General features: G+C 42.1%; 9 protein-coding genes across 13 annotated transcripts in view; 7 read left to right on the forward strand and 2 right to left on the reverse strand.

Moving 5' to 3' along the window:
* LOC110433286 (elongation factor Ts, mitochondrial) lies at positions 7,087-11,078 on the forward strand. The gene is made up of 9 exons (XM_021455083.1): positions 7,087-7,235; positions 7,577-7,898; positions 7,993-8,165; positions 8,764-8,844; positions 8,980-9,154; positions 9,887-10,071; positions 10,308-10,433; positions 10,524-10,612; positions 10,717-11,078. The coding sequence occupies exons 2-9, from the start codon at positions 7,634-7,636 to the stop codon at positions 10,760-10,762; spliced, it is 1,140 nt and encodes a 379-aa protein (XP_021310758.1). The 5' UTR covers positions 7,087-7,235; positions 7,577-7,633; the 3' UTR covers positions 10,763-11,078.
* Positions 42,163-59,328, forward strand: LOC8078630 (chromatin modification-related protein EAF1 B). Of its 2 annotated transcripts, none has more exons than XM_021456637.1 (23): positions 42,163-42,525; positions 43,155-43,384; positions 43,467-43,521; positions 43,605-43,702; positions 43,782-45,231; positions 45,311-45,430; positions 45,533-45,787; positions 45,971-46,147; positions 46,420-46,503; positions 47,199-47,259; positions 47,370-47,947; positions 48,027-48,077; positions 48,382-48,439; positions 48,575-48,759; positions 51,684-51,737; positions 51,810-51,890; positions 52,197-52,331; positions 52,600-52,716; positions 54,186-54,286; positions 54,408-54,614; positions 54,695-55,064; positions 57,245-58,714; positions 58,995-59,328. In XM_021456637.1, the coding sequence occupies exons 2-22, from the start codon at positions 43,248-43,250 to the stop codon at positions 58,646-58,648; spliced, it is 5,778 nt and encodes a 1,925-aa protein (XP_021312312.1). In that variant the 5' UTR covers positions 42,163-42,525; positions 43,155-43,247; the 3' UTR covers positions 58,649-58,714; positions 58,995-59,328. The 2 variants fall into 2 exon arrangements, with proteins under 2 accessions (XP_021312312.1, XP_021312313.1); XM_021456638.1 differs by having other exon boundaries at positions 43,162-43,384; positions 58,995-59,312.
* Positions 62,111-66,550, forward strand: LOC110433843 (calcineurin B-like protein 9). Its single transcript, XM_021456639.1, has 9 exons — positions 62,111-62,633; positions 62,759-63,050; positions 63,168-63,250; positions 64,859-64,918; positions 65,085-65,193; positions 65,289-65,341; positions 65,447-65,527; positions 65,632-65,744; positions 65,907-66,550. The coding sequence occupies exons 1-9, from the start codon at positions 62,520-62,522 to the stop codon at positions 65,959-65,961; spliced, it is 960 nt and encodes a 319-aa protein (XP_021312314.1). The 5' UTR covers positions 62,111-62,519; the 3' UTR covers positions 65,962-66,550.
* Positions 72,725-75,344, forward strand: LOC8078631. Its single transcript, XM_002455787.2, has 2 exons — positions 72,725-72,954; positions 74,523-75,344. The coding sequence occupies exons 1-2, from the start codon at positions 72,831-72,833 to the stop codon at positions 74,849-74,851; spliced, it is 453 nt and encodes a 150-aa protein (XP_002455832.1). The 5' UTR covers positions 72,725-72,830; the 3' UTR covers positions 74,852-75,344.
* Positions 77,963-80,739, forward strand: LOC8078632. Of its 2 annotated transcripts, none has more exons than XM_021456730.1 (7): positions 77,963-78,276; positions 78,435-78,556; positions 78,745-78,827; positions 79,330-79,448; positions 79,798-79,962; positions 80,063-80,156; positions 80,300-80,739. In XM_021456730.1, exons 1-7 carry the CDS (start codon positions 78,234-78,236, stop codon positions 80,481-80,483), a joined length of 810 nt encoding a protein of 269 aa, XP_021312405.1. In that variant the 5' UTR covers positions 77,963-78,233; the 3' UTR covers positions 80,484-80,739. The 2 variants fall into 2 exon arrangements, with proteins under 2 accessions (XP_021312405.1, XP_002455833.1); XM_002455788.2 differs by having other exon boundaries at positions 78,039-78,357.
* LOC8078633 (60S ribosomal protein L19-1) lies at positions 81,218-83,822 on the reverse strand. The gene is made up of 5 exons (XM_002457992.2): positions 83,604-83,822; positions 82,516-82,638; positions 82,129-82,442; positions 81,590-81,639; positions 81,218-81,499 (listed from the first exon to the last, which is right to left on the reverse strand). The coding sequence occupies exons 1-5, from the start codon at positions 83,713-83,715 to the stop codon at positions 81,475-81,477; spliced, it is 624 nt and encodes a 207-aa protein (XP_002458037.1). The 5' UTR covers positions 83,716-83,822; the 3' UTR covers positions 81,218-81,474.
* Positions 85,371-88,280, forward strand: LOC8078211. Its single transcript, XM_002455789.2, has 8 exons — positions 85,371-85,625; positions 85,772-85,890; positions 86,025-86,107; positions 86,572-86,693; positions 87,178-87,342; positions 87,461-87,554; positions 87,769-87,943; positions 88,039-88,280. Exons 1-8 carry the CDS (start codon positions 85,583-85,585, stop codon positions 88,057-88,059), a joined length of 822 nt encoding a protein of 273 aa, XP_002455834.1. The 5' UTR covers positions 85,371-85,582; the 3' UTR covers positions 88,060-88,280.
* On the reverse strand, positions 89,288-92,661 carry LOC8078634 (non-haem bromoperoxidase BPO-A2). 2 transcript variants are annotated; one of them, XR_002451432.1, is made up of 8 exons: positions 92,420-92,661; positions 91,771-91,889; positions 91,539-91,621; positions 91,044-91,165; positions 90,282-90,446; positions 90,102-90,179; positions 89,729-89,910; positions 89,288-89,653 (listed from the first exon to the last, which is right to left on the reverse strand). XR_002451432.1 is itself a non-coding variant. In XM_002457993.2 (8 exons), exons 1-7 carry the CDS (start codon positions 92,454-92,456, stop codon positions 89,730-89,732), a joined length of 801 nt encoding a protein of 266 aa, XP_002458038.1. In that variant the 5' UTR covers positions 92,457-92,657; the 3' UTR covers positions 89,288-89,653; position 89,729. The 2 variants fall into 2 exon arrangements, 1 of the variants encoding a protein (XP_002458038.1); XM_002457993.2 differs by having other exon boundaries at positions 90,102-90,195; positions 92,420-92,657.
* LOC8078635 (beta-galactosidase 2) overlaps positions 141,455-143,064 on the forward strand; it is a 9,339-nt gene continuing 7,729 nt past the window's right edge. For both annotated transcript variants that reach the window (XM_002455791.2, XM_021457225.1), the window contains exons 1-5: positions 141,455-142,116; positions 142,280-142,375; positions 142,465-142,577; positions 142,899-142,965; position 143,064. The exon at position 143,064 is cut by the window's right edge and continues 92 nt beyond it. In XM_002455791.2, coding sequence (XP_002455836.2) covers positions 141,952-142,116; positions 142,280-142,375; positions 142,465-142,577; positions 142,899-142,965; position 143,064 — 442 coding nt within the window. In that variant the 5' untranslated portion in view covers positions 141,455-141,951. The remainder of the gene's footprint in view (positions 142,117-142,279; positions 142,376-142,464; positions 142,578-142,898; positions 142,966-143,063) is intronic.

A 143,064-nucleotide genomic window follows, 5' to 3' on the forward strand; every position in this document is an offset into this window, starting at 1 on the left:
CGGTTGGCAACTCAGCCACTCGCTCGGGTGCCTACTTCCAAGCGTGGCGAGGTGTTGATCATGCAGCGCATGGGATACATCAAGCCGGGCCAGCCTCCTACTGCAGCGGCGACTGAGAGGCTCGATAGGCTGCTCGGAGGCGATATGTCGGCGAGCGAGGCCGAGGCGCTGGATGCGCTCTTCCCAGCGGTCCAGACGCAGGTCCTAGCGGTCCAGACGCGTAGGCGTAGGCGCAAGGCCGCGTCTTAGGCAGGTTTAGGCCGCCGCGTAACACCGGTTGTTCATTTGTATAATAGCAAGCTAGGGTCTTTGTGGTGGGTTGGTCCAGCTACAGCTTGTTGACCTCCGGCGCTCTAACCAAGCGCATTGTATGTTCGACATTTTCTTCTTAAATACAATGATACGCAAAGCTTTTGCGTATTCGAGAAAAAAAAAACTCACTGGCCATTGCCACTGCATTTTATATTATTTACATTTTGGTATGGATGAAGTATTTTTTGGTCACTCCCAAATACTCCAGGGAGAATGGGTCGGGAGATCGAGGCCGACGTCCAAAGAAGGAGAAGAATAAGACTCTGAAGAACTTTTTTTTTGACAACATCCTGAAGAACATTGTTGGGCATCCGGCAATACTGGCTGAGGACAGGAAGACACTGATGGAGGTGTTTTTTTTGAATCATTGGGTATACTTTATTGATCAAAAATTGTTACATCATTTGCTAGAAACTGAACAATAAAATCCGGGGGATCATCGTCCCAAATACAACTATTTCTTAATATCATAGCTTGCCTAGCTAGCTCATGCGCCACTTGATTTGCTTCCCTATTCAAATGTTCCACAGAAATCTTTCGGAATCCACTCCAAACTAAATTGCATTCATCATAGACTACCGCAGCTGAATTTGCAGTGAACCCCGAATTCTCCATAATCTCAACTACCTCCATGCAGTCAGTTTGAACGATGAGATCATTGGCTCCGATGTGTTGAGCTAACATCAATCCCTCCTTCAAAGCATAAGCTTCAGCCATTGGTGCATCAACTAGATAGGGAATAAAGGCGTTTGAAGCTTCAATCATCCCTCCAGAGCTATCTCTTATAATTGCGCCTGTACTGCCACACCCGTTGTCCTCATCGAAAGAAGCATCAATATTTAGGATAATATTTCCTTCACTAGGCTTCTTCCAACCCTTCCGTAGCTTGACACCTTTTTTCATCGCTAGCATATAATTCTTTGTTAAAGACGCAATAGCTAGGCCTGCTCTTGGCGTAGCCTGAACCTCCTCTCCATGTGTTAACTTTCTTCTTTCCCACCACAAGTACCAACCTCCAGTCAATATAAGTTCAGCAAGCCCAACATTCAGGCCATGTATCTGCTCTCCTCTGAAAATAAAGTTCTCAATCACCACAGATCCCGATCGGTCAGAGAGCAAAAACATCCTGATCTTCTCCCATACGCCAATCGATTTCCAGACAGCTCTGGCTCGATCACACGTGAACATTAAGTGGTTTATATCTTCAGCCCCATTGTGACACACAGGGCAACCACCATCAGGTATGATATGTCTATTTGCCAAGATCGCATTACACGGCATAAACCCTTGAAGCGCTCTCCAGCCAAAGATTTTTATTTTCCTCGACACCTTAAGTTGCCAAAGCTTTTTCCAGACTTGGCGATTACTAGTGCCACCTCCTTGCATAGCTGCACAACGAACTCCAAATTTCTTTTTCCATTGACAATGGTATGCCGATCTTACTGAGAATGGTCCGTTTCTATTGAAGTGCCAAGCAACACAATCATCCCTTCCTGACATAAGTGGAATCTGCAGGATACGATAAGCATCAGTCTCTAGTATAGATCGTACTAAGTCTTCATCCCACGTAGCAGTCAGCGGATTGATTAATTCATTGACTGAGGTTACAAGATTGTTCCCCCTTCGTGTTTGAACTTTCAGATCGTGGCTTCCCGGTATCCAGTTATCCTTCCATATATTGATTTCATTACCATCTCCAACCCTCCAGATATACCCAAGTTTGAAACAATTGAGACCCGCTATTATACTCTGCCAAGTATAAGAGCTGCCACTTTTTATCTTTGCATTTAGTAATTTTCCATCTAGAAAATAACGAGCTCTTAGTACCCTTGCACATAAAGACTCCAGTTCTCTCAACAGTCTCCACACTTGTTTTGCTAGGAGTGCCAGGTTGAAAGATTGTAAATCCCTAAATCCCATTCCTCCCGAGCCCTTAGGCATACACATCTTCCACCATTCTTGCCAGTGCATCCTGTTTTTATCACTGTCATCACCCCACTAGTATCGTGAAATGACCGTGCTTATTCCTTTGCAAATTTTGTTAGGAATTTTGAAGACCATCATCGCATATACTGGGATAGCTTGAGCAATAGATTTTATCAGAATCTTCTTACCTCCCATACTAAGTAGTTTCTCCTTCCATCCATTTATTCTGGAATTCACACGGTCCACCAGGTGGCGAAAACAGTCTGAACGATCTACCCCCACCATTGCTGGTAGCCCCAAGTATTTATCAGTCAGAGATTCAGTCATAATATTTAGAGCTTCACAAACCTCCGCTTTTAACTCAACATTTGTATTATTGGAGAAAAAATGCTTGACTTGGCTTCACTCACTTTCTGACCTAAATTAACACTATATCTATTCAAAATATCAGATAAGCAATCAACATTCTTCTTATCAGCATGCATTAGAATGAGAGAGTCATCTGCAAACAGTAGATGTGAAATCACTGGCGCTGTCCTACACAGGGTGACAATGGATCCCCCTGCCTCAACCCCCTTGTGGGGATTATTGTATCTGTTTCCATCAAATTAAAACGGACCCTGTACTTTACCGATGTAACACAAGCCATAATCAACCTCACCCATCTTTGGTGAAACCCAAGCTTCAACATCATTTTCTCAAGAAAGACCCACTCTACTTTGTCATATGCTTTATGCATGTCTAACTTTACTGCACATAGACCTCTACTCCCCTGCTTTTTCTTCATTGAGTGTATGCACTCATAAGCTAACAAAATATTATCAGTAATCAACCTCCCCGGTACGAACGCACTTTGATGGTCACTTATAATATTCGGTAAGATCACCTTTAACCGACTTGATAAAAGCTTCGATATTACCTTATACACCACATTGCATAGAGAAATTGGTCTGAACTGCCCAACTGTATCAGGATTCGCCACCTTTGGTATCATCACAATTGTGGTGTCATTCCATCCATCTAGAATAGTGAAGGTATTTACTGCTTTCAGAACTTCGTCAGTCAGGTCTCCTTCCAACATATTCCAGAAACGTTTGAAAAAAATTGCATGTAGACCATCAGGTCCAGGGGCTTTAAGATCACCAATGCTAAAGAGAGCTTTCTTCACCTCCTCCTTTGAAAAAGGCGCAAGGAGAAGATGATTCATCTCCGTCGTTACCCTACAGTTCACATCCGCTAAAGCTCCCTGATCAACTTCATGCACTTCAGAAGTAAATAGATTTGCAAAATAATCCTTAACCATCGCCTTCATCTCCCCCGCATCCTCATGCCTTACCCCCAGCTCATCTACTAAGCCTTTAACTAAATTCTTCCTCCTCCGAGCAGAGGCATGTTGATGAAAAAAATTTGTATTTTGGTCTCCATGCTTTGGCAAGTTCGCCCTGGCTCTTTGTACCCAGAAAATTTCTTCCTGCTCTAACAACAGTTCAAGCCTTAACAGAATCTCCTTCTGTACTGCTATTGATTCATTTGTCAATGGACCGCGTCTCACCTTCTCAAGTTCCTTTTTTCAAATTTTTCATACGTTGAGCGGGCTTCTTCAGAACCTCCCGATCCCAAATATGTAGATCATTGTGTATTATATTTACCTTCGCCATCAGGCTTGGATTATTTCCCCTCACAGCTGCACGCGTCCATGCCGCTTGTACAATCTCCCCCACTGTTTCCCCTTTTAACCATCTTGCTTCAAATCTTCTTGGCCTTTCTTCATGCGATAACCGAATAGAAGTTCCAACTGTATCAACAATGAGTGGACGGTGGTCAGATTTGACCATCTCTCCATTTTTTAGTTGAGCATCCGGGAACAACATATTCCACTGCGCATTTGCCACTCCTCGATCCAACCTTTCCCTGATTTTTCCCCTCTGCCAAGTAAAAATATCGCCCAAAAAACCAATATCAGCTAGTTTGCAATCCATGAGAGAATCCTGGAAAGCTTGCAGCTGAGTCCATGATCTAGCTCTTCCTCCCTCCTTTTCATGGTGAAAAAGAATCTCATTAAAATCACCTAGGACCAACCATGGAGTCGCCGTGTTATCATGCAAGGACCGCAAAGTATCCCATGTCACATGTTTACGATCCCATCTTGGTTCTCCATAAATCCCAGTTAATCTCCACGCCTCATTACCTTGAATCTCCACGTCAATGTAATATTGAGAAACTCCTTTACAAGTAACAGAAATCTCCTTCCTCCACATCATGAGCAAACCACCACTCCGGCCCTCACTTTCATTTATTAGAAAGTAATCACATCCCAATCTTCGCTTCAACTTTTCTGCCTTCACTCTATCCAAATGCGTTTCAGACATGAAAAACACATCTGGTCTCTCTCGCTCCTAGACTTCCAGAAGCGCACGAACTGCCCGGGCACTAGCAAGGCCCTGGCAGTTCCAAGCTAAGATTTTCATTGTGCCCGGTCACTCTCCTCGAAGGAGAGTGGCGATTTTGCATTTGAGTTTGTCATCTCATCCACTCTTCCGTCCCCGTTCCTTCGCGGCCTCTTCTTCTCCTGCTCTTTTAGAGAAGATATAGAATCCTTTTCCTATGAAGGGTGCTCTAGGAGGTTTACTTGCATTGCAACCCTCCCTGCAGAATCGTTCAATCCTCCATGCTTTCCTTCTGGTAACTCCTCATCTCCAACAATGATGTCCATCCCAATAGGTTCATCATCCATCATCTCTCCACGACTCCCCTCTCTTCCACGCCCTCTTCCTCTACCTCTACCTCTACTTCCTCGATCCTCCCTCCCAGCAACTGGCGGCTGAAAGGGGACTCGCAGCCAGTCACCCCAAGCACAACTCTCCTTTGGGTGGACTCCATCTCCGCACTCCATCACTTCATGTCCCATACACCCACAAAAGAAGCAGAAACTTGGTAGTTTTTCATACTGTACCAAATACTTCATTTTTTCTTTTAGTGTAATCGGCACCACACGCACTAGAGGCTTTTTCAGATCAAGCCACACCCTGACCCGCAAGTATGGTGTAGGATTGATCTTCCCTTCATTCACCACCACGACAATCGGATCTCCAACTTTCTTTGCAACCCTATCTGCCAACTCCTTCTTCTTCATAAGACCCTCAGGTACTCCCTGGATCCACGCCCAAACTAGGATTTTATCTAACTTATAGGACAGCACATTAAAGAAACCATCATATTCTTCCTTCACTATGGCCGCTCCTTTAAAGAGCCACGGACTGCCATCCATCACCCTCGACCAATCACCAAGACAATGGAGCTGAACTAGAAACACTACCTTTGCACGATGTGTTGTTATGTCATATGAACACTTCATAAGTGCATGTATTTATAATCTATATACATTTAACTGATATATCATATTTCATAGGAATCTAATCTAAATAAAAAAAAAGTTAGCAATAATCTTCTTATGTTTTAATATAATACTAAAGTATATTAAGAGGTAATATTAGAGTAAGATAAGGTTTGACTAATTTCTATTTTTATTATTAAATAAATATGTCTCTAAGCTACATATTATTGTAAATAATAACTATCTAATACCATAGATGTCATGGTTATCAATAAAATAATGAAATTTAAATTTTATAAAAAGAATAAATATAAATAGATATGTAACATTATGTCATCACTTTCTATGGCCTTTTAATGTTTTTCTCCCGTTGCAATGCACGGGCATATTTGCTAGTATAGATAAAAACAAAAACTAATTGCACAGTTTGCCTGTAAATTGCGAGACGAATCTTTTAAGTCTAATTATTCCATGATTGGATAATGTTTGTCAAATAAAAGCAAAAGTATTTTGGGGCCGATGTTATGGGGCCGATGTGTCATTGAGATTGAGGAAGGGGGTATAATAGAGGTATTTTGGGCCAAACAAAAATACAAATGCCGCATGTGAGCCAAGCGTTGCGGAGAACATAGAAAGTAGCATGGTCTACGTAGATATTAAATTTTTAATGGTATGGTTCCAAATGGACCAATAGTAATGGTAGATACATGTGTAGTGGAATGGTTTGAATTTAACCCATCTAAGTATCTAGATTTCTCCACATCATTTTTTTAAAATTTTGACCATCAATATATAAAAATCTATAAAATTTGACAACATAAGATTAATCACTATAAAAAAACACTTTCGTAATATACAGCTCTTTTCATTTGATGAGACAATGAGGTATACTAACCATTTCGGCTAATATACTACGTAGAATGATATAAATTTGCTTAAGCGAATAAACCTTGTTCACCACGCCAACCTCACCATATGTACCAAAGAATTTTGAGACATAAATGTCACGGTTCATAAACAATGCATCCAAATAAAAATCATGGCTGGGATATATATATTTGGACGATATTTTCTTACAAAATATTTTATTAGAATCGGAACTTTTTTTTATTGAACGAAACAATGTCATTGGTTTATGACCTTGCGGAAGAGTTGGTCCATATTCAAGACAAAGAAATATTTTAGGTTCATGAAGAACTTGTTTCAGGTTCAAAAAAAAGTTCTATGTTAGACTAGAAGTGTTTTAACTTCATAAGAAAATTACTCTAACTTTACTAAAATTAATTATTTTAGATTCACGAGAAAAAAATGTTTGAAGGTTCATGACAAAAAATTCTCGCTTAATACTAAAATAAAAATGTTCCCTGTAGTCATTTGGAATGTTCTAAGAAAAACTATTATTTATAGTTCCACGAAAAAGCAAGAAAGAAAAATAAGAAAATGTGCAGATTTTTCTTTTAGCAGAAGAAAATGTGGAAAGAATGGACGGCCCATGTCCAGCAGGAGATCTCTGCCGTTATGCTCTCCGCCGGCCCAGCAGCTACCGACTGGGCTATTATTTCTCCCCGCGTGGTACCGACTAGGCTACATCCGCCGCCGCCGCCGCCGCCGCCAGATGCGCAGGTCTTCGTCGTCCCCTTCTCCGGCAACTAGCTCCTAACAGGTACGCCCCTTCTCTTCACTTTCTGCTGTGCGAAACCGAGCAGAACCTAAGCTATTTGGAATCGGACCTGATCTAATTGCAACGTGAATTATTTACTTGGTCCGTCCCTGGTCTGTGCCCGCTGAACTCTGTTCCCATTCCAAAGTCACTCCACCTGCAATTTTATTTTTGATCTGCGTGATATTGTCTAACTGCTTTGATGGAATGCATCGGCTGCTGTAGTGGTAATTAACAGGACTGTGAAAGGAGTAATACATATTTTTTTCTCAAAGTTTACGTTCAAATAAAGATTTAATCTCAAAGCAAATGCACTGTTGTGATGTTCATGTATTTTTTCTTAGGCTGAAAAAAATCATTGATACGCATAAGCCGTCAGGAGTGCAGTATTATCTGTAAAAATGGCCTGGGGTCAAGGTGCTAAGAGGTCCATACTAGGGCTTCTCTTTCGTGCTCAGCAGCAAACTGCTCGGCCATACTCTTCTTCAGCATTCCAGACTCATCAATTGAGCACTCATGTTCCCCAAGATGGCGTGTTTCTTAGGAGATTCAGCTCTGAGGTGTCTTCTTCAGAGCAAATGAACCTTATAAAGCAACTCAGACAAAGGACGAGTGCTCCAATCAAAGATGTCAAGGCCTCCCTAGTTGCCTGCAACTGGGATATTGGTTAGCTATTCTAGCTCCATGCCGTGTCATGATTTAGTTGGCTTATTATTTGTTAAGTTCACTTTTCCTATTTGAGTTTGTTAATTTCTTTCAGATGCTGCGCAGAAGGACCTAAGGAAGAGAGGTGTTGCTCTTGCTGCAAAAAAGTCTTCACGCACTGCTGCTGAAGGTTTGCTAGCTATCGCACAAGATGACAAAAGGGCTGCTGTAGTTGAGCTTAACTGTGAAACTGATTTCGTGGCAAGAAATGATGTTTTCCAGTACCTGGTTGGTTTCATTTCCCAGCAACAATTTTATCTTAAGTATCAGCAGCTGAGCTGTTTTGTTGATCTCTTCTTAAACCTTTCACACATAAAATGCAAGTTACATTTGGAGAGACATTAACAATTTAGATGCAATGGTTTTTAGATTCATTTCTTCAAGATGAGTACATAGTAATTGCATACTTACATTTGTTAGTAGCATGGTTTTGTGGTATTGGTGTGTGTGTTTGTAAGGGCTCTTTCTCTTTTTTCTTATTATAATATTAATGATATGCATATCTCTTGCGTGTTTGAGAAAGAAAAAGCACCACTAAATCATTTGTTCATCACTTGAAAAGTAAATGCCGATATCTCTTTTAGTGGTTGTGAAGTACAAAGGTAGCTGGCACATTTACGTGCCAAGAACTATATGCATTTTTGCAGGTGTAGGCATACCATGTAAACAACAATGTTAGTCATGCATGTAAAGGAAAGTTTCCACTCATCTGTTGATCAAGTTGCAGATATATCAACTTCAGTTCTGTAGAAATTGCATACTTTGAGTTATTTATATAGATCTGTGGCTTTATTTTAAAATATTTTTCTATTTTGTCACCATGCAGGCTTCATCATTGGCAAAGATGGCTTTATCTGCTCAGGGTCCCGGTGAATTGTTCATGCCTTTTGGTCCTGAACTTTTAGAGGTATTATTGCATTATCCCTATGTGACATATTCCCAGATTCATGATTTTATACACAAATATAATGCTGCTTTGTATCATATATTGTAACTGGTTTCAGTCATTTCTAAGAAAGCGTACATTTCTACAACCTTGCAGAACATGTCTATCAATCTTGATCATCCGAACCTCAGCGGGGAAACAACTGTCCAAAATGCTGTTACAGAAGTTGCTGCCATGGTTGGGGAGAATGTGAAACTCAGAAGAGGCTTCATGCTGTCCACAACTGCACATGGTGTTGTTTCATCTTATATGCATACCTGTCCCCAGCCAGGTGATGGAATCTCAGTTTTTTTTCTTTTTCAAGAGTGTGTACTCTTTATTCTTCAGATTTTACTGTATCCCCCCTCCTGCACCCCCCCCCCCCCCCTCCACGCTCGCTGGCTAAATTTGATTAATCATATTACTAAGAAATTTCCTGCTGATTAGGGGGCATGCTTTTACCTGCTTCTCACCTTTTGTAATATCTTCACCATTCTAAAACTTTTTGACAACTAGAAACCACAGTATGTTTGTGTGTATTCATGCTAATTCTAGTAAATAATCTATTTTCTTAGGTTTGTCACTGATGGATTTAAATTCTTTTCCTCTTTTATACTTTTATTACTGGTATGCAGTTGCAATTTCTTTGATTTTGATGATAATGCAGCCATGGATGTACACTCATGATAAATTAGAATTTGAACACAACTATTATCTTGAATGTTCTACTAACACTACAATCTTTTAAAAAGGAGGAAAATGAAATTTCGTCTGATTGGGATAATGCTTGTTTGGGTAACTCCTGAAGTATGATAATTGAACATGTTAGTTTGGTCCTAATTGTTTGTTCTACTGGGCTGACTTGTGTTAGTAATTTGAAACTCTCCTAGTTTGCAGGCTCTTTTTGGTTGTTTTGATACTTTGCTAAAAATAAGGGCCCCTTTTTCTTTGTTCTTTTTCCAACAGGAATTATGCATTTGCTGATTCATTCACTTAACTCCTGAGCATTCGGTTTTTGCTTCAGGTATGGGTCGGATTGCTGGATTGGTCACACTAGAAGCAGAAGATAGCATTACTCTCCTTGATGCTGTCAAAAGTGTTGGGTCATCTATTGCGATGCAGATTGTTGCAACAAAGCCATTATTCTTATCAAAAGAACTGGTTTCTGCTTCCGCTCTAGAAAATGAGCGTGAAATACTTCGAACACAGGTTGATACCACACTTCCTCCAGCATGTTTGGTTCATAACAGGACTTATGCCATACTCAAGTTAGGCATATTTGACTTTTCTTAGGCTGTGTTTTACTTCCATGAATGTCATGTCACGCTTTATTAGCGCTGTGTCACATACTCATGCATGTGATACAATCATTTCTTCATATGGTCACTTTGTTTGTGTCAAGTTGCTTCAGAAATGAGATGGCATGACACCATGTAACATTGTAGGCCGAAAGTTCAGGGAAATCCCAAATGGCTATGGATAAAATGGTGGAAGGCCGATTGAGGAAGTACTTTGAAGAAGTTGTGCTCATGGAGCAAAAATATGTTTTAAATGACAACACAAACGTGAAGGTAAGTCAATAGGGTTTTTTACTTCTTGATTATGTTGCTGCTCTGGATTGTTTCTCTGATAGCTTTGGGTTCTGGTGTCATTCTTTTCAGACCGTGCTGAATGACTTGTCGAAAGAGGTTGGTTCTAAAGTAACAATCGGTAACTTCATCAGAATGGAGGTTGGAGAAGGGATTGAGAGGTACAATATATTTGTCCCATCCCATGTCATCTCTATCGACAAGTGGGTTTTTGTTTGTGATGTGTAAAGTGGCAGTTGATGACCACATGTTTCTTGCTTGGCAGAACTGAAGCCGCTGATGGTTCAGAGGTTGCTGCTGGGGCTATGTAGATTTCAGGCAGAGATGGATCAAACGGGATCATTAGGATCTACTCTTCTTTAAAGTTAGAGGCCATAGTTTTTTTCCAATAAAAATTTTGGGCTCCCATCTTTGCTCCATTGGATTGTTACAGGTGTATAAGCTAGGACGGAACTAATGTTTAGGCAAGCAAGGTAGTTAGCGTTCTGGGACCTGCGAGGCTGCCTAGTTGGTTTGTCGATTCCTAGCTTGTTTGTTTACACATTTGGTTCAACCCTCACTGATTGAATTACAGTTTGTTTGGACGGGTAAAATATCGAAATAGAGTGGGAATTACCCCTTGAACTATTTGCTTTTAGTCTGGAGAATACTCCGAATCGTTAATTAGAGGATGCGAAGTGTGACCCGTAGTGGTTTTTTTTCCCCCAGTTGATGGGTGATTATAGGTTTGCCTGTTCGAATAGTTGTAATTTGATGAGATTTTGTTGGCATCTAGCTGGAATCAAAGAGAGGAAGGGCGTTGACAATATTGTGTGATTGGCTGGTGGCGGAAGATCTGATGAGTATACCTGTCCAATTTCCATGTAGACATCTGGTGGTCGACGAGGCACCCTAGATCCATGAAAACTTTAGATCACTTTAGTTCCTGAGATTAGTTAATTGATTGATGAATTGATGACAGATTTATACAACTGAGTCCAGCTGACAGCGAAAGAAGATGCAATGCTAATTGATAAAGTGGAACATCATTTTTTTAACAGTACTTTTCAATGAACAAATAATATTTTTATTTTCACAACAAATCAGTATAGGTAGTAGTATAAGCCAAATTTCACTGAAGTATATAGGGTTGGCTAGAGTCTTATCTAAGCTCGTATTTACCATCACAAATTAATCCAGTGTGCGCAAATATTGATATGTCCACAAATCTAAGATGAAAGGGGAAAAAATGGCTACCAGCATAATCAAAGCTCGTATTTACCAGTGTGCCAATTAATCCAGTGCGCAAATCTACGATGAAAGGAAAAAATGGCTACTAGCATAATCAAATCTTGTATTTGCCATCGTCGATTAATCCCAGTGCGCAAATCTTGATATATCCACAAATCGTAAACAGTGAAAAATAGGGAAGTGAGCAACATTCCATCGTGTCCTAGTGTCCTACACCTCATAACATTCTTAAACATATAAATATATGCCAAACACGTTCTCGGGAAAAAAAATCTTCCACACATGTCCCACTAACTGCTATCCATGCCAATCACCCATAGGGTAGCTGGTTTTTCCTGTAATAAGGCCTTGTTTAGTTTCAAAAAAATTTGCAAAATAGGAATAGTAGCACTTTCGTTTGTATTTGACAAATATTATTCAATCATGAACTAACTAGGCTCAAAAGATTCGTCTCGTCAATTCTGACCAAACTGTGCAATTAGTTTTATTTTCGTCTATATTTAATACTCCATGCATGCGTCTAAAGATTTGATGTGACAGAGAATCTGAAAAATTTTGCAATTTTTTTTGAACTAAACAGTGCCTAATTGTGTTGATTTGCTATGCGTGATCAAGAAAGTACATATACATGCCCCGGTTGTTATAGGGCTTACTAAATGTAAAGATGTGTCACATGTTTAGATACAAAATGCTATGAGCTACACGCCGAATAACCACAACCACATGAGATGGGAACATGCATTACGAATAAGCCCCAAGTAAAGTAGCAAGGTAGTAATTACTATCTCACTTGGGACTTATAAGTTTGCTTTTAATAGCCTAATAAGTTTGGCCTAATAAGGCGGTGGGAACAAGCATTGATCTGAAGCGTGGTAAGTCATCATCCAAACTTTGCAAAGATCACTTGTAAAAATTTAAGAGATGGATAGGACTATTGCGGATGCCCTTAAATGCCATGCACCATCACAGATTTTTCTCATTCAAGGGCTTGTTTAGTTGCTTTGGATTGAGTCACTAGAATGATTCTAGTTGGAATTTGTTCACTAATTTGTATAGTTCTGAAAAGATGAAACATTTTCTGCTTCAAATCCAAGGTAACCGAAGGCAACTTAGAGCATCTCCAACAACTTGGTAAAATTCACTTGTTAAATCTTGAATTATAGCAAGTTGCTAATTTGTTTAGCAAAAGAAAAAAGGATGTGTCTCCAATAAGTTGCTATTCTCACTTGGTAAAAATAGAGAATGACAGATGAGACCCGCTCACTTGGTAAAAGAATATATGTCTCCAACAAGTTGCGCTCGGGATAGCAACTTGGGATAGCAACTTGACAAATCTCGGCAGTAGAAACCTCCGGATAGCAACTTGGGAAATTTAGCAAGTTGAGATAAGGAGTTGTTGGAGGAGGATTTTTATGCTTTTAGCAAATTTGGTAGGATAGCATGTTGAAATACCAAATTGTTGGAGATGCTCTTACTCAACTAGGCTCACGTCATATCGTACCTACAGGCTATGGCTATAATTTGCCATGTGACACAAAACCGAGAGTAGACTCAGCTACATATGCCTGTTTGCTTCCCTGTATCCGCCTGCTGGCGAGATGTAGGGATCGGCTGTTTGGTTGCCTGCTCGCCTAATTGAGCCAAGCTCTGCGCATACACGAGACACCTCGCAGCTAGGCTTTGCAGTAACGATCAAAGGCGCGTTTGTGAGGGTGTACCAGCCCAGCCTGGCTAGCCCATCAGACCCAGGTCCAGCCAAGCCTGGCTTGTTTGGAGCAAGTGCTGTTGTTTGTGTCATTGTATGAAACTAGCCTGGCCCAACGTAGCTGCTGTTTGTGGAGCAGTTGGGAGCCAGGCTAACAGGCCAACTACCTCAACTACCTTTTGGAGATTGTGTTTGGCACATATGAAACTCGGCTAGGCCCATGATCAAAATATAGAAATTCACATGTTTTGAACTGAAGCATGCAAAGATGCAGCAAAATAAACATAAAACACACAGAAATGTTCCTTGTTACAACATCTAAATTGGGCCTCAGTTTTAACATCATTGCCCATTCCAATTATTTTAGTTCAGCAGACAATACTTAATCTGAAAGCTAGAAAAGCTGCATCAGCTTCCTCCCTTGTTTGGAAAGCCTGATACAAGTTATTGTCACCTCCAACAAGTGCCAAACATAGTTCTGTCCAGTTAGAGTAGACACCAGGGTGCCTACCTTGGTACAGAACATACCAGGTCACCATGGAACAGCTGCAGGACCTACTTATTTGCAGGACAAGTGCAACAAGATTTAGATACATACATAAGCATGGCCAGCAAAAGCACAATCAGAGATATAGCTATAGGAAGGAAGATGTTCATTGTATCAACAACTTGCTTGGGCCCAGTGATGTCTTGTTGTTTGGGAAAGAGTTTGGTTTCCATGGCATCTTCATCACAGCCCATGTACTCTAAGAAAGAGGCTACTGCCTCTTCCTTTGTTGGAAACCCCTGGTAGTTGTTCTTCTTAAAACCAGCAACCCGTGCATTGCAGGCAGTCCAGTCTGCATACACTCCAGGCTTGTAGCCCTTGTACACAACATACCAAGTCATGTTCCTTCAAAAAAAAACCAAACATCAATTTAGATTTCAATTCTGCCAGTCTTTGAAATGGAACTGACCAAGCCTCAGTCATAAGGAACTACATTGAAACAACTATGACTGCGGCATTGAAGAACTTCAGTTTTGTTTGAACCAAATGGAAGTTCTTCCATGCCGCAACCATATGGTGCTTCATTACTACTCCATGTGACATCATAGGCTAGGACATAAGCACATAAAGGGGGCCTCAGACCTTAATGATTTTGCACAATTTATTCTTAAGAGAATCATCACTGGTGGAAACTTTGTGGATCCCAAAGAACTGTTTCATGAGTACCATGGGGCCATGAGATACATCCATCCTCAGCCATCAGGTGCTCAGACCAAGACCTGTTGCATTGGGGATGGATGTATCTCATGTCCTGATGATAACCATGACTGAATGCTAGAGCAATTACAAGTGTAAAGCCACCTCTGATTTTTATGTATGTCATCATAGGCCAAATGTAAAGCCACCTCAGTAATCATTGGTAGCTCTAATGGAAAATCCAAACATTTGTGGCACCCATGGCATCTGGAGGACCATAAACTTCTTGCCATCACCTTGAGTCATAGACCCAATTGTTGCTAAGTAAAGTTTATGGTTCCTTCAAATGTGATGAATGACACAAGGAAAACAGGTTAGCCACCTCATACATTTATTTGTCATCACATGCCAAAGATGAAACCCAAGCCTCAGAGTATGTAATTGAACTCATGCATGCCATGGAAGAATGTGTAGTGAGCTGGCCACACAACAAAGTCAGTATGAACCTTGTGTAGGCCAACTCACTATCACATTCTTTGATGACAAGCATGACATAAAAGAATTTAGTAATACTCATCATTGGCACAGAAACAATTATCTCCATAAAACAAAGTAAACAGAATACATGCATGAAATAAACAATAGCCAACAGAGGCTGGTAATAGTGTGTTACAATAATTTGTTCTGTGCACGGCTGCAAAATAAACTGCCACCCAGTGCACACTGTGAACTACATCATCGACCATTCATAGCAACTCAGAAATGAACGAAACAGATCACAACTCACAGAAACCATCTCACACACCTCAAGCAAATACCAACTCATAGATCTACCCTAAACAGAGCAGATAAGAAAGTAAAATAACAATCTTGAAAGCAAACCATAGCAGATTCAACATCATAAAGCACAACACATAAAAAATCAGGATTTCACCTTAGCCTCGGGGTCGTTTGACGACAGAGGAAGGAGAACTGCAACTAGAGGTTGCAGATCCGACAGTAGAGGAAGAAGAGGTTGCAGATCCGACGGAGAGGAAGAAGAAGGCGAAGTAGAGGTAGAAGACAGCCTCCTCGGAGTCCCGGCAGCAGCACACGAACAAGCACCCGGAACGGCGAAGGAGTTCACCGCCGGCAACAGGAGAACACCACCACCACCACGCAGTGAGCCGCCGCCACCGTTCTCTCACGAGGAAGAAGTGGATTGAGCTCAGAGAGGAGAAGAAACGGAGTGAGACCGCTGCGGGTCTAGTTATAGAGGAGGGTTGGGGAGGGTGTGAAATGGCGCCAGGATGTTTCATCTTTCCACGCGAGCCCGCCGCGGCCACCCCGAGCCCCGCCATAAGTGCCCAAAATCGCCAACCGAGCGCCGCACGCAGCCGAGCTCCAGGGAAGCGAACCCTAGCGGCGTCGCTCGGGAGCCAGGCGGAGAGGGTGGTTTTGGCCACCCAGAGCCGGGCTGCAACCTGGGCCAAGTGCGCAAACACGCGCACTTGCAGCCCACGGGCGCAAAGCCCATCTGGGCCACCCTCACAGGCCTAGCTCGCTGGATGCAACTGCTTTCTCGCCTAATGACACCATTAGTGTATAATTAGTGAATATCAAGCGAGGTTAATATATTTTAAAGATGTTTAAGATATACTTAGATAAAATAAGTACTTTAGGAGTGTATTTGCATAAAATAAAAATCATAATTGTAACCTTAAATTTTTGTATCTCATGTAACATATTTTCATGCATGCAATCAAACATCTCTTCTCAGACACACTAAGTCGATGCAATCAGCCAAATACAATAAGGTTATATGGGCTCAGCTTGTCCCATATGAGCCAAGCTCTCAAATACGGACCAAGCTCTACTGTAACATGAAGACCCATACCAAACACGCATAAGTAGTGCGAACATGGATTGGTCGATCAAGGTTGTAATAGTCAATAAAACAAACGTGTTCAAGCCCAGATGCACATCTTCACACCACTTGAGGTCACGCCACTTAAGGATGTCGGTGTGCGACACTATGCTTGTGAGGACAAACACTTATTTCTAAAATAATTTTATAGATAAAGTTTTTTTTTCTCACACACAAAGATATGAGTTAAGATGAAACTGTGAAAAAAACTAGCTTATTGTAGCTCTCTCTCTCATCTATCTATTCTGTCAAATACTTTTTACAAAACAGCTCAGCTTCACCTAAAAAGTTATTTATGAAGCTATTTAAAAAAACAGTTTTACTAGTAAAGTTGAGCGGTGCCAAACAAGACCATAATTTGGTAAAATTAATTAATAGTTGCAAAGTTTGCAACATAATTCTGTATACATGCACAGAATAACACCATAAATCTTAAATTCATAAATTAAGTTGAAAATTCCACAAATTACAATAATATAAATAGTTCAAACACCATATTAATAGGCCTTGTTTAGTTCGCAAAATTTTTCAAGATTCTCTGTCACATCGAATCTTTGGTTGTATGCATGGAGTATTAAATATTAAACAAAAATAACAACTAATTGCACAATTTATCTGTAATTTGTGAGATAAAACTTTTGAGCCTAGTTACTCTATAATTGGACAATGTTTGTCAAATAAAACGAAAGTGCTACAGTGCCAAAAACGAAAAATTTTGCGAACTAAACAAGGCCTAATTTAAAATATAGACATGAAATAGAGCAAAAGACTTACAATATATTAGTTTTCTAATTTTTTTAGGTGCCACTTTCTAAGTAATATAAATGTACTGATTATAGCATCCTCACACACTTCAAAGAAAATATACAATTTAATGAATATTTCACCTCGTGCTAAGTAATGATAAGTAATTAAGCACGTAAGATTTTTAGAAAAGAAAGAAAATCATAAAGAAATAACTAAAAATGTGGACGAGGGCCCTGTTTGGATACTCTAACTAAGTTAGAGGTTAGAGTTATTCTCTAGCTCATGACTAGCCCTCAACTAACTCTAACCAAAGAGGTGTTTGGATGTAAGAGTTAGATTGACAATAAATGTACTTTTTCATTCATTTGGCTCCTTCCTAGCTAGATTTGGTGTGGCCGGCTGTTGTGCGGCCTCCTCCCACTCACAAATGACATTGCTCCACATAGTACCTTGCATGTCGTTTTGCCATTGCTAGCGGTGGGCTATTTTGCCATTGCTCTATATGGTACCTTGTGGGTTGTTTTGCCATTGTTGGGAGGCGGCGACACGGTTGGGAGGCGGGTGACGTCACTTGGAGGTGGCGGCGCGGTTGAGAGGCAGCGGAGAGGCGAGCTGGGAGACGGCAGTGCTGTTAACCGGGCGGAGTCGTGGCTGGGAGGCATCGCGAGTAGGGATCCCGTGTGACACAGCCGATCCCTTTCCCTGTGGGCCCCGCCTCAAATAGCACCAAATAGCCCAAATAAGCACCTCTTTGGGGGGATAGTTTTTTGGGGTGGGTTAGATGTAAATAACCCCAATCTAACCCTCATGTTTGGATACTTTATGGCTATTTGAGTCCCAAATAGCTAAATCTAACTTTAACCCATGCATCCAAACATGGCCGAGGTCTTCTCTTGAAGACTTCGAAGTCACTGCGTACAGCGGTTCTAGCTTTTCTTTGAGGACCAAAACGCCGGCAGCAGCAGTTGGCCAGACAACCAGGTACGCCGGCAGCAGCAGTTGGTCGGGTCATCGCCGGGTTCTTTTTCAGAACCAAAACAGCAGAACCATAGTCTCTTTCAGGATCAGTCGCGGCACTTAGCAATTGCTGGATTAGGATCGTAGATGGATACACTAAGCGCAGCGGCACTAGGATGGATCACCGGATCGCCAGTTTGTAGGATCTGAGATGAAGCGGCGCGGCGGCAGTGCTTCAGATTGCGACTTAGGTGAAGCATCGTGATGGACAGATGTATGTATTGTTACTCCTACTATGATTGGGCTAACAAAAGCATAACCAGTAGATCCGCCTCGGCCCTAGCTCAAAGTTTCTCTCTCTAACATTGGTACTATCCCTATGAAATGAAAATGTCAAGACATAGCAATAATGTCGAGTTTGTCTTTCGAAGGAGAGGTTCGACGTGGGGATTCTTTAAACTGTCTATATAACTCATATGATGTTAGCATTGTGCTTCGGTAACACGCTTATAGAAAGTGACATGAGAAGAGCATAGCACAAAACTCAAGAGAGACGAAGGACCGGCCCAAAACCTAATAGCCAGCAACCCTAGGGAATCAGAGATTGTGGCTGCCAACTCTGACACTGTACGGGTGATGTCTTTTGTTGTTATTCCTCCTTCGCGTCGTTGCACTTCGCTATGTGTGAAGGACATGTTGAGAAGGCTCACAATGCTGATCATCTTCATTGTTCCCCATATGAGATCCACTTCTTCTGTGGGCCCACGACGTGACTCTCTTTCTGCTTAACCTCATATCCTGCAGCCAGAATATTTTGTCGTTTGTGGTGTCGCCTCTTCTCTTCTATTCAACCACCGCCGCCGCCACTACCCCTTGGGGAGAGTCGTGCTGCGCCGCGCCGCCGTCTCCAGTCCACCGCCACCTTCGGGGCTCTGAGACCAGGCGCAGAGTGGGAGTCTGGGAGAGAGTCAAGTGGGAGAGAAGATAGAAGAGTGTCTAGGCTACACGGTTCGGCGGAGGCTATTTGGGCCGCTCAGTAGATTGTCTTTTGGCCCAACGTTTTTTAACTCCCGCCAAATGAAGGTTCATTTTAGCTAGAGAGAATTTGCATAGTACCATTATTAAAGAAAAACTATTTTCTAGATTTCAAGATAAAAAGTTTGACAAAATATCTTTTTTACCCTCTTGGTTGCGCCGCCGCCTCGTGGTCATGCCCCAATTCGAGGGTTGCATTGGTGTCTCATGAGCCGTGGGAGAGAATCGAAGAGAAAGTCCTGGTATCATGGAAGAGAAGAGAGAAATAAGAGAGACTGCTACAAGGAGAGGAGATAGCCTGGTCTCCAACCTTAAGTTTCCAATATATATACTAGTAAACTAATGGACTTTTTAGGTTTCGAACCTAGGTTTGCCTCTAAAAATGGTGCCTCTATTAATCAATTGAGGAGGCGGTCAAATTTTTGTCGTCTTCGTATCTGCCTCCGAAAATCGTCATGTGTTTTAAGAGTCAGGTCCATTTTGTGATCACTTCCATTAAGAAAAGTGGCTACCTCCTAAAGTTCTTTATATAGTAGTACTTTTTCCACTTGTCTTTGGAGTTATTTGGTTGCAGGTACATTTAGCATAAAACATATAAAAATATGTGTACAAATGGCAAAGAAGTTCAACTCTGATCAACATGATAAATCACCAAAACACACATAAAGGGTTCAAAGGCCAAATTCACTCCTACACGACCCAAACAAGAGGGATGTAGGTAGGCCTAGAATCATAATGTCATGGTGGGTCATGCGTCGAAAGATGGGCCTTGAAGGAGGCCACCAGGGATCGCCCAATCACTGGCCGGGTTCACCAAAACCCTCTTGGGGTTCAACCAAACCCAACCACCTCTAGGAGTTGTGTTCATCTTGCTATGTTGTGTTCACCATTCGTATATGATATTATGATTGTGTTTTTTCATACTAGTATGATCATATTATCATGCTGGTTATACAAATGTAGAACAGGTGATTCATATTTGAATATCGCTCTAGCATGCCCTTGGTTTGGAGTACTAGACATTTTACATGCAAGCGTACTGGACTTTGGTCTTGGTGGCGCTGCAGGTTGACGTCAATGTTTCCTTTTAATTTTAAAAAAGACACTTTTTTATATGAGCTTTTGAACTAGTTAAATAACATATTCATCTTGATTATTTCAACGAGCTTGCAATAGTGCAATCTATTTCATCTAAAGATTATTTTTATAACAATGGTTATTTAAATTAATATTCAACATCTAAGATTGTTTTTATAACGATGAATATTTAAATTACTATTTAAGATTCGCACTCTTGCAAGCATAAGTAAGTTAGAGGCTTTCCTAGCACTTCCCAATCATGAACACTAAGTCCCTAGGGTGCCAAGCACTAGCCAAGACCGCCACCACTCCTATTTATAGCCCTAAAGGCTAAACTAGTTGTTGCCCCTTCACTAGGCAAAAAGTGTGGGCGTTGGACGAGCGTCGACAGACGCGTGATCCCAGTGTCTGAGGCTCTCCATGCTACCATGTGTTAGCCGTTTGAACTCGACCGTTACTGCCAATGGCTAATTCGCACGAGCGCCACACACAGTCACATCGAATGCTCCAACGGTCCAAATCACACGCGGCGTCTCTACATCGAACGCTACTTAGAGAGGTCTGCAACCTCGCGCAGTCGTCGAACGCGTCCGATGAGCACACATCAGACATACTCTGGTGTCTGATGCTGTCAACAGAAAACGAACACTTGGACACAAGCTGCATCGGACGCTCAAACAGTGCTCGGCCAGCATCCGACACGTAGTCGTTAGACGCGTCGACACATTAGCAGAGCAGCCACACTGCATCGGACACAGGTTTAGCGTATGATGTTGCTGACCTCAGCGGCCAATGAGTGTTTCTCAGCGAGAAACACTCCGCAACTTTGTCTCCTCAACACACCCTCCGGCATAGTGGAAAATGAGCACTTCATTTCCACAAAAATGCCTGAATCCTATCTCGCAAGGTCGGTGGGAGGGAGGGAGAAACCCAAACCCCTCTCTTCCCTAGGAACTCCACCTTCTTTGCAAATGTGCCAACACCACCAAGTGTACACCACAATGTGCATGTGTGTTAGCTTTTCACAAACATTTTCTCAAAGGAGTTAGCCTCTCAACTTGCCACGTCATTTGATCCTAACACGTATGCAAAGTTAGATCACTCAAGTGGCACAGGATGACTGGTATGCAAACAAGTTTGCCCCTCTTGATAGTACAACCATCTAACCTATTAGAACCAATCATAAACTTCTCTGCACACCTATGACCGGTGAAATGGAAATGCTCTAGGTTATACCTTTGCCTTGTGCTTTCCATTCTATCTTCTCTAATGTTGATGCAACACATGCACCAACCAATCACCAAATGATATGATCCACTTCATACCATCATGTGATCGTATTAGTTCATCGATCTTGACCTCACTTGCTCTTCACTGTTGCCTTTGGTCCATCAGCGCTAAGTCTTGCTCAAGCTTCACCGTCACATGTGGTCCCTCGCTTCAAAGCCTCCAACTTGCCTTCACACTTGCAACTGGTCCATCGAGTCAAGCCTCATCTTGATGCTCTCCACCTTGGTCACACTCTATGTCATGTCTCATATGTAATAAGCTTCTCCATCATCACATATTCACCTGTGGACTAAACTTCTATTTATCTCACATAAACACTATTAGTCCACCTAAGTTGTCACTCAATTACCAAAACTCAACAAAGATCTTTCACACTAACTAGACCAATCTCAAAGTGCAAGTTCATCAAAATTGAACTTTTAGTTTGTCGGTGACCTAACAGTATGAAAGCCCTAGTTTGGTTTTGGATAATTGATGAACATTTTCTATTGCGCCGGTGGAAAATTTAGAGAAGTCGTGGGCTCACCGGACGCTGGCCCGGAGGCACCGGACGCAGTGCCTGCGCGTCCGGTGTGTTGTCTGCTTCTAGCGGTGTTAGGGTTAAGCACCGGACACTCTGCATTGGACTTCTCAAATATGTGTTGATGCACCCCCACTATATGACATGCCTCTCCTTCGAGCAAAGCAAGATAAAATTGTTTGACATGTCATTCATTCTTTGCTAAGGACTTGCTTAGTGCATCTAGTCATTCCTCACATGTCTTAGGCTCATTTATGAAAATCAAATGAATTTGATGCTTGTATGGTACCACTATTGCTTCTATGCTTGACATGATTTAATGGTAGCATATAACATGTTTGTGGGCTTGCAATCCTAGTGTTTGATCTAGAATATGAGCTATAAGTTTTTAACTCAATATGGTACAAGATAACCCTTACTTGGAGGTGTGAAGAAGCTTGTCCTTGGATCAAACCGAGTTAAATATCTTAGGCAAGTAATCTAGATTGGACTAGTTTGGTAAAATGATCTCACTTCACATGGTTTCACACTAACCTATCTAAAAGTTGAGCTCACCTTTTGTGGTCTATGATGACAAAGGGGGAGAGAATTTCCCAAAGATTTGCTAAAAGGGGAGAAGTACAAAGATAGGGGAATAACATGATAAAAGAAGGAGGTCAATTAAAAATTTTGAAGCACACAAGTAGGGATAGCAAGCTCATAAACTTGTATGTTGCATTTGAATGTGCATCACATATGTTTTCTTGCACTTGCATTTGCTTTAGAAGCTTTCTCTCTGATACCTTGCTTGTGTGGTGTATGCTAGTTGTAGGTTTGATTGATAAAATGAAGAACTAGCATGCATAGATAGTGTAACTAGACTTTTAGTTATTTCATAAGTGGTACTAGAACCTTGTTTGTAATGTTGATCTCATGGGGTGTTCTAGTTTTGTGAATGTCTAGTTATTAATGGTGCTAAGGATGATGTATTTTGGCAACTCCGATTGGTATCATGCTTCAAAGGTCCATTCTTTACACCTTAGCATCATTTGGTAGAAATTGACTCCTATATTTCCTATTCAAGCATATGTGCAAGCTTTCAAATCCAAACTCTTAGCACATATGTAGGGGGAGCAATTGCTACTAATTTGGGTTTATGAAACTTGTCCATAACCTTTGCACATGGTAAAATGCTTGGGCAAGTAACGTGAATCTAAGAAAATTTTATTGAAAATCTTTGTAAAAAGGGTTGTCATCAACTACCAAAAAGGGGGTGATTGAAAGCTCTAGTTTGGTTTTGGATAATTTATGAAACCCTAGCACTAACCTCTATACTAAGTGTGTGTAGACTTAATGAGGTTGATACATGCCAAGTGATGGAGCAAGTGATGATCATGGTGATGACTACAAGATGATCAACTGCTCAACTTGGAAAAGAAGAAAGAGAAAAACAAAACCCTATGGAGATCAAGGCAAAGGTATTGCTTAGGGTTTTGGTTTTGGTGATCAAGACACCATAGAGGGTGTGATCACATTTAGGATAGATAGCCGTACTATAAAGAGGGGAATTCTTTGGCTAAGCGGTTATCAAGTGCCACTAGGTGTCATTGTTCATGTGCATGCATTTAGAACCTAGTGAGCTAACTTAACCCCTTCGAAGAAAATGATTGTAAAAATGCTAACACACATGCATATGTTGGTTTACACATTGTGGTGTTGGCATACTTTGAGAAGGAGGTGGTGTTGGCATGCCAAGTGATGGAGCAAGTGATGATTTAGCACTTTTGAGAAAATGAGATGCATATTTTCTATTGCGCCGGTGAGAAATTTGGAGAAGTCACGGGACTGTTTCTCGCTACCGGATGCTGGCCCGGAGGCACTGGACGTAGTGCCTACGCGTCCGGTGTGCTACCTGCTTCTAGCGATGTTAGGGTTAAGCACCAGACGCTCTGCATCAGAAGCGGGCTAGACCCTATGTGTGCGTCCCGTGTGGCCTGACTTCAGCAGAGAGTTTGATTGAGAGCACCGGACGCTTAGGGTGCATCCGGTGGTGCACATCTGGTGTCCTTGCGCATTTGCAGAGCTCTCTGGGTAAGGGACCAGACATTTAGGAGCGCACCCGGTGGTGTGGGTCTGGTGACCCCACGCATTTGTGAAAGCCCAAGTTTGGTTTTGGTAATTAATGACACCAAGTTGCTAATGCTTTGTGTTTAAGTGATTTGAGTTAGACATAGCAACACATGTGATGAAGATGCTTGGTGGCATGGAAAGGTGGCCACATGATCACAAAGGGATGAAGCATGAAGTGAAGATCATGGTGATAAACAAGGAGCAAAGTTATCAAGGCAAAGGTATAAACATAGGGTTTTACTTTTGCCGGTCTAAGATGAGTAGAGAAGTGATTGATCGGGTTTAGGATAGATAGCCGACTATCAAGAGGGGAAATCACGGTCATCTCTCGAATCAAGTGCTACTAGGTCTACATCTTGAGCATATGCATTAGGATCTAGTAAAGTGCTATCTTAACTCCTTTGGTGAAAATGTTTGTGAAAAGCTAACACACATGCACCTTGGTGGTGGACACTTGTTGGTGTTAGCACATTTACAAAGAAGGTGGTTTTCCTAGGGTTGAGAGGGGTGTGAGTTCCTCTCTCGGGATTCGGCGCTTTTGAGAAAAATAAGTGTATATTTTCTATTGCGCCGGTGGGAATTTTGGAGAAGTCGCGGGAGTGTTTTCTCACTGAGAAACACTCACCGGACGCTCAGTGCGGAGGCACCGGACGCTGGCGTGAGCGTCCGGTGGTTAGCGTCCGGTGTGAGGGGTTTTTGCAACCCTCTCTGCGCACGAGTCCGGTGAGTACCAGACCGTCCGGTGCCCAGCGTCCGGTGAGGTCGCGAGTTTGACAAACTCTCTACGCATGAGTCCGGTGTGCACCGGACGCGTCCGGTGTGGACTTGCAGAGCGTCCGGTGTGTTGCAGGTAGCCGTTAGAAACTGACACGCGAATTTCAGGACGGACACGTGGCCAACTCCAGTGCACCGGACGCAGGGAGTCGAGCGTCCGGTGCTCACTTAGTAGCGTCCGGTGCCCCCGTTTTCAGCCCAGTGAAAACAGCCAACAACTAGTTTCTTTGAGGGGCTTATAAATAGAAGGTGGCCGGCTTTGGGAGGCAAACTCTTGCACATTTGATTACTTGAGACATACATTGAGCTAGAGAACACTCCCTCCACTCTGAAAGCCTTAGTTTGGTTTTGGATAATTGATGAAACCCTAAGTACTAACCTCTATGCTAAGTGTGTGTAGACTTAATAAGGTTGGTACATGCCAAGTGATGGAGCAAGAGATGATCATGGTAATGATGGTGATGACCACAAGATGATCAAGTGCTCAACTTGGAAAAGAAGAAAGAGAAAAACAAAACCCTATGGAGATCAAGGCAAAGGTATTGCTTAGGGTTCTGGTTTTGGTGATCAAGACACCATAGAGGGTGTGATCACATTTAGGATAGATAGCCGTACTATAAAGAGGGGAATTCTTTGGCTAAGCGGTTATCAAGTGCCACCAGGTGTCATTGTTCATGTGCATGCATTTAGAACCTAGTGTGCTAACTTAACTCCTTCAAAGAAAATGATTGTGAAAATGCTAACACACGTGCACTTGTTGGTTTACACATTGTGGTGTTGGCACACTTTGAGAAGGAGGTGGAGTTTGAAAGGTAGAGAGAGGATGGGTTCCTCTCTCCCTCCCGCCGAGCTTGCGAGGCGGGATTCGGCGCTTTTCGAGAAAATGAAGTGCTTATTTTCTATTACGCCGGTGGGAAATTTGGAGAAGTCGCGGGAGTGTTTCTCACTGAGGAACACTCACCGGACGCTGACTCAGAAGCACCGGACGTTGTTCCTGTGCGTCCGGTGAGCAGGCAGCCTGACTCGGTTAGGGTTAGGCACCGGACGATAGGCACCGGACGCAGCTTGGAGCGTCCGGTGGTGTCCGTCCGGTGTGAGGAGGTTTTGCAAACCTCTCTGCGCATGAGTCCGGTGAGCACCGGACGCTCAGGGTGCGTCCGGTGGCTCGCGTCCGGTGACCCTGCGAGTTTGCGGTGCTCTCTGCGCATGAGTCCGGTGTGCACCGGTCGCGTCCGGTGCCAACCTGCTCAGCGTCCGGTGCTCTGCAGGTTACCGTTAGACTCTGACACGCGGCTGATGTTGGAGCACCGGACGTTGGTGTTGAGCGTCCGGTGCCCCTTTAAGAGCGTCCGGTGACCCCGTATTTCGCCCAGTGAAAGAGCCAACGACTCTATTTGTTTGAGGGGGTATAAATACGTGTTTGGCCGGCTTGGGGCTTACACTCTTGGCACTCTAACATACTTGACATCCTTGTGAGCCTAAGCAAACACCTCCCACTCATCTCCTTCATAGATTATACATCTTTGTGAGATTGGGAGTGATTCCAAGTGCATTTGCTTGAGCGATTGCATCTAGTGGCACTTGGGGATCATTCTAGCTGCGGTTTTCTTGTTACTCTTGGTGGTTGCCGTCACCTAGACGGCTTGGAGCAGCGGAGGAGGATTGGCACGAGTTGGTGATTGTTCGTGGCCATCTCCCGGTGATTGTGAGGGGTCTTGTACCTTCCCCGGCGGAGAGCCGAAAGGTAACTCTAGTGGCTTGGGGCTCACTCTCTTGGCATTCTAGCATACTTGACATCCTTGTGAGTCTAAGCAAACACCTCCCACTCATTTCCTTCATAGATTAAACTTCTTTTGTGAGATTGGGAGCGATTCCAAGTGCATTTGCTTGAGTGATTGCATCTAGTGGCACTTGGGGATCGATTTGGCTGTGGTTTTCTTGTTACTCTTGGTGGTTGCCGCCACCTAGATGGCCAGCGAAGGAGCATTGGCATGAGTTGGTGATTGTTCATGGCTATCTCTCAGTGATTGTGAGGGGTCTTGTACCTTCCATAGCGGAGAGCCAAAAGGTAACTCTAGTAAAGTGCTCGTGTCATTGAGCTACCTCACTTGTGGGTAGGTTCTTGTGGTGTCCTAGTGAGGACGAGGTTCGTGCTACACCTCTTAGCCACCGAACCACCAAGTGTTGGTCGACACAACGGGGACGTAGCGTGCCGGCAAGCACGTGAACCTCGGGAGAAAAATTGTGTGTCTCCATTGTGATTGTTCATTGGATTTCTCCCGGTGATTGGACTTCATATTATTGATTGGTTCATCCCCTCTACGCGGCGGTATAAAGTTCAAACCATCTCTTTTACATTCCCTCAAACCAGAGTAGCTTACCTTCTTGTCTAGAAACTTTAGGTAGCTCTCTAGTGTAAGTAGAGACTTAGTTCTTGTGTGCATAGTGATCATAGCAACTAGAATTGTTGGGTAGGTGGCTTGCAAACACCCGATTAGAGCTAGAGCAAAAAGCTTCGCTTTGTTATTTACTAACCTCTTGCTCTAGTGTTTTTGTAGAATTTTTAAATAGGCTATTCACCCCCCTCTAGCCATATTAGGACCTTTCACACTCATCTCCTTGCTTGATTGCTCATCCTAGTGAGATTGAGTGAGATTCAAGTGCATTGCTTTGAGAGTTGCGTTTAGTGGCACTTGATTCTTGAGTTTGCTGCGGATTGCTTGTTACTCTTGGGTGTTTCCCAACGCCCTAGACGGCTTGGAGCAGCGGTGGTGTTGAGCTCGTGTTTGGAGATTGTTTCGAGCCTCATCAAGTGATTTGTGAGGGGTTCTTGAGCCTTCCCCGCGGGAGATCGCAATTGGCTACTCTAGTGGATTGCTCGTGGCTTGGAGGATCCCCATCTTGTGAGTGGATGTGCGGCACCCGCTGAGGGTTTGGCTTTGGATTGCCAATTAGCTCGTGATCCATCAAGTGGGTGTATCGCCACAACGAGGAGTAGCTTGCCGGGAAGCAAGTGAACCTCGGTAAAAAATCTTGTGTCATCTCTTGCCGAGGTTTCTCTTGTGATTGTGCACATGATTGATTGGATATATTTCTACTCTACAACGTTGGTATAACAATCACTCCCCTCTCCTCTACCTTTGTGTATACCTTGCTAGTTGTGTAGCTTGTTTAGCTTAGCTTTCTTGTTTAGGAGTGTAGCAAGCTTCTAGTTGTGCTTTCTTGTTGTAACTAGTGTTTAGCTTTCTTGCTAGACTTGAGTAGGTGGCTTGCATAGCTTAGTTGTGCTAGTGCTAGAATAGCTTCGCCTCTTGTTTTACTAATCAACTTGTCTAGTTGAAGTTTGTAGAATTTTTAAGTAGGCTATCCACCCCCCCTCTAGCCATTTGGACCTTACAAGTGGTATTAGAGCCGAGGCACCGTTTATTTGAGGCTTAACAACCTTAGGTGAAGAAATGGCTCTTAGTTTGCATATCAACAACACCAAGAAGGCACCTTTCTTTGATGGCACCAATTATGCATATTGGAAGGTCAAGATGACCGCTCATCTTAAGTCAATCAATAGAGAGGTTTGGAAGGTGACCGAAACAAAGTTTGAGGTTGCAAATGAGAATGCACCAACACCGGCCGAGGAGAAGAAGCTTCAATGCAATGACATTGCAATTAGTGCTCTTCATGAAGCTCTTGATGACAAGACCTTTGAGCAAATCAAGAACATTGTGATTGCTCATGATGCATGGGCAAAATTAGAAGAAACATTTGAGGGCACTAAGAGAACCAAGACCGCCAAGGCATATATCCTCCAAGAGAAGTTCTCAAGCTTCAAGATGCAAGAAGATGAAAGTGTGCCGGAGATGTTTCACCGGTTGCAAGTTATTGTGAATGAGCTCAAGGCACTTGGGGAAGAAGTGAAGGATAGTCAATTCTCTATGAAGTTCTTGAGAAGCTTGCCCAAGAGATTTGACACATTGATCACCGTACTAGTCAAGACAACACTTAGTGAATCAACTCCCCAACAAGTCTTCCAAGAGGTGATGACCGATGATGCTTATAGGGAAGACGATGAGAAGGATGAGTTGATCAAGAAGAAGAAGAAGGATGGTGAGAAGAAAGATGATGAGAAGAAGAAAAGTGTGGCATTCAAGGCCTCCACATCCAAGGGCAAAGCCAAGCAAGAATCATCAAGTGAAGAAGAAGCAAGCTCTTGTGATAGTGATGAAGATGAGGAGATGGCTCTTCTTGTCAAGAGATTTGGCAAGTTTATGAAGAAGAAAGGCTATCGAGCAAGAAGGAAGAAGAGTTCCTCAAAGAAGAATGACCATTCCATGAGGTGCTTTAGATGCCATAGCAAGGACCATCTCATTGCCAAGTGTCCTTATGATAGTGATGATGAAGATGCTATCAAGAAGGAAAGAAAGAAGCAAAAGAAGAAGCAAGAAAAGAAGGAAGGCTCAAACAAGAAGAAGGGTGATGCCCATGTTGCAACTTGGAATAGTGATGACTCCTCAAGTGATGATGAGAGCACCAAGAAGGCGCATGCTAGCATTGCAATTCAAGGAAAAAGCTCCATCTTCGACACTCCATCATGCTTCATGGCTAAGGCCACTAAGGTATCATCCGATGATGAGAGTGGCCATGATAGTGATAGTGATAGTGATGATGATGAACCAACTAAAGATGAACTAATCACTATGCTAGAAGATTGCACTCATCATTATAAAGAAACTAGAAAGGAGTGCAAGGCCTTGCTTAAGGATAAGAAAACCCTTGAGCAAGAACTTGATGAGCTTAGAGCATCTTATGAGAGTCTAAAGGAAGACCATAAGAAGCTTCAAAAAGCTCACACTAAGCTTGAAGAAGCTCATTCCTCTCTAGTTAACAAGTGTGAAAATAAGCCTACTAAAATGGTGAAAGCTAAAACTTGCAACATATGCATAACATGTGATATCTTGAGTAAGCCTATTGTTATTGCTTCTACTAACCCTTCATGTAGCACATCGACATCATCCTCATCTAGTAGTGATGGTTTCACTTGTGACACCACACTAAAAGTTGAGAATGAAATTCTCAAGAAGGAGGTAAAAGAGCTCAATCACACCTTAGCCAAGGCTTATGGTGGTGAGGACCGCTTGCTTATGTGCTTGGGTAGCCAAAGAGCTTCTCTCTATAAAGAGGGATTGGGCTATAACCCTAAGAAAGGCAAGGCCGCCTTTGCTCCTCACAAGACTAGTTTTGTGAAGAACAATGGTCGGTATTACAAAGCTTGCAAGCAAGTTGGTCACCTAGAGCAACAATGCATGAACAAGAAACCCAAAGCTAATGTATCCTCAATTAAGCTTAATTCTTTCTATGTGCTTACCAAGGATACAAAAGGTGTTCATGCTAAGTTCATTGGTGCACCATGGATGGGCTCAAAGAAGAAAGCCATATGGGTACCAAAGAGCTTAGTTGCTAACCTTGGAGGACCCAATCAAGTTTGGGTACCTAAAAAGAATTGATCTTGTCTTGTAGGTCAGTTACAAAGCCGGAGGAAGGCATTGGGTGCTTGATAGTGGGTGCACTCAACATATGATCGGGGAGTCTTGTATGTTCAAATCAATTGATACTAGTCAAAATGGTGGCTTTGATTCAATCACCTTCGGCAACAACAAGAAAGGCAAAGTCAAGGGGCTTGGTAAAATTGCTATCTCAAATGACATGAGCATATCAAATGTGTTGCTAGTTGAGAGCCTTGATTTCAATCTCTTGTCAATTGCCCAACTTTGTGACCTTGGCTTCAAGTGCATCTTTGGTAGTGATGATGTTGAGGTGGTTAGTGTTGATGGATCAAACTTGATATTCAAAGGATTTAGGCATGGTAGCTTATACTTGGTTGATTTCAATGATAGTGACACTCAATTGACATCATGTCTAATTAGCAAATCAAGTTTGGGTTGGTTGTGGCATAGAAGGCTTGGTCATGTTGGAATGAAACAATTGAACAAACTATTGAGGCATGACTTAGTTAGCGGCTTGAAGGATGTCATCTTTGAGAAGGATAAACCATGTAGTGCTTGTCAAGCCGGAAAGCAAGTTGGAAATGCACATCCTAAGAAAAGTGAAATAAGCACATCAAAGGCATTTGAGCTCTTGCACATGGATTTATTTGGGCCAACAACATACACTAGCATTGGTGGCAACAAGTATGGCTTTGTGATAGTAGATGACTACACTAGATACACTTGGGTGTTCTTCCTCTATGACAAGAGTGATGTTTGTGATCTATTCAAGTCTTTTGTCAAGAGGGTGCAAAATGAGTTTGAAACCACTATCAAGAAGATTAGAAGTGACAATGGTAGTGAATTCAAGAACACAAGAATTGAGGAATTGTGTGATGATCTTGGCATTGGACATCAATTCTCTCTAACATACACTCCTCAATCCAATGGTGTAGTTGAAAGAAAGAATAGAACCTTGATTGATATGGCTAGATCAATGCTTAGTGAATACAATGTTAGTCATTCATTTTGGAGTGAAGCTATCAACACGGCTTGCTATTGTAGCAACCATCTCTATTGCCATGGGAAGCTTGGGAAGACACCATATGAGCTATTGAATGGAAGAAAGCCCAACATTGCATACTTTAGAGTGTTTGGTTGCAAATGCTACATTCTCAAGAAAGGCACTAGATTGAGCAAGTTTGAGAAGAAATGTGATGAAGGGTTCTTACTTGGTTATTCCACCACAAGCAAGGCATATAGAGTTTGGAACTTGGCAAGTGGCACATTGGAAGAAGTCCATGATGTTGAGTTTGATGAAACCGAGGGATCTCAAAGTGAAGCTCAAAATCTTGATGATGTGAGAGGAGATCAATTGGCTAATGCTATGAAGAACATGGATGTTGGTGACATAAGGCCAAGGCAAGTTGATGATGATAGTGATATTCACATGATCAATCAAGAAGTACAAATTGATGCAAATCAAGCAAGTACTAGTGGCTCTCATGATGATGATCAAGATCAAAATCAAGCTAGTGAAAGCAATCAACTCCCAATACTCCAACCTACAAGCATAGCAAGAGATCATCCATTGGATCAAGTCATTGGAGGTATTCAAAGTGGTGTACAAACAAGATCAAGGCTAGCATCCTTTTGTGAGCACTATTCATTTGTCTCATTTGAGGAACCAAAGAAGATAGAAGATGCATTGAAAGGTTCCGATTGGGTAAATGCCATGCATGAAGAATTGAACAACTTCACAAGAAATCAAGTGTGGGAGCTTGTTGAGAGGCCAAAGAACTACAATGTGATTGGTACCAAGTGGGTCTTTAGAAACAAGCAAGATCAAGATGGTGTGGTTATGAGAAACAAAGCAAGATTAGTAGCACAAGGCTACACTCAAGTTGAAGGTCTTGACTTTGGAGAGACATATGCACCGGTTGCAAGATTGGAGGCAATTAGAATATTATTAGCTTATGCTTGTGCCCACAACATCAAGCTCTATCAAATGGATGTGAAGAGTGCATTTCTCAATGGATTCATAAATGAGTTGGTTTATGTTGAACAACCTCCCGGTTTTGAAGATGACAAGAAACCCAACCATGTATACAAGCTCAAGAAGGCATTGTGTGGTTTGAAGCAAGCACCTAGAGCATGGTATGAGAGATTGAGGGATTTCCTTCTCTCTAAAGGGTTCAAGATGGGAAAGGTTGACACTACCCTCTTCACCAAGAAGCTAGGCAATGACTTGTTTGTGTTGCAAATCTATGTTGATGATATCATCTTTGGATCAACCAATCAAGACTTTTGTGAAGAGTTCGGAAGAATGATGGCAAATGAGTTTGAGATGTCCATGATTGGAGAGCTTAGTTACTTCCTTGGACTTCAAATCAAGCAAATGAAGGATGGCACTTTTGTAAGTCAAGGCAAGTACATCAAGGACATGATCAAGAAGTTTGGATTGCAAGATGCTAAACCAATGAGCACACCTATGGGCACAAATGATCAATTAGGTAGTGATGCAAGTGGCAACATGGTAGATCAAAAGCTATATCGGTCCATGATTGGAAGTTTACTCTATGTCACCACATCAAGGCCGGATCTGATGTTTAGTGTGTGCAAGTGTGCAAGATACCAAGCTTCACCTAGAGAAAGTCACTTGAAGGCAACCAAAAGAATATTAAGGTATCCTAAGGGCACTCATGATGTTGGATTATGGTATCCCAAGGGGTCTAACTTTGAATTGATTGGATATTCGGACTCCGACTATGGTGGATGCAAGATTGATAGAATGAGCACAAGTGGCACTTGTCAATTGCTAGGAAGGTCTCTAGTTTCATGGTCACCAAAGAAACAAAATAGTGTTGCACTATCAACCGCCGAAGCCGAATACATTAGTGCCGGTAGTTGTTGTGCACAATTGCTTTGGATGAAAGCTACCTTGAATGACTTTGGAATCAAATTCAAGAATATGCCTTTGCTATGTGACAATGAGAGTGCAATCAAGATGACACAAAATCCAGTTCAACATTCAAGAACCAAGCACATTGATTATAAGGCACGATTTCATACGAGATCATCAACAAAAGGGTGATATTAGCATTGAAAGCATTGGCACCGAAGATCAACTAGCCGACATCTTCACAAAGCCACTTGATGAGAAGAGATTTTGCAAGTTGAGAAAATGAATTGAACATACTTGACTTCTCCAACTTGAGATGAGTGCACCCCCACATTTATATATGACATGCCTCTCCTCCAACAAAGCAAGATAAAGTTGGTTGACATAGCATTCATACTTTGCTAAGGACATGATTAGAACATATAGACATGTTTGCATGACAAATAGGCTCATTCATGACAATCAAAAGAGTTTGATGTATGTATGGTACCACTATTGCTTCTATGTTTGATTGATCTAGTGGTAGCATATGACATGTTTGTGAGCTTGCAAGCCTAGTGTTGAATCTAGAATATGAGCTTATGATGTGTAATTCAACATGGTCAAGATAACCCTTATACTTTATGAGGTGTGAAAAAGCTTGTCCTTGGATCAAACCGAGTTACATGTTCTAGGCAAGTGATCTAGATTGAACCATAATTTGACCCTCACATTGATTGACTTAATTCTCACTAAAAATTGAACCTTTGTGGTCATTGATGACAAAGGGGGAGAGAAACAAAGATAAAGTCAAAAAGAGGGAAGAGAAACAAAGATAGGGAGAGAAAACACCTTTAAACTTGAGCACACAATTAGGGGGAGCAAGCTCATGAATCATTTGCTGCATTTGTATGTGCACTAACATAATGAGTTGTTGCATTGCAAGTTTAAATTCACAACTCTTGTTTGATCGGTGCTTGCTAGAAATATAACTTGAATGATGCCTTGAATTCTAGCATAAGTTTTTTTTTGTGTGGTATCTAGACATATAATGTGATCTCACGAGGTATCTTGAGTTTTTGATGTATGTCTAGCTACATTGGTGCTAAGGATGGTATATTGGCAACTCCGATTGGTATCACGCTTCAAAGGTCCATTCTATATACCTTAGCATCATTTTGGTAGTAATAAAACTCCCAAAACTCTAATTCATGCATATGTGCAAACTTGAACCAAACTCTTGGAAGCACATATGTAGGCGGAGCTAGTACTACCAAAACCGAAATTGAAATGTTTGTCCAACCTTGTCTCATGATAAAAATGCTTTGGACAAGCAATTCAAGTTCATTATGATTTCATTTCATATCTTTGTGATGGTTGTCATCAATTACCAAAAAGGGCGAGATTGAAACCCCAAGTTTGGTTTTGGTAATTAATGACACCAAGTTGCTAATGCTTTGTGTTTAAGTGATTTGAGTTAGACATAGCAACACATGTGATGAAGATGCTTGGTGGCATGGAAAGGTGGCCACATGATCACAAAGGGATGAAGCATGAAGTGAAGATCATGGTGATAAACAAGGAGCAAAGTTATCAAGGCAAAGGTATAAACATAGGGTTTTACTTTTGCCGGTCTAAGATGAGTAGAGAAGGGATTGATCGGGTTTAGGATAGATAGCCGACTATCAAGAGGGGAAATCACGGTCATCTCTCGAATCAAGTGCTACTAGGTCTACATCTTGAGCATATGCATTAGGATCTAGTAAAGTGCTAACTTAACTCCTTTGGTAAAAATGTTTGTGAAAAGCTAACACACATGCACCTTGGTGGTGGACACTTTTTGGTGTTAGCACATTTACAAAGGAGGTGGTTTTCCTAGGGTTGAGAGGGGTGTGAGTTTTTGAGAAAAATAAGTGTATATTTTCTATTGCGCCGGTGAGAATTTTGGAGAAGTCGCGGGAGTGTTTTCTCACTGAGAAACACTCACCGGACGCTCAGTGCGGAGGCACCGGACGCTAGCCTGAGCGTCCGGTGGTTAGCGTCCGGTGTGAGGGGTTTTTGCAACCCTCTCTGCGCACGAGTCCGGTGAGTACCGAACCGTCCGGTGCCCAGCGTCCGGTGAGGTCGCGAGTTTGACAAACTCTCTGCGCATGAGTCCGGTGTGCACCGAACGCGTCCGGTGTAGACTTGCAGAGCGTCCGGTGTGTTGCAGGTAGCCATTAGAAACTGACACGCGAATTTCAGGACGGACACGTGGCCAACTCCAGTGCACCGGACGCAGGGAGTCGAGCGTCCGGTGCTCACAAAGTAGCGTCCGGTGCCCCCGTTTTCAGCCCAGTGAAAACAGCCAACAGCTAGTTTCTTTGAGGGGCTTATAAATAGAAGGTGGCCGGCTTTGGGAGGCAAACTCTTGCACATTTGATTACTTGAGACATACATTGAGCTAGAGAACACTCCCTCCACTCATCTCCTTGCTTGATTGCTCATCCTAGTGAGATTGAGTGAGATTCAAGTGCATTGCTTTGAGAGTTGCGTTTAGTGGCACTTGATTCTTGAGTTTACTGCGGATTTCTTGTTACTCTTGGGTGTTTCCCGACGCCCTAGACGGCTTGGAGCAGCGGTGGTGTTGAGCTCGTGTTTGGAGATTGTTTCGAGCCTCACCAAGTGATTTGTGAGGGGTTCTTGAGCCTTCCCCGCGGGAGATCGCAATTGGCTACTCTAGTGGATTGCTCGTGGCTTGGAGGATCCCCATCTTGTGAGTGGATGTGCGGCACCCGCTGAGGGTTTGGCTTTGGATTGCCAATTAGCTCGTGATCCATCAAGTGGGTGTATCGCCACAACGAGGAGTAGCTTGCCGGGAAGCAAGTGAACCTCGGTAAAAAATCTTGTGTCATCTCTTGCCGAGGTTTCTCTTGTGATTGTGCACATGATTGATTGGATATATTTCTACTCTACAACATTGGTATAACAATCACTCCCCTCTCCTCTACCTTTGTGTATACCTTGCTAGTTGTGTAGCTTGTTTAGCTTAGCTTTCTTGTTTAGGAGTGTAGCAAGCTTCTAGTTGTGCTTTCTTGTTGTAACTAGTGTTTAGCTTTCTTGCTAGACTTGAGTAGGTGGCTTGCATAGCTTAGTTGTGCTAGTGCTAGAATAGCTTCGCCTCTTGTTTTACTAATCAACTTGTCTAGTTGAAGTTTGTAGAATTTTTAAGTAGGCTATTCACCCCCCTCTAGCCATTTGGACCTTACAATTTGCAGACCTCTCTGCACACGTGACCGGTGTGCACCAGACGCGTCTGGTGCTAACTTGAGCGCGTACGGTGATTCAGTTTTGACCGTTAGAGATCGACGCGTGTGGTTCAAGCAGTGGACACGTGGCTCTATTCCAAGCACCGGACGCATATGTTGAGCATCCGGTGGTCACTGGCTGTGCGTCCGGTGGCCCCGATTTCTACCCAGTGAAAGGGCCAACGACTCTTTTTGTTTGAGGGGCTTATAAATAGTTGTTGGCCGGCTTGGGGCTCACTCTCTTGGCATTCTAGCATACTTGACATCCTTGTGAGTCTAAGCAAACACCTCCCACTCATCTCCTTCATAGATTAAACTTCTTTTGTGAGATTGGGAGCGATTCCAAGTGCATTTGCTTGAGTGATTGCATCTAGTGGCACTTGGGGATCGATTTGGCTGTGGTTTTCTTGTTACTCTTGGTGGTTGCCGCCACCTAGATGGCCAGCGAAGGAGCATTGGCATGAGTTGGTGATTGTTCGTGGCTATCTCCCAGTGATTGTGAGGGGTCTTGTACCTTCCCTGGCGGAGAGCCAAAAGGTAACTCTAGTAAAGTGCTCGTGTCATTGAGCTACCTCACTTGTGGGTAGGTTCTTGCGGTGTCCTAGTGAGGACGAGGTTCGTGCTACACCTCTTAGCCGCCGAACCACCAAGTGTTGGTCGACACAACGGGGACGTAGCATGCCGACAAGACGTGAACCTCGGGAGAAAAATCGGTATCTCAATTGTGTTTGATTGGCATTCTCTCGGTGCTTGATTATCTATATTAGTGATTGGTTCATCCCCTACACGGCGGTATAAATATCTCATCCTATCCTTTATTTACCGCAAAGTAGTGTAATTAGTTTAGTTGCTCACTTTGCCATGTGTAGTATAGCTCACTAGTGTAGCTTGTAGTGACATAGCTTTTGTGTGCCTAGTGATCATATCAACTAGAATTGTTGAATAGGTGGCTTGCAAACACCCCATTAGAGCTAGAGCAAAAGGCTTCACTTTGTTATTTACTAACCTCTTGCTCTAGGGAGTTTGTAGATTTTTAAATAGGTTATTCACCCCCCTCTAGCCATATTAGGACCTTTCACAGTACTTCGATGGGAAGGCCAGAACTCTTTCATCATAAGTGAGTTTGAGATCTATGAGCACTTGATGGAAAAGGTTATTTGATATTCTTTCAAATGGATATGGTTTGATGTTAAGATCACATCAACAAGGACTCCAAAACCATCACAATAGGTTGTTATTGTTGTATTTGCCAAGAGTTGTGTCGTTGTCATGGGCATGATATTCACCTTTGGGACCCTTGCCCAAGTTGGAGCATGCCCCAAAGAGATAGAGAACACATAAAGGAATCCCTTAGATGTCCTCCCCCTTGGCCACCTCTTAAGGAGGCTAGCAAGGGCATGCAAGTCAAATTGGGGCTCAATTCATGTCAAGTTCAAATCCATCTCAAAATTTAGGAGCAACCTACAATAAAATAGTGCTCAGAATGCATACGGATCCACATATGGATGAAAAGATAATTTCATAGACTAACCAATGGCTTTGGTTCGAGGTTCAATTTCACTGGAGCCAAGTTAGGATCCATAATGTGTCATGATGCTTCATCACCCTCTTTTGGTTCGTTGGATCATACATCATCTTAGAGCCCATTAGAGGGGCACGTTCTGTGGGTGTGACGACCCTTAGACCTTATAATTAGTAGCCACCAACCACGTTAGGGTTTATGTTTTGCTTTAGATTAATCTATCTATGAGCGGTTGTTGTTATCGATTTATGAAACTTCATGTTGAGATCTTAATCATATATCTATAAATTGTCACTTTACTTGAGTTGCATTTTATCTTATTCTTGCTAGTGTTATTCTATTCATGACATAGATTAGAATTCTTGGCAAGGTCAACCGGATTGTAACATAGTTGATAACCAGATGAGACATGATGCTCAGATTGTAGGGTTGGGGTCTTTTGATCTGAAATTGGATTGGTGTGTCACTCTTCACCAAATCAATAGTTATCCTGACGCAGGATTGAGAACCCTTGTCCGCATGAACTTGCACTTTGGCATATCCATTCTCTATCATCATCACCATTGTTCCTACACACATTTGAAATACCAATATAGGTAGCAACCAGTTATTAGTTTATCACTATGCAAATATAGGAACAAGCTCACCTTACAATCAATGGTTGTATCTGAAAGTATTATGTCCTAACCAATGCATGGTAAAGGATCTAGTAGATAGTAGAGCACTACATAATGTTGTATCACTACAGTGTAGTTCCTTCTATTGGATCTTTATTTTATTTTGGAAAAATAATGTTGAAAACCATGAGATAGTTCGGATTCAAGTTATGAGTTCTTTTAGATTTTTATAAGCAACTGTGATCATAGTAATGAGTCCTAAGCAATGTGCAAGTTTAGGACAATGAACTCTAATGTGAAGAGTCTATGAGGCTTAGGTTTGCATTTGTCTGGACATAGCTAACCGGATGATGCTAGCATATGATTACTTATGCACTCCTGGTGTTAATGTGCATGTGAGAATATATGACATGATAAAATTTTCTTAAGAACATAACATCCGGTTCCTTAATATTTGTAGACAAGAGTTGTTATTTTGGTATTTCAGAATTTTTTTTCTTCCATGCAGGTTGACCATATATTATGTTAATTGCGTAGGATTATGTTAAAAGAATGCTAGATAGGTCTTATTTCCCCTCTTCTAATTATAAGATACAAATGGGTCTACTATTACTATTTTCATTCTCGGTTCTTTTATTTTTGGCGATGCTTGACTTGTTGCTTAGTCCATAAGGTCTTGTTTAGTTTCATGTTGACAAGTTTCTTTTATGTCACATTAGATATTATATGGGGGTGTCGTATGTAGTGTTCGGATACTAATAGAAAAACAAAGCACAAAATCCGTCAGGAAATCACGAGATGATGATTTTATTAAATCTAATTAATCTATCATTAGTACATGTGTTACGGTAGCAATTAATGTCTAACCACATATTAATTAGACTTAAAAGATTCATCTCGCAAAATCCAATTAATCTGTGCAATTAGTTTGTTTATTTTACCTATATTTAATACTTCAGGCATGTGTCCAAACATTCGATGAGATACGGTGAAAAGTTTTTGGCTATAAACTAAACAAGGCCGAGCTAAATGGAACATCATTGACTTTTATTTTGTACTTTGCGTTTTTGTGAGATCCCCACCAAAAGCTTATTCGGACGTTACCAGGAGAAGGCAAGAAGTCCAGGGATTCCAATTATTAGCTTGGTGTACGATGTACCACCGAAACTTTGATGGTGGTTATTAGAGTAGTTAGAATAATAATTTATAGCTAAGTTAGTCAATATTTTTTTACTGATATAGAGAGAAAAAGACAAGAAAGAAAAGAGAGCTTAGACTGTCTCCAATGGGCTAGCCATTACGATACCCAAATAAAAAATGGGTCATCCCCGTTGCTTGAGGTGAAAAGTTCATTGGTCCAACAGAGTAGGCAAACCAAAGATGCAATTTGCGATGGAGTCGACTGGGAACCCAAAAATGCGTCCTCCCACTCCATCTCTCTCCTTGGCCCAAATCAAGCCTGCTGCACAACCGTACCTGGAAGCCTGCTGCACAACCGTACCTGGAAAAGCTTCGTCGTCGGCACCGCGTCGTCCAGGCTTCACAAGTATGGATGCACCAGCCAGCCTCGCCACCGTGGGCTCGCCGCTCGCCGCCACTGCACGCTCGCGCCGGGCACCGCGGAGCCCTTGCCGGCCCGCCCCGCCATCACACCTGTAACGAGAGAGAGAGAGCCTCAATGTTGCTGCTCTGGCGCCGACGGCCGGAGCTCCCCATCCCTAGATTCTTCACCAGCTCGTGATGATGCTGCTCCATACTTCTAACTGCTGCTGGCCGGCCAGCTCCTAGCGGAGCCGCTAGCTCATCCCCCAGGGGCCAGGCGTGACCCAAAATGTTTTTTTGCCTCCTCGAAGGAGCAAGTTTTGAGTGTCTTATCTTTTTACTGTAGGTGACTCATAGAATGGAATAGGTCTTCTATTTGAGTTACATTTGTTGGAGATAGTCTTAACTCTTATTCTAGCACCAAACGGGGCACGAAAGCATATGCATACGTGGGCCCAAACAATAGTCTATGTGAGGAGTAGGAAAGAGAAAGTAAAGCATGGTATCATATAATAATAAAAACTTTTATAGCTAAATAAGAGACAACTATTGTATGATTTGGCTCTTATAACTTGACTTATAGTTAAACACTTTGCTTTATTATTAATCTGCACTCTTAGGCCATCCTTAGGGGGTTTTCATGACCCAGTTTCAACACATTTATTTTTTAGAAATAACATAGAAGAGTTATATAAAACTCTCCCTACTCAATGAAACTCTTGTCATCTCTCTTCACATTAATACGGTGTCACATCAATATATTTAGTGTTGATAAAACTTTAATAAAACTCCATTAAAATTGACCTTAGTTTTTGTTTCCTTATTCAGGACATTGGTGATTGTATCACACTTTAAACTCTGACAAGGTCTGATAGATGCATGGAATTCCATTTAGCTGCTTACCATTATGTTTGGCATGTCAATTGGAGACTATTGTAACCAATAGTCCTTTTGTTATTTGACAAGTGATGTGTACCTTGCTTCACATATTATCACCGCTCTCACGAGTAACTGTCAGAACACTCACAATACAAACTCTATCATAAAGTCTAAAGTTATTTATTACCTCGAACAATGTGGACTTAGAGTCTAAATAAGACTTAGAGTCTTATTTTTTTCTACCTTTTTCTTCAATAAATATGCTACCACACCAGCAAAATACCATAAATAATATGTAATTAATTGTCTTAGACTCTGTGATAGAATGTTACATTATGAGTGCCCTATGTTTCGTGAAAAATCTACGTAAGACTAATGATTGCTTAAAGTATCATTTTCTAAAATACAATGTTGAAGTTTCGAATTGTCGTGATATTACTTTTTTCCATTGCAACATACTTATTCCATCTTAAATTATAACACATTTGACTTTATAGATACCAAAAATTTATATAAAATATCACTTCTTTTATCGTGGCTTGATTTATTAATAAAAGTTCTTAAAAAATGACTTAAATTTTAATGATATTTGTATAATTTTTTTTGAATAAGACGAGTGGTTAGATTTAAAGTTAAAAAAGTTAAATATTTTATAATTTAGGATGAAAGGAGTACATCCATGATCTAGTATAGTTAGAAGAAATCTCTATTTATTGGCTTTAAAATAAAAGAGGGTGGTCTGTTATTATTTTTTTTTAAAAAATCCTTCCATCACGTTGGTATATGACAGCCAGTTCGAGCGAAGGAAAACAAATTATTACAAGTACCAATATTTTGTTCAAAAAAACATTGTACCTAATAAATCCCGGGTGACCCCCTGTCACGTAGACGCAGCCCACACCAGTCGTGGCAACCCGAACCCCCCACAGGCCACCGGGTCAGATCGCACCCGACCGAACCGGGCCGGCCCGTCTCGCGTCCCGTCGCGTCGCGCGCACCTCCTTCTCCTCCCTCCCCTTCTTCCCCAGGGAGAAAACACCTCGCCTGCATACGGACGACGCACCACCCCCGCTGCCCCCCCGCAACCCCGCTCCACCGCGCCCGATCTCCGGCGTCGACACCGCCGCCTCCGGCGAGGCCCTTTCCGCGCTCTTGAGGCCTCCCCAGGTGCCTTCAGGCCTTCGCAACCCGCCTCGTGGGCTTCCCCGGGCTCCCCTGCCCCAAACCCTAACCCTAGCTCCTGTCTTGGGGCCGTGCATGTTCATCTCCTGCTCCATCGGGCGCTCCATTCGGCTTCCTCTGGCTCCCACGGCCCCGTAGGATCGCAATTGAGGTATGTAGAATGCCGTGCGGTGTTGTGGGTGGGAGGTCCGAGTGGTCAGTGCTGGGGGACTGCACCGGCGGCTGCTGAATTGTGCTGCATTTGGGCTTGGGCGGGCGTGGGGTGGTACATGCGCTGGTCTGCTCCACGTAGTAGTCGCTGAGCCAGAGTTAACTAGTAACGTGCTTGGGCTAAAAGTACGTCATGTCACTTTTCAGTTTGGGAAATGGTGTGGGCGGGCTCAAAAATGTGATTTTTTCTGTACTTGTTCTGACGGTCCTGGACTTTTCTTCTGATATGGAAACTAATGACATCGTTTAAGCAGCCTGTCAGGTTGTGTGTTTTTTTTGGTTACTTGTGCGCCCGCCTTGTTCACATTGCTGCTGAATGGCTGACAGATTCGGCTGATAAGCTCAACATGTCATTTGCAGCGCTTGCTCTTGTTTGTTGGTCACATGCCTTTATGTCAAAGTCTGTCATTGAATTGAATTATCGTGGTTAGACTCATTTTAAATCTTTTTATATGTTTTTCTTTTGCTTGAGTCTTGTATGACAGGAGCGCATTTCTTGTTAGAAACTCTGATTGGTCCGTTGTTTCTGATAGCATTAGTTGGGTGTATGTTGACCGGCTTTTGGTGCAGGGAACAGTGTCTCTTTTCTTGACTTGAGAATCTGAGAGGACACTTTGCAGTTTAATGGCACACACTTCTGACTAGATGTGCATACAATGATGCATGGGCAAAGCCTGCTTCTGTGGTCCAGTGGCTATTGAGCTGTGCTCTATGGGAGGTATTGCTGAATGTGGTTTGAGCGTTGACACTAAAGCTTCACCACGTCGTGCAGCCATAGAGAAAGCTCAAGAGGAGCTGAGGTACATATAAACTAATAGACCTTGCTCTGAACTTACATATGCCTTCTCTACATACCTGATGCTCAGCAATGCAAAACTCCAGGCAGGAATACGATGTCCGTGAAGAACGGAGGAGGGAGCTTGAATTTCTGGAGAAGGTTTGCATTGGCATCCTTATGGTTTGCACATTGAATTTGCGTCAGAACTTTTTTCCTTGTTTATTCAGCACTTAATGTTGCAGGGAGGCAATCCCTTGGATTTCAAACTTGGCCATGTAGCTTCGCTTAGTGTACAGTCCACTTCTGTGACAGAACAGATAGCTGAACAAAATGTGATAAGGTGATAACTAATTACTGATCTATCATTTGATAACATTGTTTATTCATCTAAGCCTTTTGTGTCTATTATTGTACCGCAGTGAGGCCAAAGGTAGTTTTGCATTTGCTACATCACCTCATGGGGATTCTGTTGAAAGCAGTGACAAGCCAGGAAATTCGTTGTGCCGTGAAGGCAATACAGCCGATAATCTTATGCTTTTGGATGGAGATGCCAGCAACATAGGTGGGGAGAAACTTTCGAAACGTGGAACTAAGAGAACTAATTCAGTTCAAGCCGAGCAGTTCCTGCACTGTGATGGTCAGAACAATGCAAAAGAAGGAGAAGATTCTGGGTTGCTCCGTCTTGGTCCAAAGAGCCAAGCATACGCACGACGTAGGTCAAAGTCTATCAGAGAGAATGCAAATAGTGCATCTGTTAGGCATCCGCCAATTCCTCCTTTGAGTTCTCAGCAAAAAGATGTAACGGGGATAATCCCAGAAACCAAGACTGAGGATACTGGTGTTTCATCCATTGGTGATTCAAAACCGACTAGTCCTAACTCTAAAAATATGCTGAAAAACGCATCATTACTGAATGATAAGGTGGCAATGGAGACGGAAAATGTTCAAGCAATTCCTGAAGGCAACCAAACATCCAAAAATGAGTTATCAAACAGCAACAATGGCAGTCCTGCTATGGAGATTTCACCAAACAGTGTGCCTGATAATTCTCATCTTACTGTAGGTGATCAGATGGCTACTGCATTTGCTTCTGTGGAGTCCCCAGATGCTATTTCAAAAGTAGCTGCCTCAAGGATAGTCTGTTCTCTCCCATCTATATCCAATGAAATATCGAAAGAAGCACAGACTCTTGAGAAGGCAGGTAATAGCCCATCCATGGTAAGTGTGGTTGACATTCATGCAGATGGTATGGATAACAATGGTGCGACACCTTACTCTGCTGTCAAAAGTGCTAGTTTGAATGAAAATGAAGTCGATCCAATTCATGCATATGCTGCCAAAGCAGTTACTGAACATCCAGGTCAAAATGAGAATCTTGTACCAGTGAATGCAGATGAAATGGCTGATGAAGGCTTGAATAAGATCCTCCCTGACAACAAGGATGATAAGAAAGATGGTCAACTGGAAGTTAGTAGTCGGCCTGTCGTTTTGGATGACAGTTCTACTCCTGCACATCCTGAATTTAGCAATTCCTTCTATGCGAAAGATGAAAAAGAAGTTTGTAACAATGCAGTAGATTCAAAAAATAATGCAGAACAGCTTGCTACTTCTAATCAGGGAAAAGGGAACATGGAGGAATGCAAAGATTCTGATGGAAATAATGCAAGTGAATCAAGTGTTGCCCAAAAGCTAGCTTCTGTTACTGTGCCCCCTGCCACAGACACAGGTGATGTGAGTAACTTTGTAGAAAATGATGTTGAGAAATCTAGCAGAGATCAGGAGAAGATAGCAAAGAAGGAATCTGAAGATTCTGTTGTTGCAAAGAAGGATTATGAAGATGCTATCCTCAGAAGGGCACGGTATATAGAGGTATACCTAGTATATAAACCCTTCCTTTCTGATAGTGCTCTTTTGCTTCTAAAAAGGGAAAACTCATTACTTTGCACAGGCAAACATTAAGAGGGCTGGTGAACGGTCTCTCTGCAATATTTCTTTGGAGAAGAAGCGGAAGAGCCACTGGGATTTTGTTCTGGAGGAGATGGTCTGGATGGCAAATGACTTCATGCAGGTTCTTCTTCAAGTGTTCCTTCTATGAACTGAAATATTTTTGCTGTGTAGCTCCCAATTGTTGACTCGAAAAACTTATTTGAATATCTCACTTCCATAATAGGAGCGCATGTGGAAAAATGCAGCTGCAGCACAGATGTCCCACTGGGTTTCTTCTAGAGGACGAGCGGCATTTGAAGAAGCAAGCATTCAGAGAAAGCAGAAATCTGTTGCCAGAGTTCTGGCCAATGGTATTATGAGCTTTTGGCGTTCAGTCCATACTTTACAAGCTAGTGGTGGTATTCTTAAACCAATGCAAATAGAGCAATCAAATGGGCTAGAAGAAAATAAGCTGGGTGGGTTCAAAGCAGAGAAACCGGTAAGCAAAATGAATATACTGATTAATTTTTTTGTACTTTGCCAGAATGCTTAAGGACTTCATGTTTATTTGTAAGTGACCCAGTTTAATGGAAATGTTAATGGCTCTTGATGTTTGAGCTTTATGTTTATATAGCTTGGTGTATTTGGCATTTGATATTAGGGTGATATTGAATTTGTACAGGATGAGGAGTGTTTGGAGCACGGAAAGTCTCGTCAGTCTCCTATTCATAGCTATGCACTTAGGCTTCTTGAGTACAACATTGATGCATCTGAATGTCTACCATTAGCCGAAGCACCACCAACTCCTGACAGGCTAAATGATTTTGGCATTTTGAAAGTACCTGATCAACTTTCAGAAGTAATCTATCTGAACACTGTTCTTTTCATAACCTGTTTGTTTGCACTGTTTTTTTTTCCATCAAAGTGCTAGTAAACCTGATACAGCAACTGAGGATGGGTCACATCTCTCAGACTTTTGTTCTCTTTGGCTCGAATTTGGGTGACTATTCCTTGTGTACAATGCCATCGAGTTCCTCCTAGGTTGATCAAGTTTTTTAATAAACAGTAAAACCTGAAATGACCTAACAGGATATGCAAAAGAAAATGCTAATGATCCGCCCCTAATTTCAGGTAAATCTCTTTTACGGCGTAGCACCTGGTGCAATGCAGGCATACAGGGAGTCTATGGAGCATCTCTTTGTTTATAATAACAAGGTAAGGAGATAGTCTTGGTACTCTAATAGCCTTAGACTTTTTTGACTACCAGGTTATTTTGTTAAGGGCGTGTTTGCTTCATGGTCTCCCAGGCGAGCTGCCTGCCAGTCGTCCGAAATCGGATGTCTAAGGGCGACGCTCGCGCCAGGCAAAACAGTCTGGGAGCAAAGCAAACATGCCCTAAATGTTGAAAACTTGAGCACACTGAAACATATATCTTTTCGGTAGAATACATGGTCAAGTGTTTCGCTTGTGTATCATTTTGTAACGGTTAACAGTAATACTATGTTACTAAATTGTTTTTATCTTTCTCGTTTTCTTTCTTTCTCTCTGGTCCTTATGGCTCTTGTTGAGCATCATTCACTAGTGTACCTCAACATGCTTGGGAATAAAGGCTTTGTTGTTGCTGTTGTTTCACTTTTGATTGCTCTTCAATTGCTGTTTTCTAGGAAAAGCTCCGTATGTTAACTGTTAAGCAGTGGGGTTGCAAAATGCACTAGTCTCTTTCCAAGTATCTGCTTGGTATTATGGCTATAGAATCTTGGGTGTTAATAGCTACCTTGTCAACACAAATGCTAACAGGAAACGCCTATAAGATACATGTTGACACAATACTGTTATGTCCATTTGCATTTCTGCCCTTTTCTGTGTGGTTGTAAAATGGACTTATTGAAATTAATATCTATTTGTTCCAGAAAATTGGTAACACTGTACTCAAGGATGATTATGAGCCATCAAGATATGCATCTGTCACAGGTATTATTATGTGTTTCATATTCTTACCAACATAAACTATATACCACTATTCTCTAATTTCCTGTGTTATTATGTGTTTCATGTTCATGCCAACACTAAATTTTGTGTAGATGTCCCTATGGACAATGCATATGGAGATGATGAAAGGGAGACACGCACCTATTTATTGCCTGGAGCTTATGATGGTGGTTTGGCATCAAAAAATAGTCACAAAAAGAAGCACCCTTTGCCGCAGAGGATAAATGGCGTAAGGTCGTATGAAATTGGTGCTGACAGTCCTTATGAACCACCGTATTTGGAAAGCAAATCAGGAAACCAGCAACTCTTATCGAACGGCAAACGAACAGACTTCCTCTCCATTCCTATAAAACGCATCCGCACAGCAGCTAGGCAGCGGGTTGTGAGTCCATTTCCTGCTGGTGCTTCTGGGACCCCTCAATTCACAAATAAAACAGACGCATCTAGTGGAGACACAAACTCCTGTCAGGATGATCAAAGTTCATTACATGGAGGGTCATTTTCCAGGAAGAATGCAGATGTAGAGTCCACTGTTGATTTTGACAGACAATTGTTGTATGATGGTAGTGAGGTGTCTACAAAATCTAAAAAGAAGAAAAAGACTAAGCACCCAGGGTACAAGGCACTACCAAATGTGGCCGAATCTTGTTCATTGATGGCTCCTGGAAAGGTTAATGCTTTGTGCAAAATTTTCACTATTTTTGTTGGTGGCTTTGTTTGATAGAGGAAGTTTCTGGTGATTTTTTCAGGGCACTTATGATCCCAGGTCTCAGATCGATATGATAGCTCAATATGAGCAGGTATACTTTTTCTTCTATATTTGATTATATTGCTTGAAATAGATCATTGCAACTAAATTTTATGTCAATAATTTAAGTTTTGTGGTGGCTATCCATACTTCTATTTAGTAACAAATTGCTGAATAACAGTCTGTAATGATTTAAAGTTCTGAAAAAAAAATCTTCGTGCTAAATGAATTTGGACGTGCATCATGTATTATATCGCTCTTTTGTGTGTTCTAACGCTGAGATCTGGGAATGCCACAAGATCATCTAACACCATCATACTTAGTATCTGATGCATGTTTTCACCATTCTGTACCAGAAGGATTATATTAAAAAGAGACCGGAGACTCATCAATTCGAGTCAAATGGGAATTTTGGTACTTCCTTTATCCATTCTTTGGATAGCATACTTTATCATCATATTTTCACTAATGCCACATGAATACAACTTGTTCTTATCATTGGAATGTGAATAGCTCCTCACATGTTAGGTGTTATTGATTTATCGACAGTGGTTAATGGCCTACATGCTGCTAAGAAGCCTAAATTGTTGAATCAAGCACCAGATATTTCACTGGAAGGTCTTACACCAGTTGGTCCAATGGCCTCTCCTGCTGCATCACAAATGAGCAACATGGCAAACCCTACGAAGGTCATAAAGATTAGCACCCGTGGAAGAAAAAATAAAGGACTCAAGGTATTAATATCTTTTTGTAATTATCATTCTGGTTTTACAGTTTTTGCATCCCACTTAAATCTTTTTCTTCAACGTTTGCATTACTTTGGCTTACTAAAAGTTATCAGCAATTAGTTTTTGATCCATGTTTTGGACTTTGGGAACATAAAATGGATGGCCTACACATTCGTTTAGGTCAGATTATGGTTTAGTCACTGTGAGAAGCACTACAAATATATTTACTAAAATTTTCATTTCTTGCTATTCCTTCTTGCCCCTGTTGTCCACAACAACTGAATGCACTACTGAGTAAAGCTGTTTACCTTGTTATTGGTCACTTGGACATTGTGTGTCTCCATTATTGGTAATGCTAGGAACGAGCAAAGTTTTTATTTCTTGAATACGCTGGAGAGCTGCATATCATTATATTAAGAAGAAACATGTACAACACCACGCCAGCCTCACTCAATCAAACACTAAGATCGTGCCTTCAAGCACAACTCAACCTGACCTTGACGAACAGCCGGCAGCCTCTAGGACTGGCCACTTGTTGGTGCAAGGGCAGCAAGGTAAAGAGATGCATTGTGCCCTGAACACACTCCAAAGATGAAGCTCTTCTGAGCAGAAGTTAACACCATAGTTTGACTAGGGATGATTCCATCAAAAACACAATGGTTACGGTGGATCCAGATTGATCAAGTACTTAGGATGACAATCGAATTCAGTCCTTGTCCTGTCCAGAGACTCACCACAGAGTTTGCCCACCACTCCGCAGCCACACTCCAAAGATGAAGCTCTCCCCAGCGGAAGTTAACACCATAGTTAGACTAGCTATGATTCCATCAAAAGCACAATGGTTACGTTGGATCCAGATTGACCAAGCACCTAGGATGACAATCGAATTTAGCCCTTATCCTGTCCAAAGATTCTCTCCACAGAATTTGCCCACCACTCTGCAAAAGACGTTTCATCAGGTTGTGGACAGAGAGATTGCAGACCGACCCAGATGTAGCAAGCTGTACCAAACTTGTGCAAAAACGCAAGCCACTAGTAAGTGATTGATGGTTTCCTCTTCCTGGTCACACAGATGCAATGCTCATGATGAGGAAGGCCACTTTGAGGCTTCGAGCAAGACAATCAGCAGTCCAACATCTATTGTAGGCAACTAACCACATGAAAAACTTACATTTGGCCGGTGCCCATGTCTTGCCAGATTCTTTCCCAAGGTCTGAACTGCACCACACCAAGAAACATGCCAATATGCCATCATAAGCTGATTTTGCAGAGTATTGGCCTAAGGAGCATTTTGCAGGAATGAGCAGAGTTCACGAAAATACAGCCATGCTTAGCATGAATTTGGCCAATTTTGACATTCTTGATTGATTGAAGTGCTTTAGCTGTCGAGCATGGCTAGAGGGAGGCTAGGTCAAGTTTATTGGCCAAAGAACTGGTGTAGGCCCCTGTTTTTGAAAGTCTGAAATATCACGAACTCACGCTCAGGTTGTCCTAGAGATGCTGATTCCAGGTTTGATCAGATATAAATTGATCTAAAATCTGAGCCGATTGCTATCTTCAAGATTTCAAATTCTTTTGAATAGTCCAACATTTTCTGTTTTGTGTTAAGATGTTTAGCATTCTATGTTGTTTTTTGTAGTTTAGTTTTTCTTGAACACACAAGAGAGCTGTGTATCATTATTATATTAAGAAGAAGAAAATGGGGGCAAAACCCCATACAAGAAACCTTACACACGCACAACACAACCCACTAGGATCCTAAACAAACAGTCACACCCTTAACAAGAGTTGGAGACGACCACTACCACAATCAATAACAATCAGCCCCTGTGCATGGAGGTGATTGATGCCTCTCGCCCCAGCAAAACCTCCAAAAAGAAGCTCCTCACTTGCAAGTAATAATGCTCTAGATAGGTTAGGACTTAGGAGGTTCACCATCAAACACAGCGATTACGAAGACTCCACAATGTCCAGGCCCCTAAAGATGGTGATGGAATCCAGACCCTTTGTTAAATGATCAGGCACCCTCCTTGAACTTCTGTCCCACCAATCATCTAAGGAGATCTCATCAGATAGGTGAGTGAGACTGTAGCTGACTGGGCGCAGAAGGAAAAACCTGAATTCTTGTGCGAAGACGAATGTCGACATCAAGTGGTTAAAATTTTCCTCCTCTTGGTCACAAAGGGGGCAACAGGAAGGGTGGGGAAGCCCCCTCCATGCCAATCGATCAGCCATCCAACACCTTTCATGGACCACTAGCCACATGAAAAAACGACATTTCCCAGGCACCCAAGTTTTCCAAATCCTCTCATAAGGACTGAAAATTACCGTGCCAAGAAATAGGCTTTCATAGGAAGATTTTGCCGAATAATGCCCATCACCAGAGAACCTCCAAATGTGAGTGTCTTCCACCTCTGGTTTTAATATTTCTGAGATGAGATCCCAGAGGGTGAAATACTCTGAAAAAATTGAGCAGATAGGGCGCCCTGAAATCCCTAAGCCAGGTAAGGTCAGTTAAAGCTTCCAGAACTGTTGTCTTGTTCCTTTTCCTTTTGGGAACTAACGCCGAGACTTGAGGGGCAAGATCAGCTATTCTCTGGCTGTAAATTTATCTGTCAGTCCAAAACAAAGTTGCAGCACCATTACCAATCTCTGAAAGCACAGCAATAGAGAAGAACTTGGACACACTTATGGACTGGCACATGAATTTGGTCCAAGGATCAGTAGGATCTATTTTTCTTCAACCACAACCATCTCAACCGAAGAGCCCAGCCAAATGTTGTGGAGATTAGAAATTCCAAGAAAACCATCAATCTCTTTGGGGAGGCACACTTTGGTCTATGCCACTAGACAGTGGCCACTCTTGACTTCTTGTAGTTTATGTGTTTCTTATTAAAAAAAACATTCTAAAATTCTGATCTTTTTGTTAGATGCCAGCTGGTCATTCAGGTCCTGGAGGTCCATGGTCAAGTTTTGAGGATCAGGTTATTGTCTTTGCAATATTGTCGGTCTTATTTTTTATTGGTCGGCAATACTCTAATTTCCTTTTATACCAGGCTCTTGTTGTCCTTGTCCATGATATGGGTGAAAACTGGGAATTGGTGAGCGATGCCCTTAACAGCATTATCCAATTGAAGGTAACATTTTATTTAGGATGACCGTTTTAATTTGGTATTAGTCATTTATCTTTCTCCTGAATCATCAAAATGTACCATGCAACTATTTTGTTGCAACCTGTATGTTTGTGTTTCTCTTCTAGCACCTTTTGTATTTCTTAGGAGTAAGTTTATATTATTTTGTGTTCCTCTTTGTAACTAATTTATATTTATAATATTTCATGGCTTTGGATCTTAATTGTTGCAAACTTTCAATAGTCTGGTGCCAATTAAAAAATTATTTTCTATTTTATTACTTGATTTAAGATTTTAGTTTCTCCTTTGCAGTGCATATACAGAAGGCCTAATGAGTGCAAGGAACGCCATAAACTTCTGATGGATAAAAGTTGTGACGGTGCTGACAGTGCTGATGACTCAGGCTCATCTCAACACTATTCTTCTGCATTGCCTGGGATTCCAAAGGTTAATTCCCATTTATTATTTCTTCTATTTTACTTCTCAGCTTGTATATGGAAATGATTTTTTGGAATTGGAAGATTATGATTCTAGATCTTTGGTCAAGCACTCAAGCTGCTTCTAATCTGCTTCATCTTTCCAAAAATCATTATGGTGGTTAACTGGTTATAGAAAGAAATGAGAATTTTTTCTTCAACATTGTGCAGCACATATTTAACAAAAGATACACACTCTTTTGTCTTTAACACTATAACCCTCTGCATTTGAATATCAGGGTAGTGCAAGGCAACTGTTTCAACGCCTTCAAGGACCGTTCGAGGAAGAGACTCTCAAGACACACTTTGAGAAAATAATATTCCTTGGACAAAAATTGCATCAAACTCGTAGAAAGGTTAGTATTATGTTTTGGAAAACATCATAAATGATTGTTGGTTGGGATGTAATATGTTTGTAATCTTTTGCTTACATGTATTCCCTTCAAACCTTTTGAGCTTTGACTGTCAATATTGTTGGAATATAAGTGAATTGCCCACCTCTCCCCATCAGCTTAAGCTTTTGGGTTGAACTGGTCGGTGCATGCAACTCAATATGGTATCAAAGCCAGAGGTCTCAAGTTCGAATCCTAGTTAGCGCTACTAAAATAAAATAATTGAGGGAGCCTCCATGTGAGGGGGAGTGTTGGAATATAAGTGAATTGCCCACCTCTCCTCATCAGCTTAAGCTTTTGGGTTGAACTGGTCGGTGCATGCAACTCAATAAATATATGAAGAATTACATGCATTAACGAAATGAAATTAATGTTACTAGGATAATTGCTAAGAATGCTTTCATAAATTTTTTTTTTGTTTTTTACTTCATTAATATTTTTAATAGAAATTGTCCAAGTGTCAATGTCCTAACAACTTTGTTTTCGATATGTACCTTTATTATTCTATGGAGCCACTAAATCATTATCCCTACTTACACTGAAAACAAAATGTTTGCATGGATATCGGTATGAATATAGGCTCTTATATTATATTATTGACAGTTTCTTATGGTGATATATGTTTTTGTTAGAATGTATAATTCAATTTGCAGCCCAATTCAAATTACAGTCAATCATGCACTATATGATTTAACTATACTTATTTTGGGTTAATTTGAAAGTTTTGAATATTTCAGTTTGCAATCCAAGTCAGGTTGCATGTGATGTATGGTGAAACCAAACCATGCTTCTTTTTCTGAATATTCACATTTACTCCCTCCGTCCTGTAATATAGTGTATTCTAGTGATTAAGAGATTAAAGCGTGTGATTTTTATGAATATAGTTGTAGAGAAACACCGCACACCCTAACCACGGGGGTGACCTTCATTATATAGCCAGGAAGGCTTGCAGTACATGTATAAGTTACAATGTGGTACTAATACAAGTTCGGCTAGGAGTACAAGGCCAATGGGCCGTAAGCCCAATATGGGCTGTTATAATTATATTCTAACAATAGTGTATTCTAGTGATTTTTCTGAATATTCACATTTACTCCCTCCACATGATCAACATTAATACACTATATTAGGAAAACCTGTAATATGGAGAACCAAGCCTTGGGTAACATGTTTACTTATATAAAAAAATAATGTAACGATACAATATCACAAAATTTTGATACAAGCTTATCCTTTTGTACCCCAAATCCCTGATGTTTTTGATGCAATTTTTAAATGCTTGAATACACTGGATTACAGGACAGAGGGAGTATTTAATTTAAGTTATTTCAAGAACTTACCTCTAATGGTTCTTCCAATCTGGAACTCATTTTTTTGTATCATTGGTATTTGCTCACAGTGATATTCATGTGTCTACATCTTTTTCTTATTAGGGTGAAATCCAGGAACTGAGGCAAATAAATCCGCTTCATACTTCTCATGTTTTTGCACTTTCTCAAGCATGTCCAGGCAACTTATCTGGTGTCATTTTGACGTATGAACTATCCAATTTGAAGTTTGAACTACCTCTCTTAACAGTTCTTTTATGAACTTACAACTTGCTATATTGTCCATATAAAACTGCCATGTTTTTTCTAATTTTATTCTTGTTATAGGCCACTTGACCTTTGTGATGGACCTTCGAACTCGGATGCACTTTCTATTGGTTATCCAGGATCCCACACAAGTGGGTTAGCTCTTCCAAACAATAATTGTTCTGTTGGTCCTACTCTTCCTACTTCAAATATGAACGTGAGATTACCAGGTTCTCCTGGTATGGTTTTAGGAAGCAATTCACCATTGCCTTTGAATGCTCCCTCTAGGTAAATGGTTGATTGTCCTCTATAGCTGATATGTAAAACATTCCGTGTTCATATTTGTTTCTACAAAATCTCTATTGCAGGGATGCTCAGAGGTATGGTGTGCCTAGACCAACCTCAATACAGGGTGATGAGCAATCAAGAATTCATTATAACCAGATGGTCAATGGCAGAAACCTTCAGCAACCTGGAGTTCCTGTTCCTGGTGTGTTACCACCTGGTGTTGATCGGGGTGCCCGAATGATGCCTCCTGCACATGGTGTTGGAATCATGACTGGACTAAATCGAGGTACACCTGTTACTAGGCCAGGTTTTCCAAGGCTTGGTTCTCCTGGAAACATGTCACCCAACAATGGTCAAGGCTTAAAAAATACAGTAAATGTTCATCCCGGTGCCATACCGGGACCTGGAAGTACTATGTTGAGGCCACGTGACCCAATGCAGATGCTTAGGGTAAGCACTCAATTTGATATGCATTAAGATTTAATTTCGTGTTATATTCTGCTGTGTTTATAATTTGGTAAGTATTCAATTTGATATACACATGCACACATCCACGCCCGTCCACTCTGCTATGGCAAGTTACATTTGCGCCTTTTAATCCAAAAAACAGCATGACCAGAACTACTCGCCAGCTTTAACTCTCTGCATGATAGGACCGGCCATTGAACGCAGCCTTATTGCGGTGCGCACAACATCCATGCAACCAAGGTGATCAGAGAATTCAGGCCTAGCTTGAAATCACCAGGGATCAACTTATCATTAACCACCATCCAAAGAAGTCCCTGTCCAGAGGAGATGGCGAGAGGTCTTGAAGACCGTAGTGACAAAAGGTGGGAAACCACACTTGTCTAGAGAAAACACATCCACATAAGATATGCTGGATGGTTTCAGCTTCCTGATCACAGAACAAGCATTTAGCCAGGTGAAGCAAACCTCTACGGTCCAGTCTGTCTGCCATCCAATGTATATTTTGCGCCACCAATTAAAGGAAAAATCGACACATCTTAGGTAGGTGCCCATGATTTCGAAATTAGCTGCCGTGGTTCAAAACCGACCGACCCAATAGAGAGAGCTATATAGGCAGACTTGGTTAAGTTCTGGCCGGAGTTTGTGAATTGCTAGTGATGCGTTGAAAATCTAGTGCCGACCAACCCTTAATCTGTTTTGAATATTATGACCAACTTCATGCCATTGCCATGGCTTCAGCATTATGCTAAACGGTAAACAGTCAAGTCACCCTTGTTCAGCATTTAGGTCGTTCAGATGGTGTTTAAATTGAGTTAAACAGACTAAATGGTTTTGTATAGTAGCACTAAAATATACATATTTATGTATGTAAGAAGCCCAATAGTCTAGAAAATATACATAATTACGCATGTAAATGATAAGTGTTCTACCAATTGATTTTTTTGGAATAAAACTAAATCCAACTCCACCTCATATACCTACGATGTTAATTAGTTGGATGCCAAATGTGATAATTGTAATCCTCCTATTGAGTAAATAGTGAATTAAATGGTCGTTTAGCTCATTTAATCATGTTTAAATTGATTCTATTTAGATGGTTTTTAATGGTTTAAACAGGTTTAATTGGTCCAACAGTTTAATTCACTGTTTAGGGCCTAAATGACATGGTTGGCCTTCGTTTAGGCGAACAGGTGGGCTTAATGAAAAATGGTTAAAGTAGGATAACAAAGTCTAACAAAGTAACAATAGAAGTAGAAAATACCTAAAGCACTTGCAGTGATGTAGCCAGAAAACAAATTAATAGGGGAGCAACACTTAATCTTCTTTCTTGAAGGGCTTGAAATATTGCCATAGGTTAGTGGGACATCAAAGGAAAATGGTCAAATGCTGGTATGTTGAGCAGCAAAATTTTGTGACCCCCTTATTTATCATTTTGTTCTAATAATCTCTTTGAATTGATAATATTCTTCTCCATCATGTTATGAAATTCTTGTCATTGTGTGTGCTCATGAAGGTAGGAAGTAACGTGATAACAGGAACCACAAAAGCTAAAAATTTCTACAGGACGACCTTGTGGCATTGTATCCAATGGAATGACCTAAAGATGACACATTCAATGATTGTTTAGTTGAGATATGTATGTTGTGTAGTGAGGAGGGTAAGGCGTGGCAATGAGTGAAGGAAAACTTATTCAACACTGATCCTGTGGTTATAGAATAAATGATCAAATCCGAAATGATGATGTATGTGGACATGGTGCGGTGGGGGTTGGCATTTTGAGTGGATTGAAGAAAAGATTCTCCAATGTTATTTTGAGATGGGTTCAGAATTTCGTACATATCCGGTGAAGCCTCCAGACATGGGAGCAAGCATTTAATAGATATTTGAGCTGATGGAATACATCCAAAGAACTGTATTTATATAGGAGCGTGATGAAATTAGCAGTTCCTATGCTAGAACCATGACCTAGGATATTAATGTTTGTTACTACTATTACTAACTTCTTGAGACAAAAAGGTTTACTGGTTTCTATTGTGTCAAATAAAAGGTTTAGTTGCTGTTGCGACATTAATTTCATTTGAGCAAGGAAAGTTATGGATAAATGAAGAGTTTTCATTTTTGCTTTTCTTGAAGTTACTAATACTATGGTCTGTTTCTTGTAGCCTGGCCAGAATTCAGAAGAGCATAGACAGATGATGATGCCAGAGTTTCAGTTACAAGTCTCACAGGGAAATAATCATGCTGTGCATTTCAACGGTCCACCATATTCCAACACTGGGGCATCTTCACCTGTCCAATCTTTCCCTGTCCAGCAGTCCCAACCACATCAGATGCCACAACAATCACACATGTATGGAAACACACACCTTCCTCATACCCAAGGAACAAACCAGTCAAATCCACAGCAGCAGCAGGCTTATGCTATGCGCTTGGCTAAAGAGAGACATATTCAACAAATGATGCCCCAACAACAGCGCCCACTATCTGGAGCCAGTGCAGTGCCAGCTGTACAGAACGGCTCACAGATGCAACAGCAGAGCCAAGGATCTGCAACCGGTGTGATCCCAGCTACACAGCCACAGCATAAGCAGCAACATCCTGCACAAAATGCACAAGGTAACCCAATGCTTCCCCATCAGCCTTCAGCCACTACTTCACATAAACAGAAGAAGCAACAGGGCCAGCAGCAGCCTAGACAAAATCAACAGCAACGAAATCAAGGCAGTCAGCAAGCTAAGCTTATGAAGAGCTTAGGCCGAGGGAACATGGTGCACCAGAGTCCTGTGGATGTTACTCAAGCTAGTGGCATTTCAACAAGCTGTAAAAATCAAGTTTCTGATAAGAATGTGATGCAACAGGGTCCAGGGCATTTTGTTGGTGGCAAAGGATCAATCCCATCGATACCTCAATCTGGGAATCAACCAAAGGTATACACTTCTCAGATGCCTCTGTCTCCAATGCAGACACCAGATATTAGTAATCAGGGCGCAGTCAAGGGTTCTTCCAACCATACGTTGTTAACTTCCCAACAAGGTTCACTTCATTCACCTTCACAGTTGGCACAGCAACAGCAGCAGCAGCAGCAACTACGGTACATGAATCCATCACAGAATAATATGCAAAGGTTGATAATGCAACAAAATCGTCATGTGAACACAGATGGCAGGATTGAATTACCTGTTGACCAAGTACAACATAACCAGGTAATGTCATCTGCCTCATTGGCAAGAAGTACAGATTCGGGTAGCCCAGGCATCTCATCTATAAGCCAGCGGAAACAAGAGTCAGCCCATGACCCAAGTGCAATTTCCTCAAGCTCGCAGCTAGCTAGCTCACCTCAAGACACCTTTGTTGGAAGTGACAAGCTGTTGCCATCATCCAGCCAAAGCATGCTGCAAAGGCAAATGTCCGGTGGTGTGCCTATACATGGTCATGGCATTGGTGGCCAGGTGCAGCTACAACAGTCTCGGCAGCAACTGCAGTCTCAGCAGCAGCAGCAGCAGCAGCAGAGGCCTGTTGTTCAAGGCGGTGTATATGCTCATCCCTCAAATTCCGGACCAGGATGATGATGGACCAAACTGGGCCCGTATTTCCGAAGAGCATTCCTTCCCCTTGTAAAGTTACTTGTACAGGTATCTACTATTCAGACATGCTCCTTGATGTTTGCCACAGTTTTGTTTGCATTTAAGTTATACAAGAATTTTGAGTTAAAACCCTGAGCACATTTTGACTGTTTATTTCGTAAGTTCTTATGGGTATATCAATCTACTCTTGCTCCCTCCCAGTCCCAACCCCAACTTTCTGCATAATTTTTTGTTTCTCAAGCTTTATTGCCTTATTTGCTGCTAGAGCATCTATAAATGGCAGGGCCTGTGTTTTCAGTTTTCTGATAACCTTCCTATCTTTTTGTAGGCGTCCGTGCTGTGGAAGATGTGCGGATGATAGTGCTCTTTATTCTCAACTTTGAGCTAATTGTAGCCTCCTCAGTGTCAGGTAGATAATTATTTCTCGTACCATTTTGGTGCCACACTGCTGCCTTCCATGTAGCTTGACCCTAGATTGCTGGAGGTGGTTCTTGTGAGGGCAAATTCCTTTGGTTGTCAAATTGTAACCCGACACTGGGCCCAGTTGTATATTTTGCCTTTTGAGGTCCATGTTAGAGACGATCTCTTCTTTTGTATAAGCCTGTATATTCAGCTCACAAGTCAATGAATGCAAAAGAAAAGTCTTTCTTTGCGTCAAACCACATCCTGTTGTTTCTACTTTTCCAGTTTCTTGAGTCCTGCTTTGCGCCGATAAGTAAGGGCCTGTTCCCCATGGAATGCAAAATACAAAATACCAACTACTTCGGAATGATGAAATATAAAATATCAAAATTTGCAGGATTATGTTTAGTTTCATCCAAAATGTAGAATTTATTACTCTCATTATAGCCTCTCGAGGTTCTTTTGAGCTTTTTTTTGTAGCCTCTTGAGATTAAAATCCAGAATGGAGAATGATAATTATTTTTCCACAAAATTTGTATGATATTTAGTTTCATTATGCAAAATGATGAACAAAATCCAGATTTTTTTAGAATAAAATGAGAACTAAACACCCCTAGGCCTTGTTTGGATGTAGTCGGATTCGTATCAATCCACATATGTTGGGATGGATTGGAGTGGAAGTTGAACTAAATTCCACCCCAATCCACTCCAACACATGTGGATTGAGGTGAATTCGACATCATCCAAACAAAGCCTTAAGTGGAAATATACCCGCAAGTGGCCTTGTTGGTTCAGCAATCCTATTGTCAGCACAATGGTTGGTTATCCTCTACTGTTCTATGGTCTATAAGCTGGTGGTGGTGAAGCCGCGAAGTTTAAATGACTGTTTAGATGCTCATGTATTTACTTAAGTTCATGTGTGTTGTAGTGATTTGGTGTAAGTTTAAACTAAATTTCACACTAAATCACTATCTATGTGCACCAAACCACTCCAACACACCTGAATTAAGGTAGATATATAGACATTCAAAGGAGCCTAAGTGCTGCCGCTCCTGTTATTTCTGCTCGATGCAGTACTGATTCCGGGGTGGATTATTGAATGAGATCGTGAAAAATTATGTGGTTGTCCCTAGGGCAAAGCCGGTTCAGTATAGGCAAAGACTAGCAAACAGAACATCACAGCATTTAGATGGGGTACATCCACCACAAGCGCCTAACCTCAAAGATGATAAACATTCTACTATACGGACAAGATCTGTTATCAAATTTGAATAAAAATATTTATTTTGTAAAAGGTGACATCCGAATATAATTTGTCTCCCACATCCCGTAAACTCACCAAGTTGATCCATACGTCTGACCTGCTGGAGCCCTCTTCTCATCAGAGGATAAGCTCCCCGGACAGTAAAGCTTGAGCTTAGCAGGTGTCTCTTAAAAAAAACTCGGCCGCCCCCACGGTATTGCACTTAAGAGAGAAGATCTCAGTACCCCGAACGAAAAAACCCCCGAACCCCCGCCCCATCCGTACTCAGGGAGACGTTACCCCGGGGTGAGGGCGATCTCTTTACCTGTGCTTTGACCTGGGGCGAGCGAGGGGATTTTTTTAACCACAGCCTGAAATTCGCTCTCACGGGGATTCGAACTCAGGACCTCTGTCTCAATATTCAGATACTATTGGTCCTCCAATTATTTAAAATTGGTTCAGGACATGACACCTGAGCTGTTTGGACTTATGATGAATGGTTGGTTCTCTTTTGGTAGAATAGTCATTCTTGGCCCTCAACTATTACTCCAGGCTCAATTTCACCTTAAACTTTCAAAACGACTGTTTTAGTCCTCAAAGTATACTTTTAGGTTCACTTTCATCCTAAAACTATAAAGATGAACGTTTTAGTCCTCAAACTTTAAATTTTGAGCTCAATTTCATTTTGAAACTATTAAAGTGTATGTTGTTCTTTAAACTTTTATTTTTTAACTCAACCTCGTCTACATTGTACGTGGAACACTGCACTATTGCACATCATGAGCTCCAACACCACCAGCAATTGAAGATAGAAAAATAATATTTATCCAAAAACTCTTTCATGGCCATTGATAATTCCATGTTGTTATTTTTAGTATTACCTTATAATTGTACCATTTATATATATCCAACTAAATTGATATTTGTGGTAGCAATTATAGTTACAACGAACACTATTTATTCTTCAAGAATACATGGATATATTGAAAGTCGAAACAATAGCAGATCTATAATTTTGATAATTTATGGATGAAATTATGCTTAAAATATAATGATTTATTTTTGAATAAACAAAATTGAGCTGAAAATAAAAAGTTAAATGCACTTTGATAGTTTATGGATGAAACTGAGCTCAAAATACAAAATTTAAGGACTGAAACAATCATCTTCATAGTTATAGGATAAAAGTGAGCCTAAAACTAAAGTTTAAGAACCAAAATGGTCGTTTTAAAAATTTAGAAATAAAATTGAGCTTCGAGTAATAATTGAGGGTCTAAATTAGCTATTGTGCCTTCTCTTTTTATTTCTAAAGAAAGTGGGAATTTGAACCTCCATGATGAGCAGGCGTGGATGGGAGAGGCCGCCACGTCACACCCATCCCAAGTGTCGAGTTTTCCGTATCGTATCAGTAGGATGTGACTCCACATCAGTTGATAGAGACAGTTCAGATCAGAGCTAAAATCAATCACCAATTTTGCCTTGGCTACTGTAGCATTGTGTAACTAGGCTCAAAAGATTCATCTTACAAATTACAAAATTACAGGTAAACTGTGTAATTAGTTTTTATTTTCGTTTATACTTAATACTCCATGCATGCGACCAAAGATTCGATGTGATGGGGAATCTTGAAAATTGTTGCGAACTAAACAAGGCCTTAATAACACTGAGGCCTTGTTTGGATGTTGTCGGATTCACATCAATCCATATGTTGAGGTGGATTGGAGTGGAACTTAAACTAAATTCTACCACAATTCATACCAACACACATAGATTGAAGTGAAACAATATCTCAAGTGTGTTCATGGGCTCCTTCGCCTGCGACGCGGACAAGGGAAGGGAGGGAGGAGCGGGAAAATCGGGACGGATCGATCTCGCATCACAGAGACCGCATCTCAGCTCAAAGCCAAAACGGAAAGCAACCAACGCACCGTGAACTGTCGTTTTGCCTGGAGTGGAGTATATACACATAGAAACGACGCCGCCACCACGGACACCACCGATGGTGCGCGCACGAGCACGACCGCGCGGCGAGTGGCGACGGATCCAGGCAGAGGCACCAGCACGCACTCGCACTCGCAGAGGCACCCACCCAAAACCAAGAGCTTGAGGGCTCATCCTGCGATCCCGTTCCCTGCCGGCTGCCGCCATCAAGATCGGTTTGTTTTTGTTTTCTTTAACAGCCCAATGCGCCCTTAAAGCGGCGCACGAATGCCACGAGCCACCGAGGCGGCACCACCGCCGCAGGCTTTCCAGTGCACCCCAGGGCGCCACCCGGTCGCCATGGAATCCCGCTTCGGCTTCCGCTACTCCTCCGGCGACGTGGTAGGTGCCGGGTGCCTGCAATTCCCACCTTTCTTGCCGCCGCGGCGAGTATCCCCGGCGGGTTCTTGATGGATCTCTTGTCAGGATTCACCTCATGCTTCCTCGCCTGTTCTCTTCGCGGGCAGCGGTCCGGGAGCTCGCTGTCGCTTGGGGAGCGCCTCTGCGCGGTCTTCTTCCCCTTCATCGCCATCGCCGAGGCCGTTTTCTTCGCCTTCACCGACTGCCTCGCGGACCTCTGCCCCGGCTCCGACTCCTCGGCCTCCGGCGCGGGCGCGTCCTCCTCCGACGCCAAGAACAGTCGGACCAACCACCACCACCACCACCACTACAGACCTTTCCTACGCCGCGCCGCTGCGGGTGGATGGACCTCCCTCAACCTCCGCCAGCTCGCACGCCTCGCCGACGAGTCCGGATGCTGTAAAAAAAAATCGGTCCAAGCCTACCCCACCTTTTCCTCTTCCTTGGTTTCTCCGCCTCCATCTCGCAATGCCGTTTCATCTGACTCTGTTTCGATTGAACTGAATTGAACCCAAGTCTCCGTCAACGAGGTCGAGGCGCTCTTCGAGCTCTACAAGAAGATCAGCTGCTCCATCATCAACGACGGCCTCATCCACAAGGTGCATCCAACAAAATCCCTCTCCAATTCCTGTATATACCGTGCATATTCTTTCCATTCATGGCGTGTTTTGGGGTTGATTTGAACATCAGTTTCTTTGAATGAAACATTCCTTGCTGTACTTGGATGGTGGGATTTTTTATTTATTTATTTTGGTTCCTTTAGACTATCTCCAACAAGAACACCCAAAGGTAGTGCTACAGGCTAATGTTTCGATACCTATTCGACATCTTCTCCAAACAAGACTCAAAAAAGAATCCTTCAAATGGGTGTCCAGGAGAGAGGATACTCATATTTGGGTTACATCTCTCAGGCAACATAAAAACATAAAAGGCAATGGATCTAGTGCAAACTCATCTCCCGTACAAAGTGTGCAAACTTTAATCTGGACCACATGATGTTGATCCAAGGGACGCGAAGAGATTTGGGTAATTTTGCACTTAACCGCCCGTTCTTAATCACACTTTTACAAATCCCTCCTCCCACCTCTCTCATGCATCCCCTTGGATCAACATCCTGTGGTCCAGATTAAAGTTTGCACAGTTTGCACGGGAGATGAGTTTGCACTAGATTGGTTGCCAACATAAAATGGGTCTCGTATTGTGTTGGAGGTTGATTTTAGGTCTTCTGTTACCCATTTTGGGTATAGGTGCCCATTTAGGTCTCTTCTTGGAGACAGTTAGTTTGGCTTTAAATATGATACAAATAGAAATGGTTACTTAAGACCTGGGTGGGATAGTGACACTTTGTCGTCCCTGCATGATTGAAGAGTATATTAGGTCACTGAGGGCAACGTGCAATTTAGTACAAAGAAATTGTTACACGGCATGCAATGGATTGACAGCATTATAAAATTTTGTTTGAGAGCCCATTAGGATTGCTTGCCTGAATTTTTTCATGTTGCCTGTGCCATTAGGCATAGGATAACACCTGCATCTCGGCATGCTTGGTTGTCATGTTACTTCCTCTGCCATACTAAAGTTGTAAGTTTGATTCGTGAAGCATGGAGTCACTTTGTCATCCCTGCATGCATGATTGAAGAGTAGTAGGTCATTGAGGGCGACGATTAATTTAGTACATAGATCCATGTTGAATTGTTGCACTACACGCAATGGATTGGATTATTTCCTGATGGTTGGATTAGTTAAGACAATATTATATTCTTCTTTTTGAGTCGATTAGAGACTATCATGTGACAGGCACACATGAGTGCATTATAGAATTTTGTTTGACAGCCCATAGGATTACTTGTCTGAATTTTCCCATGTTGCGTGTGCCATTGGGTTCTAGGATAACACCATGTTCCTTCTCTGCCATACCAAGGTTGAAGGTTTTGATTGGATAAGCATGGAATGACGTTTTTTTAATTAAGTTAACACAGAAGCAACCTTTTTTGTGACTGATGCAGTTCAAAGTCAGAGAAATATTTTTCACTCTTATATTTTCAGCAGCATCTTCTGTGCATTCACATTAACGTGTTCGGTGCATAATGGTCGAATTAGAAAACAAAATTTGAATGTCCTTTCTTTTTTTTGCACACAACTATAGGAATGGCCATAATGTCATATTAAATGTTTCCTAACCATTTCACTGTTGAATGGTTCTTCAGGAAGAACTCCAGCTGGCATTGTTCAAAACTCCAAGCGGCGAGAATCTTTTTCTTGATAGGGTGAGTCTTTGCTGTGCTTTTCTCTTTGTAAGTTTTTCATAAAATGCATCCTAACAATGCCATACACATAGCTTTCCATTTCTCCCTGATTACCCTCAAAATATTTACATTGCATGCTGCCAGCATAGATAAATGACATGAAACTAGGATTGTCTCCGTAATTCAGGTTTTTGATTTGTTTGATGAGAAGAAAAATGGTGTGATCGAGTTTGATGAGTTTATTCATGCTCTAAGTGTCTTCCATCCCTTGGCACCAATGGAAGACAAGATTGATTGTATGTATGCTAATATCAGAAACTATGGTCAATATAATAGTATATGTAGACATATTGATATTTATATATGTTGCTACCCTTTTTGTTTGTTTCAGTTGCATTCAGGTTGTATGACTTGAGGCAAACTGGGTTTATTGAACGTGAAGAGGTAAGCTTGCAAAGATGTTCTGTATGTATCCATACCTTTTATGTGGATTGTTTTCCAGTATAATAATCTCAGTAAAGAGGTTCATTGACATGGCTTGTCTTACAGGTTAAGCAAATGGTAATTGCTATTTTGATGGAATCTGATGTGAAATTATCAGATGACCTACTTGAGGCCATTATAGACAAGGTAGGGAATAATCAACTGGAATGCCGGCAGGGGTGGGGTGTGTGTGTGGGGGGGGTCTTTGTGTTTGTGTGTACTCTGCTGATTTTCTTTACTAAATTTCTCAGACATTTGAAGATGCTGATGCCGATAAGGATGGAAAAATAAATCAAGAAGAGTGGAAGGAATTTGTGTTACGCCACCCTAACCTGTTGAAGAACATGACACTGCCTTATCTGAGGTTTGCATCTGATCTTTATGAAAAAGTAGGTTGCCATGATGTTCTGTCAATATATGTGGAATCTTTGCAAAAGAATAACTGCACAGAAAAAGTGATTCATAATTACAGGACAGAACTTCAGGATAGCTTACTTTGCTGATTTCTTGCCCCTCAAAAATTCAGGGACGTCACAACCGTTTTCCCTAGTTTCGTCTTCAACACAGCAGTGGAAGATTAAGCAGTATTGGGATTGCTTGAGCTGCACAGGGTTCCTGAACCTTGATGACTGTTGGCTGTCAATTATGTCAACGTGCGGCATTCAACCACTGAGAAGCAGATGCAATCCATCATGAGAACTTGGTGGTGATAAAAATATCACCACTGATGGCTGAACATCAAGGCTACCTGAGCATCACTCCTGCAATAAATTAAGGCTCGTACGGGATGGTGGATCGGCAACGAATTATAATTTATGGTTGCCGTTTTTGTCCGGCAATACATTGAGTTGGTAATTAACTGTAAATACAGCTAGTATTCACTCAGTAGACAGAAAATCAGGAACGTGTACATACGTTAGATTTTATGAGGAAATCGAAAAGTTCCTGGTATGCCAGCCAGATCTGGAATCAGGGGTTGTTTCTTGCTCAATGCTCTCTTCTGAACACAAACACCTGTCAAGACTGCACTGGCCACTGGGTACCATGATCGGGAATCTGTCGGTCAGTTGTCCGAACTTTCTTTTTCGCTGGCAGAAAGTAGATGGATGAAATTGTTAATGACCGTTGTTAAAGAAATGGATAAGAGACCTCGCGCTTCTGTTTTGATTATACATACACTTTTTTTTCTAGTGGTGCCAAGGAAGCTGATGCGTATGAGTTTTCTGAATTCTAAATTGGTTATGATAGTTGCAGCTGGACGCCAAGCGAGCTGCCACATGGTTCCTTGACATATCCTCTTCCACCTCATCAAGGACATATCCTCTCCCACCTGTGATCTACCTAGCCTTATTTTATCAGAAAGAAACAAGTACTGGTATGTGATGCTCCTTGAGTGATGCAATGGCCGTTTCTGTCGGTAGCTTGCAAGGGACAGCAAGAGTGATCTCATGTCAGCTCGCATTTCTTTGCTTTCCTGATGCCAATCATGTCCTGCAGGTAATAATAAGCTAAAGCAAAACTCTTTCGCCTAGGATAAGATTGTGTGCGGAGGTTGATGGTTCAGCTGTCCACAGCCACAAATTAAGTTTGCCTAGGTGGACCCCGTCACTAGGTTACTAGTCAATAGTCACACTAGATCTAACAAAAAAAATAGCTAGTTCATTATCATTGATACAAACACCAGCGACAAATTATTAGTCTCGCTCCACGTATAGATATGTTTTGCTACTATTATATTTATATAGATATATACCTAATATTAATATAAAGAATACTCATTTCAGATTATAAGATGTTGGCTTTTCAAAGTTACTTTTAGTATCGGTAATGCTATCTTACGGTCGTCCGACCCCATCGGACAGGTGCGTGGGCGACCCAGATAGACGCGTGGGCAGCCACTCCACTGCTTATCCAGTCCACCTTCCATCTCCACCTTTTCCGCTCTCGCCTTGCTACTCCCCCGCTGTTCCTACAGCCCGTGCCTATGCGCCCGGACGCCGCTGCTCCTGTCGCCCATCCCGTGCGCCTCCCTTCGCTGTGCGCTCTCCACGCCACGATGGCTGTGAGCCACCCCTCCCTCCCTTTCTTCCTCCCTCACCTCTGCGACCTCCATGTCCTCTATGCCACTGGAGTGGGGGCGATAGCGGTGGCTTCCGACGAGACACACACCTCCCCCTACTCTCTCTTCCTCACAGCGACCTCCATGCATCCAGAGAGGAGAGCAACAACGGAGACTTTCAGCAAGGTAGGTGGAGTCCTCATCTAGATCTCAACTTCTCCTCTTTTTCCTCACTCTAAACCAAGCTCTCCTCTACCTTCTCGTCCTCGTCGTCCACCTCCTATTCCTCATCTGGATCTGGATCTAAGGATACGACAGTGGCTAAGGTTTCGGTGAGCTCTCGGGTACAGATCTCGTCGTGTTGCAATGATTCTCTCTTGATGTTGCAGTAGGTTTCAATCGATTGTTGTAGTACTGCTTTTTTAGATGTTTTACAGTATATTTCAGTTGCTTCAATCTGCATGTTGCAGTAGTTGTTGCATGTGTGTTTCAACAGTTGTTCGGTGTTATTGTAATAATATCTTCTTGGTGTTTCAGACGCTGCAACTTAATATTTCAGCTATTTTTTCTTTGTTGTTGCAACAATACATTCAAGATGTTTCAACTTCATCATCACAATGTTGGAGTTGTTATCTATTTTTGTTGTTGCAATATATATGTTCATAGTGTTTTAACTGCTTCAACTCATTGTTGCAGCAGCTCATTCTGTGTTGTTGCAATAACATGATCATGGTGTTTCGAACTGCTTCAACCTATTGTTGCAGTAACTTATTTGGTGATGTTGCAACAACATGTTCATGGTACTTCCACTGCTTCATCCTATTGTTGCATCTCAAGCGGGGGAGGTGAGCTGGGGGAGTTGTGGGGCCGAGCTACGGACGGGGTGGATGTGCTGGGAGGTTGGAGGCAGGCAGATCTCGTGCGTTTGGGGGGCAGGACGAGTTCCTTACGCTGGGACAAAAGGATGGATTTTCTTCTCTGAGTGGGGATGTGTTCGCATCTCTACTTTTTTTCTTCTCCATGCAGGGGCAAGTGGGGTCACGTATGAAGACTCGGCGTTCGGACACTAGCGCTTTTTTCTTCTCCATGCGGGGGCAGGTGGGGTCACGTACGAAGACCCGGCGTCCGGATACTAGTGCCCAGATCGGACGTCCAGGTGCTAGTAGTACCGTTTTAATATCGAAACACATCGTTTATTTAAGTGCATAGCTTTAAGCTATGTATCTAGAAAACTCAAAAAGAAGAAGTATTATTATTTTTCCGTTCGCCAACATCACGCCTAATCCAATCTGTGTTTCTTAGGGCAGCAGCAACGCAAGCTAACAACTAACAGTAGTTTCACCTAAAAGAGATATCCATGTAGATCAAGTACTAGCAAGGAATCAAATGCCACAATACAGGCATACAAGGATAGGGACCAGCACAGCTTCATGCATTGCAGCTTTTCTGCTGCGGCACAGTCTTTTTTATCTGGCCATAAGGCCACAACTTGTATTGGAGGGGTGGCTCTAGCTTTTCGTCAGACCAAGCAATGGTGTCTTCTGCAAGCACTACTGACAGCATGCGAAGCTAATACCTGAGCTGATTTTGACGCTACATGCAAACGTGGAGGTTGAGGCATACATCCAGAGTGGAGCATTGGGCACGCCCTTATGTGCCGATATGTGTCCGTGCACTGGTCATCACCACTTTGTTTCCTGGTGTGTGCCTTACAGTTCTATTGGATGTGCTATCTCTACTACTAGCCATTTATCTTGTGGCTTTCTTGAGTCTACACCGGTCGATTAGATATCTCAGCCCTTAGAGCAAGTACAACAATTGTCTTATAGCTAAACTAATCAATATTTTTGTTGATGTGGAAGAGAGAACATAGCCTAGTTCTCATGCAAGCAATAAGATAGACATGGGAGCCTATGCAGTGGTGTGCCCAGGTAGAATAATAAGTGAGGAGGAATAGGAAAGAGAATAGACATGATATTTTTTCTAAATATAATAAATATAATGAAGCGCAGTTCTCATGCATTTTCTAAAAACTAGACATGGTGCCACATAATAATAAAAAGCTCCTTAGACAAATAGAAGACAATTATTATATAGTCTGTCTCTTATAACTTAACTTATAGCCGATTACTTGGCTTTGTTATTAACCTTGCTCTCTTAGGAGCTCGGTCGTCAGTCGGCCTAGTTGTGACATGACAGACGAAATGAATCAGAATTGCAATTTATATTTATAATATAACGTGAGTTGATGTTAGACTATGGCCCGATTTAGGAGAGGTGTAGCTTAACACCTCTTAGAGAAGCTTCCTAGCAAAACTTAGAAAACTGCTCTATTTTTTTTTCTGCTTTTAGTATAAAGCGTAGTTTTTGGAGTTTTTTTTTTTGCCTTCTTAAAGAAACAAAACCTATTCGGGGGAGCTTCTGACTTTTTTATCTTTATGGGGAAGCAAAAGCTCTCTAAACAGGGCTTATATATTGTAATATTCAACACACAGCAGCCTCAATGTGGATTAAACTGTGTGTATTTGGACTTAATTAATCAGCAAGAGGAGAAGGGATCGGATGGTTTGGAATAACGAGACCAGCAAGCTAATGGCTAATCAAGGAACAATTTTCCTTCTTTTTTTATATATTATACCTCCCTTCCAAAAAAAAGTCTCCACTTTCGCATTAGTGTTGGGTCAGGTACTCATATGCACATTAGTTTTTGGGTCAGATGGAGTAGTACTATCTTAGTTTTGAAAGTGCATTTAGGCTCTCTAATGGGTTTTGGTGGTTAAATGATAAAAAAACAAGACAAGCAAATTGATCAATCAAAATGAGGCATTTCAAGACTAATAGTATCTATGAAGATGGTTTGGTTGCATAAACGAGAAGAGATTGATAGTCCTTTGATTTCAAGACTAATAGTATCTATGAAGATGTGTGATCAAAATATTAGTTGATGAAAAAGAGTTTATATGAAAGCTTTCTTGGTCCCAACGTCAAAATGAAGATATGTAAATTGAAATAAATGTAAAGTGAAGTGCGCCAAGTCAAAATGAAAATGATACAAGGAATTGTAAATTAGCTTGCCCTTTATCGATGTTGATTCATATATGTCAAGATAATGTGATAAAGAGCAATGGTGAATCAATGAATATTACGAATATTAGTTACTTGGTCACTTGGATGATATTCTTTATCATGAAAGAAGAATGATCAATTGCTTAATAATTCAAGGAAATTCAACATGGAAGTATAGTTTGATCACAAGAATGGATATGGAAGCAAAACATTCAAGCAAGGATTATGATTATTGAAGAATATGAAGAATATGGATTTCAATGTGTGATTCTATGTTTAGCACCTCGAAGCCAAATTTAGGGGGTATTTAGTTCCAAAAATGCAAAATGCCAACTACTTTGGAATGGTGGAATGCAAAATGCCAAAATTTTCAGGGTCATCTTTAGTTCCATCCAAAATGCAGAATTTATTGCCCTCATGAGGGCCTCATGAGACTCTTTTGGGTTTTTTTTTTGCCTCTTGAGGCCAAAATCCAAAATGGAGAATAACCATCTTTTGCCAAAATTTTTGCATGGTGTTTAGTTGCATTTTGCAAAATGATGAACCAAAATTCAAAATTTTTTGGAATAGGTGAGGAACTAAACACCCCCTTAGTCTATTCCTTCACTTCATCTTCCCACGTGAAGGGGTTGATGTGCTTGTGGGCTTCTCCTGCACTCCTAACTGAACCAAAAGTCTTCTGAGCTCTCCTCCGGCCTCTCTTGTGGGTGCGTGATTTATGAGAATCAATTGATTGGGGTTAAGAGATTGAGATGCAGTGAGCGCAAAAGAGCAATCAAAATCCAGAGTACTTATGGATTTCATCAATCGTTCATGCATCATTTGTTACTCTTAAAGTTGAAGTCTCCTAAAGAGTTGGGTGTCGCCAGACGAGCTTTCGTACTTGTGGTGAGCCACAGAAAGTTTGTGAAGGCCTTGATCTTGCCTCCTCAAGAGAAAAGATCAGCCTAGTGGATCGAGGAAAGTGGTCGAAAGAAACCCGAATAGAGCTTAACCATGGGTGGTCACTTATGACTTCCTCAATAGACATGTATAGGGTTCAAGTAGGAGACTGGGAACCTAAACTTTGGTGAATATCTCTTCTATCCTTTGTGCTTTACTTTGTATATTGGTGTTTTCATCTTGATCTACTTGGTTGTGTGTTTGTGAGTGGAAGTGTTTTGTCAACTTGTTAGTGGACATCTCTAAACTCATATCTTCAAGTTTGGTTTGAGCTAGAACTCTTTAAGCTTAGTTATGTTTTAAGATTTTTTTGTCCGTACAAACTTCCAAACATTCAAAAGTTTTAAGGATTCCTTCGGGACTTCTGAAGGTTAACTATTTGCTACATTCTAAGTTACAAAATTTATAAAAATCATTTATTCACCCTCTCTTGACGATATCTCGGTTCTTTCACAATTGTATTACCGACTCAAACTAAATTAATAAGCATTCTAGGTGATCTTTAATACTCTCGTTTTTTTGAAGAGTAAGATGATTTGAACTTAGACCAAAGTTATAAAAAATCACTAACATTTATAATAAAAAGGTAAGCACAATTAGATTAATTATGGAATGTATTTTTGTAATAAACTTATATACAAATATAAATGTTAGTATTATCCACTATAATTTGGTCAAAATTGAGCTTTTTGACTAGCACGTGTCTTGACAACAAACTATATTTATATTTATATTTATATTTATATTTATATTTATATTTATATTTATATTTATATTTATATTTATATTTATATTTATATTTATATTTATTAAAAAGTGAAAAAATCTCTCTTCCACTTTATCATTCGCTGCACTCTCCCGGCTGCATCTCTTGTCGTCCATGTTTTCAATCCGAATCCAACACAAGACCATGCTTCAAACAATGCGTCCAACTACGTTCATAATCCAATTTCAAGATGACATGGTCATTATATACATAACAAATCTGTCACAAGTTATTCATATGACCATATAAAAAAGTTATAATTCCTAGATCTATCTTAAGTCAATTTTTTTCATATTTGATTAAATTTATAGAAAAAACAATAAGATTTATTATGACACCATATTAATATTACTGCATCATAAACTATATTTTTATAATATACTTATTTAATGTCAAATATTTCTAATTTTATCTATAAATAAATATGGTTAAGCATAAAAATAAATGAAAAGAATCTTAGAAATTAATTTTAAGGACGCAGTATAATTTTCTAATAATAAGGGTAAAAGAGTAAGGTGAACCGTCATTCCCTCTGCACGCAGTGACGCAGCTGTCTTGCCGCCGCCGGCGTCCCCGTCCCAAACGTGCGCGCGGCCTTGCCTTCCCGTCCCGCCGCGATGGCCGCCGGCGCCAAGCCCGATACCACCGCGTCTCCGGCTCCGCAGCCGCCTTCGGCGGCGAAGGGGGTCTTCATGCGCCGCATCTTTCCCTTCCTCCTCGCAACCAACGTCTTCATCGGAGGTGAGAAAAAAATCCCCCTCGACAGATCTCTCCCCTTTTCGCCCCAGCTTCGACCTCAGTTTGGTCCTGGTGTCTCCTGCAAAAAATGTTATCATAAGTGATTTGCGCCTGTGGTAGTTTTACTCTTAATGATTGTGCAATTAGATCACCTCAGTTTGGTCCTGTTGTCTCCTGCAAAAATGTGACATTTCTCTTGTATAATAAATGCTGGGTTGGAATTGGATTGCCTGTCATGCCGTGGTTAGTTTTGTACCTGATGGAAAACGGAAATAGATCGGGTTATCCTGTGCCATCGATGTCAATGGGACTACATGTTTAGCTGGTGAGATATGGATGATTTTTTTTTGGTGGGGGGGGGGGGGGGGGGGTTTGAAATCTGCATGTTTTGTCTTGTGTTGGGAGTAAAATTTAGATCATTCTGGGGCTAAAAAGATATGCCGTACCAGATGTTTAAATGAATGGCACCACCTAGTATAAATTTTTCTGTGTTATAAATGAAAAAACAGAAGGGTAGGTACAAGGGTCCCAACATTGTGTTAAGTGAAGTTCATCATGGGGGTACTTAATACTCATGAGTTGGAACTTGGTAGTACCAATAAGGGTAAAAGAGTAAGGTAAACCAATAGGATTCAATCTTGGCCATTTAGAATTTAGATGTAATTCTTACACGGTGGTTGGAAGTTTCTGGAAAATATGGTCCCTCAATAGGTAGTGTATGCTCTTTGTTTAGTAGGAAAATGGTAGGAAACACCAAGTGAACTAGTGTGCAGTGGGAAACTCTGGAGGATCTCAAGCAGTTATATCTGCCATATAGGGAAGTTCAACAATTGCTTCCAATTGCACCATTATGTATGAACCAAATATGCAAGTGACATTCTTAGAAGGATTTCAAAGGGCATGATATCGTGTAATCACAACTACGTTTATGGCTGGGCACCTGGGTATGCCAGGTTGCTAATTGCCAACTTGATTTGCTTGTAAATATGTTAAGATTAACAGATGGATATCCATAGAGTTCACATGATACAAGGATGTATTATGATTTCTATCTAGTTGGTTAGTATCTTCTTTAAAGAAGGAAATTACTTGTTAGGCGCACGTCATCATCTGGCAGATGTATATGTGCACACAGCATAAAACTATTGACATCAGCTTTCAAGTTAAACATAATAACTGGTTGGTACTTGATGATAACATTGCCCTGGTTGCTTTTTTGTTATCCTGCCTAAACTTTCACTGTTGTTTTCCCTACTTACTGCACAAATTCAAGGTAGTACCGATTAAGCCATTGAAGCGTGCCAAACAACTCAATATAAGTTAATATATGATCTGTTAATGATGTAAGCTTTCCTGCCATACTATCATTAGAGTTAATACATGTAGGAATTTCTGCCACACTAGTTTACTTGCATTGCATTGCTAACTAAACGACAATGCGTTGATCTATATTCAGGCCTTTGAGGTGCTGAAAGGTACTGCAAAAGGCATTTTGCACTTGTTTTGCACTGTTGTTTTGTTTTTGTGTTTGGTCACATGCTGCAGTAGGTTGACATGATTGTCACATGCAGTTTATGTATTTGCCAAGACCTACAAAAGAGACCAGGAAAAGAAAAATGCTCAGGCTACTGCTGCTGCTGCCGCTGCTGCTGCCGCTGCTGCTGCAGCATTGTCATCCCCAGCAAGTACAACTGCCAAGGCTCCAGATCCTACTCCTGCACCAGTGCCCAAAAGGGTTCTCCCACCACTATCCGAAGATGAGCAGCGGCATCTGTACAAATGGATGCTGGAAGAGAAGCGGAAGATCAAACCACGCAATTCCACTGAGAAGAATAAGATCAATGAGGAGAAAGCTCTTCTCAAGGAGTTCATTCGGGCAGAGTCTCTCCCTCGTTTGTGATGGTTACATGGGCTGTCCTTCTGATCTTTTTTTTTTTCTCTCCACCCGCAGTCTGTCCAGTGAGGACATCGTCTGAAACTACATTGCCTTGTTTGTTGGCACAAACGTTAGCATTTCTTTGCACTATCACATCTCTTCATTTGACAGTAAGAAGGCCGAGTGGCTCCAATCTCCAGGTAACTATTTTGTTCTCATGAAAACTTACTTTGATCGGGGAAACTCTGAGAGATGTTTTGGAAGCTTATTGCTGCTGTGAAGCGTTCTAATTGACCTGCTGATAATGGCTCCTACTAGCTATGCTCAGCTATTCTTATGTAAGATGTGAATTGAGCTATTCAACTGTTAGTGTTTTACATATTCCTGGCCCCTTTTAATACTCCTAGCGTTGCTCCGGATTATGGTGTAATACTAAAGCCGCCGGTGAAGGTCTAGTGAATTGTGCTGAGTATACTTTGAACTCGTTGGTCTCTGAGTTTGTTCGACGGTACTGTTATCCCATTTTTGTTACTTTGTTTTTTTTTTTCCTGCAGTATTATTGATACGAGGTGTTGTATAAGGATTGAAATATGATACCAGCAGAAAATAGGCCTGTAGTGCTTATCAGATATCATCGATGGTTTATGTTCCTACTGTTACTGTGCGTAAAAGTACACGTGGTAGACCCTCGCTTTGTGGACGATGTTCAGTTCATATGCTTGATTGCGAAAATTCAAATAAATAGATTGGACGAGGTTCAGTTCAGGTGTTCGATAAACTCAAATAGATAAACATGCAATGGACTGTTAGAGGAAGCTTGATGTCACGATAAGATCAGAAGCAGAACTTGTTTATGTAAATGGTTGATAGAATTCCATTTTCCATCTAAAAGAAAAGAGTACTCATTGGCCAAAAGATTTGGGTTAAGTTACTCTGTGTGGAGCTATAACTTTTTCCATAAGCATCTCCTGGAAAAACTTCTTATAAAAGCTCAGACGCACCAGTGTGGCTAGTAACCCCAACCTCCACATATTCTCCAAAGCTCCATGTCACAAATATGATGGTTTCGGAAACTTGTAGAGTTACCTGCAGAGGCAGTGGCTGCCCTAAGAGCATCTCGAAGGGTTTTGCATTTGAGGTTTGCATTTGAGCAATTTGCCAAAAAGCTCCAAAAGGGGTATCCAACGGTTTTGCATTTGGAGTTTGCAATTTGGGCAACTTGGCAAACGAGGGAGCAAACTTGGCAAAAATGCCAAGTTGTAGACGGCTTTGCAAACCTGATCGCGCGTGCAAAGTCACACGCAAGGAAAGCGCGCGCCTGGAGACCTCCTAATTTTATCATTTGCCAAGTCCAAATGTCAATTCTCTTAGAAATGGCCTATTTTTATCTTTTGCATTTTGTTATGGAAGTTTGCAAACAACAACAAATGCCAAGTCAATTTGCCAAAGCCTTTGGACATGCTCTAACTGATAAAAGGTTGAAGCATCCACGAAAACTCGTGATAGGAGAGGATTTCTCGTCAAGGCTAAACAAGATATGATATGATAGTTCATATCCATCTTCCATACGATATTTCTTAAGAAATTCTTGAGATCGAGCAGGATTAAAAACAATCGAATTATTTCTTTTCATAGTTAGTTCTTTGTTGGTTCCCTCAAAAATTAATTCTTTGTTTTTTTACAAGAAAGGAGTTCCCCACAGTATTGTAAAATTTCATTAAATAAAAGGCGAAGAGTTCGCGTTCAAAAACAAAAAAAGACGAAGAGTTCAGAGTATACATACTTGACTTAACTGAATGTATTTAGCCAAAAACAAAACATTGATCTTAAGTCATCTCTAAATCTAACAGAGTGGAGGAAGCATTGATTTCTAAAGTTGCAAAACCATCTATCCGGGCTGGGATCTCTTCTTTGAAACACTTTGTCATTCCTTACTTTCCACAGCTCCCAAGCAGCAATTAGAATGATCTCCATGAACCAGGGCATGTCATTCTGATTCTGAGCCTGTGCTATTCTGTCGAGCAGTTCAGTAGAGTCATTCCAGATGACACCTATCTTCTGCCAGCATTCCTTGGCAAAGGGACAGCTGAAAAAAAAAGTGATCAATGGTTTCGAGCTCACTAGAGTTGCACATGATGCATGTCTGACCACCTTGCACATTGAAGTGTCTTCTCTGAAGCATTGTTTTAGTGTTCAGTCTATCTACAGCTATTAACTATGCAAAAAAAATGATTCTTAGGATACATCTGGATCTCCAGATTTGTTTGTAGATTGGATGAGTTTCATAGCCTTTGAAAATGTGTCTGTAAAATTAATTCTTTGTTGGAAGGTGCATTATGATTTCAAACTCCAATAACAAAGAAAATGATGGCGTTCATACCTCACGCCTTTATGCCAATTTCAGAGGGAAACATATGTACTGATTTTGAATTTATGAAACATGTAAACCTTGCAACTAGGCTGGAAAAAAAATCAAGTAGTTTTTTAAAGGAGAAAAAAGGAATTTTCTTCCTACCAATTTTGTTTGCCAAAGAAACGCGAGGACATTCGGCAAACCTGCAACATTGCCGACAGGGCTGTAGGTGGTGATTGAGGAGGAAGTCAAAGCCTAGTGCTTGGCGGGTTACAGGAAGTTGAGGCCGCTAATGGCGTCTCTCTGATTTTTTAGCTGCTTACCTACGTCGTGTCTTTCCTCGGTTTTTGTAAACGCCTCTTTGATTCGGGGATTTGGTAACCTTGGATTACTGTCAGCCTATAACAAAACTCTTTTCTGCTTAATGAAAAACATGACTAGACATGATCGCTAAAGAAAAAAATGTTCTGCTCCGGTACTCCCTAACAAAAAAATTTTGTGAATCTCAAAGCAAAAGTAGTTAATGTGGTTAGGGGTGGATCCATAAAGTAAACAATTGATTTCATTCTTATCCAACTCTAGGCCGTGCAAAATTATATTTTCTATCAAAGCAAAAGTATATTTTCTATCACCACGCATGCAGCCATGCAAAATCAAGAGTTTACCTGGTATTTACCCTTAACATTCACAAAGATTTTTAGAAAAGGAGCACTGGAGCAGAACTCAAACTAATTATTTTTCTATTTCGATAATAATCATCAACCGGTTCTTATTTTTTAGCAAATGCAATCACAAACCCAACTAAAATCGAAGACTTCATGCTCCCAAAGCTCGAATATGAATATGAAACGGAATAAAGTCGGACTGGAGGACGAGTCTGTTAGGATTTCCAATCCAGCGCCCTAATCAAAACGAGGATTCTGTGACGACGAATCCCTTCTTCCCTGCTCTTACTAAAGAGCAGCCCGGCGTCGTGGTCCACGCCGGAGTCCTCCGAGGAGATCCTATCCCGCCCAGGGTGCGAGGTCACCGGCTCACCGCCGGCGACCACACATGGCCCAACCACCCGTCTCATCCAAAGATGCCCCCGATCTCCGTGAGCGCCTCTCTTTCCCTGGATCATTGCTTCCGCATTTTTACCTGCTCTCGCTGCAAGTAGACAAGACGATGGCCGCCGGTGACTAAGATTCGCAGTAGTTTCTTGCCAGAGAGATTATCACCCCGAATTGCTGACTCCATCTTGTTTCTCAACAGCCGCCGCTAGGGAACAGAGAGTCGTGGTAGCGAACAAGCACGGCGAGAATCTTATGGGGATACTGCACCACGCGGGGTCCAACAAGGTTGTAGTCCTGTGCCATGGCTTTGCGGCTTGCAAGGTACTGCGCATGGATAACATTCATGCTCTGAAGAAGCTTTCCCTTGTTCCTTCTAAGACATGATTGGCTAAATCAGTTGGATGTTTTGAATTCTGATGCAAAGCTGTAGAAACTTGAACCTTACTTTCTTATATGGGAACATAGATAACTTTGTTCCTAATCTAATATAATGTAGCACTCGTTTTCAGGATGATAGCATCATGATTGATCTTGCAGCTGCATTGACAAAGAAAGGGATGAATGCGTTTCGCTTTGATTTCAGTGGAAATGGGTAAGTTGCTCGTGTGAAATTGTGGATCTACCTGATACTTCCTGACTACATTAGTGCAGTATTGCCTTAATTTCAGATTTTACTTTGGGCCTGTTTGGTTCCCCTTGCTAAATTTTAGCTAGCTAAAATTATTTTAGCTACTCTTGGGTGACTAATAGAACTAAACTATTTTAGCTCCTTTTAGTCAATGTGTTTGGAACTTTAACTACTAAAGTGACTAAAGTTTAACTAGCTAAAATTTAGTAAGGGGAACCAAACAGGGCCTTTGTATCTTAGGCCTGTCACCTGTATTTTATTTTATGCATAGGGAGACCCACTTTTCTCCTCCGGAGGACTAATAAACATACAAAACATTTGTTCAACCATTTTTGTTCTGTCTTGCACCCAAACTATTTGAATTGGAATTGGTTGGTGCATTGTTTTGTGCTGTCTATTTTTACTTCGAATAACAAAACCTGGTTTGTAACTACATTCACATGGTGCCTTTGATTGTGCTTTCCAGAGAAAGCGAAGGTGAATTCCAATATGGCAACTACAGGAAGGAGGCAGATGACTTGCATTCTGTTGTCTCACATCTTTACCAGAAGTATGATGTAACAGCAATTGTTGGCCACAGCAAAGGTGAATTATAGTAGTCCTTCTACTGTGAAGTTGCTATAATTGTTTAATTTATTATTTTTTTAATAAGGTGTTGTTCAATTGAACATAGTTAGTGAAAAGAATGTATAAGTTCGAGTGTTCTACAAGAACTTGCATAGGAATCAAACTTTGAAACCTTTGTTGTATATTCGTTTCTTTCTTTCTTTTGTGAGGAAAGGTTGGTTTTCATGTAGTTAGATGCTATGTCTTTATCCTCTGTGTCTTTCTAATCTCATTTATCCCAAATGAAGCTGTAGCTGCCCCAGCTATCCTTGTAATGGTCTAGGTAATTTCGGAAAAGTCTCTGAATTTGTATTTGTTTACCTCTCAGGTGGAAGTGTGGTTGTTCTATATGCCTCTATCTATGGCGATGTTCCCATGGTTGTTAACCTTTCTGGTCGATTTTATTTGGAGAAAGGCGTTGAAGAGCGTCTAGGCAAAGAATATATGGATAGGATAAACAGAGAAGGCTATATTGATGTCTTGAACAAATCAGGTAAGGAATTATGTATGGACTTCTATATGCATGGCTATTTACATGTGCAGCTTATTTCTCTTTCATGGGCATCTACTGACGTTTGTTGATTCCAATGTAGGAAAAATTTTGTACAGAGTAACAAAAGAGAGCCTGATGGAACGATTGAACACTGATATGCATGCAGCAAGCCTTTCCATCAGCAAGGAATGCAGGTTAAGAAATTAGTTTAAGATTGTAATTCCAATGTCTTTTACAGAACCCAAAGTAGTTAATTCCTTGCATAATTGGCTGAGCTTGTGTTAGAACAAAATTGTCTTCATCCTCATGCAAATTGTTCGTCGACTCTTTTGTCCAGGTTCTTCACTATTCATGGTTCAGCTGATAAGATCATACCTGTGGAAGATGCACATGAGTTTGCAAGGCTTATTCCAAACCACAAACTGACATGTGTCATCAAGAGAGCAAATCATGGGTATACTTCTCATCGTAGACAACTTTGTGACGCTGTCATAGACTCGATCACATCCAAAGTGGTATAGAGAAACTGCAGTTCGGCCGTTGGTAACAAGTGCTTCTGCTGTTCTACAATCTGTGGATAACATTAGGCCAAGTGCATCTGCAATCTGTAGCAGAACACTAGGTCAGGTAAAGGAGCGAGTTCAGATGCTGAAATGAAAAAGAGCTTGAATTCCCAACATACGTCCTGTTTCAGTAGGAGGATGATTGTAACTTGTAAGCATGCCTTTCACATAGATGAATATGAATTCCTGCCTATTCAACTGCCTTTTTCGACCACTCTGGTTTCTTTTTGCTCAATTTTTGAACGAGCACTGACGGCGCCGTGCACGCACGGTGCTGGAACGGCCTGATGCAGCACTAGCGCAGCGCTGAAGGCTCTTTTGGACAGCTACATGGTGTACACGGTCAAATACTCAGTGTACAGGCTGATGACATATGATCATTAAGTAATAGTCATTCCGTACTAAATTATAAGTCATTCTAAAAAAATTAGAGACATTTATGATATCAACTAAGTATCATTAGATTCTTCATTAATTTTATTTTCAGAGTATACTCATTTGATGTTATAAATCTTTATAATTTTTTCTATAATTTTAATCAAACTTCTATAATTTTGATCAAACTTGATATATGTTAACTCTTCAATATTCTTGAAATGTTGCGTGACATCGGAGGCACGTCAAGAGTAATTCACCACAAAGAATGGGTCGGGATACCATCGCCCATTGCTCAATCACATCACAGAAGAACAAGAAGATATAAGACTAATTTTCATAAAAGATAACCACACATCCAGAGATCATCATCTGTAGATCATCTGTCAAATAAACATTTTTTGGGGATCCTGTTCCAACGAAACTCCATAAACAACTCTACTGCATTATCCAACAGAACAGTCGAGATATGACACTCAGAATATCAAGACACCAAACTATATAACAGCAAAATAGTTCAGGTGCTCCAAAATTATGCTTATATAGTACTAGCAAGCAGCTTTGTTTCAATACTTCACTTCTTTGCTTTCTTTGGTGCCCTGTGACATGGGTAAAATGAAGAAAAACACATCAACAACAAAAATATGATAAAAGTCCAAGGAAACAAAACTAAGTTCCAAGGCACTTACCCAGCAGATGGAGCAGTGGCTGAGACTGGTGCTGTTGGTTCTCTCGGGCCCTATACGACAAAGAAAGAAATTAACAGTTAACATATAGATTCTAAAGGAATCATAAGAACCTAAACAATCATGTACTCCCTACATTCCAAATTATAAGACATTCTGGCTTTTCTAGATGGCATGATTTTGCTATGTATCTAGACATAAGTGTATATCTAGATGCATAGCAAAATTTATATATCTAGAAATACCAAAACATCTTATGATTTGGAATGTAGGTAGTAGCCATTTAAAAAGGTTACGGAAACATAAACTACAATGCAGCCATTAATTATACAAAATATACCTAAAAATAAACCTAGCAGCATGTCATTTAAAATGTTAGCTCATTGATCCACCATTTTTTCAACAAATCAAAACCATAGTAATTGACAAATTTCATTATACCGTAAAAACCATCAAAGATATTCCAGAACATTTTGAGAAGCAGCAGCTGCACCCATGTTCAGAAACAAATGCAGATATGGATCAATATAACATTATCATACCTGTGCCAACCTCTCCTCCCTCCTAGCAATCTTCCTCTCGCGGCTCGCCTTGCTCTTTGCACGCTTGGCCTCAAACTGATCAGAAAGTGTCTTCTCTCTGAGCTTCTCAGCCTTGGACTTGTGGATACTCTCCATAAGCACCCTCTTGTTCTTGAACATGTTACCCTTGACCTTCATGTACATGTCATGATACATGTGCTTGTCAATCTTCTTGGCCTCACGGTACTTGCGGAGCAGGCGCCTCAGAACACGCATCCTCCTCATCCACAGAATCTTGGTGGGGAGCCTAGCCTCCCTGGTACCCCTGCGCTTGCCTATAAAGACATTGGATTAGCAAAAGTCTACCCATCCTTGAAAACTGAACATAAATGAGTTACAGCAGCATACCATATCCAGAGTGCCTTCCCTTCTGCTTGGCCTCATGTGCCCTTCTTGCACGGGATCTTGAGTGGATCTTCTGGGGCTTCTTGATGATAAACCCATCCTTAACCAACTTCCGGATGTTCTGGCCTGTAAGTATTGCAAAAACATGGTCAGCTTATGTTCCTTTAAAAAGTTAGAGCAGAACAACAAGCATTGGAATAACCATGCTTGCCTACAATTTCAATGCTCTAATCCATTGTGTGAAGCAAATGTGAAACATAAGTTCATGTGCAAAGCCCAGGATAGTGACATAATTGTAAAAAACGTGAGCTAAGGACTATCCCAAGGAGCACAATCATGGTCGGTATGATAAGTTGAGATTTGAGAAACAACACCAATCTAAATTAGCTTTACCAGAACATATTAATCTGCAGTTAAGTGACAAAATCTGAGTTGGCTACGCGCTGCAAATATTTAGCAAGACAGACATGACCAGAGCACAATCAATGTAAAATTAATAGTAGCCAATGATCAAAATGAGGATTACATGTGACAATTATGTAATGCTATGCAGTGGTATCACTTCTTTCTAATACACATGTAATACCAATCCTAGCCAAAATCTACAATCACATATACATAAACAATACATATAAGAAATAATCACAAACTGGGTTTGTTAGTTCAAGCAAACTATAACTGCATCAGCTTAATAACTAGTATCCTAGACAAATTAAACTGCATGGGTACACACGTAACAAGCTAGAACAGGTACAGCCTACAAACTAGACAAGCAATAGCCTTTACGGGTGGCCGCAGGTAAACAACTCCGTAACATGATGGTGGAACGAATAATGCAGCGATTGATCCAATATAAGCACCGGCAGCCAGGGCATACAAATCAAACAAACTATCCATCCACCTTTGACCATGCCCATAAACTGAACCGGCAGACCCAAACAAGAATTTTCCAAAAATCACAGCGAACGTCGAGCATATTCCGTCCAATCGAACTATCCCGAACTAAGCAGGTAAATCCCTCACCCATAGATCCATACGACCCCAACCCAGTGAGCAATTAACCAACGTGGGGGGAAGAGGATAAGTCTTACGGGAGTTGGCCATGGAGATCTCGCTGACTTCATTGGGGTCAAGCCAGACTTTGCCTTTGCCGCACTTGAGGACGCTCGCGGCGAGGCGCTTCTGCAGCTTCAGCGACACCATCTTCGCCGCCGCCGATAAGCTCTCGCTTCCGTGTGCGTGTGGTGGCGACGCAGGGGAATGCGGCAGGCGGCGCAGGGGGCTCAAGTGGTGGATGGATATGATATGATGGCCACGGGGATTAGGGTTTTCTTGGGGGGCTCTAACGTGGACCAGGCCTCCATTCACTCATTCCTATTGGGCCATGGCCCATTTAACAAAAAAAAACAGCACATTGGCGAGCGCAGCGCGAGCGGAGCAGCAGCGCGAGGGAGAGGTGCAGTGCAGCTGCAGCGCGGCCGAGCGGCGGCGTTGGCGAGCAGCGCGCCGGGCCCAGATGGCAGTCATGGTAGCGGGAGGGCGATGGGAGGCCCAAAGTGTGATTAATTTGGCCCGTCAAAGGAAGGATAAAAGACAGTGAGAACAGAAAATTGAAGTTAACATCACCAATAATAAAGATTAAAACCTTGATAAAAAAATTAAAGATTAGAACCGTCTTATCCCTCAAACCAAATACTCCGTAAAAGGCTGAATGATTCTATCCCTATAAATTTAAAGTCTTCTTCTTCAAAGCAAACCAAATAAAGGCTAGAACGATTTTATCTCTAAAAATTAATTGATCCCATTCATAGTAGTCACATAAAACAGGTCGAAGGCATCGATTCTCAATCCCAAGCTAAATACGCGCGTTTATTTTTGATCCTGCAGTGTAAAACCCTTTTGCAAATAACGTACTGCATTTCTCAATCCTGTCAAACTGAAAACGTGTTCTTCACCAAAGAAATCAAACAAGCATATAACTATATCTATCAATGGAAAGTATTGGAGTGGGTATTTCTTTCATTAACCGTGCACAAACAGGCTGCCGTTTGTTTGTATTGTGCTAAATAACACAAAACAATAATCAACAATATTGCGTTAAAATACAAAAATATTTTCCTCCATCATTTGGTCCATTGTTCCTCACTTGTACCATCACTTATTTTGATCACTGTCACTCTCATTTCCTAATTTTTGGTCCCTTGATTCAACATCTTTTTAGTCGAGCGTGATCACATGTGCAACGCAACTTGGCACGAGCATGTTTAGCTAATCCTTTATCTTTTTAACTTCACAAATATATACAATTGCTACATATTTAAGCTGACTTAATCTCCAGCCAATTTCATGTACGGTATCAACCCTTTATTTAGGCCTTGTTTAGTTGGCAAAAATTTTCGTTTTTGGCCACTGTAGCACTTTCGTTTTTATTTGACAAACATTGTCCAATCACAGAGTAACTAGGCTCAAAAGATTCATCTCACAAATTACAGGTAAACTGTGCAATTAGTTTTTATTTTCATCTATATTTAATGCTCCATGCATGCGACCAAAGATTCGATGTGACGGAGAATCTTGAAAATTTTTGAGAACTAAACAAGTAGCACTTTTATTTTTATTTGACAAACATTATCCAATCATCTAAGCTTAAAAGATTTGTCTCGTGATTTACAGACAAATTATGCAATTAGTTTTTATTTTCATCTATATTTAATGTTTCATACATGTGACACAAAATTTGATGTGACGAAAAATTTTAAAAAGTTTTTGGTTTTTGAGGTGGGGCTTAATTAGCATTGGGGGAAGGCTTCAGCTTTCGCTTCTGAAGCCAAAACGAAGCCCAAAGAAAAAAAACGATGAAACCAAAGCTACTGCTACTGCCAACTGGTAGCCACACAGGCGCTAGTCAACCGACGCCGCCGGTTGGTCGGATCCCTCTCCGCCCTCCTCTACTCACTCCACTCACCTGCCTGCCGCGCACCAGTCACCTCTGCCTCTGCTCCGCTTGCTGCGGCCGGCGGCGTCCGCAAAGCTTCCTCCGATTCGACCCCGATCGGGACACGCGTTCTCCATGGCGGAGCAGCTCAGCTCATCCCAGGATGCCCCCAATCGCCGTGAGCACCCCTCTTCTCTTGATCTTGTCTTACTACCCCTGCCGTGAATTGTGATTGCCAGTAACATTTCTCGGAAAAGATTACTGGTGCTCCGGCCCCGGACTGTTGAATTGAATCCATGTGGATGTGGTTTGGTTTCTGAACAGCTGCGCCGGCACAGAGGGTACTGGTGACGAACACGCATGGTGAGACTCTCGTCGGCCTGCTGCACCACATGGGGTCCGACAAGGTTGTGGTGCTCTGCCATGGCTTTAGAGCTTCCAGGGTATATGTTGATGGAGAAATTTTGCTTTCTAATCTTTGAAGATATGACTGCGTAAATATTAATTGTTGCGTGTTTTTGTGCATGCTGTTCATGTAATTGTTATTGATGTGGCGAAATTTGACGCTCTCTTGCAGGACGATAGCCTCATTACTGATCTTGCGGCTGCACTAACAAAGCAAGGGATTAGCGTGTTTCGTTTTGATTTTAGTGGAAATGGGTAAGTCGACCGTGGAATTAGGGATTCATCATCCCCTTCTGTGCATGTTTTTGTAAATATTATTGTAGTGTTTCTTCATAAAGTCACTGCATCCATTGCTTCCAAATTTCTCTTCTGTAAAAGATGGGCGTCACATGGACTGAATGGAGCTTCCTGTTTTTGTGTATATACTATTACATAAGTATCACTTGAGTTTGGTACTGCATTTGTCTCTGAGATCTGCACTTTTTTCAGATAAATCAACAGTGAAGCATTTGTAAAACAGTTATTTCTGTTTGAACTCTCTGTGTTGCATCCAAGTTATTTGAATTTATATTGCTTGCTACATAGTCTGTAGTTTTTTTAAACAAATTCATAATATGTAGCTTTTAACAATACTCCATAGTTTGTTACTATAATTTTTAGTTACCATGCATGCTCCATAGTCTCAGTTGATATGATGCTTTTGATTGCACACTTTTCAGAGAAAGTGAAGGTGAATTCCAGTATGGCAACTACAAGAAGGAGGCTGCTGACTTGCACTCTGTTGTCTTGTATCTTCGCCAGGAAAAGTACAATGTAGCAGCAATTGTTGGTCACAGCAAAGGTGGGTTATATGCATCGTTTGGTTGATATAATCATGGAATTCATTATTCTTTCCATCACGTTGTTCCATTGGGTTCATGTCATGGGTAAGCCAAACGTCCAGAAGCTTGCAATATGATTACATACAATACAAGTCAAACATAGAGAAATATTTCCTGTATTTTTGTGCATTAATGCATAACCTTGTACATCATTAGTATTATTCAGAATAGGAAACTGCGATGCAATCAACTGGCAATCAATCGGAACCTATCAGGTTAATTTTCATATTGTTATATGCTTTGTTTGTTAATGGGTTCCTTTCATAGAAGTGTTAAAGAGGTGCTTTGTTATCCTTAAACGCAAGCAAGAGAAAACAAAAGGTTCATCCTTGTCTCACCAAAAGCAAGCTGTAGCTGCCCAGCCATCCTTCTCATGCTATTTACCCTGCAATTGTCTAGCCATTTGGAAATTTGGGCATTAATTCTGCATCTCTTTTTCTTCAGGTGGAGATGTGATGGTTCTATATGCCTCTATCTACAACGATGTCCCCATGGTGGTTAACCTTTCTGGTCGATTTAATTTGGAGAAAGGCATTGAAGAGCGCCTAGGCAAAGAGTTTATGGATAGAATAAACAAAGAAGGCTACATTGATGTCACAAACAAATCAGGTATGGGAAGATGTCTGACCTTCTATATTGAACGCTATGCTAAACACATCATATCTTCTGTCTGTAGTTTATTTATCTTTTATGTGCATCTAATAACTGCATATCTGTTGCGGTGTAGGAAAGGTTTTGTACAGAGTGACCAAAGAGACCTTGATGGAACGACTGAGTATTGATATGCACGCATCAAGCCTTTCCATCAGCAAAGAGTGCAGGTTATCAGTTTACTTAGGCATAATTTTCCCTTCATGTAAATTAACAACCAAGTGGCCAATTATTGCAGCACACAATCTTCATTCTTTTGTGACCTTGTAGTTTCTGTGCACTCGTAGAACCAAGAATAGTGTGTGTGTATTACATTTGTTAGCTAGTTCATCAGTGTTGTAGAATAGAATCCTCACAGAAATTATTATTGGACTCTTTGCCCAGGTTCTTTACAATTCATGGTTCAGCTGACGAGATCATACCCGTGGAAGATGCATACGAGTTTGCAAAGCTTATACCAAACCACAAACTGCGTGTCATTGAGGGAGCAAATCACTGCTACACTGCTCACCGTAGAGAACTTTCTGATGCTGTAGTAGAAGCCATCACATCCAGTGAGGTATATATAGACAAACAACAACTCAACTTCGATGCTTGGAATGTGTTTCAGCAATGATAATTGATATCTTATCCCGGTGACTGATTTCTATGCAGGCAGGGGAGACCAAACCCTAGAGCAGATGCATAACGGCGTCCTCCTCCAGCCTGCTCTTCCAAGCCTGCCATCTCATCACCCCAGTCACCTTACCTTATTATAAAGGCTTAGATTAGACATAGACAGACCCTGGTTTTGCTCCTCCATCTGTCGCTTTCTGAGAAATTAAATATTTTCAACTTTGATGAAGTATATACAAGAAATTATTAATATTTATGATATATAATAAGTATCGTTAGATTAATTATTGAATATATTTTTATAATAAACTTTAGAGATACAAATGTTGCTAATATTTTCTACAAATCTAGTTAAACTTAAGAAAGTTTGATCAACATATCAACATAAAAAATCCTGGTTGATGCATTGATCTGCAGTCCTGCACGCACCCAGGCACCCCTGGTATAGTGGTGTTTAGTCGAGAGCTAGTGGATAGAATTAATAGAAGTGAACCTGTAACGAGCTCTCGACCTCTCGTACGAAACGACACAAAAGGCTCTGCTTGCTGACTGCTGAGCCTCACTGGATCCGGCACAAAGAAATATTCCCCGCTGCCCCGGTCGAACCAGCTGGTGTTGTCTTCCCACAAATTCTTTCGCAACAGCTTTGTGACGCAATGCTAGCAAGGCCTTGTTTAGTTTCTGAATAAAAAAATTTTAAGACACTGTAGCACTTTCATTTATTTGTGGTAATTGTTGTCTAACTATAAACTAACTAGACTTAAAAGATTCGTCTCGTCAATTCCGACCAAACTGTACAATTAGTTTTTATTTTTATCTATATTTAATACTTCATGCATGCGTCTAAAGATTCGATGTGATGTAGATCTTGAAAAATTTTGGATTTTTGGGTGGAAATAAACAAGGCCCAAACGTCGATGGAAAACAAGTTACAAGATGCTCAGTTTCAGTGATTCTGAACTATTAACACTGATATGTCGCAGTGTCCAAAGCAGTAGCCATTTCTGCTGAACGCCTGAACCATGAACACGCCGCCACCACGAGACAATTTGTACCCTCTCCGTTCTTAATTATAAGATATTTTAGTTTTTCTAGATACATTATTTTTAACAAAAATGCTATGACAAACCCATGTTTTTCGTGGTTTTTATTAGGTGTCCTGTAGCGTGGGTAATGCTGGACACCTAAGCAATATGGTGTAACTAAAACCTTGTGGCGTTGCGACGCCTCAAAAACTATGTGCATATTATTAGTATATACATATACTCCTATGTCTAACATCTGATGATCAATCCAGAACATGTAGCCACAAGTAGTCTGCTGAAACTTCATCAGTTATACAACAGCGACATACAAGTCCTACCAGGAGTTAGATATTTATAGGAATTCTTAAAGCACATACCAGTAACATCATATCAAACCTCGTTTCAAAAAAAAAACAAAAAAAAACACTCAAACCTGCAAGGCATGAGTTTTTTCGGTTCAGAAGATAATGCACACCTAGTACCATGCAAGTCTGTGTCGATTATTGCCCTAGTATTGAAGGGTCCAATTTGGAGCTGTACCGCTCATGTCCACCAATGGGAATAGGTGTATGACCAAGTGTTAAACAGTCTGGAATGAACATTCACCTTGGAGACGTGGGCTCCTCAGCCTTCATTACAAGAAAATTTCTGTCATACGGAATATCTGGACATACAAAAAAGTACAGAAGATAAATTTCAAATACCTTAAACCCCATCGGACGTGATGAAATCTACTACTGCATCAGCAACTTCTTTGCGATGTGCGGTGTAGTTATGGTTTGCTCCTTCTATGATATGCAGTTTATGGTTGGGTATATGCTTCGCAAACTCATGGGCATCTTCTACAGGTATGGTCTTGTCAGCTGAACCATGGACAGTTAAGAACCTGAATAGAGACAATAGCATGTCTGAAAACCTGTACAAAATGCGAGCTATTCTAGCACAATGGAAACTTAATGAGAAAAACACAATTTGAACTTCCTGCGAGCACAGATGAAACACTAATGTTCAGGTACTTATCTTTTTCTGCTTGGAGTATAAACATGAGGGTCATAATGTCTGAAATGGTTTCCATACCTGCATTCCTTACTTATGGAAACACTTGCAGCATGCATATCAGTATTAAGCCGTTCCGTCAAACTTTCTTTGGTTACCCTGTAGTTGACATGTTCTACATTGGTTCCAACGCGGTCAAAATACACATATGAAAGTGAATAAGTGATTACACAGCAAGAGCTACCTAAACCCCATTCATACCAGATTTGTCCTTGACATCAAGGTAGCCTTCTTTATTTATTCTATCGATAGACCCTTCCCCTATTCGTTCTTCAATGCCTTGTTTTAAATCAAATCGGCCTGATAAATTAACAATTTTGCTGACATCATTGTAAATAGAAGCATATAGAATCACTACATCTCCTCCTGCAAAAGGAAAAGCAGTTTCACTGAGTCAAATTTCCAAAGTGATATGTTTATCATTCAATAAGATATGGGAACTGAAGTCACTAAAGAAAGATGTGGTAATATACAGGAAATAATGATCAAACACAAAGTGTGGCAAAATAGAATACCATCAACAAAAGGAATCTTGTGGATTTGCTTAACTTAGTTGCTAACACTGGAAATCTAAACCAAAACTAAATGTTAAATACAATGGATAAGATATGCTTAATGCATTTAACAGAACAACAATACATTGTAAGGAAGTAATAACTACACTTTTCTCTCGACTGCGCAAGAGAGCGTAGGTAATAACCAACATCAAAACTTCTTAAGAGTTTCAAACAAGTGCAAACCCATAACAAGTTACTAGGCCCAAATAGACGGCACAAGTAGGTTTTTGTGTTATCATAACTCTAATAGTACACTACATGAGCAGAATTTTCTTACTTCTTGAGATGCAAATTCTGGTTTAACTGAACAAACTCTGCTAGTACGTTACTGATAAAAATTCAATGGAACCCACCAGCAAAAATGATGCATGACCAAACTACTAAAGAAAGGATAAACATCACCAACCTTTGCTATGACCAACAACAGCTGCTATATCGTAACTTTTTTGATAGAGATACAATACGACAGAATGCAAATCGTCAGCCTCCTTCCTGTAGTTGCCATACTCAAACTGACCTTCGCTTTCTCTGTGTACAATTAAAAATATATCACCCAAAGGGAGGTTTATATGGAATGCATTCATGTCAAATATAATGTGGTACTTTAACTCTTTAGGGAATGGTACTGCAAAATCATGTATCAAGCAACAGGAACTTAAACAACCACATAAAGGAAAAACCAACAGGTACATACTTTGATAATTTGCTAGGGACATCTAACAATTTATAGAATATATATGTAAGACTTTACATAACAAGCATGCAGAGCCAAAAAATTGGAAAATGATTTAGTTTTAAGATAACAAACAGGATGATGTCACAATAAAGAAAATTTTCTATAGTTGCTTCAATAGCTGGTTAACATTGCTGGTGACTACACAGTTCTGGAGGTGCAGCTTACCCATTTCCACTGAAATCGAAGCGGAAGACACTGATCCCTTCCTTTGTCAATGCTGCCGCTAGGTCAAGAATGAGGCTGTCATTCTGGAAATGAGCAATAAATTGCATGTGGCAGCTATAACTATTTTAAAAACATTAAAATGTCTGGCATTTCCCAAATAAAGTAATAGTTGGGTCCTTTGCCTGCAATTAAGGGATACATAAATATCTTGAAGGCAACAGGGTGTATTTACCTTGGAAGATATAAAACCATGGCACAAGACCACAATCTTGTTTGATCCGGTGTGATGCAGCAGCCCCACAAGCCTCTCACCATGTTTGTTTGTTACCACAACCCTTTCTTGGGAAACAGCTGCGCAGAGGTGGTTATGTTGTTCAAAGTTCAACAGAGTCTACTCAATACTCATGTACAAAAATAGCATTGCAGCTTGAAGGAATCGTTTCTGTAGCTTCAAAACTATTCAGTTATACCCACACCGTGTAGTTCGAAGCACATCCACATGGAAGTATGGAACAACAGCATCCACTTGAAGCCCCAGTTCTGAACCCAGCTAGAGCAAGATTTACTCGATGGGTGAGGCTGGCACACAAGGCATCATTCTCATGCGTCATAGAAGGTAAACTTAGTAGGAGTTTTGTTTATTGGGCTGCTGACTAGTCACTAGCCAGGTGCTGAGGTTCATCCGCATGCATTGATCTAACCAGACGCTGAACAAAACTGTAATTTTGAAGCGACTTTCACACCAACAGTCTGCAATTACCAAGTACAGGCATACTGATCCCGGAAGGACACGAACCAATTAAGTTACAGGGGCGAACCCCAAACATGGAAAAAGGAGGTGCGGTGCGGTCAATCGATGGCGTAGCGCGCAGGGGTCTTACGGGGACTGAAGGCGTCGTTGTCGTTGGTCTTTGCCATCGCGGGGCCTGGCCGGTGTCTGCCTCGGGGTCGGGGATTTGCGTGGTCGGAGCAGAGGATGGCTCCGGAGCCGACAACAGCAGCAGCAGGAGGAGGGGTTCGTCTCTGGTGAGGACGAAAGGGAGGGGAGCCAATCAAAGGCGAGGCTGTGGCGACTCGGGGAGCAGGGGAGGCAGGCTTGTCGAGTATAATCAAAGCGCCCATAGTCATTCCCCAACCCCTCAAACTAATGGCCCTGTTTTATTCTAGCTTTTTTTTTTCTTTTTGAAGACGAGTTTTGTTATACTCCCTCCCTCCATCCCAAATTGTAAGTCATTCCAAGAATCTTAGAGAGTTAAACTTTTCTAAGTTTGACCGAATTTATATGATAAAATAATAATTATATGATACCAACTAAGTATCATTAGATTCTTCTTAATTATTCCAAGAATCTTGGAGAGTCAAACTTTTCTAAGTTTGACCGAATTTATATGATAAAATAATAATTATTATGATACCAACTAAGTATCATTAGATTCTTTCTTAATTATATTTTCATAGTATACTCACTTTACGTTACAATTCTTAGTATTTTTTTCTATAATTTTGGTCAAACGTAAAAATGCTTTGACTCTCCAAGATTCTTAGAATGACTTACAATTTGGGATGGAGGGAGTAGCTTTTATGCAAAGTGCTTCTATGAGAAGTTGTATCAACTGAGAAAAACATGGTTAGATGTTTTAAAGTACAAAGGTCTGTTTTGGTACACCTTATAAAGTGTTTATTGCTAACATATAAGCTAAAATTAGAAGTCAAAAACATATTCTTTTAGGTTTTTCTGTCGATGCTTCTCCCGACAGACCTTTTTTATATACTAAACCACATAAATTGGATCTATTTAGCTTATTTGACTATATTGTTTCTCTATTTATGTAGCTTTTTCAGTGAAACTATACCAATACAAGACTGAAATAGATAGAAAAGGCGTGGTAAGACAAAGTTAAAGAAAGGATGTTGAAGGTGTGGTAAGAAAAAGTTGAAGAAAAGCATGTTGTTTGGCTTTTAGTTTCAGTTTGGGTTCTAAATGGCTTGATGTCACTTGCCAAGCTCCAATATCATGTGGTGAGGTACGAGATTGCTTCGATTCATCTAGGAGAAACCTCGAGCTTGATTTTTATGATTTGCTTAAAAAGAGAATATATAGTTAGAAGAAACTTAAGGCCTTTGTGGCCTCCTCAACAACATCGTTTGCATAACTTGGTTGTGTTGTCAAATCTCAGGTTAAATCATTATGCCAGTTGCACTTATTGTTGCAATTATTTGTTTGGATACTCACTTTTGCGTTGACTTTAGGGTTGCAACTTGATTTGGTCATATGTGGCTTCTAACTACAAGGAATAGCTCTACTCCACCTATAGAAGTGTGGTAATTTGGAAAAAAAATCTAGACCATTTACTTGGAGATTTCGAGTTGATGCTAAACTACATAAATTACAAAGATTTCTGCATAACCCCCACACTCCTGGACAAATCTACGGAACTTCCATAGTTCTATTGATCCACAACTTTGAGTTAGATAAGTTTTGTTTTATAAATTTATCTATTAACCCACACACCTCCTTCCCCTAAGTGTAGAAGTTCCAACAAACTATCAAACTTCTGCAGTTATTGATCTAATGCTTTGAGTTGATTTTTTAGGTTTAATCTATTCATCCTCCTCCTTTCTAGACATTAGTTATCATTAGCCATTAGTTTTTTGTTAGATATATGTGTCAAATATTATGTACGAGTTTGGTTATGCTAGGACTTTGAGTTGTACTCCCTCCGTACCTCAATTAACTGACGTTTTGGGCAACCTTAGCATTTTTGCAAAAGTTAACGTTCTGAAGCACAGAGAGTAAACTTGACACGCTTGCCCCTAGCCGTTGTCGCGCCCGTCTCTTCTGATGTCGCTGCATTGAAGGCACGCGTGCCCTCCTCGGCCCGTGCGCTGCTAGTTGCGAGGCACAAAGCAAAGCAAGCGTCAGCTAGATTGAATGAGTGACAGGCATGTCCTGGCCCATTGAATGCGAGCGAGCGAGTCGAACTGAGACCAACAGCCTCAGGCTGCAAAGGTTTCACCAATCAAACTACACCAAGTTACTGTAGAAGAAATACCTGCAATACTACTCCCTCCGTCCCCGAAAGCTTCAACTCCTAGAATCCGTGTTAGTCAAACTTTTCTAACTTTGACCAACTTTATAGAAAAGAGTATCAATATCTATGACATAAAATAAGTATCTTACGAAAATATATTCTATAATAAATTTAATGGTATTAATTTGGTACTATAAATCTGTAACATTCCAAAAATTCACACTAAAAAAATCACTCGCATTAAAAATTATTTTCAAAATATATTTTAAAAACTATAAAATAATTTGAGCTCTATAGTATCTCCATCTAATCCATCTATATTTTTCGCGCACAAATAACAGCGAGTACCAGCAAGCTTACATGCAAGAAAACATAGCAGTGCACCTACACGAATATATATCTCATGCATGCATGCATGCAGGACGAGCATGCACCGTCCATTTGCATGCACCTGCATGCAAGGACACGGTGATTATGCACCGTCCATTTACATGCATCGTGCATGCAAATTAGGCACCGACCATGCGCTACAGTAGCATTTTTAATGGCACGCAGCTGAGTGCTTTGGCCTATAAAAAGCCAGCCTCGGGTGCTCACTCTCACCACCCGAGAAGCACGTTCATGGCTCACTCACTCTCACTTCGCGTATACCGTATACGGCCATACGCACAAGCCGAGCTCGACTGTCGTCGCAAGACGAGGTGAGCAGCTCATGAGCATCTCCTTGCTCTTCTTTGTCTTTCTGTAGTATTTTTTCGGTATCTCTCTTTGTACTTGTCTGTACCGGTTCACTGCCAAGAACTCCACGAACTGAACCATGACATACAGAAGAGCTCTAATGACCCCTGCTAATTTCTCTCTAACCATACATGCGTGGGCCATAAGCATTAACTCCACCAAATAGTACATGCATGCATGAACTACCAGCCAAGCAAATGCCCACGTGAAGCATCTATTTCTTAATCACCGTTAGCCTTTTTCGCATGATTAAATTCCGGCTATTTTACAAATACCACATGCTAACTCTGATTTTAATAATTCTTTTTCCTAAATTCATCTAAAATCATGATCTACCTCCCATATTAATTTCATGACTTTTGGAGCTCATTTTAATTTATATGATTATTTATTTGTGCCCGTTGTCTGTGTCGTTCGTCGCGTATTTTAGTTGACGGAGTGAACGAGCCAGAAAACGAGAACGTTGGAGACGAGTACCGCGAGTTTGACGTCGAGGACCCGGACTGTCAACAAGAGTTTGCTGAGGACGCCGACGGAGGCAAGTCCAACCGATCCCCTTTGATGCATATTGATCCTATTTTTAAACACAACCCGTAGAAGCCGTTTTAAATATTGCATGTACAATATATGTACAAAGTATTTTCGCTGCTTAGTTAAAACCTGTTGAACAGCCATACTTGAACTGATATTACTCGATAATTGTCTTGTTCAAACCTAAGAACAAATAATATGCTATGACAGAAATATTATTATTTAGTATGCTTAGGACTTGTTACTCATCCTGGATACTCATCGCTATATTTTTCAAATATAATGATTTTAAAAGTAAAAGGTGTGAGTGGTGAAAATAAATTGTGGGTATTGAGAAAGGGTTAATGAACAAGTTATAGATGTGATTACTATGGAGATGGGGCGGATGAGATCTCTTTGGGGATGCCCTGGTGTTGTGGCTTATACCTTGCGGGGTTAAGCGTGAAGATATCCGCCTTGTCTCGATTAAGGACTGAGTTGATGATTCATCTTGCCTAACTCATTTATCGTACAACCACTCGCCTTGCATGGGAAAGGCTTAGTCTAAACCCCTCTAGTTAGTTTGGCAATCACCTGGAGGCAGGTGTGCAACGGGACACTAAGTGATGTATGTGAAATTATGGAAATGTATGAAAAGAGCTTTGTGAATTATTGTGGTATCATGAGATGTGGCCTTAGTGTTCCCGTGGTGAGCGCCATTACTTAGCTATAGAGGGTAATGACTTTGATGGATCTGTGCTTGCACGACGGTGTAAGTTATGGTATCCTACTTGTGGGAAAAGTGTACAACCTCTGTAGAGTGTAAATCTATCTGGATAGCCGTGTCCGCGGTCTCGGACGGGTTATGGTTTGGTTTCAACAACTAGATGGGTTGGTATGAGTGAAAACATGAGAGTGAGTGTGATTTTGGAAATAAATGGTTGACTGCCATTGTGTTGTGGGAACAAGGGTTCAACAACACTTAAAATTGTGATCAAACTCCATTTTCAGAAATACTATCATATGTGGAAAAGAGGTCTTTTACAACAGTATTTGTGAAATAAAACCTTATATGTGTAAAAAGATAGCTTTATGCAAATGAAACTAAGCCTCATCCTTGATTTATCCATATGCATATATATTGTTCTCCCCTTCCGTAGGGTAAGGTTGGATTTGCTAAGTACTTTGTACTCACCCTTGCTTTATTAAACAGAGGAAGATCCGGACTTCGATCCTGAAGTGGCGTTCGAGTAAGGTCGTGTCTGCACCCAACTAAGCCTGTGGCATTGGGACTCGTCAGATGTTCGATTGTGATATCGTTTGTTTCTGGGTCCTTTGGACCTATGTTGTATTTTGGTGTCTTATTATTATAGCGTGCCTTCCTTGTCCACGCTTACCGAGACTACTGCGCTGAAACTTATCTGATGTAATAAATGTGTTACTAGCCTCCTGGGACTAGTATTGTATCACATTTGAGTTCCTGGTTTACCAGGGGCGCTTCAGGTGGTATCAGAGCCGTAGTTGGCTGTAGGACGCGACCTTAGGCTTTTCTGGACCAGTATTTTACTAAATAAACGTATTTTACAAAAGTTCTTACCCTCTTCCCTCTATTTGAAAAAAAATATTTACTCTCATCTATGTCTCTCAGATGGCAGAAGGAGTTTGGACCAGCAGTTACTGTCTAAGTGTAGAAGGCTTTCCCAAGCTCTTGTATGCTACCATGCAGAAACTTGGAATCAAGGATCGCCCAGAATATGAAGGCAGAGAATATGAAGAGCATGAGACCGAGCGGTGCGAAGTTACTATCTATATTGGGAAAAGTGAGGACTTCCCTAACATAGCTGAAGCAGATACATATCAAGCCGTCATCCGCAAAGCCTTGAGGTACCTATGCCAGATCTACGAGAAGCCCATCACCCGTACACCCATGAGGTTCTTTCCACCCGATGAAAAAGACTGACCAGTTTGGAGGACCCGCATAGAGCTCTTGTAAGGACGTTACTCACTTGAAGATGACCCAACTGTGGTATTCATGACCACGTACCTTCTTGCTCTAGATAAGCAATATGATGAGCAGGTCTCAGAGTTAAGGAAGTGCATCCATCGTGCGGAGGAAGCCGAGATCATAGTTAGAAAGCTCCATGTGCAGCTTGTAGAAGCTCAGGCCCAAGCAGCTGCAGCCGAGAGTCGTGAAACTGCCATTGCTGAAGTCTTGAAGGCAGCTGAAGACCGCCATGCTCAGGAGTTGAAGGATGCCTACCTTATCACCAGGATCAAAAGAAGGATGTTAGCAGAGGGAGACCAAGAGCCCATAGTCCTAAAAGGTATCCCAATCATGTCCCTAAAAACCAAAAGAAAGATGGACATAGCAGGGCCATCAGCTCCCCCACCCACAGAAACCTCTCATGAAGCTTTAGACTTGGAGTCCACTAAGGAAGAAGGATTTTCCCTCCTCACCCAGCCACCACCAAAAGAAGATGGTGACCCACCTCTTAGTCCAAAGGAAGAACCACAAATGCCAGAAGCATGATCCACCTCAACACCAAGGGAATGAAGCCGTTTTGTCCGAAGAAGTTGAAGAATAGTAGCACCTAGTTCCTCCTTATGTCTTGGAGAAGTGAAGTTTACTTCACTTTTGTTCAACCCCCCAAAGTAGATGAACCGTATTGTAGTACGCTTATTTCCTCCATTACTATGTTGTAAACCGCCCTCTTATTCAAAATATATATTTGTGCTTGTTGGGTGTGCTAAATAATTGAGTGCTCTATGTTGTTCCCTTACGGGATAGCAAGTCTTAAAACTTGCACCTTTTTAAAATATAACGTCTTAACAAAAAAAACAACATCACTCAATAGATCTAACCCTTATCTAATGCTTTCTCATCTTAACCAACAGATGCCTCCCAAACCAGCTACCCGCTCTCAACCAAGTGGTCGTGCAGCTAGTAGACAAAGCCAAAATCCAAATGGAAGTCAAGTCAATGCAAATGTTGATGGTATTCATGAAGATGAAGTGAGTCAGACTAGGAACCATAATGAAAGAGATGGCTTGCCCCCTCCTCCAGTAATTGACTTAGCACAAGTCATGGCAACTCAGACTCGCCTTCTGGAGACCTTGGCTCAAGGCATGAACCGCCCCAGGAACAACCGTGGAGCCGGAGTCCAAGACAAGATGACTGAGTTCATGAGGCTTAAGCCACCCACCTTTACTGGAACTGACAACCCCATGGAAGTAGATGATTGGCTTAAGGTGATTGAAAGGAAGTTGGACACAATCCACTATGATGGAAGGGATAGAGTTCTGCTAGCATCTCATCAGCTGACAGGAATTGCCCTTTCTTGGTGGGAAGCCTATAGTGGAGCTGTGGACAATGCCAACACGATCACATGGGAAGAATTTGTGGATGAATTCTGTCGGTACCACATTCCAGATGGAATCATGAAGCTGAAGGCTGATGAATTTCGCAACTTGAAGCAAGGAAATAAAACTCTAAGTGAGTACATCTTCCAATTCACTGAATTGTCTCGCTATGCCCTAGAATTGGTCAACACTGATGCCAAGAAACAGACAAAGTTCATAGAAGGATTGACCTGTGAGCTCAGAACCCTCATGACCCCACAGATCTATCCAGACTTCAACACCTTGATGAACAGGACCATTCTGACTGATGTGGCCAAGACTGAAGAAAGGAAAGAGAACAAGCGCAAGTTTCTAGAGCGCAAAGTTCAAGATGGTGCTAGATCCCAGAGGCTAAAAACCTTTAGCCAACCAAGCCAGCGGACTCAAGCCCCAATGCAGTTTCGCTCTCCTGCTAGTGTCTCCAATAACCAAATGCAGTCATCATATCAGCCCAAGACAACCTATCAGCATCAAGCTTATGGCAAGACTCAACAGAACAGCGCTGGTCAAGTCACAAACAATGTCAGAACTTGCTTTAGTTGCCATGAGACTGGACACTACATTGCCAACTGTCCCAACAAGAACAACCCACCAGCAGTATCCACTCAGTCCCACACTGTTAATGGACCAAGACCTGCAGTGTCTGGAGTCAACCGTGGTTTCCCTCGCAACAATAGCAACACCAACAATAATAGCCAGATGATGAAGCAACCTCAACAATCCTATGGTAGAGCCCGTGTCAACCATATTCATGCTCAGGATGCTCAGACTGCTTCAGGAGTGGTACTTGGTGAGTTCTTAGTCGATTCAGTACTTGCAACAGTATTATTTGATTCTGGAGCATCACATTCATTCATATCATCAAGTTTTGTTGAGAAGCATCAAATACCCACAGTACTACTAAAGTTACCCCTAATAACCCGAACACCTGGGTCTGACATCAAATGTCATCTAGGTTGTTCGAATGTAAGGATCATTCTAAGTGGGGTAGTTTTCTTAGCAGACTTAGTAGTGCTCAAGTCCAAAGGAATAGATGTTATCCTTGGAATGGATTGGTTAACCAGACACAATGGAATTATTAGTTGTGCAACCAAGGAAGTATCATTAGTTAACCATGAAGGGATTAAAGTGAAATGCCAAACCCGAGGATCTAAAGTTAGTCCAATGGTCTTCAACTTGGATGCAAGGACCATAGAGGAAGTACCAATAGTGCAAGAATACCCTGATGTATTCCCTGAGAAACTACCTGGAATGCCACCAGACAGGGATATAGAGTTCATCATTGATCTTATCCCCGAAACTGCCCCCATAGCCAAGAGACCTTACAGAATGGCTCCGGCAGAGTTAGCTGAACTGAAAGACCAGCTAAGAGAATTGCAGCAGAAAGGTTATATTAGACCTAGTTCTTCACCATGGGGAGCCCCAGTCTTGTTTGTGAAGAAGAAAGATGGAAGTATGAGGATGTGTGTGGATTATAGGTCCCTAAATGAAGTCACCATCAAGAATAAGTATCCCCTGCCAAGGATAGATGACCTTTTTGATCAGCTTAAAGGAGCCAAGTATTTCTCCAAGATTGATTTGAGATCAGGTTATCACCAGCTCAAGATCAAGAATAGTGATGTTCCCAAGACAGCCTTTGTAACTAGATGTTGACGGTTCTTAAGTATCAAATTTAACTATCAAATAAACAAAGAAAAGGATCCAAATGAAATCAACATCGAGACTTAGGGTTTTATCTGATAGAATTCCACGAGTTTTGGTGTTTGTCTATTTCTGCAGGGGTTATCAGGAAATAAGGAAGAAAGGCCCACACGTCGGGATTACATAGAGATATTAAAGTGCCGCGCAATTATCTTACATCTAGAAGACTCCAGAAGCCACGGGAAGGAAGCGGAGGCCGAACGGGGCCAGAGGCAGGGCGCCCGCCCTCCTGCCCTGGGCGCCCGCCCACCTCTGGAGCCCAATCGGGACTCTTTCTCTCGGGAGATCTCCACCGACCTAAAGGATCAAGAATAACCGTTCAATCAATGTCGGTTTGATCCGACGGCCTAGGTTCACTTGAGGGGACTATATAACCAGACCCCCTGGCCCCTGGAGGAGGCAACCCTTGATCATTATTCATTATTCATAGACAGAGCAAAAGCTAGGGTTTAGAGATGAGAGCTCTCCTCTCTTCTCTAAACTAGAGTAGATCTAGATAGTAGCAAGATGGAGAGCGAAGGAGGATTAGAGGAGAGGCCGGCCTGTCGGTTCTTCCTCCGGTTGTACTTCGTCATGATCAAGCTCTAATCAAGCTTGCTCATGGGATGACTCTGGTAATCTACTTCTAATTCATTATGCAATTACTAATCATGTATGTTCTGGTTCACAACTCTTTTGAGTACTTCTAATCTATAGGACGCTATAGGTTAGAGTTGTAGTATAGGTGTAAGCGTGGTGCTTAGATCTAGATTACTTGTGGATATCCCCTGTCTAGCTGGATCGTGTGGTAGGCCGCGTAGGTGACAGTTACGTTGGTTCTCTGTAGTCCACCTCTCGTTAGCAGGACGGGTAGGGTTTATCGGCCTATGGATAAGCATCCTTTGTTCCCAGACATAGACATACCCCTTTGAAGTAGAGAAACCATAGTTATTCTCTCTATTCTGCTACCATCGCCCATATACTAGATTGCTCTACTCTCTATTCCCATATTATCACTCACTGTTATCTTACCTTTAATATTGTTCTTATTCGATTCTACCATCTTTCCTATTTACACTTATCTATCTATCCTGGTTAAGTTAGAGCGTAGTTGGTTCTCCCATTTCCCTGTGGATACGATAAAACCTTTAACCGGATAAAAGCTTCAACGGTATCCGTGCGCTTGCGGATTATCTGTGTGCGTATAAATACCATAGTACACTCTAGTGCCATGCTGGGGATGACAACCTAGTATTCAAGTGGTGTTAGCAAGTGTCAACACTAGATATGGACAATATGAGTTTACAGTGATGTCTTTTGGGTTAACCAATGCCCCTGCCTATTTCATGAACCTCATGAATAAGGTATTCATGGAAGAGTTAGATAAGTTTGTTGTAGTCTTCATTGATGACATACTTATCTACTCTAAGAGTGCTGAAGAACATAGGCAACACTTGAGAGTAGTGTTGGAAAAGCTAAGAAGACACAAGTTGTATGCTAAATTCAGCAAGTGTGAATTTTGGCTTGAGAAGGTTGCATTTCTAGGCCATATCTTGACAGCTGAAGGAGTTGCAGTTGACCTAGAGAAAGTAGAAGCTGTCTCCCATTGGCAGCAACCCACCAATGTGAGTGAGGTTAGAAGTTTTCTTGGATTAGCTGGATATTATCGAAGGTTTATAGAAGGATTTTCCAAGATAGCCATACCCATGACAGAGCTTCTTAGGAAGGATAAGAAATTCACTTGGACAGAATCATGTGAGAAGAGTTTCCAAGAGTTGAAGAAGAGACTAACAACAGCACCAGTGTTAACTTTGCCAGACATTCACCAAGATTTCATCATATATTGTGATGCATCAAGACAAGGTTTAGGATGTGTTCTCATGCAAGGAGGAAAAGTGGTTGCTTATGCATCCCGTCAGCTTAGACCTCATGAGCAAAATTACCCTACCCATGATTTGGACTTAGCAGTGATAGTACATGCTCTCAAGATTTGGAGACACTACCTCATTGGAAACAAGTGTGAAATCTACACTGATCACAAGAGTTTGAAGTACATCTTCACACAGTCAGACTTGAACCTAAGGCAAAGAAGATGGTTAGAATTAATCAAGGACTATAACCTTGAGATCATTACCACTCAGGAAAGGCCAACGTGGTAGCAGATGCCCTAAGCAGAAGGTCATATGGTCAGCAGTTGGTGCCTAAGAACACTCACCTACAAGAAGAGATAGCACAGTTGAACATGCATATAGTACGCCAACCTCAAAATGGCAGTCTGATGGTGCAGCCAACTCTTGTGGAAGAAATCAAACAGACACAACATAAGGATAAGGATCTGATGAAGATTCGTGAGCAAACTGGAGAAAATAAAGCTCCATACTTTAGAGTGGATAACAAAGGAGTATTGTGGTATAAAAATAGAATTTGTGTGCCTAAAGAGGGAAAGTTTCAAGAAATAATCCTTGATGAAGCCCATAACTCAGCTTATTCTATCCACCCTGGTGCCACCAAGATGTACATGGACCTAAAAGAAAGATATTGGTGGAATGGCATGAAAGCTGATGTGGCACGATTTGTTGCACAATGTGATGTATGCCAAAGGGTTAAAGCAGAGCATCAAAAACCAGCAGTCTTGCTCCAGCCATTGCCTATTCCTGTTTGGAAATGGGATGAGATAGGCATGGATTTTGTGAATGGATTACCCAAAACTCTGAAAGGAAATGATTCAATATGGGTAATAGTGGACCGCCTTACCAAGGTTGCTCACTTCATACCTGTGCGCACCAAGTATAGTGGACACAAGTTAGCCCAGTTACATGTGGATAACATAGTCAAATTGCATGGTGTGCCAAGTAGGATTGTATCTGACCGAGGTACCCAATTTACCTCTAAGTTCTGGAAAAGTTTGCAGGAAAGAATAAATCCTCAAATAGATGGTCAGACTGAAAGAATAAATCAAGCTAGATTTTAGCTCAGCTTATCATCCTCAAATAGATGGTCAGACTGAAAGAATAAATCAGATTATGGAAGACATGCTAAGAGCATGTGTGCTCACGTATGGTAAATATTGGGAGAAAAGCCTAACTTATGCAGAGTTCTCCTATAATAACAGTTACCAAGCTAGTTTGGGCATGTCACCTTTTGAGGCCCTATATGGAAGAAAATGTAGAACCCCACTGATGTGATCAGAAGTTGGAGAACGAACCTTGCTTGGACCAGCCCTTATAAAAGAAGCAGAAGATCGTGTAGCTGAAATCAGAGAAAAATTGAAAGAGGCACAATCACGTCAAAAGAGCTATTCTGATAAAAGAAGGCGGGAGTTAAGTTTTGCAGTTGGAGATTTTGTGTATGTCAAAGTCTCTCCTATTCGAGGAACTCGAAGGTTCTAAGTAAGAGGCAAGCTAGCACCTCGGTATATTGGACCATATCAAGTATTACAGAGGATTGGAGCTGTAGCCTATCGTGTTCGTCTACCTGAAGAAATGTCAGATATACACAATGTGTTTCATGTCTCCCAATTGAAGAAATGTCTTAGAGTACCAGAGGAACAAATATCGCCAGACACAGTTGATTTACAAGACGACCTAACATATCAAAAAGTGCCAATAAAAATCCTAGACACAGTCACCAAGCAAACTCAAACGACAACAGTCCGAATTTGTCGTGTTCAGTGGAGTAGACACACTGAAGCAGAAGCAACATGGGAAAAAAAAGATGCCCTGATAAAAGAGTTTCCTCACCTGTTTAGAACCCAGCCGAATCTCGAGGATGAGATTTCTTTTAAGTGGGGTAGGTTTGTAACATCCCAAAAATTCACACTAAAAAATCACTCGCATTAAAAATTATTTTCAAAATATATTTCAAAAACTATAAAATAATTTGAGCTCTATAGTATCTCCATCTAATCCATTCATATTTTTCGCGCACAAATAACAGCGAGTACCAGCAAGCTTACATGCAAGAAAACATAGCAGTGCACCTACACGAATATATATCTTATGCATGCATGCATGCATGCAGGACGAGCATGCACCGTCCATTTGCATGCACCTGCATGCAAGGACACGGTGATTAGGCACCGTCCATTTACATGCATCGTGCATGCAAATTAGGCACCGACCATGCGCTACAGTAGCATTTTTAATGGCACGCAGCTGAGCGCTTTGGCCTATAAAAAGCCAGCCTCGGGTGCTCACTCTCACCACCCGAGAAGCACGTTCACTCACTCGCTCACTCACTCTCACTTCGCGTATACCGTATACGGCCATACGCACAAGCCGAGCTCGACTGTCGTCGCAAGACGAGGTGAGCAGCTCATGAGCATCTCCTTGCTCTTCTCTGTCTTTCTGTAGTATTTTTTCGGTATCTCTCCTTGTACTTGTCTGTACCGGTTCACTGCCAAGAACTCCACGAACTGAACCATGACATACAGAAGAGCTCTAATGAGCCCTGCTAATTTCTCTCTAACCATGCATGCGTGGGCCATAAGCATTAACTCCACCAAATAGTACATGCATGCATGCACTACCAGCCAAGCAAATGCCCACGTGAAGCATCTATTTCTTAATCACTGTTAGCCTTTTTCACATGATTAAATTCCGGCTATTTTACAAATACCACATGCTAACTCTGATTTCAATAATTCTTTTTCCTAAATTCATCTAAAATCATGATCTACCTTCCATATTAATTTCATGATTTTTGGAGCTCATTTAAATTTATATGATTATTTATCTGTGCCTGTTGTCTGTGTCGTTCGTCGCGTATTTTAGTTGACGGAGTGAACGAGCCGGAAAACGAGAACGTTGGAGACGAGTACCGCGAGTTTGACGCCGAGGACCCGGACTGTCAGCAAGAGTTTGCTGAGGACGCCGACGGAGGCAAGTCCAACCGATCTCCTTTGATGCATATTGATCCTATTTTTAAACACAACCCGTAGAAGCCGTTTTAAATATTGCATGTACAATATATGTACGAAGTATTTTCGCTGCTTAGTTAAAACCTGTTGAACAGCCATCTTTGAATTAATATTACCCGATAATTGTCTTGTTCAAACCTAAGAACAAATAATATGCTATGACAGAAATATTATTATTTAGTATGCTTAGGACATGTTACTCATCCTGGATACTCATCGCTATATTTTTAAATATAATGATTTTAAAAGTAAAAGGTGTGAGTGGTGAAAATAAATTGTGGGTATTGAGAAAGGTTTAATGAACAAGTTATAGATGTGATTACTATGGAGATGGGGCGGATGGGATCTCTTTTGGGATGCTCTGGTGTTGTGGCTTATACCTTGCGGGGTTAAGCGTGAAGATATCCGACTTGTCTCGATTAAGGACTGAGTTGATGATTCATCTTGCCTAACTCATTTATCGTACAACCACTCGCCTTGCATGGGAAAGGCTTAGTCTAAACCCCTCTAGTTAGTTTGGCAATCACCTGGAGGCAGGTGTGCAACGGGACACTAAGTGATGTATGTGAAATTATGGAAATGTATGAAAAGAGCTTTGTGAATTATTGTGGTATCATGAGATGTGGCCTTAGTGTTCCCGTGGTGAGCGCCATTACTTAGCTATAGAGGGTAATGACTTTGATGGATCTGTGCTTGCACGACGGTGTAAGTTATGGTATCCTACTTGTGGGAAAAGTGTACAACCTCTACAGAGTGTAAATCTATCTGGATAGCCGTGTCCGCGGTCTCGGACGGGTTATGGTTTGGTTTCAACAACTAGATGGGTTGGTATGAGTGAAAACATGAGAGTGAGTGTGATTTTGGAAATAAATGGTTGACTGCCATTGTGTTGTGGGAACAAGGGTTCAACAACACTTAAAATTGTGATCAAACCCCCATTTTTAGAAATACTATCATATGTGGAAAAGAGGTCTTTTACAACAGTATTTGTGAAATAAAACCTTGCATGTGTAAAAAGATAGCTTTATGCAAATGAAACTAAGCCTCATCCTTGATTTATCCATATGCATATATATTGCTATCCCCTTCCGTAGGGTAAGGTTAGATTTGCTGAGTACTTTGTACTCACTCTTGCTTTATTAAACAGAGGAAGATCCGGACTTCGATCCCGAAGTGGCGTTCGAGTAAGGTCGTGTCTGCACCCAACTAAGCCTGTGGCATTGGGACTCGTCAGATGTTCGATTGTGATATCGTTTGTTTCTGGGTCCTTTGGACCTATGTTGTATTTTGGTGTCTTATTATTATAGCGTGCCTTCCTTGTCCACGTTTACCGAGACTACTGCGCTGAAACTTATGTGATGTAATAAATGTGTTACTAGCCTTCTGGGACTAGTATTGTATCATATTTGAGTTCCTGGTTTACCAGGGGCGCTTCAAAATCTTAGTATTTTTTTCTATAAATTTGGTCAAAGTTGTAAAAGTTTGACTTAGAACAACTCTAGAAATTGCAGCTTTCAGAGACGGAGGGAGTATTTAATATGGGCAAAACACAAAAACTAACCCCTAATTAATTTTTTTTAGATAATGGATAGTTTATACCCGGCTTCATCTATCAAAAGATAGAATCATGCCAATTATTACAAAGTTTGACCGTAGGCCAGCACACAAACTAAAGAGAGCTCGCAAACCCGAACAATCGGAAGAACACAAAGGAAAAGTGAGCTAACTAAGAAGAGGCAATAAATCTAGTTGACAGCCAACCATTGAAACTAAAGAATTGCAAAGCTGACGTCTCAAGAATTTGCCCAGCTGAAACAAGCTCATTCCGCATAACTTCACACCGCTGCAACTGTGCCCACTGTCGAAGCCAATGGGTTCCCCTAAAGAGTATCTGCAAAAAAGATTTTGGTCTCCTTTTGTCAAAAATCACCTCATTTCTCGTTATCCATATAGTCCAGCAAAGTGCGGCCGCTGCTGTTAATAACAATATGTTTAGGTTTTTATTACCCCTTTTGGACCACGTATTAAATAGGTCATCTAAACTTAGGGGTGGTGAAATACCAAACAAAATGTGTACTGCTCGCCATAATAATTTGGCGTGAAAACAATCTAGAAAAAGGTGTTGAATGGTTTCTGGAGAGTGACAGAAGGCACACTTCGTGTCACCAAGTCAGTGTCGCCTAACAAGGTTGTCCTTAGTTAAGATCACACCTTGTTTCAAATACCACAAATTTTTTTTTATTTTTGTAGGAAATTTAATTTGTAAAATATCTTGTGAGACTCTGATCCCATTGTTAATTAACGCAGCATACAAGGATTTTACAGAGAAACTTCCTGATGAATGTAAAGCCCAAACAAAGATATCTCTCTCTTCAGTTAAGTTCATATCCTGTAAAGAATTTACAATTCTGTGCCAACTCCTAATTAATTACTCTTTGGTTATCACAATCATGTCATAAACGTCAACTGTATTTGGCAGGATAGGTTAGAGTCAAATCCCATAACCCTCATAAATATGAGAGAAAGGTTATTGTTGTAACCATGACGACATAACAATATGTTTGTGGGAGGACATCAACATGTTGCCGAGACCCTGGAGTGCATGGTGTTGCTAGTTGATGGGGACAGGGTTCATGATTTTCCATCAGGTGGAGATTAGACTTCATCCACAATCTTGCATGTATGTCTCGATAGATTTGATCGACACTTCCATACGTCGACATTAGTAAATAAGGAAGCCTCGTGGTGATTAGTAATATATTGTTGTTGTGGGGGCTAATTTCTAACATTTTTCCTTCTGACCATGAAGCTGGTTTTTTTCTATCTTTTTCTTTAGTTTCTGTGTTCTTTCTGTTTTTATTTCTTTCTTATGACTGTTTTCTTTTATTTTGAGATTGCCTCAGCACATCATTATCTTTGTTCCAGGGGCTATCTGTTTCGTACATGCATTTCTGAGGTTGTGGAGACCATGGTATGAGCATGGTACGTTCATAGACAACCAAATTATGAATACAAAACCAATTGAAGGTTTAGGAATTGGATCCGGATTATTAGAAGGAACTAGGGATCCGGAAACAGGAGCAGCGAGGAAAGATTTAAGACAAAATAGGGTCCGTTTAGTAGATCTCCAACACTTTGGATCCAAATTATTTGAAGGAACGTTTCTGGTGATAAATCAGAATCATTTTATGAAATCGTTTGGCTAGTAGTCTAGATTCTAACTAAAAAATCATTTAAATAAAAATATGTTCAAAAAATTCTAAACTTTTTTGTTGATGGAGAGTAACTTAATTTTTTTACAAACATTTTAACTTTTTGCACTAAAAAAATTAACTAAAAAATGACCCAAAAAAGTAAAAAGCAATGAGATGAGAATCTATGCTAAACTAGCCTCTAGCCGTTTCGCATGTGTATGTAAAAATGGTGAAACCTTTCGGTTTCGAATCACTTGCTGAAAAAATCGTTTGAAAGTGATTCTCATCGGAAACTAAAACGTTTCTCCCATCCAAACGGGCCTTATAGATGGGAAAAAAGTCCAAAAAGTCCACTTGTCCTCCCACAACTTTCACAAAAGTTCGTTTTTTCTCTTTTATCTTCAAAATCGGACAAATCATCTCCTTCAACTTTCTAAACTGTGCATTTACCTCCCTAGAGTGGTTTTGAAGGCGGTTTTGCTATAGTGAATGATGTTTTTGCTATAGTGACGGTGGCTTTGTATTTTTTTTAAAAAAAATATTTTAGTTAAATTTTTAAAAAATCATATTAAATCATAGAAAAATCATAAAATAGAAAATCTATTTTTTTGAATCCATATAAGTCGATCTACATAGTGAACAAATAACATAGTATGCTTTAGTACAAAGTTTTTGCTATAAAGGTTTTGTCTTTTTTTCTTTATTTGGCTGAAATTTTGAAAAATCATAGAAAATCATAAAATAGAAAATATAATTTTGTTGGACTCAACATGAGTATATATACACAATGAACATATAATATGGATATGCTTTAGTATGACAAAATAATTATAGAAGCTACAACTATGTATTATTTCAATTAATTACAGAAAACATAGATCTAAAGCTAAAATAAAAAAGTTGTACTAAAGCATACTATATTATATATTTAATGTGTAGATATTCTCATGTGGAGTCTAACAAAGTTGGATTTTCTATTTTATGATTTGTTTGTAATTTACTATACTTTTTCAAATATTTAGCCAAAATAAGTAAATAAGAAAAAGACAAAAACTTTGTACTAAAGCATACCATATCATAGGTTCATTGTGTAGATCTTCTTATGTGGAGTCAAAAAAATTAGATTTTCTATTTTATAATTTTTTTGTGACTTATTATGAGTTTTTAAAAATTCAACTAAAACAATTAAAGAAATAAAAAGACAAAACCACTGTCACTTTAGCAAAACTATCATTCAACATTGCAAAGCCGCCTTCGAAACCGCTTCAGAGAGATAAAATACATGATTTGAAAAGTAGAGGGAGGTGGTTTGTTCGTTTTGGAGTCGAGGGAAAAAAAGCGGACTTTCGTGAAAGTTGGGGGAGGAAAAGTAGACTTTTTCCTTATACTCTCTCTGTCCCAAATAATTGGCGTTCTCGTTTCTCAAGAAATAACTTTGATTAAATATATATTAAAAATATTAATATTTATGTTACATAATTAGTATCATTGGAAAGATTTTTTAAATCTAGTTTTTTAACAAATTTATTTAGAGATATAAATATTGCACGTATTTTTTACAAATCAAGACCTTGTTTAGTTACCATTTTTTTTGGTTCGGTGGTACCATAGCACTTTCATTTTTATTTGGGAATTATTGTTCAATTATGAACTAACTAGGCTCAAAAGATTCATCTCGCAATTTACAGGCAAATTATGCAATTAGTTTTTGTTTTCGTCTATTTTTAATGTTCCATGAATCTGCCGCAAGATTCGATGTGACGGGGTCACGAGGAATCTTGAAATTTTTTGTTTTTTAGAGTGAACTGAATAAGTCCTAAATCAAACTTGTGATATGAAAACCGAAAATGACACTTAATTTGGGACTGAAGAGTAGATGACAACTTCGTTCTTTGTGTTCTTCCTTAGATGGGCCGTTGCCTTAGTCTATAGATGGGCCGAGGCCTGCTGGTAAGGCCACACTTTCGCCTCGTATCGCAGCCCGTTGAACCCGGTACATGGCAACTTCATTTTTTTTTCTTGTTTTCCGAGTAGCTTGAGAAGTTGAGATTGAGGAGGATCATTGCCGTAGTACTTGTAGACTCTACGTGCTCTGCGTTTTGCATCGCTGGCGGGGGGAATAACCCTAACGCGTTATCATCACGTGACATGCTCAGCCCCGGCCGCAGACCACAGCTGATATTCTCGTGCTCTGCTCTGCTCACGAGTCACGAGTTCACGACGACGACGGGCGAATCAACTGCACGGACGGCCGGCAAAGATTCTCCAACGCCTTGTTTTGTTTTCAAAATATTTTACAAATTTTTTTATATTTTCGTATAAAATCTTGTGGCACATACATAGAGCATAAAATATAGATAAAAGAAAATAACTAATTATATAGTTTATATGTAATTTGTGAGACGAATCTTTTGAACCTAGTTAATCTATGATTAGACAATATTTATCAAATATAAACTAAAATACTATTCTTATTTTGTAAAAAAATTTGGAAGTAAACAAGGCCCAAGTCATCTGTTACTAGTATAGACATTGTTTAGGACTTATTTAGGCCTTGTTTAGTTCCCACCAAAATTTAAAAAATGTTCAAGATTCCCTGTCACATCGAATCATATGCATGGACGCTAAATGTAGATGAAAAAATAACCAATTGCACAGTTTACCTATAAATCACGAGACGAATCTTTTAAGCCTAGTTAGTACATGATTGAATAATATTTTTCAAATACAAATGAAAGTACTCCCGTGTGCCATGCAGCCGGCCATGCTGTTGCTGGGTTGGCATGGCATGACCGGTTGCAGCGGGAGGCGCCGGCAGTATGTACGCACGTAGACGAGATTCTCACGCCTTTTATAGTTCCCAAAATTTCTATTTTTTTTTAAAATTTTCCGCTACATCAAATCTTTAGATACATACATTAAACATTAAATATAGATTAAAAAGTAATTAATTATATAGTTTATTTACTTGTAATTTGTGAGACGAATCTTTTAAACCTAATTAATTTAATTTTAGATAATAATTATCAAACATAAATGAGAATAGTACAGTATTCAAACTTAAAAATTTTCACCAACTAATGAACTAAACAAGACCTCAATATATACGAACAAATCTCCCTTGTCGTCCTCCCACCAGCACGTACGGGCACAGGGGCACATGGGCAGCAACCCATGTGCCACTGTAGGAGTATATAAGTAGTCACTATACTCAGTTTCAGAATACGTACGCTAGCTACCCGGTTAATTACCCGGTACCCGCTGAACGCATAACTCGCCGTATTATGCATGTGACCACTGTCATCTGGCTAGTCTACCAAAAACTCAAAAATAAGCATCACATGTACGTGCCGAATACGAACACTCTTTTTAGTCGTATATACGTGACCGCTTCCACATCGCTTTTGAAATAATCTTAACCTGAATTCCGGTCGGTCCAGATTAATGTAATCTATACCTAATAATAAAGAGACAAAATTTCAACCTCTGTTTTCATCTGGCAAAATTTTCGTCTGTCCTATTTTCCGTGTTTTTTCCCCACCGTGCCTGCGCACTTCACGGGCTCTTCAGTTTCCGTTCAGAACTCTACAACCTTGACAATTTCTAATAAGGATGCATCCAGTGCAGGCTTTCTCTTCGTCTCTTGAATCCGCATCAAGTTCAAAGACATCTAAAACCAAATCTAAATACAGAGGAAAAGGCACTAGAACATGGATTCGTAAATTTCCAAAAAATAAGAAGCAAATCTAGATAAAATCTAGATATAAATCGAGACAACCAGAGACAAGATCAGACCACATAACATGGATCCATAAATTTCTACAAATCTATATCTATACCTAATAATAATCTATACCTCTTTCCTTCCAGATCAAGGAATGGGCAAAAGCTCAAAACATTAACGATCCAAAGAGTGGGTCCCTGAACTCTTATTCACTTTGCCTACTTGTCCTCTTTCATTTTCAGGTGTTATTTCTTATACTTAAGTATTTCTCTATGTGTTCTTACTCATTTATGGTTTCACTAAATTCCTTGCTTATCCTTATGCTCTTTATGTTGGATCTTTTAGACATCCGATCCACCAATTCTACCACCTCTGAATGAGATTTATGAAGGGAACATTGCAGGAGATGTTACAGGTTAAATGAAATTTTCTTTATATTCGATGATTGTCTTGAATGTCAGTAGGCAAAATTTCAGCCTATGTTTTCGTCTGGCAAAATTTTCGTCTGTCCTCTTCCCCGTGTTTTTTCCCCACCATGCCTGCGCACTTCACGGGCTCTTCAGTTTCCGTTCAGAACTCTACAACCTTGACAATTTCTAATACGGATGCATCCAGTGCAGGCTTTCTCTTCGTCTCTTGAATCCGCATCAAGTTCAAAGACATCTAAAACCAAATCTAAATACAGAGGAAAAGGCACTAGAACATGGATTCGTAAATTTCTAAAAAATAAGAAGCAAATCTAGATATAAATCGAGACAACCAGAGACAAGATCAGACCACATAACATGGATCTATAAATTTCTACAAACAAGAAGAGCAAATCTATATTTATACCTTTACCGTCCACCGCCACGACGCCTCTGCGCTCGCCGGCCAGCCCATGTCGTCGCCTCCCACCGGGCACACGCCCAGGTCCTCCGTGCATCCCAGCCTGGGGCGGCGCGGCTTGGGGCCACCTCTTCAGCGGGGTTGATGGTAAAGACGACGAGATCGAGGCCGAGGGCGGCGAGGAAGCCGTGCTTCTCCGTGTCGTCGCCACCGCAGTGCCCTCTCACCAGATCTCGGCCGCAGGTGCCCCTCGCCGGATTTGCACCACGTCAAGGACAGAGAACGAGAGAAGCACGACCACAACAAGGAAGAAGGTTTGCACGCACTGCCGGAGGTGAGCACGAGGCGGGGCACGACTGGCAGCGCTCGAATGAGAGAGGAGTGCGCGGGTGCCAATCTAGAGTGGCAAGAGGACAAGAGGAGGGCCCTCTGCTAGAGATGGTGGAGGGCGGCGGGCTAGCGAGCTGGAGAACAGAGGAGATAGAGGCTGAAACAGAATCAATAGCTCACGTGAAGGACGGAGGAGATAAAGGCTTGTCGTTTCGGCCTTCAGCCTTTTAGTTTTGGGCCTGAGAGCATGTGCGGGCCCTTCGTATCTACGCTAAGGTCTGTAACCGGAATCGGGTAAATAGTCTGACTTTTTTTATCTTAGAACATGACAAAAAAAAATCACTCGAGGTTATATTTTAATTTGATACAAATTTAATAAGGTATTGTCGTATTAATGACAACACTAAGTTATATTATAGATATCATACTCATCGTAAAAATAAATTACAATTTTCAAGTTTTATACAAAGGATCAATTATAAATAGAAATTATATCATTACCATGGTCCTTTTCCATTAAGGTTTAAAAGTTAACTTTTCTCCCGTTGCAACGCACGGGCATGTTTTGCTAGTAATTATAAAATCTAGCGACGTTTTACAATGGTCAATTTTGCTTTAGTTTAAAACACTAGGGAGGACCAGGGGTCCTCACCTGAATATTCATTCCACAGATACCGAAAATCTGGTTTTTTCACGACCTTGCTTTAACACATTTTTTATTATTAAAAGAAAATAGAGTTAACAACCCCCGGTCCAGATTAATGTAATAATTATAAAAACTGGCAACGTTTTACGGTGGTGAACTTTGCTTTTTTTTTTAGTTTAACACCAGGGAGGAACAAGCTCCTCACCTGAATACTCATCCACAGATACTGAAAACCTGGTTTTTTTCATGACCACGCCTTAGTAAGAGGAAATAGAGTTAACAACCGCCAGTCTAAATTAATATAATAATTATAAAATCTACCAACGTTTTACAGTGGTGAACTTTGTTTTTTTTAGTTTCACACCGAGGAGGATCAAAGGTCCTCACCTAAATATTCATTCTGTTTTTTTCATGGTCGTGCCTTAGCACATTTTTTTATTAAGAGAAAATAGACAATTTAAAAACCTACTGCCGATAATAAGAGTTACTGAATAGCAGGAATCCAAGAAAAACACTAAGGTAGAACACAAAACACGACATAGAGAGCGCAACCGATGGGGTGAGCTAGACACCTAAGCGCTCCTCAACCTCCACCTTTGTGTCTCCGAGACAAAGCCATCAAGGAAGTCATTGTCCTGAAACAAACACCTTGAAGGCTTCATATTTAGAAGCCGAAAGAGGGTCAGCAAAGATTGAGTCGAACTTCTCGAAAGCCGTTGAGTCCATTGATCGTGTGGCGGATGCCAAACCCAACTTCACCATGAGGACATTCTGAGCCTGCACTGTTGGGTTCACCGCCCTCAGCTTGATGGCAAGATGCCTGTTGCGCCTGAGCGAGACATTTCTACTAGATTGGAATTTGGAGTTCCTTAGGCCTTGTTTGGATGTAGTCGGATTCGCATCAATCCACATGTGTTGGAGTAGGTTAGAGTGAAAATTGAACTAAATTCCACTCTAATCCACTCCAACACATGTGGATTGAGGTGAATCCGCAACATCCAAACAAGACCTTAATCTAGATCTGCTCTTGATCAGAGGCGTCTGAAGAGGCCATCGTTACGTGCGGCAGCGCGTCGTCCACGTCCGGATGGCCATCTCCCTCTAAACAAGGCACTGCCTAGCTAGTTTATTGCAAGCAGGATGGCATCATGCATATGTATGTCTGGCGTGCGTCATAAGTATAATTACGCCTGCTGCAACCATGCATTATATATCAAGGTATATATCGGCACAAAGGGGCTGCCGTTGCCTGCCTGCTTCTGCTTTCATCTGTTGCGTGCTCCGCTAATAGTTTTTTTTTCCTTCTGAAAATCTTCACAAAGATCCACGAGTTCCTGCTTATATTCACTAGAAAGAAAGAAAGACTTGAGCCTCAAATGAATCCAAAATACTCTAATGTACGACCGCACGGTTAATAATTAATTAGAGAAAATCTAAAAGGAAACGCGTCAAATAAATTTACAAGAGCTCACCATGCAGCGCCTTGTCCACGGATGACTTTGGAAGTTTGGATGAGCTACTCTAATGCTGCAGTCGTCACAGGTGAGGTTATTGGTTGATGGCTGGGCGTCACGCTCATTGCGTCACAATATCATGGCAGGTTATCCCTACACGGTGGACATTGACAAGTATGGACCTGTCATGCATAATTTAGAAAGTTTATAAAGCTGAAAAAAATATTTTTTAGAGTTGATGGATCTAACTTAAACTCTCATCTAAGTTAATAGAACTCCTATGCCACAACCATCTCATTAGCACCGAGCCACCGACCGCTTTTTGTCCTTGCTCGATCGACAACGGCCTGCCTACATACAGAGAAAACATATTGTGTGTCCATTACTGGATTGCCAATTTGCCCTGGCAGCTGGCAGTGCATGGAGCCAAACGACTAAACGAGGGTGGTGGTTATGGGGGGACTGAGGGTTAGGGTGGAGTGTTGTGGGTTGAGCTAAACCTCTACCTAGGCTCTTTGCACTAAGAGCCTGTTTGTTAGGATTTTCTAAGAGCGCTTAGATCTTTCAAAAGTCAAAAGATAGAAGCTCACTTGTATTGAACTTTAAGGAATGTGTTTATTTCGAAATTCAAATTTTGTTATCTTTGACCAACAATTAATTTAATCATATGAAAAAGTTGCATCACAAATGAAGGTTAGATTTATATTTAGAAATACTTTCTAATGATCAAATTTTTATTGCCATAAATAATACATTACAAGAGAAATAAGTAGTCAAAGTGGATCTTGAGTTCGACTATAAGGATCATGTGCCCATCTGCACGATTAAAACAAATGCGAGTAATTTTTAGAAGATAAAACCGATCTAATGGTTGTTATTGTCAATGATAATTAAATCTACCAAATGTTTAGGATTTTTTTATCAGAATTCATTAGATTTATTTATCTATTTTTAGCACACGTACAGTATGTTGTCACGATTAACGAACCTCGATACACGCTCCTTGATCTCTTTTTAACACACACATGATATCATTTTTACCTTGCTTCACTAAGCTAAACAGACACCACAAGCTGGACTGGGACAGCCTCAACCTGAGCAGACTTGATGACCATTACCTAGACCTAAAGATGTACGTTTGGCCCGTTAAATTTGGCCCGGTCCGTGGCCCGGTCCGTGGCACAGCCCGGTCCGGTGTTTGCGGGCTACGGGCGGCCCGGCCCATTGCCGGACCGGGCCATGGGCCGCACCCTCGGCCCGCAGCACGTTGGTGGCCTGGCCCGGTCGGCCCGTGGCCCGACACGGCCCGCTCATTTTGTTCTATATGTTGTGATTTTGTGCTCTTTCTCTTTGATATAACTTGTGAATTGAGATATGTTTTGCTTGAAACAATGAAATTGTATGCTGCTTCTTTCATATGTTGTGATTTGTGAAAAAAAATTGACCTTTGTTAAAAAAACTGGTAAATTAAGACATAAGATGCTTGTCGGGCTGTGGGCCGGTCCGGCCCGACCGGGCTAAACGGGCGGCACGACCCGGGAAAATGGCCCTCGGGCCGGACCATGGGCCGCACCCTCGGCCCGCAGCACGGTGGTGGCCCGGCCCGGTCGGCCTGTGGGCCGACGTGGCCCGCCGCGTGCCGGCCCGGTCCGGCTCGATCGGGCTGCGGGCCGTGCCGGCCCGGCCCGTTGTACATCTATACCTAGACCGGCCATTCACGCTAGAGGAACTCAAATACACGTGAAAGGATCAAGATGCCCAAGAGGGGGGGTGAATTGGGCTTCTCTAAAAATTTAAGCAACCTATAAGCTCCAATTCAACCCCTTGTGCCTAGTGTGACTTAGAGAGCTACCGGATAAAAAGTTTTGCAACCTAGTTCCAATCCTATTCTAGCACGGCAATTCTAAGAATGTAAAAACACAAAGTAAATGCTAGAAAGTAAAGGAGTAGTGGAAGAAAGTGCTCGGCGATGTTTTGCCGAGGTATCGGAGAGTCGCCACTCTCCACTAGTCCTCGTTGGAGCACCCGCGCAAGGGTCTTGCTCCCCCTTGGTCCGCGCAAGGACCAAGTGCTCTCTACGGGCTGATTCTTCGACACTCCGTCGCGGTGAATCGCCCAAAACCGCTCACAAGCTTGACACGAGCCACCCACAAGAACTCCGGGTGGTCTTCGTGCCTCCAATCACCACCGAACCGTCTAGGTGATGGCGATCACCAAGAGTAACAAGCAAAGAACTCTCACTTGACCCAAACAAGGCACTAGAGAGTGGTGGATGCACACTTGACTCTTGGAACTCACTAGAGAAGGATTCTCTCAAGAAATCACTCCAATCTCAATCCTCTCTAGGCTCTTGCAACTCTCTTGCTCCACAACAAGTTTCTCTGATGTTCAAATGGGCAAGAGAGCTCTCATGAACGAGGTGGAGAAGTATAAATACTATCCACGAAGTCCAAAGGTCAGCCAACCGTTTTCCACTGAAAACGGGGTCACCGGACGCACATTATGTTGCACCGGACGCACTGCACCGAGCGTCCGGTGCTGCATAACGGCTAACTGTACTTCGCTCTGACAGGTCACCGGACGCTAACTCTCAGCGTCCGGTGCACCGTCCGGTGCTAAGGGAAAAATTACATGCTCCCTGCACATGGGACCGGACGCTACCCGGTGCGTCCGGTGCTCAGGGGAACTTTGCAAGCTCCCTGGGTAAGGGACCGGACGCTGCCCGGTGCGTCCGGTGCCAGCGTCCGGTGCCTAACCCTAAGCACCAAACTGTTCCAACGGCTAAGGACCTCACCGGACGCACTCACAGAGCGTCCGGTGCAGCGTCCGGTGCCCCTTTGGGCACCCAAACTTCATCGAAACGTGAACGCTCCAACACGAAGTTTGTTCCTCTTGATCTAAGGACTATCTCTGAGCTGCCTAGTGCTAGGTTTACCAAGTGTGCACCACACCTAAACCTAAAGCCTTGCCTAAGTCAAGCTACTAGATCAAAGCCCCTCTTAATAGTACGGTCAAAGGAAAACAACGTCCTAAACTACTCTAAGTGCCCTTCTTCACCATATGGCACTTAGACCTAGTCTAGTCTCGATGATGTCCATCCATCTTTGAAAACCGAAACGATTTCCACTATTAAGTTGGCATGTACGTCCCTGTCCATCGAGTACCTATTTACCATGACCTTACCTATGACTTTGCCTCTGCAAAACACACGTTAGTCAAGGTAATCAACAATGTCATTAATCACCGAAATCACTAAGGGCCTAGATGCTCTTTCAATCTCCCCCATTTTGGTGATTGATGACAACCTCGAGTATGAAAAGAGTTGAGGTTTTCAAGGAGACTTGGTTTCAATAAGCATGATACAATAAGAACAAAGGAATAAGTCATGCTTATATCAACCAAATCCAATACCCTGCATCCAAATATGTGAGTGATATACAACAGGATATAAACATAAGGCTCATAGTTACATCGGAGTAGAAACGCGGAAGCAAAAGAGAATATGAGCCAAAACACAAGACATTAAGATATCATGTTAAGCTCAAAACATGTCTCATAACCAGAATATCTCACACAAGTGCAATGCATAAAGATAAACATGATGCATGATGAAGTAGAAGCACATAAAGAGTATCTCAAAAGAATAAACTCCCTCTCTAGCTCTCTAGCTCCCCCTAACTCCTAACTCTCTCATACGCACTCTCTCCCCCTTTGGCATCAAGCGCCAAAAACCTATGAAGACGGCGGAGGAGGCGGATCAGAAGAGTCCCTCGGCGCGGCGACAAAACGAGCTGCATCGTCGGAACTATCGGTCGTCGAGGTGGAGGAGGTGGAGTGGCCCTCTGAAGCTGCAGGTGCTGGAGAAGCGGTCCGGGTCTGCTCTGGCGCTGTCACAGGCTGTGCTGGCTGCTCAAGTCCGGCTGACGAAGCTGGCACAGACTCGGTCGCTGTAGCTGTCGTCTCTGGTACGGTAGTAGACGGTGCAAGCTGCTCGGACGACGCTATGGACGACGACAGAAGCTCTGTAGTAGTAACTGGCGCCGTAAAGACTGCAGGAGCCTACAGAGGAGGAGGCGTAGGGTCACCAGTCAGAGCACTGTACGTGAAGCTGAGGTGCGGATCTGTCTGCGAGTCCCACACAAGCTGTGACGCTGAAGCTGACTGAGGTGTGAAGCCTGAGCGGAGAGGGGTAAACTGCGGTACCTGCTCAAAGCCTGAAGAGATAGCACCCTGGGAGACCTGGTGCTGTGGCGTCGAGAACGGCTGACTCTGAGCTGGTAGCTGGAGCGGCTGCTGAGACGGGCTCTGAGTCTGGGGCGCAGGAGTAGGGGGCCTGACGGACGACGTGCCTGGGAGCTGCGGAAGCTGAATCCCGGAGGCAGCCATCAGAGCGGCCATCATCGCTGTCTGCTGGGCCTGGAAAGCAAGCTGCTGCTCCTGAAAGGTGAGAAGCTGACGCTGGAGCTCATCCTGCCTGGCCTGCATGGCTGCATTGATGGCAGCCTGATCCATGTCACGCCTCGCCTGCTCCTCAGCGGCACGGCGCTGATCTGCCCTCATCCCCTCCAAGATAGCAAGCAGGGCGGGGTCGGAAGCACTCGAAGAACCGCCTGCCTCGTGGTCATGAGCTCTGGGAGGAAGGTCAGTTACTGGCGGCTGATAGTCATCATCTGAGCTGTCTGAGGCGAAGTCAAACTCGCCCTCTGCCTCGGCATCTGCAAAACCGCCAATAGCTATATCCTGCTGCTCCTCTGTCTCTGCAACTGCTGCTGTACTGCGGGTGCCCCTAGGAGGAGGTGGGGGCACCGGTCCACGTGGAGCACGAGGTGGAGGAGCACCTCTGAGGTCGTGGTGTGCTCTCAACATCTGTCGGGGGTCGTAGTGGGGGAAGACGGTGTCTGACTCAGTCAACTCCCTCTGCAAGTGAGCTGGAAGGGGCAGTGGCCTAGCACGAAGAATAAGCAGGGTGATCCAATGTGCGTAGGGCAACTGACGCGGGCCCCTGAAGCTCTCTGAGATGGTGTCCTCTATCTCTGAGACGATAAGATCCCACAAGTCAAACTGCGTCTGGGAGATAAGGTGAGCGACGAGCCACTGCTGCATACGCGTGAATCCATCTCTGTAGCCTGTCCTGGGGAGAAGAGTCTTCCTCAACACAAAGTCGAGGATCCTGGCTGGGCGAGTCAAGTCTGCCACTGTCCTGCTGGAGCCCTCCCCAAAAGGTGCACGGAAACAGGGAGCCACGAAGTCAACTGGTGGTATCTCACCACCGTGAGGACGACGAGGGGGATCCACGTTCCCGTAGCACAGCTGGTGAATCCTGGTGGGAGAGGCTCGCAGTCCAAGCACCTCTCTGGCCCTCTGAGCTGTCACTCTGTAGTCTGTCCCCGCCAGTGCATAGTGAATATAGCTGTGATCTGGAGAAATCCACACTGACGCATAGAACTCTCTGACCCACTGCTCACAATAAGTACCTGGAAGCGCTAGCAGCTCTGGGAGTCCGTGGAGGTAAGTAAAATACTGATGGATATCTGCCCCTACCACGTTCCCGAGAATCTCCAGGTCAATCACCCTGTGCTCCCTGAACTGAGACTGAGAGTGAACCAGTGCCTCGTAGATGTCCTCCTGGACGACTGTGTAGAAACGGGCACCAGCTCTGGGATCCCTGGCAGCTGGAAACCAAGTCGGAAACGAAACGAAACGCAGCTGCTGTATCTCTCTGGCTGACACACGGGTAAGATCCCGGTGGATCCTGACTGGCCTCTGGCGGGAAGCTGGAGTGCCTCTAGCCGGAGTGGCTCGAGCTGTGGAGGCGGACTGACCCTGAGTACCAGTCCGGGGAGTGGCCTGAGTACGAGCACGAGTCGACCTCCTCAGTGGCTGCTCCTGCTCCTGTCCCTCTGCTGGACCCTCTGCCTGGGTCTCTGTCTCTGTGTCCGGACCCTCCTGAGCCGGATCCCTAACCACGAGCCTGACCCTCTGTCCTCCAATCATCACGGTGCCTGGAGGGGATCCATGGAAAGCCTCTGCCTCAAGCACTGCACGCCTCTGACGCGGCGTAAGATCATCACCAATCCTCAGAGAACCAGAACGACCACCCCTCTCAGCTGCCTCAGCGGCTGCTGCAACTGCCTCTGCGACCTCTGCATCTCTGTCACTGGCTTTGCGCTTCTTGGTGGCCAGCTTCTTTTCATTGCCTTTTTCTGCCGCTGAGAAACGACGAGGAGGATCACCTCTGTAACACCCTAGGTGTTAAGCATGCACTTAGTCTCATCAAAGCCCTGCATAAGCATTCCATCAAGCATAAGCATCATAAGCATGACACTCTTGAGCAAATTATGATTTTTGTGCTTTATTTCATGTGTTTTAAATATGTTAAAAATATGATACTTGCTCCTAAAATTGTGAAAAATTCAAATTAGGTTGATTTATGTGTGAGAAGCATTTAGAATATTTTTGTGCAATTTTTGGAGCTATGGAATCTGAGAAATGGAATTTATACAAAAATATCCAAAAAGGATTTAATTAAAACCTAGAACTGAGTTTTAACTTGTAATTCAAATTCTGTTTGGAATTTGGTCTTGCTTGTTAAAGCAAAGTGGTAGAGTTTTTATTTTGGAACAATTTTGTTTTTGGGAGCAAGAGGTGAAAATGCTTTTTGGCTGGTCCAAATAATTTTAGAAAGGAATTTGGAAAAAGAATTTCAAAAAAAAAAAGAAAGGGGGAGCTGTTCACTGGCGGGCCGGCGCCAACCAACCGGCCCAGCCAGCGAAGCCAGCCCAGGCTGGCCGCGCCGCGTCCACCCCCTCCCCGCGCGCGCTTGGACACGGCCGCGCCGCGCGCGCCCGACCGCGTCAGGCCGACGGCGCCGCGTGGACGGCATGCGCTGCTCGCCGGCGCCACGACCCCCCCCTCTGCTGCGGACAGCGCCACCTCCCTCGCCATTCTCTCCTCCACCCGGTGCGCGCCCCCTCGCTCCCTCTCGCGCTCTCCTGCCTCCTCTCCGCGCGCACCGTGCCGCCGCTCGCCATTGGAGCTCCCCGAGCTCCGCTCGCCGTGTTCTCGGCACTCCGTCGCCTCTCAGCGCCTCCTTCCACCTCTCCGAGCTCCGCATTCGTCTCCGCGTGCTCGGACATAGTTTCTTCGCGCAGGTAAGCGGTTCTAGCGGGCCGAATCACTCGCCGGAGAGTCCGCGGCCTCGCCGGAGCTCTCCGTGGCGTCGGCACCGCTGGTTTTCCCCCTTCCGAACCTCTCTTGCCTCGCTAGCGCGCGCATTATGGTCGTCGTGGCTGCCTGAGTCGCGAGAAGCCGCACTCGAGCGCTCTACCGGAGCGTGGTGGCCGGCACCGCTGCGGCAGCGCCGCTGGTCCGCCATTGCCGATGGCCAACTCGCTGTGCGGGGTTTCAGGGCGAGTAAAGGGGTGGGATCGAGTCGCAAGAAGGAGGCGAACGTGTTGGTGCCGTTGGTTCCGGCCGAGAGGCATCACCGGCGGCGAGCCGTCGTCGGGGATCCTCTCCCCTCTCGGTGTCCTGGCCAGCGGGCCCGGCTGGCAGGCGGGTCCGCTCGTCAGCGGCCGCGGGTGCACTGCACCGGGTGCACCTAGCGGGGTCACGGGGTGGATGACAGGTGGGGTCCTCTGACTCGCGTGTCCCGCCTGTCAGTGACTCCGAGGGAATGGATCCGGGTGCGTTTAGTGTTTTAGGTGGTTTTCCGTTTTAAAAGTTTTTCCAGAAAATGATTTAAGTGTTCAAAAATCCATATCTTGATGAATATAGCTCCAAAAATGGTGAAATAAATTTTGGTGTGTTCCTTATTTCCAGATCTATATCCTGGTATGATTGCATGTCATGTTTGAATAACTTTTCTGTGTAAGTATAATTAATCCATGTTTTTGTTAAACTTGGAAAATGCATAGTAAATAGAATATGGCTCAGAAAAATGTGAAACTTGTTTTGCTGGCTCTGCATGTGTGTTTACTCACTGAGAAAATATTGTTACATATTATTTGGTGTATAAATGAATTTATGGTAATTTAAATGCTTGTATGGCAGTACTTTATGATTTTTAATAATTAATTGAGTCATGCAATAAATCTGGAAAATTTTGTGGATGTTTCTTATGATATTAGACAAATTGTAAAAATATGAAATCTGTTGTTTGACACTTATATCACAGTAGGGTGATTTTACTTGCCTTATTAATTAATCTTGTGATTTTTGTGGCTCAAAATAAGTAATCAAAAATTATGAAAAATTTTCAGTAAACTTTATGCTTAGCTGGAAGTCTCCTGTAATTTTTGTGGAATTTATTGATGAACAGAATTGCATGTCATTTTTAATGGGCTTAGAATTGAATAAAGAAAACTATGAATGGTTGTATATATAGGTTGAAGGGAATAAGTTGGGTTTGGTGTATCTTTGAAGCATCATGGAGGTTGCTGGTTGCATTTGAAAAATAATTATAGAAGAGAATGTAATAGATGTTTGATTCAATTGTTTATTCTTGGATGATGTTGACTACCTTGTAATAAGCATGACCAAGTGCATTACCTATGCATCATAACATGACTCCTTTGGTACCCTCTCATATAAGCATCCACTCGGGCATCTCGCACTCCACTCATGAGCATATATGCATCATACAGGCTCGCAGGAAAACGAGGTGGGAACCGAGGAACCCGAGGAGCTTCAGGAGCAGGAACCTCCGGAAGCACAGGAACCCGGAGAGGATTTGCAGGAGTGTCCGGATCACCGACCCAGCACGTTTGAGAAAGGCAAGCCCCGGAGCATTCTAAGTCTCCCTATTCTCGCTAACTTACGTGATGCACTATACTTGTTCTACTACTGCATTTAAGTGGTAGGAGTTGCCTGATACCGTTGCTGCATATGTACTCCTTGTTATCCCTACTCGTTTATCTACCTTGTCCTATGTAGATAGGCGCGGAGTCTATGCTTAGCTTGCTTAGCCCGGTAGAAGTCGGGTGATGTCCTGTCACCTGCGAGATATAGGTGGATACCTGCTTGATTAAGCAGTGGTTGCTTGGGGAAAGAAATAACCAAGTGTGGAATGTAATTGGAGACCGGGCAGGGTCTTATGGTGGGTTGCCCATAGTGCCCCTGCCTGTGTCGATTAAGGACCGATCGTTGACGGCCCTCTTGTCATGTTGAACGCATGCCCCACACTTAGCTGGAAGGATAAGTCGTTCCGACCGTGAAGCCTGAACACTATCCGGGCCGGGAATCGAGCCGCCATGCGCTGTATTGGTGGTGGTTGAGGAGAACGACGAGGGCGCGGCGCGCAACCTTGGTATACCTTGGATACCTCGGTCGCCGGAACGGTCCTCGGGTACTGGCGGTGCCTGCCGAACCCGCGAATTGGTCCTGGATAGTGTAATACGGTGATCTGTAGCTCACTTGATCAGTGAGTGTGGTTTGTGTGGGGAATACCTCGCCAGCTGGTTAGAAATCGATTCGAATCGCCATCGCTCCTGGATAGTGAGCACTTGACATGAGCCCTGTCCTCGTAGTAAGGACTATGGAACACTTGGGTTAAAATGAAGTGGGTTTATGACTGCTGTGATGAGGTACTATCATAGTCTCATACTTGCTTGTAATAGCACAGGAGCAAATCTAGATAATAGATAATGATACTTTCAACTTGAGCAGATTAAAAGAAGAAAAGATTTATGTAGGTTCGGGTAATAAAATCTTGCGGTCTTTGCAAAATGGTTGTCAGCTACCCCACTAAATAGCCTTCATGATCCTTGATGAGTCTTTATTTTAAGTTTATGACGGGTAAGTCTAGCTGAGTACCTTCTCGTACTCAGGGTTCTACTCCCATGTTGTTTTGCAGATGGTCAAATGTACTATGGTTATTGCATCCTCTGTCTGTACCCAGCTATGGGTGATGACTAGACCAAGGGCGATGGTCACTCCGTCTCTTCTTTTGCTTTTGTGGGAATGACCGAACTATGGCACTGTATCAGACTTATCGTGTGTGTTGTATTTTCGAACTATGAAGCTTCCGCTACTTGAAGGACTTGGTTTGTAATAACTTTAAGCACTCTGATGTATTTATGAATGTTGTAATCTGGATGTGATTGTGGATGGCGACCGCTAAACTTATTACGATCTTGGCTGTATATGCGATGTGTGGTTTGAAATCCTTCGAGATTTCACGGACTACCGGGGTTATATGGGCTTAAGCGTGATAGTTCGACTATGCAAATGGTCACTATTAAGCTTAATCTCTTATAATTTGGTCGGTTCTGTTACAACCTCCACCATCGCCTCCTGGGGAACCTCCTGAGCCGGCTGTCGGTCCACTGACGTTCTTGGTGCGAGCCATAACAAATCAAGTGTCCGACAAGCAACTGACCGGCAATGGAGAACAAAGTACTGCAGAGAATCGACAAGATAAAGACTATATAAGCAATCGTATCGACTAGAGATGAGATAAGCCTATGGATCGCAAGAATAGATAAGATACGAACGCGAACGGCTTACGATCAACGGACGAGACGCGTTCCGGATGAAATCTCTCGATCGACAATCACCGGAGCACGCGAAACTTCTCCTCAAGGTGCTGCAACGCGGAGACAATCGAAATTGGAATCAAAACCTAAATCAATTGCCTTAGACACATAAGATCAAGCACCTTGCGGTCATGAACACAAGGAACTTACCCAATCCTCCAAATCCACTCGAGAAGGAACTGCGCGAGAGGAGAGGGATGGGGCAAGAATCTTTGGGCAGATCTGGCCGCGGGGAAGAAGAAAAAGATCGCCGGAGGAAAGAGGAACTGCGGCGGCGGCGGTTTCGGCGGTCTAGGGCACGGAGAGACTTGGGCGATGTCGGCGGAAAGGAAAGAAAGCGCCGCTCGAAGCCCCAGGGCGCGGGCTTTATCCGCCCGCCGCGGGGTCACCGGACGCTCTTTATGTTGCACCGGACGCGTCCGGTGACCACCGGACTCATGCGCAGAGAGGTTTGCATTTTGGCATCGCACCGGACGATGGGCACCGGACGCTGGCTTTAGCATCCGGTGCTTCAGGTGACGCCTGGTGAGCACCGGACGCACCTCACCGGACGCAACAGGGATACTGTTCCTGCGTCCGGTGAGTGCAGTCTGGCGCACTGCACCGCACCGGACGCTCAGAGGCAGCGTCCGGTGCATCGTCCGGTGCTCCTCTGAGCACTTTTTCAACTAAGCTCCACGCCTGACTTTGACCCAACCAAGTTCCATTTCCAAAAGCACACAACTAAGCACCGAATGGAACTGGTATGAGTGACCTCTCTCAAACCCTCAAAGTTTTACCAAATATTTAGCCATAGGCCTAGTAGATTTTTAAGAAAATAGTTCGAGGAAATCACCAAGGAGCATCGTATGGCCATAAAGCTAGGGGTTTAATTCATAATGAGCTTGGAATGCTCCCCCTATCTATGGACGAACACAGCGGATGCTCAACGAATAACCGAAAAGAAAAGATCAACTAACAAGAATGCATATGAAATGAGTTGTAGTGCAATTCTTGAAAGTAAACTAATGCTTGTCAAGTTTGATCCAAGGTTAAGCTTTTTCACACACTCAAGGGGGTTATCTTAACCATGTTAGACAAGCCCTACATGCAAGTTGAATTTTTAGTTTTAGCATGCATGATATGCAAAGCAAAAGTTATTTACAAGATTCAACACACAACTTTTATCTTTTGGTGAAGTTGGACATGTCAAGCACATTAAGTTCATTTCTCAACATACAAAACCTAGTTTCATCTAGGGGTTTTGTGAAGATGTTCGCCAATTGATTTTCCGTTCCCACATTCTCTAGGGATATGTCACCTTTAGTAACGTGATCCCTAAGGAAGTGGTGACGGATGTCAATATGTTTTGTGCGGGTGTGTTGAACCGGGTTGTTTGCAAGTTTTACCGCACTTTCGTTGTCACACAACAAAGGTACTTTGTCTAGCACTACTCCATAGTCTAGCAAAGTTTGTTTCATATAGAGTATTTGTGCACAACAAGCACCGGCGGCTATGTATTCCGCCTCGGCCGTTGACAAAGCAACACTATTTTGTTTCTTTGACATCCAAGAGACAAGTGATCTACCTAGGAAATGGCACCCTCCGGATGTGCTTTTTCTATCAATCCGGCACCCGGCATAATCCGAATCGGAATAGCCTACAAGTTGGAATCTTGCACCTTTGGGATACCATAAGCCTAGGCAAGGTGTGTATTTTAGATACCTAAGAATTCTCTTGACCGCAATCAAGTGAGATTCCATAGGCATTGCTTGATACCTAGCACACATACACACACTAAACATTATATCGGGCCTAGATGCGGTGAGGTAGAGTAGACTTCCTATCATGGAACGATAGAGAGTCTTGTCAATAGGGTTACCTCCCTCATCCAAGTCGAGATGCCCATTTGATGCCATGGGAGTCTTGATTGGCTTGCAATCCATCATCTTGAATCTCTTGAGAAGATCTTGAGTATACTTCTCTTGAGAAATAAAGACCCCTTCCTTCATTTGCTTGACTTGAAATCCTAGGAAGAAGGATAGCTCGCCGATCATGGACATCTCAAACTCCTTGGACATCAAATCACCAAATTCCTTGCAGAGATCTTCATTAGTAGAGCCAAAAATAATATCATCAACATAAACTTGGCAAATGAAGATTTCCCCATTCATTTTCTTGGTGAAGAGTGTTGTGTCAACTTTCCCAATCTTGAAGCCCTTCTCAATGAGGAAGTCCCTAAGCCTCTCATACCAAGCTCTAGGAGCTTGCTTGAGACCATAGAGTGCCTTGGACAACCGGTAGACATGCTTGGGGTACCTAGGGTCTTCAAAACCGGGGGGTTGCTCAACATAGACAAGCTCATTAATATAACCATTTAAAAAGGCACTTTTCACATCCATTTGAAATAACTTGATATCATGACTAGATGCATATGCAAGTAGGATACGGATTGCTTCAAGTCTTGCCACCGGTGCAAAGGTTTCACCGAAGTCAAGACCTTCCACTTGTGAAAAGCCTTTTGCCACAAGTCTTGCCTTGTTGCGCACCACTTTGCCTTGATCATCCTTCTTGTTCCGAAAGACCCACTTTGTTCCAATCACTCTTGCATCTTTGGGTCGCTCTTCAAGTGTCCACACTTGGTTGCGAGTGAAGTTGTTCAACTCCTCTTGCATGGCCATGATCCAATCCACATCACGAAGAGCTTCCTCTATAGTCTTTGGTTCATCTTCAAGAGACACAAAAGCGTGATGTTCAATAAATAAAGCATGTCTAGAACGAGTAGTTACACCACGTGATGGACTCCCGATGATGAGATCTTGAGAGTGATCTTGGAGGAGATGTGATGTTCTTCTTGGTGCCGCTTGAGGGGTTGGTTGGGGAGCATCAACATCTTGTGCTTGTGCCACCACTTGCTCATGGGTAACTTGAGTGTCTTCATGAGCATCTCTCACATCCTTGTCTTCATCTTGTGGACCTTGTGAAGTGGATGGTGGCTCAATGACTTGCACATCATCATCATCTTCTTTAGGCTTGATGTCTCCCACCGGCATGTTCTTCATAGCATCCCTCAATGGTTCACCACCTACATCATCAAGATTATCACTTGCTCCTTGGGAGCCATTAGTTTCATCAAATTCAACATCAAATGTTTCTTCAACCATGTTTGTGGCATGGTTAAAGACCCTATATGCTTTGGACTTTGATGAATAGCCAACCAAGTAGCCAATGTCACATCTTCTTTGGAACTTTCCCAAATGTTGGCGCTTCTTGTAGATGTAGCACTTGCACCCAAACACTCTAAAGAATGAGACATCGGGCTTCTTCCCATTGAGCAACTCATATGGTGTCTTCTCTAGGAACTTGTGTGGAAAGAGCCGGTTTGAAGCATAGCATGCCGTGTTGATTGCCTCGGCCCACATCTTCTCCGAAGTGTTGTACTCATCTAGCATTGTTCTTGCCAAGGTGATCAATGTCCGGTTCTTTCTTTCTACAACCCCATTTTGTTGTGGTGTGTAAGTTGAGGAGAACTCATGCTTGATTCCCACTTCATCACAATACTCTTCAATGTTGGTGTTGTCAAACTCTTTGCCATTGTCACTTCTAATTTTCTTGATCTTCACATCAAATTGATTTTGGGCATTCTTTGCAAATTTCTTGAATATTGATGCAACTTCGGCCTTGTCTTGCAAGAAGAATGTCCAAGTGTACCGGGAGTAATCATCAACTATGACCAAGCAATATTTGTTGCCTCCAAGACTAACATATGTGGTTGGTCCAAACAAATCCATGTGAAGTAGCTCAAGCACTCTTGAAGTAGAGAGATAGGCTTTGGTTGGATGAGTGTTTGCAACTTGTTTGCCCGCTTGACATGCACTACAAAGCTTGTCCTTCTCAAATGTCACATCCTTCAAGCCTCTAATCAATTCTTTCTTCATCAACTTCTTGAGTGTGCCCATTCCAACATGTGCTAACCTTCTATGCCACAACCATCCAAGTGAAGTCTTGGTGAATAAGCAAGTCTTGACATCAACTTCATTTGATGAGAAATCAACTACATATAAGTTGTTGTGTCGGAAGCCTTTGAATATCACTTTATTGTCATCTTCCTTGGTCACAATTACTTCCTTCTTCTTGAATAGGCATTCAAATCCAAGATCACAAAGTTGTCCAACCGAGAGCAAGTTGAAACTCAAAGATTGCACATAGAGCACATTGGTGATGGAGTTGTCATTTGATATAGCAACCTTTCCTAGTCCCTTGACTTTCCCTTTTGAGTTGTCACCAAATGTGATCTTCTCTTGGTTGTCAACATCTTCATCAAGAGAGGTGAACATCCGGGGATCTCCGGTCATATGTTGAGTGCAACCACTATCAATTACCCAATGTGATCCACCGGTCTTGTAGTTCACCTACACACAAGAGATCAAGCTTGAGATTTAGGGACCCATATTTGCTTAGGGCCCTTGACCTTCTCTACTAGTTGCTTTGGCACCCAAATCTTCTTTGGCCTTTGCTTGTTTGGCGGCCCCATGAAGCTAACCTTGACCTTGCCACTCTTGTCTTTTCTTACAATGTAGTGAGCATTGAAGGCAAATGGTCTTGCATGCTTGGGCAAGGGTGGTGGTAGTGGTGCCTTACACTCATGAGCAAAGTGTCCTTCTTGACCACACTCAAAACATCTCTTTGGCTTTGGCTTGCTTGCTTGATCATGAGTGGCTAGAGACTTGATGAGCTTTGTTTGATGAGCCTTGTAGCCAATTCCACTCTTGTCCATCTTCATGACGGTGTTCATAAAAAGCTCACTTTGAAGGTCTTTCCCCTTTGTGAACTTTGCTAACCCCATGGTTAGGTGTTCCTTCTCTTTCTTGAGCTTGTTGTTCTCTTGAGTTAGCTTCTTGATGATTGGGTCATTGTTGCTAGCTAACTCGTCCAAGATGAATGTCTCATCTTCTTCTCGCTTATCATACATCAAACCAAGCTTGAGATATTGATTTTCTTCCTTGAGCAACTTGTTCTCATAAGCAAGCTTCTTGTCTTGATCAAGTGACTCAATCACAATTTTCTTGTGCTTGGCTTGTTCTTGCAACTCTTTCTTGAGCATGACGATCTCATCCTTGAGCTTGATAGTGTCCTCATAACTCTCAGCCACTACCACTTTCTTGCCCTTGCAATCAACACATTTGCTTGTGCTCTCCACAAGTAAGTCATCACAAGATGTGGCTACATCAAGCTTAGCAACATTGTTAGTAGCAACATGTGTTTCATCAATTGCAAGTTCATAAGCAATCTCAAGGTTGTCATAGTTTGCTTTTAGAGTTGTTATCTCTTCTTTCATTGCTCTATATCTAGTGATAAGCTCATCATGAACACTCTCAAGTTTATCATGTTTTTCTTTGAGCTCTTTTAGAGAGAGTTTGAGCTCCTTGAGCTTAGTGGTCATGATCTCATTTTGATCTCTAAGCTCATCACTAGACTTAAGCTTTGCTAGAAGTGTCTCATTTTCAAGTTCAAGCTTTTCATTTTCACTTCTAGTCTTTCTTATGACTTTTGTGTATTTGTTAAGCAATTTTACAAGTTCATCATAAGAAGGTGATTCATATTCACTATCACTCTCACTACTCTCATCCTCACTTTGTACCTTCCGGTCACCCTTAGCCATAAGGCATAGATGTGTAGAGGATGTAGATGGTGGTGAAGATGATGGTGATGGAGCATCAATGGCAATGGCGGCAACCTTCTCATCATCACTTTCATTGCCGGATGAGTCACCACTTGAGCTTTCAATGTCGGTGAGCCAATCACCAACAATATAAGCCTTGCCATTCTTTTTCTTGTAGTGCTCCTTCTTCTTGCCACCTTTCTTCTTGTATTGCTTCTTGTCATTCTTCTCGTCATCACTTGAGTCATCTTGCTCTTTGTTCTTCTTCTTGTACTTGTCCTTCTTGGGCTTTGGACATTGATGAGCAAGATGACCAAGCTCACCACAATTGTAGCAATCCATCTCGGAGATGGGTTTCCTCTTGCTACTTGTGAAGAACTTCTTCTTCTTGGAGTCAAAGTTGACTCCATTCTTGTTGGGCTTCTTCAACATTTTTGTGGTTCTTCTCACCATGAGGGCAATAGATGCATCATCATCACTTGAAGTTGATGACTCAACTTCAATCTTTTTGGCTTTGCCCTTGTGAGAAGCTTTGAGAGCCAAGTCCTTCTTTTCTTTCTTGGCCGATGAGGAGCCATCTTGAGGATTCATGTGCATGTACATCTCATGAGCATTGATCTTCCCCAATATGGTGGTTGGTGTAGCGGTGGAAAGATCGCCTTGATGAAGCACAGTTACTATGTGCCCATATTTCTCAATGGGAAGCACACATAGTATCTTCCTTGCTACATCCGCCGTACTCATTTGTGTGAGCCCAAGTCCATTTAGCTCCTCTACAATGACATTCAAGCGAGAATACATTTCATTAGCATTTTCTTTAGGAAGCATTTCAAAAGTATTAAGCTTGTTCATCACTAGGTGATAGCGTTCCTCGCGTTCACTCTTAGTTCCCTCATGGAGCGCACAAAGTTCCTTCCAAAGTTCATTGGCGGTTTTGTGACTCCGAACACGGTTGAACACTTCTTTGCAAAGACCTCTAAAGATGTGGTTTTTGGCCTTTGCATTCCACTTCTCGTTTTCTTGCTCTTGTGGAGTAAGAGCGGTGGCTCTTTCCGGAGGGGCAAACCCTTCGGTCGCGGCTTTTAGGCACTTTACATCGCATGCCTCAAGGTATGACTCCATCCGTATTTTCCAATACGGGAAGTCATCCCCATCGAACATGGGTGGCGGTCCATCCCCGTTAGACATCTTTCTCTAGGCGGTGAAGCCTAAAAAATGAGCACTAGGCTCTGATACCAATTGAAAGGATCAAGATGCCCAAGAGGGGGGGGGGGGTGAATTGGGCTTCTCTAAAAATTTAAGCAACCTATAAGCTCCAATTCAACCCCTTGTGCCTAGTGTGACTTAGAGAGCTACCGGATAAAAAGTTTTGCAACCTAGTTCCAATCCTATTCTAGCATGGCAATTCTAAGAATGTAAAAACACAAAGTAAATGCTAGAAAGTAAAGGAGTAGTGGAAGAAAGTGCTCGGCGATGTTTTGCCGAGGTATCGGAGAGTCGCCACTCTCCACTAGTCCTCGTTGGAGCACCCGCGCAAGGGTCTTGCTCCCCATTGGTCCGCGCAAGGACCAAGTGCTCTCTACGGGCTGATTCTTCGACACTCCATCGCGGTGAATCGCCCAAAACCGCTCACAAGCTTGACACGAGCCACCCACAAGAACTCCGGGTGGTCTTCGTGCCTCCAATCACCACCGAACCGTCTAGGTGATGGCGATCACCAAGAGTAACAAGCAAAGAACTCTCACTTGACCCAAACAAGGCACTAGAGAGTGGTGGATGCACACTTGACTCTTGGAACTCACTAGAGAAGGATTCTCTCAAGAAATCACTCCAATCTCAATCCTCTCTAGGCTCTTGCAACTCTCTTGCTCCACAACAAGTTTCTCTGATGTTCAAATGGGCAAGAGAGCTCTCATAGACGAGGTGGAGAAGTATAAATACTATCCACGAAGTCCAAAGGTCAGCCAACCGTTTTCCACTGAAAACGGGGTCACCGGACGCACATTATGTTGCACCGGACGCACTGCACCGAGCGTCCGGTGCTGCATAACGGCTAACTGTACTTCGCTCTGACAGGGTAAGGGACCGGACGCTGCCCGGTGCGTCCGGTGCCAGCGTCCGGTGCCTAACCCTAAGCACCAAACTGTTCCAACGGCTAAGGACCTCACCGGACGCACTCACAGAGCGTCCGGTGCAGCGTCCGGTGCCCCTTTGGGCACCCAAACTTCATCGAAACGTGAACGGTCCAACACGAAGTTTGTTCCTCTTGATCTAAGGACTATCTCTGAGCTGCCTAGTGCTAGGTTTACCAAGTGTGCACCACACCTAAACCTAAAGCCTTGCCTAAGTCAAGCTACTAGATCAAAGCCCCTCTTAATAGTACGGTCAAAGGAAAACAAAGTCCTAAACTACTCTAAGTGCCCTTCTTCACCATATGGCACTTAGACCTAGTCTAGTCTCGACGATGTCCATCCATCTTTGAAAACCGAAACGATTTCCACTATTAAGTTGGCATGTACGTCCCTGTCCATCGAGTACCTATTTACCATGACCTTACCTATGACTTTGCCTCTGCAAAACACACGTTAGTCAAGGTAATCAACAATGTCATTAATCACCGAAATCACTAAGGGCCTAGGTGCTCTTTCAACACGGTTGACGAGTTGCCGGCAAAGAAGGCACCAGGACCCAACAGGTTCACTGGATGTTTCTACAAGAAATGTTGGGATATCATCAAGGCTGATTTGCTAGCTGCAATGAATAGTTTTCATGATCTACGGACTATCCCAATGAGCAATTTCAATGGAGCCAACATAATCCTCATTCCAAAGTCGGACACAGTCTCCAAAAGACTACACCGATTAGCTTAATCCATTCCTTTGGCAAATTTGTGACCAAGACCCTAGCCATCCGACTTTCGCCACATATTGACAAGCTGATCTCCAATGCCCAGAGCGCATTCATAAAACGACATTGCATCCAGGACAACTTTCTGTATGTAAAAAACCTTGCCCGTGCATACCATCGCAAGAAGATCCTGGCATTGCTATTTAAATTGGACATCTCCAAATGTTTTGACACAGTATCCTAGGAATATATGTTGAATCTGCTAGACCACATAGGTTTTAGTGCCAGGTGGAGGGAGTGGCTCACCACCATCTTCAAATCCTCACACTCCACTGTTCTCCTAAATGGTACTGAGGGGAGCCGTGTTAACCATGCCCGTGGGCTCTGATAAGGTGACCCGCTATCTCCATACCTCTTCATTCTTGCCATTGACACCCTACCCAGGATCCTAGAGGTCGCAACAGAGAACGGTACCTTGTCTCCGCTATGTGGGAGGAATGCCAAGTTGTGGCTGTCACTCTATGCTGATGATGTTGTAATCTTCATCAACCCGGTAAGGGAGGAAGTAAGAGCGCATTTTGGTATCCTCAAGCTTTTTGGAACTGTAATTGGGCTGAGGCTAAATATTGAGAAATGCACAATTGCGCCAATTAGATGTGTGACAGTCAAACTAGACCATGTACTGCAAGACTTTAGAGGAAAAAAATCAAGTGTTTCAATAACATACCTGGGTTTGCCGCTGTCCTTGGAAGACTCAAGGTAGTCCATGTCCAAAATATTGTTGACAAAGCAAGATCCTGACTTAATGCATGGCAGGGGCAACTACTAAATCCGGCTAAAAGGAGAGAACTAGTTCGCTCGGTGCTCAATGCCATGCCAATCTATCTGATGACATCGCTCAAGGCCCCCAAAACAAAAGACAGAGGACATCGACAATATGAGATGATACTTCCTCTAGGCAGGTGACAACGCGCTGACTGGGGGAAGGTGCAAAGTAGCATGGATAGTTGTGGCAAGACTAGTGGAATTTGGTGGGCTAGGCATTATTGAATTGGAAAATTTTAGTAGAGCTTTAAGACTAAGATGGCTTTGGTTCAGTTGGACAAATCCAGAGAGAGCATGGCATGGAACCGAACTGCCAATGGACTATGAGGATCTGACGCTATTCTCAACGGCCACCAAAGTCACGGTCAGGAATGGACGAAAGGCTTTCTTTTGGCAATCTAGCTGGATTGAGAGGCACCCTCCAGCAAGCTTGTGCTCGCGACTGTATAGACACAGTAAGCACAAAAACTGAACGATAAGGGAAGCACTGCTAGGTGGAAGATGGATTCAGAATATTACACATAACCTGAACCATGACCTTTTGAGGGAGTACTTCACGTTATGGACTGCTATTGGATCAGTGCAGCTCAACTTAGAAGATAGCCGTGAGGACACCATAATCTGGATCTTGGAGAGCTTAGGCGTATGCTTAGCCAAGTCAGCATATACAATCTAGTTCGCATGACACCTCCACTCGGTCTATCTAGCTTTGATCTAGAAAGTCTGGGTACCACCGAAGTGCAAATTTTTCTTATGGCTGCTACTTCAGAACAGGCCGTGAACAGTGGCACGGCTACTACGACGTCAATGGGAGAACAATTATTTTTGTGTTCTTTGTGAGAGAAATCTTGAGACGACACATCACCTGTTCTTTGAATGCCCCTACTCCCACTTTGTCTGGCAGCTTGTGGCTTCATGGAGTTCTTGTGCCAGCCTACATCCGGTAAATTGGGAGGTTAAGCACGAGCTTGAAGATTAGTTCAGCCAAATATTGGCATCAGGAGGGAAAAAGAGCCATATCCTGGCAATCCTCACCCTGTGGAGTATCTCGAATCGACGGAATGCGGTTGTCTTTAGGTAAGAATGAAAGACAACACAGACATTGCTAGCTGAAATAAAGGATACATCGCATCAATGGAGCTTGGCTGGGTGCACTACTCTACAGCCTCTTTTTGTTGTCCATTTAATTAGTGAGTAATTAGCTAGTTAGCTAGTTTATTACTCTCACACGGCCTAGGCTGGGGTGCGCTACTCGCACATGTAAACAAATGTTTTTGCTCCTCCTCCTTATTATTAATCAAAGCCGAACAATGTCTGGATCTTTCAAAAAAAAATTAACCTTACTTTTGATATGTTAGGTGAGTTTGGCGTGGAAAATTGTAGAGAGCTAGAGTCTATAGATGAGGGTTTCACCAATGGAAGCATATAAACTTATTTGGGGCACGGGCTTCCAAGTGCCGTGTGTATGATGTAATTTTTGCAAAATACTCCCTCACGAACTACATTAAAGGAAGAGAGAGATGGAAGCCATCGTCTGGTGAAACGATGGCATCGGCTCGTGCTCCCATGCCAAACTAACGTCTTCGTCGTGCTTGTATGAATTGTCAACTCCGAGTGCCAAATTCACAGGATTGAGTCACAACCAGATTTTTCAATTTCTCCTAGTGGTGTGGGGTTCTCCTAGTGTTTTAGCATTTAAAATTTAGTATAAACTTTCCCTAGTAAATGTCTCCTAGTGAGGATTTCCTAGTGTTTTGACTAGTGGTAGTGTTTTATTACTAACTAAAAACACTAGGAGAACTCCACCATTTTGGTAGTGAGTGCAATAGATGGTGGGTTGTAGACGAGTGAGTTGAGCGGCATCTATGTGCAGCGAAAGTTGTCCACGAACTGCCGCACACTATCAAGGGAGCCAAGGTCCAGGCGCTTTGATGGTGTAGCTGCCCTCTGCCGTGCCGGTACCCTTGGCCACCTTGAGGAAGTCACGGCAGGCTAGAAGCAACGCCACCTACAACTTCTCCTCGCACAGCTGTTCATGGCGAAGGCGAAGTGAGTATTCGGAGGCGGTGAGTGGCCGTGAGCTCGTTGGCGGTACTTCTACGCAGGATGAGGAACGACAAAACGCTAGCTTCGAGGCTGGTGCAGGGAGAGCTCGCGCTCATCGTCCATGCAAGGCCGAGCACTGGAATTTTGTCTCAGCATAATGGATGAGATGGTAGAGAGAATGCACAAGGGATAGGAAGAGAACAAAAGGAGCACACGGTCACGAGTGAACTGAGGTAGAGGATAGGAAGAGATAAGGAACAATGTAGTATTTTCATATACTTTTGTTTTTTGTCATTGTTTTTTCTTTACTTTCCATCTGATTTTAATATATTTCTAAATTGTTTATGCTTGATATTTTTTTAGCCATAGTTGTCTTATTCATGTCTAATTCTTTTTTTATCAACAAGCAACACAGTAGTATACATGAATCGTATTTAGGCTTGATCATAGGCTACATGCAAACATTAAATAATTAACAGACAGCTAAACAAACAACCCACTATATATGTTGTCTACATATAGTATGACGTCATCATATAGACGACAAGCCGTCCATAGGTTGTACATGGCCTTAGAGCACGTACAAAGGTGTGTACAACGGAGCTCGTGTATGATGTTGATTTTGCAAAAAAAAAAAAGAGAAAAGAAAAAAAACCTTGTCGGCCCGCATTGAAGGAGAGAGAGAGCAAACCCGTCATCTCGTGAGGCGACGGGCTTACCTCGTGCTCCGATATCTCGCCGGCTGAGTGCAGCGTTGTACGCTGGCGGTTGTAGTTGTACACCAGCGTTGTACCCGTCGTCTTGTGTGTGATGTTCACGATGCAACTGCCGGCGTACTACTCAAAATCCACCTAGACACGGCAGAGGCGTCTGTTCACGCCGGGAAACAGACCTCGCGTTGGGGAAGCAGGCAGAAGCCAGATGCTTGCATTCCTCTTGGTACGTCTTACGTAGTATGGTGCTTTAATTCATTTGCTTTTATTTATGTGTGCAAAAGCTAGCACATGATCCATCGCGCCAGTGAAGAAAAAGTTACGGGCAGATCCATGAATGGAGTGCCCATCACATGCTACTAGCACCATGACACCATATACGCGTACAGGTGTATAGCCAGTGGTTGAGCCACTTGCCGACGCCTGACGAAACATAGCAAATCACCCGAAACCAGCAAATTAAATAAAACATGGGTTCTTGGTTATCATGTCGTGGTTTTGGTGATCATGATGATAACCCAATACTAGGACTAACATGTGTGTTAGGAAGTGTCCATAGCTTTTCTATGGTTATAAGAATGCAAGAAATAGAAAAGAAAAGAATGTATTAAATTGGACTTTTCTCATGAATAATTTAGAGTTGGTCAAAAGAAAGGTTCTAGATATTGGATTGGACTTGTATCCTAAATTTATAGTTGGTTAAATTGTTATGACATTAGGTTAAGTTGTAGAATTTTTCACAAACTTTTCAACAAGTACAAGATCATAAAAGTCAGTGCTCGAAGCAAGGAGTTGTGGCCAAAATACGAACATGCATCTAAAATGAAGTTTCCTTTTTAAGAAAAGACTAGATGAACCTGAATTTCTTTCAAAGTATTTTACTATTTACTAGAAATGTTTATGCCATTGACCGGTGATAAGCATGAATTTATTCTTTAATTATGGACATGAATTTCCTCTAAAGTAACAACAAGGGATTTATTTTAGATGTTAATATGAACACAAATTTCTTCAAAATAAACAACATGGAACCTTGCTTGACTAGTACTACCTCTGTTCCATAAAGAATACAATTCTAGATTTTAGTAGGTCAAACAATTCTAAATTTAACTAAATTTATAAAAAAAATGATACCAATGCTTATGATCTTAAATAGATATACTGTGGAAATGCATTTAACTATCAATACGATGAGACTTACAATGAATTTTAGTATCTTTTTCATAGGTTTGGTCAAATTTAAGATAATATGACTAAGAGTTATAGCCGAATTGCATTATTTATGGGAGGGAGTATGATCAATGTAGTGATAATCGAGTTGTCCATGCAAGGAGAATGAACCCACAAGGCCATGCGATAAGACAAAATGCCACGTGGGTCTCTTAGCTCACGACCCCAACCTCCAACATCAACCATGACCAAACCCCTTAGGCCAGTCTCAGTGGGAGTTTCGTTTGAGTTTCATTCACATTAAATAGGCTGCCACATAGGCATTTTGAATGACATGACAGTGTATTTAAGAAGAGAGAGAGGAAATGGGTTTCATCTAGATGAAACTCATCTCTTGCACGATTACAAACTCTCTATGAGTCTTAAAATTAAATGCCTATAAAACCATGGAATGAAACTCTCCATTGAGAATGTATGTTTCATCCAAGTTTTATTTCATTTAACATGACATAGTAACCTTGGAAACAACGCTAAACGTAAATGTCGGTCACCTATAACTTAGTCATTATATGGTCTAAACAATCTATTAAATGAGATAAATTAAACATGATTCATGAACAATTAAACGAAAAACAACATAACAACGTGTAGCACTTGTATGAGGTTTAAATGGGCTAAACGGCCGTTTAGGCAAAGAGTGCTCCTCATACAATTCATCTAAAAAGCTATATTTTAATAAAGCACACTACTGGTTGTATTTATATTTACAAATAATCTATTAGACCACTCATATAATAGTTGTTGCGAGACCCAGTTACAGACACGGACGCTTATAACACGAGCACACACTCACCCCTATGAACATACGTATAAATATCCTACCTCTATGAGCATCTCCGAATAACCGAGTTGGACCGGCAAATTTCGAGATTGACGAAGTCACCACAGACGGCTCACAGTCAATGGACACGTCGCCTACCACCGAAAGCAAAATGCTGTTAAATCCTGAAATAAATCTAAGAAAATATAAGCACCCATGTCAAGTCGGGGACTTGAACCCGAGTGAGGAGCAAACCCAACTAGCTGAGGTATGGTCAATTCGCGGCTACTAGCATATAGCCATATACGGCTACTTAATTATAAATACATGGTTCATCTTTTCTATCCAGGTAGATATAAACTTGAATCTAACTTCTCTTGTCCCTTCTCTACCTCAATATAAAGTCCACTCGTTTCAAAAAAAAGTCCACATGTTACTCTTACTCTTAGCTAGGTTTTAGCGGTATAATACTTATATGTATTACAATATGAAACAAGATTACAAGAATTTCATTTTGAGAAAATCTCCTTGGTCGTGAGTTTCAAGCAGAGAACGTTATCTCTTGTTCGTTTGGCTAATAAGCCATAACAAAAATACTATTCGCTGATTTAATATGAGAAAAAAATACTGTTAAATCATCGACAGATTCAGTTAATAATAAAATTGAAGCGAACAGGCTGGAATCAGCCTACGGTTCTACGCTTACAAGTGGGTCCCACCCAAAGGCACGGCAAAGAACGGAGAAAGGCCAACTGGGTCCCATACGGCCGTCCCACAACCGGGCAAGGCAACCCCCAACAAGATTTGACCCCTATAAATTCACGCCGCCCCTCCCCGCGCCAAAGTCCCGTCTCCTCCTGTCATCTTGACGACACCAGTCCAGGCTGTGGGTCCATCAATGCGCTCTCTCTCTAATTAACAACGCTATTAGCTGGACTCCCATGCCATCACGCTCTGCGCTCTCTCATACCCCTCCTAGATCCTCGCGACCCTTTCTTGTGGAGACACATCCTGTTTTTTCTTTTTAACTATTCAAAGAAACGAGGGGCTGGTGGTTTAATCAGCACTTGCTTCTCCAATCCCAAAGGCCAGATATCTCCAGAGAGAGAAGCACCACACCATAGAAGGGGGCCGGAGAGAGTGATACGGTGTGATACCTCCCTGAGTGTCATCTTGTGCCCTCACCCTCAGTGACAGTGAGCGGCGCTTCACTCCGTCCGTCCGGTGGCCCGCCCGACCTGCTTCCAGTTCCAGTCATCCAGTGGAGGGAAAGCACCGAAAGGCGCGGCCTTTTTTCCTCTCGCTTTGCTTGCGCCTTCTTTTCACTTCCCTCCCTTTCCTCTCCTCACCTCCTCCCCGCTCCATGGCCCCCGCGGCGCCGGCGGGCCTCGCCGCCGTCGTCGTCGTCGCCGTGCTCGCCGCCGCGGTGTCGGCGGCAGTCACCTACGACCGCAAGGCCGTGGTGGTGAACGGCCAGCGCCGGATCCTGATGTCCGGCTCCGTCCACTACCCAAGGAGCGTCCCCGAGGTGCGCGCGTGCCGCTCTCTTGCTTCTCGTCTTCCTCCTTCGGAGCATGGCGTTCTCCTCCTCTCACCCGAAATGCGGGCTAGCTGGCCCGCCGCTGCGGTTGGTGGAGTGTGTCTGCTGACTCTCTCTCGGTTGCCTGCTTGTTGCTTCTTCTGGCGCGCAGATGTGGCCGGATCTGATACAGAAGGCCAAGGACGGCGGCCTCGACGTCGTGCAGACGTACGTCTTCTGGAACGGCCATGAGCCCTCCCGTGGACAGGTAGTTACAGACGTTTGGTAAAAATGTCGGTTTCTTTCCCTCCCCTTCGTCTGCTGTTCTTGATGTGGTGGTTGGTTCCCCATGCGCAGTACTACTTCGAGGGGCGGTATGATCTGGTGCACTTCATCAAGCTGGTGAAGCAGGCCGGACTCTACGTGCACCTCCGCATTGGCCCTTACGTCTGCGCCGAGTGGAATTTCGGGTAAGCGGAACTTGCTTTGTTTTGCTCTATGTTTGTACGAGATGTTCTAGACGACATTCATCTTCTTGCATCTTGCTGTGACCATTGGTTTCTTGTAGTGTGTATGAGTTTCTTCTTGTGAAAATAAAATCATGCAGAGATTTGGTAGTTAATTTGGTTACCTGAAGTCGCTTTCATGCTCTTGGAGTTGACAGTGAGTGTTCGCGTGTAATAACTCAGTCCTGTGCTTTAAATTTGGCTAGTGAGGAATAATTAACACAGATCTGTTGATACCAAGGTGATGTGAAGTAACTATGTTTCTTTTCTCGCTTTCGGTTGCAGTGGCTTCCCTGTTTGGCTCAAGTATGTCCCGGGCATCAGCTTTAGGACCGATAATGAACCGTTCAAGGCAAGAATTGATTTATGGCTCTGCTTTTCATGTGTTTCTCCTTTCTAAAATTACTGCAAAACTCGATCGTTTTTTTACCCTGGGTCAATCTTGAACAGG

The sequence above is a fragment of the Sorghum bicolor genome, chromosome 3 (assembly GCF_000003195.3).
Source record: "Sorghum bicolor cultivar BTx623 chromosome 3, Sorghum_bicolor_NCBIv3, whole genome shotgun sequence".
NCBI lineage: Eukaryota > Viridiplantae > Streptophyta > Magnoliopsida > Poales > Poaceae > Sorghum > Sorghum bicolor.

Coding starts and splice junctions, on each gene's coding strand:
- LOC110433286 (XM_021455083.1), top strand. CDS start 7,634: ATGGCCTGGGGTCAAGGTGCTAAGAGGTCCATACTAGGGCTTCTCTTT. Junction 7,899..7,992: donor TGCCTGCAACTGGGATATTG/GTTAGCTATTCT, acceptor AATTTCTTTCAG/ATGCTGCGCAGAAGGACCTA. Junction 10,072..10,307: donor GTGAAATACTTCGAACACAG/GTTGATACCACA, acceptor GTAACATTGTAG/GCCGAAAGTTCAGGGAAATC.
- LOC8078630 (XM_021456637.1), top strand. CDS start 43,248: ATGGGCAAAGCCTGCTTCTGTGGTCCAGTGGCTATTGAGCTGTGCTCT. Junction 45,788..45,970: donor GGTTCAAAGCAGAGAAACCG/GTAAGCAAAATG, acceptor GAATTTGTACAG/GATGAGGAGTGTTTGGAGCA. Junction 48,078..48,381: donor TGATAGCTCAATATGAGCAG/GTATACTTTTTC, acceptor ATTCTGTACCAG/AAGGATTATATTAAAAAGAG.
- LOC110433843 (XM_021456639.1), top strand. CDS start 62,520: ATGCCACGAGCCACCGAGGCGGCACCACCGCCGCAGGCTTTCCAGTGC. Junction 62,634..62,758: donor GCTACTCCTCCGGCGACGTG/GTAGGTGCCGGG, acceptor CTTCGCGGGCAG/CGGTCCGGGAGCTCGCTGTC. Junction 63,251..64,858: donor ACGACGGCCTCATCCACAAG/GTGCATCCAACA, acceptor ATGGTTCTTCAG/GAAGAACTCCAGCTGGCATT.
- LOC8078631 (XM_002455787.2), top strand. CDS start 72,831: ATGGCCGCCGGCGCCAAGCCCGATACCACCGCGTCTCCGGCTCCGCAG. Junction 72,955..74,522: donor AACCAACGTCTTCATCGGAG/GTGAGAAAAAAA, acceptor TGTCACATGCAG/TTTATGTATTTGCCAAGACC.
- LOC8078632 (XM_002455788.2), top strand. CDS start 78,234: ATGGCCCAACCACCCGTCTCATCCAAAGATGCCCCCGATCTCCGTGAG. Junction 79,449..79,797: donor AATTGTTGGCCACAGCAAAG/GTGAATTATAGT, acceptor TTTACCTCTCAG/GTGGAAGTGTGGTTGTTCTA. Junction 80,157..80,299: donor TCCATCAGCAAGGAATGCAG/GTTAAGAAATTA, acceptor TCTTTTGTCCAG/GTTCTTCACTATTCATGGTT.
- LOC8078633 (XM_002457992.2), bottom strand. CDS start 83,715: ATGGTGTCGCTGAAGCTGCAGAAGCGCCTCGCCGCGAGCGTCCTCAAG. Junction 82,639..83,603: donor GATCTCCATGGCCAACTCCC/GTAAGACTTATC, acceptor CAATACTTACAG/GCCAGAACATCCGGAAGTTG. Junction 82,443..82,515: donor GGGAAGGCACTCTGGATATG/GTATGCTGCTGT, acceptor ATGTCTTTATAG/GCAAGCGCAGGGGTACCAGG.
- LOC8078211 (XM_002455789.2), top strand. CDS start 85,583: ATGGCGGAGCAGCTCAGCTCATCCCAGGATGCCCCCAATCGCC. Junction 85,891..86,024: donor ATGGCTTTAGAGCTTCCAGG/GTATATGTTGAT, acceptor GCTCTCTTGCAG/GACGATAGCCTCATTACTGA. Junction 87,343..87,460: donor TGATGTCACAAACAAATCAG/GTATGGGAAGAT, acceptor GTTGCGGTGTAG/GAAAGGTTTTGTACAGAGTG.
- LOC8078634 (XM_002457993.2), bottom strand. CDS start 92,456: ATGGCAAAGACCAACGACAACGACGCCTTCAGTCCCC. Junction 91,890..92,419: donor CAACGACGCCTTCAGTCCCC/GTAAGACCCCTG, acceptor ACCTCTGCGCAG/CTGTTTCCCAAGAAAGGGTT. Junction 90,196..90,281: donor TGATGTCAAGGACAAATCTG/GTATGAATGGGG, acceptor GAACCAATGTAG/AACATGTCAACTACAGGGTA.